General features: G+C 40.5%; 1 protein-coding gene across 1 annotated transcript; it reads right to left on the bottom strand.

Moving 5' to 3' along the window:
* Nucleotides 1-33,143: 33,143 nt before the first annotated feature.
* Nucleotides 33,144-120,512, bottom strand: LOC126153086 (uncharacterized). Its single transcript, XM_049916047.1, has 9 exons — nt 120,442-120,512; nt 114,418-114,882; nt 112,235-112,462; nt 104,429-106,256; nt 103,028-103,152; nt 102,368-102,445; nt 99,686-99,846; nt 34,353-34,609; nt 33,144-33,179 (listed from the first exon to the last, which is right to left on the bottom strand). The coding sequence occupies exons 1-9, from the start codon at nt 120,510-120,512 to the stop codon at nt 33,144-33,146; spliced, it is 3,249 nt and encodes a 1,082-aa protein (XP_049772004.1).
* Between the last annotated feature and the right edge of the window lie 23,667 nt (nt 120,513-144,179).

Raw genomic sequence — 144,179 nt, 5'->3', positions numbered from 1 at the left:
GATTTTTTTTCTCTGGACTGGGAAGAGATAGAAACATGCGCATTGTTTTAAAATGAGGCCGCATTCATTGTCAATACGTCCCAGAGATGGCAGCACCGTACGGCAGATGGAATTTTACCGCCAGCGGCGAGAATGAGAACTGTTTTAAATAATCAAAATGGCGACGTTTTCCTTACTTGAACAGCGTGCAATCATTCGTTTTCTGAATTTGCGTGGTGTGAAAACAACTGAAATTCATCGACAGTTGAAGGAGACATGTGGTGATGGAGTTATGGATTTGTCGAAAGTGCATTCGTGGGTGCGACAGTTTAATGAAGGCAGAACATCGTGTGACAACTAACCGAAACAACCTCGGGCTCGCACAAGCCGGTCTGACAACATGATCGAGAAAGTGGAGAGAATTGTTTTGGGGGATCGCCGAATGACTGTTCAACAGTTCGCTTCCAGAGCTGGCATTTCTGTGGGTTCTGTGCACACAATCCTGCATGACGACCTGAAAATGCGAAAAGTGTCATCCAGGTGGGTGCCACGAATGCTGACGGACGACCACATGGCTGCCCGTGTGGCATGTTGCCAAGCAATGTTGACGCGCAACGACAGCATGAATGGGACTTTCTTTTCGTTGGTTGTGACAATGGATGAGACGTGGATGCCATTTTTCAATCCAGAAACAAAGCGCCAGTCAGCTCAATGGAAGCACACAGATTCACCGCCACCAAAAAAATTTCGGGTAACCCCCAGCGCTGAAAAAATGATGGTGTCCATGTTCTGGGACAGCGAGGGCGTAATCCTTACCCATTGCGTTCCAAAGGGCACTACGGTAACAGGTGCATCGTACGAAAATATTTTAAAGAACAAATTCCTTCCTGCACTGCAACAGAAACGTCCGGGAAGGGCTGCGCGTGTGATGTTTCACCAAGACAACGCAGCCGCACATCGAGCTAACGTTACGCAACAGTTTCTTCGTGATAACACCTTTGAAGTGATTTCTCATGCTCCCTACTCACCTGACCTGGCTCCTAGGGACTTTTGGCTTTTTCCAACAATGAAAGACACTCTCCACGGCCGCACAATCACCAGCCGTGCTGCTATTGCCTCAGCGATTTTCCAGTGGTCAAAACAGACTCCTAAAGGAGCCTTCGCCGCTGCCATGGAATCATGGCGTCAGCTTTGTGAAAAATGTGTACGTCTGCAGGGCGATTACGTCGAGAAGTAACGCCAGTTTCATCGATTTCGGGTGAGTAGTTAATTAGAAAAAAAAATCGGAGGCCTTAGAACTTGAATGCACCTCGTAACTGTTCAGCACGAGTTATGCACTGGGTTTGGTGTGGATCTCCTATAGCACAGAGCATTAGACGATGGTACGGACAATTCCGAGAAACAGATTGTTTGTCTAATGGCGAATTGTCGGGCCATCCCCGAGTGTCTGACACAGACGTCGAACCGACCCGTCATAGTTTCACAAGGAGTCCGCAGAAATCCGTTCGCCGTGCAGCTCGACAGCTGAACATGCCCCGATGTTCGTCTGGCGCGTGTTGCGTTGCGTTGACGTTTACACATTAAACCATACAAAATTTAGCTACTGCAAGCTCTTCGTGAAGGTGACAAACAACAACGTGTGGAGTTCTGTAATTTCGTTCTTGGCAAGATGGAGGATGACAGTTTTCTTCACGGTTAGTGTGTAGTGATGAAGCAACATTGCATTTAAACGGCAAGTGAACGGGCATAATATGACAATATGGGGTACGTGACAACCGCATGAACTTGTACAACATGAGAGGGCCGCCCAAAATTTAATGTGTTTTGTGCAGTTTCACAGGAAAAGGTATATGGCCTATTTTTCTTTGCCGAGAACACTGTTACAGGAAGCACATATCTCGATACGCGTGAGAACTTTTCGACAGTTGGAGAACAACATCATTTACCGACTGGATGGGACACAGCCACACTAGCATCTGGAAGTACGGGAATTTATAAATCAAAGAATTATCGAACGATGGATCTATCACACTGGACCAAATGATTCAGCCTTACATCACTGGCCTCCAAGGTCACCGGACCTGACTGTATGCGATTATTTCTTGTGGGTGTTTATAAAAGCCTTTTTATGTGCCTCCGTTACCAACTACAATGAATGAATTGAGACGTCGCATAACAGCAACAGTGGAAGCTGTAACTCAAGACATGTTCGCTGCTGTATGGTAACAATTTGAATACCGCCTTGACATATGTTGTGCATCTCAAGGGTGGCATATTGAACACCTACGAAAACTTTTCAGGTTTCCTGTTCATCAAAAAACAAAATTCATTGTATATTTTTATTAGTTTTAGAAGTACAGACGTGCCAAATTGGATGATTCTTTTTGGTACATCCTCTAGTCCAGGCCGCGCGGGATTAGCCGAGCGGTCTAAAGCGCTGCAGTCATTGACTGTGCGGCTGGTCCCAGTGGAGGTTCGAGTCCTCCCTCGGGCATGGGTGTGTGTGTTTGTCCTTAGGATAACTTAGGTTAAGTAGTATGTAAGCTTAGGGACTGATGACCTTAGCAGTTAAGTCCCATAAGATTTCACACACATTCCTCTAGTTCAGTTCTGTACTGAGTAGAACTTTGTATCGCACACTTTGCGAATTTCGAGATGGCAGAGCTAGAGCAACGCGTCTGCATTAAATTTTGCGTGAAACTCGAGAAAACATTTACAGAGGCACTCCAGATGAGGCAGGATGCCTACAGTGATGAGTGCTTAAATAGTCGTACTTGGTGTTACGAATGGTTCACACGGTTCACCAAGACCAAAAAAGGCTCGTCAGGTCAGGTCAAACGTCAAAGCCATGCTGATAGTTTTCTTTGACTTCGAAGGATTAGTTCATCATGAATTCGTGCCACTGGGACAAACTGTTAATCGAACGTACTATCGGAACATGTTGCGACGCCTGCGAGAAAATGTGAGGCGGAAACTACCTGAAATGTGGCGAGATAGTTCATGGCCCTTGCATCATGATAACGCAACCGCACATTCATCTGTGTTGGTGCGTTACTGTTGCACAAAAAACGAAATCAATGTGCTACCTCATCCTCCGTACTTTCCAGAACCGGCATCTGCGAACTTTTTTTAATTTCAAAGTTTAAAATCCCGTTGAAAGGACGAAGATTTGCAACAACAAAGAGATAAAAGAAAATTAGCAGACGGCACTTCGCGCGATCCAGCAAGAGATGTTCCAAGACTGCTTCCAGAAGTGGAAACGGCGTTGGGAGTTATGTATCAATTGTGGAAGACAGTATTTCGAAGGAGACCATGCAGAATAAGTAAAAGGTAAGCGTAGAAAAATCCTGTGGAGAAAGTTCCGGGATTTTTTGAGCAAACGTCTTACATGCGTCATTGCTGCGCATTTCACTCGCAGCAATTAGACAATATTCCTACCTAACCAACTCTTTGAAATAGCGAAATATTCTGAAAAAGAAAAAAAGATCAAGTATTTGTGACAAGAGAGAATGTAAATGTTATTGGTGGTTATTTCACTCGCAGCAGCGTCATCTTTCGTTTTTTAATCTGAGAGAAGTCACGAAATCGAAGAAAGTAATTCGTGATGGAGCGCGCTCTTATATGCAGATAATATCGAACGTTGCGGAATATAATTCTCTTACACGAATAGGAAAGTCTCAGAGTGTGATCAAACGCGGAGAGAAAGAAAGCGTGTACCAGGATACGAACATATTTCCTTCGACTCCCCTATTGCACGTCTCTAACGTCATGGTCACAGCGATCGGTTACAGTTTCGAAAATTATTATCTTTCGTCTTGGAATCTCTCAAGGAGTTGTAAAGTTGATGAGTCCTTAACTTTCATTAAATTGTAACAGATCGTACTTCGAGTGATGAGTTTGTGTTCAATCGTAAGTGCGCCATTGTCGTGAGACAGCGTACTGTCGTAACACGCAAGTTATAACACAGAAACAGCGAAACACGATGGATCCCTCAAAATTAACGAGCATGGGACGTCGCGTGACCGATTTCCGATTTCAGACGAATGCCAGTCGAAAGAGGTTGTGGCTTCCTCATTTTAGTCACTCGTCATTTTATCGTTGTTTTAAAAGCGAGTTAGTACCTGAGCGAACTTGTACAATACGCAAATGCCGAATTCCTGTTCGAAATCATGTCTGGAGTTTGCGCAGTGTATGGGTGCACGCACAAATGCTCATTTCATGAGCGTACTGTTTAAAAATAGTATCTATTGGTGGTTTTTGTTCATTTGTGTTGAACACCGGCACAGAAAGAACTTTAATGTTTTTAGCTTCACGTGAATATGGGAATTTATTTTTTAGGTTAAGTTTCATGATTTCCTTACGCACTATCATGTACCACATCTCTTTGTTTTGAATTCCAAAAACATGGCGCAGGGACGTTCAGTTTACTACACTCTGATCGTGGTGTTACCTCTCTGTGGTATTCTCTCCGCGTGCAAGAGAAGAAGTAGGAATTAAGGGGTATTGTTAGCAGCAGGTAAAAAGCTACCTTATCATATGTGCACTCTAAGACGAAACAAACAACACACCACGAAGGAGCTATACAAATTGGTCACAAACTGATATTCACACAGGTATCGACGGAAAATGCAAAATTGTAAACTTTGGCAGCCGGTGGATGAACATGTGACGGTGAAGTGCAGTTTCACCATGCAGATGGCAAGGATAGTTAACAGGGGCACATCGGTACAACGGCATAAAGTCTTTGCGAATTTCATTCCGTGTACTCAGTGTGACGGTCAATATGCATCGCAGACAGGCGCATGAACAATATACGCAGAAACAAGAAATGTATTCGCAACTGCGAATATGGACAACCACCAGATGAGTAACTGAATGATGACAACGAAAATTTGTGCCGGGCCGAGACTCGAAACCGGATTTCCCGCTTATCGTGAGATGAGATGTCGTCTTACCACTTTTTTTTCATTTTGTTGGTTGTTGATCGTTGTGTTTGGTCGTTGCGGACGTCACATGACATACATTAAAATTCGTTTTGTTGATCCTTCCACAAAGTTTTATATTACAGAGGCCAACCATCTCGCTGACCGAACACGCTGAGCTACCGTGCCAGCTACCACTAGGCTATCCAAGCACGATTCACGGCCAGTCCAACACTTCCATACGTCGTCAACTATGTGTCTACAATCTGGACTCGTACAGCCATTATTTACATCCCCGTACAGGGGATATATTTTCATTGAAAGTTGCTCGCCCTGTTTCGGTGGGTAAGCACGATACTGCAGTGCCTATGTTGTTCAAATGTACGATGCACAGTTCCATCGGATTTGCAAGCCTTTTTTTCGTCTTATAGTGTATATATCGAGTATTAGTGTAAATATATGAAGAACAAGGTAGACAGAACCATTGGGCCCCAAACACCCCAAATTGCATTTATGGCAATTATTGATATTAGTTTATTAATTAATGTGACAGCTTTGATGATAAAAACATAGAGACATAATAATCTGGTAACAATAAATAGCCCATGGGTGGTTTGCTTTTGACAAGTATACATGAGAGAAGGCTGTTTACTACACAATTCGAAAGAAAGTACGTGAGTTATGGCATTGCGAAACATTACAATAGAATGAGTTAAGGCACAGACATTTGAATTAACCACATAGAATCAGTAGACTAAGGAGAAATTTCGTCATTGGAAGTCATAAAAGTGAAGATCAGAAATTGGCCATACGTTTAAAAATGTTAAGATGGGGGCGGACCAAAGTATGGGAGAGAGGAAGTATTGACAAACCCTGAGAAGGGATGGTCTAATCCTTGGGAAGCTGAATCCATGGACCTCTACCGCAAAATGAATGTTCAAATGTGTGTGAATTCCTAAAGGACCAAACTGATGAGGTCGCTAGACTTACACACTACTTAAACTAACTTATGCTAAGAACAACACACACACACACACACCCATGCCCGAGGAAGGACTCGAACCTCCGGCGAGAGGGGCCTGTGGTGGAGAGTAAAGGGCGGGTGGACCCGCGAAAGGGATGACCTACGCCTAGGTCAGATGAATCCATCGAGAGAATGACCTGAACCGTTTTTGTATAAAAGGATAAAAGAAAGCGACACTCGCAAAGTCGGTAATGTATGTACACAGTGAAGAAAATGTAAGCGCATTTCTTACAAAGGTAGGAAGCTATAATGTGACTATGAGCCTAACACTAAAGAAGTATTCTTCAAAATACTCAAAAGCAAACAGACTTACCCGGACGATGATTGATTCTTTGAATTTTCGTTTCCATAACGTTGAATTAGTACAAATCTGAGATTTGAAATCGTGGTAAGTAGCTTAGATTGAAATGTCAGCATCCTTATGGTAAATGAAGACTTAAACCATTTCTGTCTCAGTAAGTTTGCGAACCTTGTGTGATTCAAAGACAGTGAAAAGGGAATTATCTGTGAGTAAAAGTAATAAAATAATGGCCGAGCCTGATCAAATAGGGTAAATATCTCTCACGAATTTTCCCTACCTAATAAATTTAATAATGTATATACAGAGTAATTGGGTCGTAGTAATGGTGTAAGGAAAGGAGAAGCAGCTAATGAACAACATGGGTGGTAGCATTAATCGCGAAGGTGTTAGTCCTACAAATATGGACGTAAATTGAGCGAAAAATGTATGATAAGCGGAAAAATCAGTATTTTTGTGATCGTAAGTACACTATGTGTAGTATTATCACTCAAGCCACCGAAAAAAGTCTAGAAATGGTAAACTGCTGGTACGTATATGAACTCAAGTGACAGGGCTTTTGTATATGAAGTGCGCAATCTTCCTCCGAACGAAAATATAGCAACTGAAGGTAAAAATACGCTATGTACTACATATTGAAAATTTAAAAGAATACATCACAAATATGCAATCAGTGATTCATACTTTAAGGAGAGATGTAACGGAACTTCGAAATGAACTGTTAGGTTATCTGAAAACGCATGCACTACTCATAACTAAACCTACAAGAACTCTGAATAGGGAAAAGAAATGGAGATTGAAGGGACCAAAGGCAAAAATATTACAGCGATGGTCTCAAGCGTTTGTGTTATGAAGTGCTCTGATAGAAGCATCTGTGTTAATGCAGGTGAAGACTATTAAAAGCGATCGACCAGAGCCTCTAAAAATGATAAATTTTGATAATAAGAGTCAGAACGTATTAATTGTTTCCAACAATCATGGATGTCACTACACTAACGTTATCAACAATTTTCATAACTCAAAATACTACGTCTCTTCTATTATAAAACCTAACGCTCAGTTAACGGACGTTGTCTGTCACATAGGCGGGAAGACGAAACAATATACGAAAAATAACAATGTCATCATTCTAGATTGGGCATACGACATCACAAAGAAATCTGAGGATTTCAAATGCACCCTAACAAATTCTCTTCAGAAGACAGTCCACACAAAAGTGAACAACAGAATCCATGCTGCGAACGAATTCTTAGTGAGGAGCACTATGGAAAATTACAAGAATGTATTGGTAATGGACGCGACAGCTTTCCTCAGCAGGAAAGATTATGCAAAGCGTGGACTTCACAACGAATAGAAGGCAAAGAAAAATTCTGTAGACATTTACAACTAGGTTAGACATCAGTTTGCAAATATCAGCACTATCAAACATACAGTGTGAAGACATTTCAATCAAATATGAAAGTGAAAACACAAGAAAAACTCGCAGTGAAAACGGACTTATCCAACTCGGTAGCAATGAAAGAAAAGCGAAGAACTACAAGAAAGAACCATACAACACCTACGTCACTCTAAGAATACGCAGCAAAACAAAACTGTCAAGAGTTAAACGAGGAAGTGACACCAACAACAGCATCTATCCCAACAAAATTAACAGCCAAGTTCTACATCCGAAGATGCTCAATACGAAAAAGGTGCAACTACACTCTGGATCAGCATCATTGGAAGCTATGACAAGATCTTCTTCCTTACACGAACCCAGCCTCCAGCCTATAGCCAGGATTTTCTGTGGCAGGAACAACAGCAGCTCCCAACTGGCAGCCCATCAAAATGTAACAGGTATAGAATATAAAGTCTGTAACCCTAAATCAGAGGAGAACTTGGTGAGCGGGAGCCAAAACTTCATCTACAACCTAAAGCACATCTGTTGTGATATTACTTAGTAGGTGATAAACATTTTATGGAAAAAGGTCTTTCTAACAATTTGTGAGAAGACGCATGTATTTATTAGAGAAACATAGCTACGATTTAAATAACAAACAAAGTATAATCTTTGAAAATGTTAGAGAGTCATTACTGGAAAAGAACAAACGAATCTTCACGATCATTTTTGGCGGTCTTTCCGAGATGGTCTCTTCTCTTGTTCTGACGAAACGGGTGTGAGCAGCACAAATCTCCTCATTTGTACGAGAAAATGGTACAGTATTTTGCATAGTTGACATACAAAATATACACTATAAAATATACAAGTGTTTGTGAGTCAATCGTCGAATATTTCAGTCCAAGCCAGTTCTGTGTATTAATGTCCGGTTTATCTCCATCTGTGGCTAACGCAGCAACAACTATCGAAAGGTGCAGTGACATAATACACTCCTGGAAATTGAAATAAGAACACCGTGAATTCATTTTCCCAGGAAGGGGAAACTTTATTGACACATTCCTGGGGTCAGATACATCACATGATCACACTGACAGAACCACAGGCACATACACACAGGCAACAGAGCATGCACAATGTCGGCACTAGTACAGTGTATATCCACCTTTCGCAGCAATGCAGGCTGCTATTCTCCCATGGAGACGATCGTAGAGATGCTGGATGTAGTCCTGTGGAACGGCTTGCCATGCCATTTCCACCTGGCGCCTCAGTTGGACCAGCGTTCGTGCTGGACGTGCAGACCGCGTGAGACGACGCTTCATCCAGTCCCAAACATGCTCAATGGGGGACAGATCCGGAGATCTTGCTGGCCAGGGTAGGTGACTTACACCTTCTAGAGCACGTTGGGTGGCACGGGATACATGCTGACGTGCATTGTCCTGTTGGAACAGCAAGTTCCCTTGCCGGTCTAGGAATGGTAGAACGATGGGTTCGATGACGGTTTGGATGTACTGTGCACTATTCAGTGTCCCCTCGACGATCACCAGTGGTGTACGGCCAGTGTAGGAGATCGCTCCCCACACCATGATGCCGGGTGTTGGCCCTGTGTGCCTCGGTCGTATGCAGTCCTGATTGTGGCGCTTACCTGCACGGCTCCAAACACGCATACGACCATCATTGGCACCAAGGCAGAAGCGACTCTCATCGCTGAAGACGACACGTCTCCATTCGTCCCTCCATTCACGCCTGTCGCGACACCACTGGAGGCGGGCTGCACGATGTTGGGGCGTGAGCGGAAGACGGCCTAACGGTGTGCGGGACCGTAGCCCAGCTTCATGGAGGCGGTTGCGAATGGTCCTCGCCGATACCCCAGGAGCAACAGTGTCCCTAATTTGCTGGGAAGTGGCGGTGCGGTCCCCTACGGCACTGCGTAGCATCCTACGGTCTTGGCGTGCATCCGTGCGTCGCTGCGGTCCGGTCCCAGGTCGACGGGCACGTGCACCTTCCGCCGACCACTGGCGACAACATCGATGTACTGTGGAGACCTCACGCCCCACGTGTTGAGCAATTCGGCGGTACGTCCACCCGGCCTCCCGCATGCCCACTATACGCCCTCGCTCAAAGTCCGTCAACTGCACATACGGTTCACGTCCACGCTGTCGCGGCATGCTACCAGTGTTAAAGACTGCGATGGAGCTCCGTATGCCACGGCAAACTGGCTGACACTGACGGCGGCGGTGCACAAATGCTGCGCAGCTAGCGCCATTCGACGGCCAACACCGCGGTTCCTGGTGTGTCCGCTGTGCCGTGCGTGTGATCATTGCTTGTACAGCCCTCTCGCAGTGTCCGGAGCAAGTATGGTGGGTCTGACACACCGGTGTCAATGTGTTCTTTTTTCCATTTCCAGGAGTGTAGAACTTCCAAGGATTGTAAGAAAGTAAAACGTAAAAAGTCGAACTTTAAAATATTTATGGACACTGCCCTGTGCGAGTGCATCAATGAACTAATATAGAGAGCTTCTCAAGATGACGACTCACTATATACTCATAATATTACATAAAAGTAACATTTAAATATATACAGTGTGGTCCATTGATCGTGACCGTGCCAAATATCTCACGAAATAAGCGTCAAACGAAAAAACTACAAAGAACTAAACATGTCTAGCTTGAAGGGGGAAACCAGATGGCGCTATGGTTGCCCCGTTAGATGGCGCTGCCATAGGTCAAACGGATATCAACTGCGTTTTTTAAAAAGTAGGAACCCTCATTTTTTATTACACATTCGTGTAGTACGTAAAGAAATATGAATATTTTAGTTGGACCACTTTTTTCGCTTTGTGGTAGATGGCGCTGTAAGTCACAAACGTATAAGTACGTGGTATCACGTAACATTCCGTCAGTGCGGATGGTATTTGCTTTGTGATACATTACCCATGTTAAAATGGGCCGTGTACCAATTGCGGAAAAGGTCGATAGCGTGTTGGTGTATGGCTATTGTGATCAAGATGCCCAACTGGCTTGTGCTATGGATGGTGCTCGGTATCCTGGACGACATCATCCAAGTGTCCGGACCGTTCGCCGGATAGTTCCGTTATTTAAGGAAACACGAAGTGTTCATCCACATGTGAAATGTCAACCACGAGATACAACAAATGATGATGCCCAAGTAGGTGTTTTAGTTGCTGTCGCGGCTAATCCGCACATCAGTAGCAGACAAATTGCGCGAGAATCGGGAATCTGAAAAAGTCGGTGTTGAGAATGCTACATCAACATCGATTGCATCCGTACCATATTTCTACGCACGGGAAACTGCATGGCGACGACTTTGAACATCGTGTACAGTTCTGCCACTGGGCACATGAGAAATTACAAGGAATAAATTATATATATATATATATATATATATATATATATATATATATATTCCTTGTAAGGCCGTATTGTATTATATATGTTATACTGTCCCAATGGAAAACAGAGACTAGTACCTTTTAAAATATTACACCCTTATGTGCAGTCGATGTTTAATAAATTATTAAAAATAGAGCTGTTGCTGAAGACTAACTAATCTACAATTAGATGTTCTCTGTGTCACCGAGCACTGGCTAACAAAAGTGAAAATTGAAAAAATACCAGTTGGAGAACGTAATCTAGCTACTTATCCTTATTGAAAGGAAAGAAAGGGAGGTGGTGCAGCTATCTATGTTAAATATAATAATTTTGCTAATCCAAAAATGTGAAGATTTTATTAGCGACTTTCTTAAACCTGGGAAAAACAAAGATGAGTTGCTAAAATTACTAATTCCTTCAGCATATTCCCGGTTGTTGTAACCCCAACCAGGCTCACTAAATATTCAAAATTGGGTCTGTATCACATTTTCAGAAATATATATAAACGATATCACTCAACCGAAATCGTTAACGCCGGTTGCAGTGACCATGAAGCCCAGGTGGTAACAGTGAATTTAAACTGCGAAAAACATTGTCCCATCAAAACTGCAATGTAAAGGCAGTTTAATGATGAAAAGAGGAGGCTTTTTAATTATCTTTTAAGGGCTGAGAACTGGACAGAGATATATGAAGAAAACGACATTAACTGCATATTTAATTTGTTTCATAAAACATTTATGCACTATTTCAATACTGCATTCCCATTGAAGTCAAGGAACATTTGAAACAAATGCATAAATTCATGGGCGACGAAGCTACCTGAAGTACTACATGAAACATGATGAAGTTGATGATAAGTATAGAACATACTGTAAGTGTTACTGTGGTGTCTAACAAAAAGTAATTCGACAAGCAAAACAATTAGTAACGATAAATTAATAAAAGAATCTAACAATAAAACGAAAGGCATTTGGAAAGTTGTGAAAAATGAAGCTATCAACAAGTGACACACTATGAACGAAACCAGGAAAATAGTAAATGATTTTAATGACTATTTCAGTAAAATAGCTGGAAACCTGATAAAGAACTGCCAGTATTGAACACCCAAAACATGTGGAAGTCATAAAAGCACCGATGTTTCTCCACAAAGCCGCAAACACTGAAGTGCTGATACTTATAATAAGACTAAAAAATACTCCAATGGCGGTGACAACATACAACTTACTCATATAGTAAGTAATACATCCTTTAGTAAGTAATGGAGCTTTCCCTGACCTCTAAACATTCCTGAAGTTACCGCACTTCACATAAAAAGACCTGAATATGATCTAGGTAATTACATGCAGTAACACAACTCAGAATATTTTCAAAAATATTTAAGAAATTGCTTTACACAAGATTGGAAAGTTTTATGAGCAGGTTCTTTTTAATATCGAAACACATGCATGGATTTAGAAAAGCAAAAACAACAACCACTGCATTGTATGAATATCTCAACACAACCTTATAATCATTAGATAATAAAGAAATTAATATTGTTTTTTTTCTAGATCTTCCTAAAGCTTTTGATGTTAGTGACTGTTCCATATTGACACTGCTTAAAAGTGTCAGGAAGGCATCCAAATCCTGTGCTCTGTGTGTCCATACTGTAAGCAGTCCTCTTAGTCCTGTTGTGGCTAACTTGTTTATGGACACTTTTGAACAACGGGCGTTGCAGATGGCCAGTAAGAGACCAACCAGATGCTATTGATATGTCGGTAACACTTTCGTAGTATGGTCACACGGAGCAGAGGATGCCTTCCTGGCACATTTAAATAGCATTAATCCGAAATCCAATTTACTATGGAGACCGAGAGTAATGGGCAACTGAATTTTCTGGATGTGTCTGTGATTAAACGACGGGACGGATCGTTGGGCCATAAGGTGTATAGAAGGGCCGCACGTGTTGATCGTTATCTGCATAAAGGTTCAAACCACCAGCCTAGAGAGGTGTAATAAAAACCTTGGTAGACAGGGCGTACATAATTTGTGAACCTGTTTATTTAAAAGAGGAGACTGACATCTACGGTCGACTTTCGTGAAGAATGGCTATTCTAGCAAGGAGACAGATAGAGCACTTCGCTCTAGGCAGGAGCAACGACGAACAACAGCCGCTCAACGGAAAGTTTATTAGTAAGGCCACAGACCGTATTGGGAAAGTATTAACCAACTGTGGGGTGGAAACTATTTTCAGACCCAGCAGGAAAATAAAAGAATATTTAAGATCGGAAAAAGATGCACGACATTCTTTGACCACACCGGGGTCATATAAAATTCCTTGTAGTTCTGGACAGGTATATATCGGTACCACAAAAAAAGTGTTAACACCCATCTAATTGAACATACGAGAAATTGCCACCTGGGTCACACGGATAAATCGGCCGTAGTAAATAGAACATGTTTACCAGGAAGGTAATCATGAAATAAAATTCAGGGACACGAGCGTTATATCTAAAACCTCGTAATTATTATGCGCGCATGTATAGAGAAGCTGTCGAGATTGATAAACACCGTAATAATTTTAACAGGAAAGAGAATAACATTTGGATGTCAGCGTTGCACCAGAAGCGTGACAGTCGATTACTTTCAATCGAGAATGCTGGCATTACCAGAGACAGTCTCATACCTGACGCCACGTAACGGACAGTGGCACCCTCTGCACTCAGCGCATCCTGGAGTTCCCTTTGCATTTCACCGCGTTAGCTCGGAGGATGTCTCCGTCAGGGGAGAGTCCACGGCCTATCATCCTGGAAGTTTTAAGTGAGGTAAAATGCGTTATATGTTAGTAATAAATGCCCCATACGAAATGTAATAATTTGCATATACCTTGAGTTGCAGATGAGGCTGTTCGAGCAAAATGGAAGAATCTACGAGACTCCTGCAGCAAATACATAAAATTCACGAAGGGAGGCACAGGTTCAGCAAAGAAGTATTAGAATTGGACATGAGCAGGTCATTTGGAGTTTCTTCCCGACACAGTCACCACGTCAGAGGAACCGTTTCCTGACGGAGGGAATCGAGAGAAAGAATCTTAATTGAATCCGTGATGTCAGTTCACCCGGCTACAATCCGAAAACGAAAATAAATAAATGCTGTAGCTGCAGTCACAAATGATCAACGTACCAGGGACAGTAATAGGAGAGAGAAGTGCGAGCTCGACCATATGGTAATTTATTTTTCAGTGCTGTGGTTCATGGTGTGGGTTCCTGTAGTCATGTCCTAGTTCATGAACCATGGGCAACGTATGAGTGGCCAAGTAAGTGGTCCTGACAGTCGGGATACCAGTTAATTTGGAATAAGGCTGGGCATCTCGGACATATTCTGAGTCGTGGTCACCTTTGTGCTCATACGGCAAAGACTACCAAATCCACCGGTTAGTCCCTCAGCCGTTAGGGGTAAAACCCAGTGGGACTCGGGGCAAGTAAGGCTAGCAACCTGCTTCCCTGGTACTTTAAATATGATGCTGGCAACAATCAGAGCAAAACGCATCGGACCTTTGGAGGTGACGGAGTCCCACCTCTAACTGACAAACCAGGGACTCCTAAGATACGACTTGGCAAACAAATGGTAATGAGATGAGGAGCTATTAATATCAATGGGGGCTACTCTGGGAAGAAGGTAGAGCTGGCAGAGGCTGCAAGTAAGATGGGGCTGGACGTTTTAGCTGTTAGTGACATTCGGGTAAGGGGTGAGAAAGAAGAGGAAGTGGGAGAATACAAGGTCTACCTGTCAGGAGTCAAAGCAGGAATAGCACAATGGGGTGTAGGGCTTTACATCAGGAAAGAAATGGAACCCAGCGTAGTTGCAATAAGGTATGTAAACGAACGACTGATGTGGATAGATTTGACAGTGTCTAGCAAGAAAATTAGGATTGTGTCAGTATATTCGCATTGTGAAGGGACAGGTCAAGATAAGATGGATAGTTTTTATGAGGCACTCAGTGATGTAATTGTTAGGGTAAAGGACAAGGACAGTGTTCTGCTCATGGGTGATTTTAACGCCAGGATTGGAAATCGAACAGAAGGGTATGAAAAGGTTATGGGTAAATTTGGAGAGGATATGGAGGCCAACAGGAACGGGAAACAACTCTGGGATTTCTGTGCCAGTATGGGCTTAGTAATCACAAACTCCTTTTTTAAACATAAGAACATTCACCGGTATACTTGGGAAGGCAGGGGAACCAGATCTGTCATTGACTATATAATAACAGATCAGGAATTCAGGAAGGCTGTGAGGGACACACGTGTATTCAGCGGATTCTTTGATGACACTGATCATTATTTAATCTGCAGTGAAATTGGGATTGTGAGGCCGAAAGTGCAGGAGGTCAGGTCCATATGTAGGAAGATAAGAGTGGAGAAACTTCAGGATAAGGAAATCAGGCACAAGTACATAACAGCGATCTCAGAAAGGTATCAGTTAGTTGAATGTAATCAATTACAGTCATTGGAAAAGGAATGGACAAGGTACAGGGACACAGTACTAGAAGTGGCTAAAGAATGTCTTGGAACAGTAGTGTGTAAAAGTAGGATGAAGCAAACAGCTTGGTGGAATGATACAGTCAAGGCAGGCTGTAAAAGTAAAAAGAAGGCGTATCAAAAATGGCTACATACTAGAACCCTGGTAGACAGAGAAAGTTACGTTGAAGAAAGAAACAAAGCCAAACAGATAATTGCAGCATCCAAGAAGAAATCTTGGGAAGACTTTGGAAACAGGTTGGAGACTATGGGTCAAGGTGCTGGAAAACCATTCTGGAGTGTAATCAGCAGTCTTCGAAAGGGAGGTAAGAAGGAAATGACAAGTATTTTTGACAGGTCAGGAAAGCTGCTGGTGAATCCTGTGGATGCCTTGGGCAGATGGAGGGAATATTTTGAAGAGTTGCTCAATGTAGGTGAAAATGCGATCAGTAATGTTTCAGATTTCGAGGTAGAATGGGATAGGAATTATGATGGAAATAGGATCACATTTGAGGAAGTGGAGAAAATGGTCAATAGATTGCAGTGCAATAAAGCGGCTGGGGTGAATGGAATTAAGTCGGAACTCATCAAATACAGTGGAATGTCAGGTCTTAAATGGCTACACAGGATAATTGAAATGGCCTGGGAGTCGGGACAGGTTCCATCAGACTGGACAAAAGCAGTAATCACACCAATCTTTAAACATGGAAACAGAAAAGATTGTAACAACTACAGAGGTATCTCTTTAATCAGCGTTGTGGGTAAAATCTTCTCAGGTATTGTTGAAAGGAAAGTGCGAGTATTAGTTGAGGACCAATTGGATGAAAATCAGTGTGGGTTTAGGCCTCTTAGAGGTTGTCAGGACCAGATCTTCAGCTTACGGCAAATAATGGAGAAGTGTTATGAGTGGAACAGGGAATTGTATCTATGCTTTATAGATCTAGAAAAGACATATGACCGGGTTCCTAGGAGGAAGTTATTGTCTGTTCTACAAGATTATGGAATAGGAGGCAAACTTTTGCAAGCAATTAAAGTTCTTTACATGGATAGTCAGGCAGCAGTTAGAGTTGACGGTAAGTTGAGTTCATGGTTCAGAGTAGTTTCAGGGGTAAGACAAGGCTGCAACCTGTCTCCACTGTTGTTTATATTATTTATGGATCATATGCTGAAAACAATAGACTGGCTGGGTGAGATTAAGATATGTGAACACAAAATAAGCCGTCTTGCATATGCGGATGACTTAGTTGTGATGGCAGATTCGATTGAAAGTTTGCAAAGTAATATTTCAGAGCTAGATCAGAAATGTAAGGACTATGGTATGAAGATTAGCGTCTCCAAAACGAAAGTAATGTCAGTGGGAAAGAAATATAAACGGATTGAGTGCCAAATAGGAGGAACAAAGTTAGAACAGTTGGACGATTTCAAGTACTTAGGATGCATATTCTCACAGGATGGCAACATAGTGAAAGAACTGGAAGCGAGGTGTAGCAAATCTAATGTAGTGAGTGCTCAGCTACGATCTACTCTCTTCTGCAAGAAGGAAGTCAGTACCAAGACTGAGTTATCTGTGCACCGTTCAATCTTTCGACCAACTTTGTTGTATGGGAGCGAAAGCTGGGTGGATTCAGGTTACCTTATCAACAAGGTTGAGGTTACGGATATGAAAGTAGCTAGGATGATTGCAGGTACTAGTAGATGGGAACAATGGCAGGAGGGTGTCCACAATGAGGAAATCAAAGAAAAACTGGGAATGAACTCTATAGATGTAGCAGTCAGGGCAAACAGGCTTAGATGGTGGGGTCATGTTACACGCATGGGAGAAGTAAGGTTACCCAAGAGACTCATGGATTCAGCAGTAGAGGGTAGGAGGAGTCGGGGCAGACCGAGGAGAAGGTACCTGGATTCGGTTAAGAATGATTTTGAAGTAATAGGTTTAACATCAGAAGAGGCACCAATGTTAGCACTGAATAGGGGATCATGGAGGAATTGTATAAGGGGGGCTATGCTCCAGACTGAACGCTGAAAGGCATAATCAGTCTTAAATGATGATGATGATGATGATGATGATGATGCACACGCGTTCAAGACATTCCTAGCTCGAACACAAAATCATTTAGTATTTGGAGAGGTTCAACTTGCGATAGTAAACAATGAAACACCACCCGCAGGTCTCGCATCACCCATACCAGAGGTATCACGATATAGTGCTGATACTGCATCGTACAATGAAGTCGCTATTGCAATTCTAGAATCTGTGGAATCTTCCAACGATGTTTGTAGCGCCAGGGAAATGTATGAGAAGGCTAAAGTTTGTTTCAGTGATGACGATTGACCTGTAGCTCACACTTGTTTACACAGTGTTGACATTATTTTTCAGTTTACATTTTATTTACGTAGTTCCATGTTTTATGATTATTATCATTTTTGAAAGTATATAGTTACAGTAAATAATAAAACAAAGTAAATGGTTTCTATCATATATAATGTTCGATCATAATTAATGTTCTACCAAGCAATGACAGATGAATCAAATAACAACATAAATAATGTGCTTGCTTCATACAAATCGACAAGTCTTTCCTCTGAACCTATGGGATTTCTCTTTTTCGTTTCAATTTTTTTAGATTTTCGGTTAAATGAGGTTGTATAAAGTTTTCAGTTGTTCGTGGGACATTCGAAATAGCGATCTTCACAGGACCACAGTTCCTTGCAAAGACGTTGAAATTCCCCATCATCTTGTCGTTTCATGTAAATTTCATATTTCCACTTTCTTCGTTTGCTCGAAGGGACTGGAAATAAAGATAAAAGTTGATCATCGTGAGAGTTACCACTCATGTTTACTGGGCGGCAGCTGTCTCGCCCTCTAGGAGTGCCATTAGAAAACTTGGAAAACTGGATCGCTGCGTCATGCCCGCGCCCTATTTGACCACAGCCGACAGCGGCGAGATACAGAGTGTTCTGAGCTCTCGGGCAGATCTTCCTCCGACATCGTCTTCCGCTCCACGTAATCACCTGGCCTACGAGATTTTGCGTGTGTATGTTGTTCAGTTCTTCATCGGTTCATGGTTATGTTACCGACATACATAACACAACGTTACACACAGTTCTCAACGAGTATGTTATTCGAGTACTAATTGGTCAGACTGAAGTTGGTTCTGTTGCATTTGTTATAATCAAAAGTACAGTGGACTCTCGACCGTCCGACTCGTGACTGTCCTGACCATATAATTAATATCATAATAATACTGGTCCGTAATAAAAGTTTTAACATCTTTTGTCTTTTGTGCGTCTAACACATCTGAAGTCCCATTTATGATATTGAATAAATTACGGGAACCACTTTTTTTTTATTTTTTATTTTTTTTTTGAGGTGCTTAGAGGCCCTCACAAACAATAACGAACACACCTAGGAAGCAGCTGTCTGGCAACCCTGTGTTTGTTGTATCTTCTTTTACATATCAGCTGGCCAAAGTGTGTGCGTTGATAAATTCTTGTGTGCGGTCCTTTGTTTCTTAATTAAAGAGTCCAAAGCTGGTGACACATGAAAAAAACTTTTAGTGATTATGGAAGTCGGAAAATGATATTAAAATTGGGTTTTGGTGTAAGAAAGGTTGTTTTTAATGGTATTGCTGGATCGGAAGAGAGAATTTAGAAAACGTCGGCCTATCCAGTTGTTTTTGTATTGTTCAGCTTGACCTTCCGCCACATTAGGCCGGATAGTCCGGAATTTACTGTATGTTCAGTTTCCATTTTTTTTTCTTCAGTTCACGATAGGGGTATGGATGGACGATCTACTGGTGGGCCACGAGAAATTGACGATTGCGCTAGTACTGCTAGAAGCGGAGAAGATCGGCACAAGTTGATATTTATTTGTCTCCGAGCGCTGCCAACGTCAATCGGCCCATAGACTCGAAGTATTACTGTCCACTGGTAAGTAGCTTTTGCAAGCTCTTGCTGCTGTGTTTTCATTAGAACAAAACTTACTCAGGTTTACTTCTTCAAGTCGGTGGGCAATTTAAATCCGCTTACGCAGCCTCAATTGAGAGCTGCTACGTACGCAGGAAAGTTACACGACTGAGAAGGTTTTCCAAATCTCATCCAGGCGAATCAACTAGTACCCCTGGAAAGAAAAGGTAACTGCTCTATATATTACAATAATTTCCAATTTTCTAATATTTTCACAAGTTCGTCAGAAATTCGTAATGAGTTCTTATAAGGTCACAGTTACTTGGAAATGTGTGTTCCAGTTTTCAATAATATGTACCATATTATTCCTAAAGCGAGTTCAGTTGCGCATATAGAGGATTACTGTAGGCGCACCGTAGTTTTGACGCATCGTATGGCAGGATGGGAGTGAATGTACAGGAGTCTCATATTCCTCCAGTCCAGCATTCCTCGCGTGAAGTATTGAACTGTAGTGCGCGTATTTTAGTTCCGTTAAATTTTTACTTTTGATATGCTTTCGATGCTGTCCAACTATATGGTAAATGTACTTTCTTTCTCTTAGAAGCAGACGCGGCGAGATCATGCACGAAATACACTACTGGCCATCAAAATTGCTACACCACGAAGATGACGTGCTACAGACGCGAAATTTAACCGACAGGAAGAAGATGCTGTGATATGCAAATGATTAGCTTTTCACAGCATTCACACAAGGTTGGCGCCGGTGGCGACACCTACAACGTGCTGACATGAGGAAAGTTTCCAACCGATTTCTCGTACACAAACAGCAGTTGACCGGCGTTGCCTGGTGAAACGTTGTTGTGATGCCTCGTGTAAGGAGGAGAAATGCGTACCATCACGTTTCCGACTTTGATAAAGGTCGGATTGTAGCCTATCGCGATTGCGGTTTATCGTATCGCGACATTGCTGCTCGCGTTGGTCAAGATCCAATGACTGTTAGCAGAATATGGAGTCGGTGGGTTCAGGAGGGTAATACGGAACGCCGTGCTGGATCCCAACGGCCTCGTATCACTAGCAGTCGAGATGACAGGCATCTTATCCGTCTGGCTGTAACGGATCGTGCAGCCGCGTCTCGATCCCTGAGTCAACAGATGGGGACGTTTGCAAGACAACAACCATCTGCACTAACAGTTCGACGACGTTTGCAGCAGCATGGACCATCAGCTCGGAGACCATGGCTGCGGTTGCCCTTGAAGCTGCATCACAGAAAGGAGCGCCTGCGATGGTGTACTCAACGACGATCCTGGGTGCACGAATGGCAAAACGTCATTTTTTCGGATGAATCCAGGTTCTGTTTACAGCATCATGGTGGTCGCATCCGTGTTTGGCGACATCGCGGTGAACGCACATTGGAAGCATGTATTCGTCATCGCCATACTGGCGTATCACCTGGCGTGATGGTATGGGGTGCCATTGGTTACACGTCTCGGTCACCTCTTGTTCGCATTGACGGCACTTTGAACAGTGGACGTTACATTTCAGATGTGTTTCGACCCTTGGCTCTACCCTTCGTTCGATCCCTGTGAAAACCTACATTTCAGCAGGATAATGCATGACCGCATGTTGCGGGTCCTGTACGGTACTTTCTGGATACAGAAAATGTTCGACTGCTGCCCTGGCCAGCACATTCTACAGATCTCTCACCAATTGAAAACGTCTGGTCAATGGTGGCCGAGCAACTGGCTCGTCACAATACGCCAGTCACTACTATTGATGAACTGTGGTATTGTGTTGAAGCTGCATGGGCGGCTGTACCTGTATACGCCATTCAAGCTCTGTTTGACTCAATGTCCAGGCGTATCAAGGCCGTTATTACGGCCAGAGGTGGTTGTTCTGGGTACTGATTTCTCAGTATCTATGCACCCAAATAGCGTGCAAATGTAATCACATGTCAGTTATAGTATATTTGTCCAATGAATACCCGTTTATCATCTGCAGTTCTTCTTGGTATAGCAATTTTAATGGCCAGTAGTGTAGTTGATTTCTACAGACAGGTCGTCCGAAACATCCTGGAGGAGTTCTACAACATGAAGCGGATTGTGCCTAGCTTGCGGAAGCTTTTGCCAGTTTTGCGAGAAAAGATTGCATAGAGATGGGGACGTACTACCCTCGCAAAAGTTTTGAAATCGATGGGTTTTATTTGCTGCCGAGTGCATAATAAATAAACTGTGTTGTTGGATCGTTGTGCCTTGGCGTTCTAGTTTCCTGGTACAGGTGAAAAACATCAGGCAAGGTGCTAGTGAGGTGTTCTACTTGGACGAGTCTTGGATAGACAACAACATGACGTTCGCTAGGCGAAAACTGAACGTCGGCGACGAATCAGCTCTGCGAGGACCCTTATTTTCCAGTCACAAAGAAAATGTTAAATTAAATGAGCTGAATTATTCAGTAGTAATAATCATACACAAATTTTATTATTATAATATATAATGATTATTGCATTGAGCAAACACACGTTAAAATAAACGAAACTTACGGCTTTTCGCCTCACTGAATTTTTTTTAAGATACGTCGTAGTTAATACCAACCGCTGTTTCCACTTCAAGTGATAGTACTGACAACGCAGATCGTCTTTCTCGGCATATCGTGCTTCTGAAGTATGTCGTAATCAGTTTTAACTTTGAGAAACTTCTCTTGGCAGATGCTGTACTGGCAGGAACCTTGAGCATTGTTCTTATTATGTAAAGATTTGGATATACTTCTTCCAAATTATTTTCTAGTATCTACTGAATAAGTTTTTTTGCATCTTTGATTGAGTCCTGTAGGTTGGATTTTAAAAGATGACGTCTTCCTCGGATAACTATTTCAAATAATTCGTATCGTAAATAAAACAAAATCGTTCAAAATATTCGTTGAGCGCTTTGAGTCGACATCCAGTGTCGACTATTGAAGCTAACTCTATACTGCATTTCAGCAGATTGTATAGGTTCATCAATTTGTTCATAACCGAACATTCGTTTTTTCTGTGCTATCCTTTTTTTTAAAACTGAGACTCAACTTCGTAACTACTTTTTTCTACAAACAATCGAGCGAAATTCTTGAATCCAGTCACGAAATGAACGTAAAGTATCAATAGCGACTTTCAACTTCACTTGAACCGATTTTCATATTTTACTTACATTGTTAACACGTAGTAAAATCTCATACCGCACGTGTATTGCAACAATAAACTCAAAAGTTAAAATTTCCTTCAAGACTTCTTCATAGTCTCTAAGAATTTCGAAATCATCAGTTCTATTTTTCAGGCCACTCACACTTTCGATGACATCGTCAAATTGCAAAAATATCACTTTTACAGCTCCGGTTCTACTTTCCCGTCGTGTTTCGGACAGAAGTTTCAGTGTCAATTTCAATTTAGTTTTTAGAAAATCCAGGATGGAATGTAACAATATTTTTTGTTGTGCCTGCAACTCAGCTATGTGGTGAGTAGCAACTTTCTTAATATTGTTCAATTTAGTTTTTATAAGATGCCAAAGCTTGCTTGGTTTTGTAAGAAGCACATAAACGTTATTGATGAAGCCGAAAAACGTTTTAGCTGTTGTAGAAGTGTTAGTGGCATCTAGCAAAAGCAAATTGCAACAATGGCATACGCATGGCGAGAACAGTGTTAGTGGATTAATATTGAGTATTCTTTTTCTAACATCTTTATTAATTTAATTTAATTTTTATTAATTATTAATTTTATTAATTTTCTAACATATTTATTAATGCCGACCATATTCGCACCGTTATCATATCCCTCTACTCGACAGATACGGATGTCTAGGCCATTATTTTCTAATTCCTTTAAAATGGCATTTGTTAAATACCCTCCCGTTGTTTCTGCAACGACAATAAACCCAACAAAATGTTCCTCTATCTCTCCAGTTGAGGAATCAAAAAATCCTAATATTATTGACACTTGTTCCACACGCCTCGAATCCCTGGTACGGCCGAGCATGAGGATATAATATTTTTGCTTGTTTGATTCTCTTCAGAATTTCGTTGCTAACAGATTTGGACATTAATGTAATTAATTCATTTTGTATGTCGTGGCTCAGATAATGCTGAGAAAACTGCTTTTCGTTAGTATGATGCAAGTGCTCTTTTAGCGTTGATCATATTTGGATGACAATGTAAATAGGGCTATAAAATTTCCACTGTTTCAGCTATCGTTCAGGTTATTCTCAATGCCCTCTAAACGCCAGATTGTGTGAAGTTAAGTATTTTACAATATCGATCAGTCTTTCGAACAGAGTATACCAATACTTTTGTGATTCCCTAACCAGTCTCTCGTTTTCCTTATCTACTGTTTTTCCTTTTTTGATTCCTTCACAGAATTCCATCCATCTAATCATGCACTCCGTGAGTCCTTGACTTTGTTCATGCCTTTGCAATATCTTTCCAGTCATAATATCCTTCTTTTACCATCTGTGTCTGCAAATGTGAAGCCGGCAGCTGTGGCCGGGCGGTTCTAGGCGCTTCAGTCTGAAACCGCGCGACCGCTGCGGTCGCTGGTTCGAATCCTGCCTCGGGCATGGATGTGTGTGATCTCCTTAAGTTAGTTATGTTTAAGTAGTTCTAAGTTCTAGGGGACTGATGACCTCAGATGTTAAGTCCCATAGTGCTCAGAGCCATTTGAACCATTTTGCAAATGTGAAACAAGTCGCCACGGAAAGCAATAAACTTTATGCTTATCCATTACGGATATTTTAGAACCGTGACTGTATATTGAATGTAAATAAGTTGTACACAACTGCAACCAGTTACTTTTTTGAGTAATAATGCTTTATTCCATAAACCGGTTTTCAAACATCTTCAGATGGTTTCGGGAGGATCCGGGAAGTTACATCATTACTGGTAGTAGCATAATGCTGGGTGCTGGTTTGTGACAGTATAGGCGGCTTTTTTCGGATATGTCTGCGTCCATTTTGATGTCCAGAACACTTTCACACGAACTATATTAGTTTACACTTTACCAGTATCCAGCATGCGCCTTACAACAGTTGTAAAGCATGGGATACAGAAAATGTTCGACTGCTGCCCTGGCCAGCACATTCTACAGATCTCTCACCAATTGAAAAGGTCTGGTCAATGGTGGCCGAGCAACTGTCTCGTCACTATACGCCAGTCACTACTCTTGATGAACTGTGGTATCGTGTTGAAGCTGCATGGGCAGCTGTACCTGTACACGCCATCCCAGCTCTGTTTGACTCAATGCCCAGGCGTATCAAGGCTGTTATTACGGCCAGAGGTGGTTGTTCTGGGTACTGATTTCTCAAAATCTATGCACCCAAATTGCGTGAAAATGTAATCACATGTCAGTTCTAGTATAATATATTTGTCCAATGAATACTCGTTTATCATCTGCATTTCTTCTTGGTGTAGCAATTTTAATGGCCAGTAGTGTAAATTCTACTACATTCGTACGGAAATAGAGACCGACAATTAAGTGGTTAAAATTTTAACAGTTTCAACAACTTTTTTGCCAGGCCTCCAGAGCGCGAGGCCGTTAGGCGTCGTCGACGACTAATACCGCCACTGTGTGTGGCGTAGCACCTCAAAGAGATTGCTAGCGTAGGATCCAAGAACGGCTTCGTCCACCAATCACGCCTCCAGCTCTGGGCGAAGTCAGCTGTGGATGGTTATCAAGGACAAATGAACTCCACTAATTCTGGAAAGTGGTTTGCAGGTATGGTGGTTCCTAATATTCCACCCAATTCTGTAATAGTGAAGGAAAATGCGCCATACCGCAGCAGGGAGTTCGGCAGAGCGCCTGATAATGACGACCTCAGGATTACTATGTTCGAGACAGAAAAAGAACCTGCGAAGACTCAGTGAGGAAGGATTAAATTTTAACTAAAATAAAGGAAAACAAACCAGCCGCAAAGGTGTGTGTCGTAGATAAAATTGCTGAGTGTAGCTTTAGGGAGAACAACATCACTGGTGACATGTCAAAGGAAAGACTGCAAAATCTTGTAAATGCTGTTTTCCTTTCAGTTATTGCACAGAACAGGCAAGCTGACTGCAGGAAAGTGCAGCAGCTAGAGCACAAGTTTTGGTCAAGAGGTGGATTAATGGAAATGGCCACTGATGAAGTTGTCATCAATACCATGCTCTCAAGCGAAGATGAATCACTGAAGCACTGAATCAACTAAAGATGACAGTGTCTTTTAGTGACCATGATTTTGACAATTCTTTCGGCACAGTTAATTGTATCAAAAAGAATCATCCGATTTGGCACATCTATATTTCTGAAACTAATCAACATTCTTTTGATGAATGGGAAACTTAGAAAGGTTTTTCCCATACTTTTTCATAGGTGTTCAATATTCCCCCTTGAGATGCATGGCTACCGGTATGTCAGTTGTGTTGTTGTTGTGGTCTTCAGTCCTGAGACTGATTTGATGCAGCTCTCCATGCTACTCTATCCTGTGCAAACTTCTTCATCTCCCAGTACCTACTGCAGCCTACATCCTTCTGAATCTGCTTAGTGTATTCATCTCTTGGTCGCCCTCTACAATTTTTAACCTTCCACACTACACTCCAATACTAAAATGGTGATCCCTTGATGCCTCAGAACATATCCTACCAACCGATCCCTTCTTCTAGTCCAGACTTTCAGAAACGACTTCCTGACACTTAAATCAATACTTGATGTTAACATATTTCTCTTCTTCAGAAACGCTTTCTTTGTCATTGCCAGTTTACATTTTATATCCTCTCTACTTCGACCATCATCAGTTATTTTGCTCGCCAAATAGCAAAACTCCTTTACTACTTTAAGTGTTTCATTTCCTAATCTAATTCCCTCAGCATCACCCGACTTATATTCCATTATCCTCCTTTTGCTTTTGTTTATGTTCATCTTATACCCCCCTTTCAAGACACTGTCCATTCGGTTCAACTGCTCCTCCAAGTCCTTTGCTGTCTCTGACAGAATTACGATGTCATCGGCGAACCTCAAAGTTTTTATTTCTTCTCCATGGATTTTAATACCTACTCCGAACCATTCTTTTGTTTCCTTTACTGCTTGCTCAATATACAGATTGAATAGCATCGGAGAGAGGCTACAACCCTGTCTCACTCCCTTCCCAACCACTGCTTCCCTTTCATGTCCCTCGATTCTTATAACTGCCATCTGGTTTCTGTACAAATTGTAAATAGCCTTTCGCTTCCTGTATTTTACCTCTTCCACCGTCAGAATTTGAAAGAGAGTGTTCCAGTCAACATTGTCAAAAGCTTTCTCTAAGTCTACAAATGCTAGAAACGTAGGTTTGACTTTCCTTAATCTTTCTTCTTAGATAAGTCGTAGGGTCTGTATTGCCTCACGTGTTCCAACATTTCTACGGAATCCAAACTGATCTCCCCCAAGGTCGGCTTCTACCAGTTTTTCCATTCGTCTGTAAAGAATTCGCGTTAGTATTTTGCAGCTGTGACTTATTAAACTTATAGTTCGGTAATTTTCACATCTGTCAACACGTGCATTCTTGGGACTGTAATTATTATATTCTTCTTGAAGTCTGAGGGTATTTCGCCTGTCTCATACATCTTGCTCACCAGATGGTAGAGTTTTGTCACGACTGGCTCTCCCAAGGCTGTCAGTAGTTCTAATGGAATGTTGTCTACTCCCAGGGCCTTGTTTCGACTAAGGTCTTTCAGTGCTCTGTCAAACTCTTCACGCAGTATCATATCTGCTATTTCATCTTCATCTACATCCTCTTCCATTTCCATAATATTGTCCTCAAGAACATCGCCCTTGTATAGACCCTCTATATACTCCTTCCACCTTTCTGCTTTCCCTTCTTTGCTTATAACTGGGTTTCCATCTGAGCTCTTGATATTCATGCAAGTGGTTCTCTTTTCTCCAAAGGTCTCTTCAATTTTCCTGTAGGCAGTATCTATCTTACCCCTAGTGAGATAAGCCTCTACATCCTTACATTTGTCCTCTAGCCATCCCTGCTTAGCCATTTTGCACTTCCTGTCGATCTCATTTTTGAGACGTTTGTATTCCCTTTTGCCTGCTTCACTTACTGCATTTTTGTATTTTCTCCTTTCATCAATTAAATCCAGTATCTCTTCTGTTACCCAAGGATTTCTACTAGCCCTCGTCTTTTTACCTACTTGATCCTCTGCTGCCTTCACTATTTCATTCCTCAAAGCTACCCATTCTTCTTCTACTGTATTTCTTTCCCCCATTCCTGTCAATTGTTCCCTTATGCTCTCCCTGAAACTCTGTACAACCTCTGGTTTAGTCAGTTTATCCAGGTCCCATCTTCTTAAATTCCCACCTTTTTGCAGGTTTTTCAGTTTTAATCTACAGTTCATAACCAATAGATTGTGGCCAGAGACCACATCTGCCCCTGGAAATGTCTTACAATTTAAAACCTGGTTCCTAAATCTCTGTCTTACCATTATATATTCTATCTGAAACCTTCTAGTATCTCCAGGGTTCTTCCCTGTGTACATCCTTCTTTCACGATTCTTGAACCAAGTGTTAGTTATGATTAAGTTATGCTCTGCGCAAAATTCTACCAGGCGGCTTCCTCTTTCATTTCTTAGCCCCAATCCATATTCACCTACTATGTTTCCTTCTCTTCCTTTTCCTACTGTTGAATTCCAGTCACCCATGACTATTTAATTTTCGTCTCCCTTCACTATCTGAATAATGTCTTTTGTCTCATCATACATTTCATCGATTTCTTCATCATCTGCAGAGCTAGTTGGTATATAAACTTGTACCACTGTAGTAGGCGTGGGCTTCGTATCTATATTGGCCACAATAATGCGTTCACTATGCTGTTTGTAGTAGCTTACCCGGACTCCTATTTTTTTATTCATTATTAAACCTACTCCTGCATTACCCCTATTTGATTTTGTATTTATAACCCTGTATTCACCTGACCAAAAGTCTTGTTCCTGCTGCCACCGAACTTCACTAATTCCCACTATATCTAACTTTAACCTATCCATTTCCCTTTTTAAATTTTCTAACCTACCTGCCCAATTAAGGGATCTGACATTCCACGCTCTGCTCCATAGAATGCCAGTTTTCTTTCTCCTGATAACAACGTCCTCCTGAGTAGTCCCTGCCCAAAGATCTACATGGGGGACTATTTTACCTCCGGAATATTTTACCCAAGAGGACGCCATCATCATTTAATCATAGCCCTCAGGATAAATTACTTCTGTAGTTTCCCCTTGCTTTCAGCCGTTTGCGGTACCACAACAGCAAGGCCGTTTTGGTTAATATGGTATTCAGATTGTTCCCATACTGCTAGCAAGCTTGTCTTGAGTTACAGCATCTGCATCTATTGTTATGCAATGTCTCAGTTCATTCATTCTTGTTGGTAATGGGGGCACTGTTTAGCTTTTATAAACCTCCACAAGAAATAATCACATGCAGTCGGTTCCAGTGACCCTGGTGGCCAATAATGTAAGGCTGAATCATTGGGTCCAGTGCGACCAATCCTTTATTTCCCCCTTTATTGTAATTTCATTCCCCTGCCCCATATGGGCAGGGGAGGGCTGGATGCAGCACAGTCCACCACTCTTCGGCCAGTTGGCTTTACAAAAATACAGAAGGCTGATTACATAAAAAATGAGGGATGAAAAGGGTGATATAAAAACACATTAAATTGAGATGATTGGAGTTAAAATATACACTAAGATGAGGACATGCACTGGGGGACAGTTAAAAAGACGACATAAAGTTAAAAGAACACAGCTGGCAAACCAAAGTGTCGGCCACAGGATAAAAACACACAGATCACAACACTTAAAAAACCACAAATGACGGAGCACTCATGAAGTATAAAAAACCGCTGGTAGGGACCTGCTGAGGGACTAGAGGCTGTACAGGAGGAAAAATGAGGGGAGGAAGCTACAGGGGTGGGCCGGGGGGGGGGGGGGGGAAGGGGGGCCCGATCCATCGTTTAGTAATCCTTTGATTTAAAAATTCCCACACTTCCAGATGCCAGTGTGGTAGTGCCCCATCCTGTTAGTAAATGAAGTCATTCGAATCAATCTCCGACTGTGGGAAAAGAAAGTTGTCAAGCATATCGAGATATGTTCCTCCTGTAACAGTGTTCTCAGCAAAGAAAAATTGACCATACACCTTTTCTCTCTGCTAGAAATGAAGTGGGCACACACTGCTGCTACATAGTGGGAACCATGTAAAACTCAAGAGTTTGCTCTTTCCAACAGCATGCACATATCTCAGATAACATAATAGTTATGATTTTTTTTAGTCAGCTGATTCTTTTTGTCACACCACGTAATTTGTAAACGTTACTGCTGGGATGTGTTTCATAAACGCCATGTGCAGACAGATTCCACTTTTTGACCAACGATTCAAAGTTTCGTAAATTTCACATTCATCTACAAAAAATTTTTCATTACATTCGATTAATAAATAATGCATTAGTTGTCAGTACCCACGCGGATCCTCTATGACCTGATTCCTTCCCCCCATCCGCTCCTTGTTCTCGAACATATCCGCATCCTGTACACCTCCCACCAACTTCATCCCCCTCATCACCTGGTTGCTCCTCTCCTCTCCAACCCTACCCTCTGCCGCACCTTCACCGTTGAGTCCCCCGTACCCTCCAGCTCTATACCCTTCGTCTCCTTTCTGAACGTGGCTTCCGTCAACTCCCCCCTCCCGAATGATGCCCTCTCTCCCTCTATTTATCCCTCCTATCAACTCTGAACCTCACTTCCTCCTCCCTCCCTCTGTCCTTTTTCTGGGCTCCCCCCACCTTCCATCCTGTTTTTCCCTACCTACCCTCTCTCTGACTCCCTTCTCTCCCTCAAGTCCTTTTGCTTTCCCCTCCACTGCCTTCCCCAATCCTTTCTGCGTCTGGCCTGCCCCCCTTTTTTTCTATGTCCTCTCCCCCCGCTCCTCCCCCCTTTTCCTCTTCTCCCTCTTCCCCCCCCCCCCCCTATCAGTCCAGATCCTCCCCCTCACCCCCATCTGCCGCCGTGTCGCCTCTATAGTGCTGTTTACACTGAATGTTCAGTGTTGTGCATCCCCTGTCAGTGTTGCGAACAGCCACCATGCTGTCCCTAGTTGTGTTTTTTATCTCATGCGAACAGAAACCAGATGGTCACCATGTTTTTCTTTTGTAATTGTGCCTGTCTACTTACCATGTGTCTTCATCTGCATCATCAATGCTGTATTTTTATACCTACTTTAAATTCCACAACTTTCCGCCATTTTACAGTTTTTTACAAAGTCACTGTTTTATCACATGTTTTTATTGTTTGTTTATATTCTCATTATGTTTTTCAACTTTTCTGTAGGCCATCAAGGGGCCTATTATGCTGCTGCCAGCCCGCCTGCCCCTCGCGGGGGGGGGGGGGGGGGGGGGGGGGGGGGGGGGGGGGGATTGAAATCAATAAATAAAAAGTTGTCTGTAAAACTCTCGTGCATGAATATGTCAACATATTAAGTGATTTACGATCCATCTCAGGTGGAATTATTTCTGCGAGTGCCGCCACCGACTTGTGTTAAGTACAAAACGCGAGTAATATTGCCAGCAGTACCGCGAACTACCGACGCTGCCTACACCTCACCGCTCCTCACCCCTCAGCAGCCATAATGGAGCCAAGGCCGTTCCAACAGACACCGGGCCAGTCGTCAACTTATCATGGCCAGACAGTAGGATGTATTGGTGCTGCATATTGAAAGAAAGCTGAAGAAAAAATACATAGGGATAGTACACTTTTACAGGACTGGACTCACATTTTATTGGTAAAAATGAAAGTGAACCATAAGGCGAAGTTGCGGTTCAAAACGGTAACAATGAACAGTGTAGCCCTGTAAGTGTAGATGAAATTACAGTTCTAAATGGCAAACAGAATGCAGAAGTTCTAAATTTCAGAGTTTCGAAAGGTTTTCAAGAATCTCTAAAGCAGAGGATTTTCGTGTTCCCGGTGATACCCCATCTTACTGGGAAAACAATGACCAGAATTGGGCCGGCCGGGATGGCCAAATGGTTCTAGGCGCTACAGTCTGGAACTGCGCGACAGCTAGGTTCGAATCCTGCCTTGGGCATGGATGTGTGTGATGTCTTTAGGTTAGTTAGATTTAAGTAGTTCTAAGTTCTAGGGGACTGATGACCTCAGAAGTTAAGTCCTATAGTGCTCAGAGCCGTTTGAACCATTTTGAAGCAGAATTGGATTATTTGGTCAAAAATGGTATTGATCAAAACAAAAATGTTTATTTTTCTATGTCCTGACGGCGATGCGCCGACGTACCTCGGCGATTTTGCAGCAAAAAATTGTTTCAGGGGGTTTTGGTGAAATGGGAAATTATTAATGTGAATATCTTGTATATTTTCCTAGGCATGAATAGTTGTTCTGCACATGTTGCAAATTATTCGGTGGTGCTCTCAATTTGCAACATCTGGTTTCAGTGATTGGATCGCTCAACATGAAAATTCTACCTCTCACAGAGACTGCTTTTTAACATTGAAAAACAGAGCAAACAAGATGAATAGAACTGACAGACAGTTGCTCACCCAGCATGAACATGAAGTTACATAATAAAGAAATGTGCTAAAAGGCATTGGTTCTACAGTTAAGGTTCTAGCTTCTAGGGATCTAGTGTTTCGTGGCGACGAGGAGGCATTTAGCTCTGTGAAAAATTGAAATTTTGTGATTTGTCTGTAATTAACTGCGGAGTATGATTTGTTTTTGGCTGACCAAATAGCAAGGTTTGGTAGCCCTGCAAAAAGATTTATTTCATACTTGTCACCAAAACTTATGAAGATTTGATATATCTTATGGGGAGGTCAGTAACCCAAAAAATATTAAATGAAATTTTTTCTTCTAAATATTTTTCAGTGTTAGTAGATTCTACACTAGCTATATCCCATAACGACCAGTTAAGTATAATAATTAGGTACATAAATGATTATGGACACTCGGGTGAAAGACTCTTGTGTTTATAAAAAGTGCAGGTCACAATGGAGAGAAGGATTCTGAAACAGTTTTGAATTTTTTGGAACTACATGTTCTGAAATTTGTCAACTGTAGAGGTCAGTCATATGACAATGGACTGTCACAAAAAATTTTAAGATAAACAGTATATACAATTCTGTACAGTAAATGGCATAACACCCTTGATAAATATAGACTATGAACAGAAGTCATTTGCTAATTAAGGCAGAATATTCAAAATTTCTGGGTGTGTGTATTGATGAGAAATTCAATTGGAATAAACATATAGATGATCTGTTGAAATGGCTAGGTTCAGCTACTTGTACTATTAGGGTCATTGCAAATTTTGGTGACAAACATACCAGTAAATTAGCCTACTATGCCTATTTTCATTCACTGCTTCCATATGGCATCATATTTTGGGGTAACTCATCATTAAGAGAAGAAGTGTGCACCTGAGGATGCTTGTAAGAGTTTCATTGCAGACTGGAAAGCTATGTTTTCTGCTTTAAGACCTATTTCAGAAAATGAGAGAGGTAGAGTTAGATTTGAACTGGAAGGTTTTCTTAGAATGTTAAGTAGTATTGAGATAACTTTCATGACATCAATGTGCAATAGTCTCGAAAACCAATGAAAAAGCTACAAGCTGAAGATGTAGACATTTCTTCTTCTGCTGAAATGTATGACTCTCTTGCAATTTTTTTGGCTGATCTTTGGAACATCTTTTCCAATTCAAAAGGATTCAACTGAAAAGAATCTTAAGGAGATCATGAATTCAGAATCAGTTCCACACCTTTCAGCTCCTGAGAATCATAAAAGAAAATGTCACATTAAACACAAGAGATTCTTTGACGAATCATCAGACCTAGAAGATGAACACAAATGTCCTGAAGCAGAAAGAGGAAAAGATTGTGTAGGGATCTAGAGAAGAATGAAAACGTATGCTGAGATTATACAGACTCTTCAGTATGACCTACAAGGAGAGTTAATGTCTGTAGAGAATATAAGTTAAGATTTTCATTTCTTCGAATACCACCAAACAAGAAGGTGTTCAACTTTATGATGTCGCAGAGAAACGTATAGCCAGCTATCATTTTGATATAGAGCACAACACTGGTGAAGCACATATACATATTAGAAGATATCTGCTGTCTATGAAGGAAGAAGATGGTGACAAGTTGTCCTCTATTCCATTTCTTTGCAGAATGTTAGTGAAAAAAAAAAAAGAAAGAAAGGTAATGTCTGTCCAAATGTATATGCAGCACTTAAGATTTACAACTGTACTTGAGCAACAAAGTATTCAGCTGAAAGGCTCTTTTCATTTTAACCCAGATTAAGAACTACTTGTGTACAACAGAAAATCAGGAACAACTGGTCAGTCTTGGAGTACTAGATATAGAATCAGGTACGACAGTCAGATTGGACTTTGCAGACATGATAAATGAATTCGCAAAAATAAAAGTGAGAAAGAAATTGTTTCTCTAAATTTGCTATATTTTGGAAAAGTTTAGTTTATTGGTATTGTATATTGTATTTGGGACTGACTAAATTTCACATTTCAGTGAAATGATTTTGGCATAGGTTATTAAACTGTAATAATTTTCTTTATATTTTTATCATATATTGTGTCCAATTTTGATGTTTCTGTGGTAACTTCTCTGTAAAAGGGGGCACTGAACTGTAGTAGTTATTTTATTACTTTTGAATATTTAAGATGCACTTGTGATTTGTGTTATATATTACTTAAATATTTTAGAAAAGTTTAGAACTGAAGTTAATGACTACACAATTTTACTGTAATCCATAAACGAATAGCAGTGCTGAAGTTTAGGAATGGGGGGTGGAAAATAAATTACTGCACAGATGCAGCACACACCCTAAATACAGCCCTGCCTATTCCTCTCATGCCTTTCCCTAATAACTTCATTCCCTACTATTTCCTTAACTAAATTCTCACTGTTATTTAGCTACATTACCTCATCTACATTTATATCAATATAAACTCTCTCTTCCTTCTCATATCTTTCAAAATCACTTTCTTCACTATTATCTACATAATTACCTTCATCTTCATTAGTATCCCTAATTACAACTGATTGCCCTCCTGGCATTGCATCAATAGGTTGTTGCTGCCCAATATCATCACTCATACAGTCATCTGCTTGTACTGCAGATAAGCTCCATAGATCAGAATCATTACGTTCATTATCATTCTTCTTCACTTTCTGTCCTACTATAAAATTCAGGTAAAGCCCCAATATCTAGCTCTGGATCTCTTTCTTTTTATCATTTTCATTTTCCAAAGAATTGCTAGTGCTCATTGTGTCTTAAATTTTTTTCTGAAACTCTAACATGCTCACTTGATAGGGTGATAGTCTCTTCCATTCTCAGGTATTGTTATTGAATTTCCCCCTCCTAGTCTAATTAAAATTGGAGGTCTCATAGTACTTTGGTCCACTTGCTTCAAAACTGCAGACCCTCCCTGAGGTGACATGGAGTTTTCCTGTCCATTCCCACTATTGTCTTGCCCCCAGTTTGAATGTGTTCCATTTCCCCCATCCCATCTTCTATTCCGGTTGTCAATGAAGTAACCAAGTAATACATGAAACCGATCTAAGGAACACAAATATGCCTTTATTGATAAACCTCTGAACAATAACAGAAATAAGCCCCTCGTAACTCCATCTGTAACGAGACAAAAGAATCATACAGAAGGTGCAACATAAGTAATACACAGAACAACTGATGTGAGTGGTAGTAACCAAAAGAACACAGGGAGTGTGAGTCAGCTCTACTCTGCACGCATATAGGTGTGAGTTAATGATAGATAGCGTAGTAGAGACTGCTTCATGTGTACACTTCCTACAGGCGGCCTCTAGTGACCAGCCCGCGCTGATACAGTTGGTGGTTCATTTAAGTACACAAGCACAGCAACACTACACTCAGTGCACACAAACTCAGATGCCCAGGCAGAGGAGGAGATACTGGTGACAACCATTGGTTCCAGAGCGGCAGCAGCCGGTGCCAAAAGCGAGGGTGGGACAATGTGCCAGGTGGGCACAGGAGCAGAGGGCCAGAATGTGTGGAGATGTGGCCCTGAGGGTGGTGTCCCTGTGTGGCACCCGACAACAACACTAGGGAGGAGGGTGCCATTGCCATCTCTGCATAGTCATCAGCTGTCAGGTACCAGTGCATAGGAGATGATGGCTGAGGTGATGGTGGCAAGCGGACAGGTGGACGCGACCTGACCGTAGCAGCAGGCTATGGCAAAGGACCCGAGGCCAGAGATGGACTGGCACTGGAAAGCTGAAACCCCAGGGTGCTTCCCGTGGAGGAGGCAGTCAAAGGAATGGGGGCACCTCCACAGCAGGTGAAGAGAGACTTGTGGCAGAGTGGACTGTGGCAACAGGGGCTGCATCTGCAAATTGGTAACTTTCACTGGTGAGTGAGGGCACAACTGATCGAATTGGTGTGTCACGAGCTTGTTGGCCGTACAGACATCACAAAGATGGCATCTCTGGTAGTGGCCGGTATCCACTTGGGCCAGTGACCGAACCCTCGTGTCCACGCTGATGATCCTGGTGCAAAGAGGCTCAACAAAACCAACTGTGGCAGGTGCGGTGCAACCTGCAGAAGGTGGAGGAGTATGCTTGGCTGCTGGCCATGAAACAACTCAGCCGGACAGTGCTCCTCCATAGCATGAAGCAATAGATGCTCTGAAAACAGAGACAGGCGTCATCTGGTGGAGAAGAAACTAAGGTACAAGACGGCTCTCAATAGAAAACACACACAAAAGCGGTGAATTGTGACCTCAGCCAACATTAACATACACCGGAGAATGTAAGGAAACTGGGAAAATGCAACTACGACCAAGAGACAATAGAAATTCAAGAAGGGATCCGCAAAATGTACATCAATGCATTCCCATTGCTGGCTTAGAATGGGCCAAGGGGGCAGAGATAACTTAAGAGCTGCCTGTTGTCAGGCATACTGCTCAAAAGCTGCAACAAAACGGACAATTTCCCCTTCAATCCCTGGTCAAAAAACATGTCTCATAGCGAACAGTTTACTGCATGAAACTCCCCAATGACCCTGGTGGAGAAGGCATAGAACCTTGGGCCATAGCACTGTGGGAAAGACTACTCTGGGTGAGTGGTCTTCTGTGGACAACAGCAAAACACTGTCAAAATCAGAGAGGCGATACTGTAATGAAAAATAGTTGTCCAGGGGGTCAGAATCCCAAGCCAACTGTTTATCTGGCCAGCCCTGTGGAACAAACCAAACCACCTGGCAGAGAACCAGGCCAGGGGCAATGGCAGCTGCTATGAGCGAGATCATAATTCACGAACTCAGGACTGCGGCCTGCGTTTCAGCATCGAGATGAAGGCAAAGCAATTCTTCATGATCAAAGTCAGGATCAGGACCCATGGGAAGGCAGGACAGTGTGTCTGCAATGGTATGTTTAGATGTAGGTCAAAAATGGATTTCGTAACTATAGTGAGACAAGAACAGAATCCAGTGTTGTGGGCGGTGTGCTGCCTTGTCAGGCAAGGAACTGTTGGGTTAAACAAGAAAACCAAGGGTTTATGGTCAGTAATAAGGTGAAACTTGAAGCCATATGAAATAACATGGAGAGGATGTAGCTAAACAAGGAACTGAGAGTAGTTTGGATTTCAGCATTTGAAAAGAACGTTTGCAGTCCAGAATCCAGCAAATAGGTACATTCTTGTGTAACAAGGGATGCAGCAGGTGGGCCAATGTGGTTGCCCCCAGCAGGAATCTGTGGTACTGTACTATTTTCTGTAAGAAGGCTGAAGCTTCTTCGTGGACAAGGAGCAACACATTGACATAACAGCAGAGATGTGGTCTGCCAAAGGGCAAACCCCATTACACGAGACCTCGGGCCCAAATGAACAATAGAATGTTGAAAAAACTGAGATTTCATGAGGTTACATTAAACCTGCAGACTGTAAGACAGAAACCATAGTGCACAAATTCTTCAAGTGATCCGCCATGGAGGAGCCCATGCCAACAATATCATCCAGATAATTAATGGAACCTGGAACATGCACAATCAGTCAGTCTAAGAATCATTGAAATAGAGACCAAAAGGACTATTCAGAACCAGAACTTGCCAAGACTCTTCGTGCACAGAAACTGGCAGATATGCTTCAGGCAAAACAACTTTAGAAAAGTACTGAACACCCAATATTTTCGCCAATAGCTCCTCCTGGCACTGATTGACTGCTCGTTGACAGCTGTACTGAAGTTGCTACAGAAGTGAAGTTCCCCGATGGCTTCCGAACTACAACCAGTGGTGACGACCATTTACTAGCCATAACAGGATTCACCACCTGTAGAGACTGAAAACAAGCCCAAACCATGGATTTCAAAGAAATATGAACAGAAAAATTCGTAGCACACCCTATGCCTTCCGAAAACAACTCTGAAAACTTCTCACACAGTAGTTCCAATTGAGAAACGGTACCTGATCGGACACAAGGCGAACTGCATCAGTGATATAAAATCCAACACTGGCATCAGCAACTACCAAAAATCTAATGGAACAAACCACTGACCTATGAAAGAGAGATGCCGTAAATTGTCCCAATAGTGCAGTGTCTGGTTTGTTATAACTTCTGTATGATCAGTGTCAACGACAGTGAGCCAAAATTAACATAGGTTTGAGTATTCAATAACATCACTGCAATGCCTGTGTCGACATGTAGCTGGAGCACATAGCAAAAAATACTTAACTCAATAAACAACTGTATGATCAGTGTCAATGGCAGTGAGCCAAAATTAACATAGGTTTGAGAATTCAATAATATCACTGCAATACCTGTGTCGACATGTAGCCGGAGCACGTAGCAAAAAATACTTAACTCAATAAACAACCTGGGAAAAGTAACAAGCATTGGAGTCACAGATTTCCTGAGAGTACTGTGGCAGATGACACATGGAGGTGATGTGGCCTTTCTTCCGGCAAGCATTGCCAGTAGCTCAGTGCTTAGAGCACACCGAACATTCATGCTTCTCAAAACAGAAAGAACAAGATGGAAACAGAGGACGCTGATGCTGGCATTGTGGCGGTCCCAGCTGCTTGGGCCAGCTTTGGTCTGCTCAGTGCTGGGACTGCATATTTATCACTACAACTTCCGCTTCTTCGTGCAAGCCATCTGTTGTCCTAGTGGGCACATCTTGTGACACTACTGCAACATTGCTCCACGCTTCAATTTGGTCATGGCGCAAGTTGCCAGTATATGGCGTGCGGCAGGACAGACACCATGATGTGTGTACACTTCCTATGGGCGGCCTATAGCGATCAGTCCGCGCTGACACCGTTGTCAGCTGATTTAAGTACACACGCCCATCGACACTACACTCGGCACACTCACACTCAGACACACAAGAATACAGCAGTCTTCATTTCTTTCCCACTGTCTCTGTCTTGTATTCACATTATAGTCTCTTCCAACGTTATTCTGCTTTTGAACCCCCTGCCCCAGATCATTGCATTCTTGGTTATAGTTATGGCCTACATTTCTATCTACAACCCTGTCCAATAATTCAACATATTTTAAAAATAAGTTAAGAGAATCATCTGGCCCGTGGATTAACTACCACTGTAACTTTTGAGGTAATCTCCACTTAAGAGCATCAGTTTCTGTCATCTCATCAAAAACTGTCTAAATGACCTAATTTCATTCTACAGAAATCTTTCATAGAACCATTCCTTTATTTTTAAATAAGACAATTTAAAAATTCACTTTTAATACCGGCATCTTCTGATTCTGACCGGAATTTAGCTAAAAACTTTTTTCAAAGTCCTGGAATTAAGTCCACTGACCAAATGTAAGGTTTGCCCATTACAAAGCTTCTCCCTCAGGATTTTTTGACAAACTTTAGTTTTAAATTGTCTATCGTACTAGACACAAAACTGCCTTTACAATCATGTACAAAGTCAACAGGGTGCAAATATGGTCATTGGGGAAGCTTTCAACTTTTAAGTTAGACCACATAACACTACTGTTAACTTCATATTTTTAGTAACTCATTTTTCCAGTATTTCTTCTACTTTTTGATCTAAGACTTGTACATTATTACCATACCTACAATCTTTTTCACATAATTAATCTTGTGATATAAAATTGATATTTGTCCCATTCTTTCCATACTTAAATTAGTAATCTTATCTATTACAGTTTTCTGACCAATCTATAGTTACTTGATGGCTTTGTTATAATTTGAAATATCATTAACCAATTTTTTTTCTAAAACTGCAACCTTGTTTTCAACATTTTCTACTCTTTTATCTGTTTTCTGTATACTTGCTTCCACCTGTTATTGAGTTCTAAGATTTGGTTGAGTAGTTCTGTTTTTATGAACCATTTCATTCCCCCCACTCTAGATTCTGCAGCTTCTAATTGTGGGTTTTGCTGTCATAATTTGCTTTCATGCCAGTTTGCATGTTCGATGATTGATCAATGTTTTTCTTCATATTAACTTACATTTATGTTGATTTTTCTAAAATTATTTGTAAAATATCCCACTGGTCAGGTTTATAATCCACTTGTTCATCAGTACCACTTCTGAAAACATTTTGGCTTGCATGTGCCACACTCCACCCTCTGCTACAGCGTGTTTTTTTGCTTCACCAGTTTCACTTAACTATATTGGTTAGCACTTTCCCCTACAATATGACAGTTTTTAAAATTATAGAGTACTTTCCTTCCATAGCCTGGTGCAGTCATCACTGGACTTATTTTCATTTATTTTCGTCCATTCGTAATCTGTGTTTACCTATGGCTCCTTTGTAGTTTCAAAATGCAAACTCTGTGGTTTTCAGTATGTTTATTCCATGGTTCTTCTCAGCAAAATAGCCCATTCATTTGTATGGTCAACAAAATAAGTGGATGTTTTGAAAACTGATAGACTCCAGCTACAACATTGTTTATCTCTGACAATGTTCACCGTTTGATGATGCTATTTACCTTTGTTAATTTATAATTCAAAAATAATACCACAACTTTAAAAATGTGTATTTAATGAAAGAAACATAATATAACCTTCTGTTATACATCATTACAAAGAGTATTTAAAAAGGTTTTTTTTCACTCAAAAACAAGTTCAGAGATGTTCAATATGGCCCCCTCCAGACACTCGAGCAATATCAACCCGGTACTCCAACTCGTTCCACACTGTCTGTAGCATATCAGGCGTAACAGTTTCTAACATCTCCAGATACTGTAGTCGGCCGTCCAGAACTTTTCCCTTTGCACAAATACCCATTCTCTGTAAACTGTTTATACCAACGTTTAATACACCACCTATCAGGAGGTTTAACACCATACTTCGTTCGAAATGCACACTGAACAACTGTCGTCAATTCACTTCTGCCGTACTCAATAACACAAAAAGCTTTCTGTTGAGCGGTCGCCATCTTAGCATCAACTGACACTGACGCCTAGTCAACAGCGCCTCAAGCGAACAAATGTACAACTAAATGAAACTTTATAGCTCCCTTAATTCGCCGACAGATAGTGCTTAGCTCTGCCTTTTGTCGTTGCAGAGTTTTAAATTCATAAAGTTGTGGTATTCTTTTGGAATCACCCTGTATTTTGTTGGTACAGGAAACAAACCACACACTGGTGTAATACCATGTATTAATTATAAGTCCAAACTAAGAGCATCACAACAAGGTAAATGAGACTGACATATCTTTTTATTGGCTTAGTGTCCAGTTGAAGTATGGTGCAATACTCGGTAATAGGTCTAAAAACTCACTGTAGCCCCTCTTCAAACAATTACAAATACTCACAATACCATCACTGTATATATTTCAAATCATTCTATGTACAAGAGAACACCTGAACAGTTTACATACCGATGAGGACTGCCACAATTATAATACTCGCAATTGTAAAAATTTACATGTAGAAGGAGTAAGGATAACACAAGCCCCAAAGCATGTAAGTTATTTTGGAATGAAACTTTTCAGTGCTCTTCCAGTGTACATGAAGGAAATAACAGATGGAGTAAAATTTAAGACTGAGCTTAAAAATTACCTTTTAAGCAAAAGTTTCTTTAACATAGATGAGTATTTTGAATGTGTAAAAAATTATTATCTTAACATTTATGTACATGTTCATGACAAATGTTGCACTCTCAAAAATGCGTTGAAAGTAGCTATTTAAGCAATATTCTTTTATTATGTTTGTATTACATGTACTTTGTATGTTAATTACACTTGTGACAGTTCCTACATCATGTAAATGATTTACAGGAAGATAATAAAATGAAAAAAGAAACTGAAAAAGTTATTCAATATGTCTGCTTGGAGTCTGCATTTTTCTATTGAACCAAGATATTTATTGATCTCTCTGGTCTAGTGGCTAGTGTTGCTGCCTCTGGATCACAGGGTCCCGGGTTTGATTCCCGGCCAGGTTGGGGATTTTCTCTGGGTGTTTGTGTTGCCCTCATCATTTCATCGTCATCATCATTTGTGACAGTTGCTCGATTGGACTGTGTAAAAAAATTGGACTGTGTAAACTTTGGGACTTTGTATGGATGCTGAGGAATCACAGTTGAGTGCCCCACAAACCAAACATCATCATCATCATCATCATCACAATTGGAATAATCTGAGGGATTATATAGAGTGACAGAATTTCTCGATCTTTCTAGAAAATTCTGATGGTCGCAATAGTTTCCTGTTTGATAATATGTTTCAGATTTAATTTAGTGACTGTTTCTTCACATTGTTTATTTAGTTAAAGATTTTTAAGACATATAGTTAATGATAAAAGTTTGAACATTTGTAATTATTGAGTTTTCATATTTCTTTTTAAAATGTAATATCCATTTTGCTTTCGATTTGCAAAACATGATTTGCGACATATGTTTTGACTGATACTAGGAATGAATGTTGAAAAGTAACAGTAAATATTGTAGTTTGTTTTGAACAAGATTTTCTGATGACTTCATGAAAACTAATTTTCAGTGTGATGCTTTGTGTTGTTGAAACTATTGATAAGAAAATAAAATTTATACTTACGGAAAATTTTGTGTTCAAGAGCTCAATACAGTGTTCAAGATCTCAATATGTTCGAAAGTATCTGTAGAAACAGTTTACATAATTTGACAATGGAAACAAGCTCAAATCTTGCTGTAATTTGAATAGTATCATAAACTTCCTTTATTGGGAAAAGGATTCCATTAGATCATGTTCTGTAATGTTTGAAAGGCAGAGAACACGAGGCACTGCCATCAGTGACAACATCCAGCAAAAACAATTGAAGGAAGCTCAAGAAAAATGTCAATTCCTTTCTGTTCTGTTCTGACCTAGGAGTCTGTTCAGATATGTTATCCTGATATACTGATTAGCAAGAGATCTGTTCATCCAACATAATGGAGCAACAAAATACAGAAGTGTTATTGATAGACATTTATGTCATTATTTGAATACACAGAAGCCATCTTCGACTCCTTGACCTTCTGCGGACAGGAAAGAAGTCACTCAGTGGCACCACATAGCAGGTCCACTGGATCAAAAAAATTAAAGAAAAGTGACTATACATGAAAGTAAGTTAAGTAAAAACTATCCAACATAGATCAGGGTGACAGATTGTTTGGAATGTAACACATCTTCTGGGCTTAGTACACTCACGGAACAGTGAAGTATCATTTCACTGTGCTTGTCCAGTTGATAATCTACCTCCATTTCTCTGATCCAGTGAACAAGTTGCAGTTCTTTGAGACTGAAGTATACAGAAATCCCAAGAAAGCCCAGTTGGGCGACAACCTGTGTCTGAAAGGTATTTAAAAGTAAAATAAGCCCATTGGAGTTTTTTTTTATTTTAAAATGACTGGTATCAGACAATGTCACCCATGAAACTTCCTGGCAGATTAAAACTGTGTGCTAGACCGAGACTCGAACTCGGGACCTTTGCCTTTTGTGGGCGAGTGCTCTACCACCTAAGCTACCCAAGCACGACTCATGCCCTGTCCTCACAGCTTTACTTCTGCCAGTACCTCATCTCCTACCTTCCAAACTCTACAGAAGCTCTCCTGCGAAGCTTGCAGAACTAGCACTCCTGAAAGAAAGGATATTGCGGAGACATGGCTTAGCCACAGCCTCAGGGATGTTTCCAGAATGAGATTTTCACTCTGCAGCGGAGTGTGCACTGATATGAAACTAAACTTCCTGGCAGATTAAAACTGTGTGCCGGACCGAGACTCGAACTCGGTACCTTTGCCTTTCGTGGGCAAGTCTGTTGGTAGAGCACTTGGCCGCGAAAGGCAAAGGTCCTGAGTTTGAGTCTCGGTCCGGCACACAGTTTTAATCTGCCAGGAAGTTTCATATCAGCACACACTCCACTGCAGGGTGAAAATCTCATTTTGGAAACATCCCCGAGGCTGTGGCTAAGCCATGTCTCTGCTATATCCTTTCTTTCAAGACTGCTAGTTCAGAAAGGTTCGCAGGAGAGCTTCTGTAAAGTTTGGAAGGTAGGAGACGAGGTACTGGCAGAAGTAAAGCTGAGAGGATGGGGTGTGAGTTGTGCTTGGGTAGCTCAGTTGGTAGAGCACTTGCCTGCGAAAGGCAATGGTCCCGAGTTTGAGTCTCGGTCCGGCACACAGTTTTAATCTGCCAGGAAGTTTCATATCAGTCCACACTCCACTGCAGAGTGAAAATCTCATTCTGGAAACAACCCTCAGGCTGTGGCTAAGCCATGTCTCCGCTATATCCTTTCTTTCAGGAGTGCTAGTTCTGCAAGGTTCACAGGAGAGCTTCTGTAAAGTTTGGAAGGTAGGAGACGAGGTACTGGCAGAAGTAAAGCTGTGAGGACGGGGCATGAGTCGTGCTTTGTTAGCTCAGTTGGTAGAGCACTTGCCCACAAAAGGCAAAGGTCCCGAGTTCGAGTCTCGGTCCGGCACACAGTTTTAATCTGCCAGGAATTTTTATGTCAGCGCACACTCCGCTGCAGAGTGAAAATCTCATTCTGGAAAAATGTCACCCATCTTTGGATCGGTTAAACAACAGAATAAATTAAAGTTGGTTTTAATCCCATGTTTAATGCTGCAGGTGTTTGCACCAATAAAATTTCTTTTAAAATCTTAATATAAAGCAACAGCACACAAGTATGATTTTAGTATATGATGGTGAACTAATAGTGCCGTTAGAACAAGTTACTCTGTAACTTTGACACATGCTTTATTATACAACTTTTGTGTTGTAATTAGGTTGGTAAATAATTTAGGCTTTGTAAACATAGGATTAGAACCAGTTGTAATTTTTTGCTTTTTAGCAGATCTGAAGGTGGGTGACATTACCCAAAACCACTCACTTAGAAATAAAAACAGTGATCAGCAGACAGAAAATAAGCCTATTTAAAAAAAATAAGGATTGCATTTAGCTCTCTATAACAGGTATGTCTAGTTTTGATAAAGCAAGACTGGTGACCCTAATAGACAGTCCATGATGAATGAAGAGAGCCAGACAACCACAGGACAATTTGCTCATCAGCGAGGCCTGTTAATGGTGTAATGAGGGGTAGCAGTATTTTTTTGGCAGAATAACAAATGAGAAAGTTCAGGCACAATGTAGATGTACTGGAGGCATGTACTTCTTTATGTCTTTGATATCTTTCTGTATCTTGTCTGCTGCATGCCTTTGATCCTAATGACAACTCAGTGTTTTACATTTAATTACATTCTTCTTCACTGCTTGTAGATAGTGACTCTGCCTGATGTGTGTGAAGCTGTCTGTGACGTATTATTCAAATTCATTTGTTTTTGAATATCAGTTCATACTGACCAACCAAAAAACCTAAATATTTAACATTCTTTTCTATCACTCTTTCCCTCTCCATTATATTAAATTGTTTACTTTCATTATGACAAGAGTGGGAGTTAACTTAAAAGCTAGAGCAGTTTTATTGACGGTAAATTTTTCTTACATTTATGTGCAACCAATCACTCAAATGCTGGTGAGTATTTGCCCATCTATGAGTACATCTGTATTTTAGATTCCAAACTGGAATTTCAATTAATTTATTAAGGTAACAAAATTTTCTATTCTTCATATCAGAAGGGTAAACATTTTCGTGATACATTAAATGTATTCACAGTTGTGAATATGGACAACCATCAGCTGTAGAATGGAATGCTGACAATGAAACTTTGTGCCAAACAGGACTCTAACCCAAATTTCCCACGAGGAACTTTGCATCATATTCAGAATAACACAGGCATATATTTTTGTGATAGTCTTTTGCAAGTTTCTGTACTGTGGACAGTGTGCACAAAAAAAGCTTTAGGGACAGATTCCTTACACCAAAACAAGAAAAATGCTTAGTAAATGTGAGCTGTAAAATGCATGCCTTAAGAGTTATGAGCACTTGTTCATCTTCAGTAATGTGAAATACATCTCTTCTACTTAAAGCTCTTTGCTTTCCATAGTTTTGGAGGACACAGTATGGATAAAAACAAGAAAAAAGTCTAGTAAACATGGGCTCTAAAATACATACCTTAAGATCTATGAGCACTTGTTCAGTAGAAGAGATGTGTTTCACACTAATGAAGATGAACAAGTGCTCATAGCTCTTAAACTATGTGTTTTAGATCCCATGTTCGATGGACACTTTTTGTTTGCTTGATTCATACTACCACCTCCCAAAGTGTGGAAAGCAAAGTCCTTGCACTTGAAAAGATCTGTTTCATAGTATCAAAGATGAACAAGTGCTCATAGCTCTTAAGGTAGGTATTTTAGAGCCAATGTTTACTAGACTTTTTTTGGGGGGAGGGGGGGGGGGGGTGATGACACCTCATACATACCATTTCAGTTATTGCTTGGCAAATATTTTACAAAATTTTGTTCTTGTGACTGTCAAATTCATACTGGGCAGTTGCAATTTGTTGTCTATTTATTGTGTAAGATCAGTTTTTTTTCTATTTCAACTAGTATTTATTGCATGCTCACCACACTGCACAGCACATTGACATGCAGCATATGGTGGTGATCCCGAGCATAGTCCAGGGCCGGAACTCATTCATAAGATAGATAGTTTGCCTGTAAGCAGTGTGCATAAGGAAAAGTGAAGCAGTCTCATGTCCAGCAATCACTTTTTAATTCAAAGGTTAATCTACAAGCAGAGTCCAGATCACAGCAATGTCAACTTGAGACAGTCTGTAGCTGATTCTGGTAGTCATATATACAGCCCTAGATGGATGAAACAGCCCAGGTCACATGTTGCCACTGGTATGGCTTGGATGTCACTCAAGATTAATAGCTACCTCTCAACCACATTCTAATTGTGCAGGAACAAATGCAAGATTAGAGATGCCTTCCACATTGTCTTTGGAAACTGCTGATATATCTGCTGGCCGAATATCTATATCGATGGTGTCCTCTGTGCTGCTGTGATCCATCTCTGGAACTTTTCTCCATATTTAAATCTTCTATTTCCCAGCAAGCTACAAGAAGATTGTTTCACTAGTTTGATTTTATTTTATTGTAATGAGTTATCTTACTATCTTTGTGTAATTGATTATGTAATTGGAGAAGCTAATTGCACAATCAAATATACTTTATTATTTTTTCACAATTTGTATACCTCCCAAAAAGTTTTAGTGTTTCCTTAATTAGCATCTTTACCTTTGTTTGATGATTGATATATTGCAAGTCTGGCAAACACTGTTGTTCCTCTTTGTTGCAACTTGTTAACCTAAATGTGTAAAACTACTGTCCCTAACGTGTTCCCGTGAGAATGTCTTTTTACTGTTTACTGAAGCAGGAAATCATTCTCTATATATTTACATTCACTAAGTCTGCTTCTGCTCTCATTGTGCTTATATTCTGCAGTAGAGTGAAACAATTTACCTTCTTTGCTATGTGTGCTTTCAGTTGATGAGAAATAATGTTATGGTCATTGTTTGGAGAGATATAGTTGGGTTTTCTTTATTCAGTGTTCAGGGGGATTAGACTATAACAATAATCTCATTTCTCTAACCAGTTTCTTTACAGAAGTTCAACATTTGTGCATTTTAAAAACAGCAGGATGTGATCAGGTGGTAGCAAGTCCCCATGAAAATATTATTGTTTGCCTTAATCTTCATTCATTATGTTTCTATGTTGCTATTTAAGGCTCCATGAGTGAGAATGTTTATCTCTGAAGTAGACATTTTGTTAAAGACTTAAGTTTCTTATGAAAGTTCTACATTTGATATTTGTAATATTTCTTTGCAAGCAACACATTCATCCATTCATGATATTCTATAAGTCTCTTCAAAAGTAGAACTTTCAGGACTGTAGTACAAGTCAAGGTAGACATTAACAAAAGACCAGCAGATTATAGAAAATCTATATAGGCCTACTGTATCAACAATAAACTATCATTATAGTGCTTAATGCTACTCATACTTATTCTAGTTAAATTCAATCAAGTGGAGTGGAAATAAAACTGTTATGTAGAAAAAGCTGATACCTCCTCAGTTATTCTAAGTAGCTGCTGTTTATTGCTGATGACATTGGTATTTTACAAAGAAAATAAAGATGTACATCATTGAGTGCCTGGAAGCTGTATACATCATTATATGGATTCCTATCCTTATGGAAACTCTTTCCCTAGCTTTGCTTAGAGGTGGCTTTCTTGATGTACTGAGCGGCAGCAACTAGGGTAGCCTCAGAAGGGATTTATGCAAGTGCACATCACAGAGGTGCTCAGCTGTGGTTTGGCTTGTTTGATCAATCCTCACTTAGTATAGCAACTTGTACCTCAGAGCCTTGCTGGTTGCTGAGAATGTCGGATTATTGAAGTTTACTTCTTGGGCTGAGCCTTTGCCTACTGGGGAGTTGCAACTTTACTGTGCATCTGTGGCAATGGGCCATATTCTGGAATTGGACTCGGGTCATGTTTTTGCTGCCATGGCTGGTGGACATTGCCTCATTCACTACCCACACTTTGCTTTGTCCTGATACAGGAATGATGGTGAGCAACATTTTTGTAGACATTAGAAGTTGGTCAGTATTTGCAAGGCAACACCTCTTTCCTGGGCAGCCACCTCTGATTGTCGATTGTTATTTTGACAATAAACTAATCTGGAGTGTTCTACTGGCTGTGTTTAGTTGGTGCCTTTTAGTGCATCAGCATTCTGGTGATAATAATATGTCTAAAAGGTACTAATTTAACTTTTTTTTTTTCTCCGTCTGGCTAGGGCCTCATGTCAGGTAGACCGTTCACCTGGTGTAAGTCTTTTGAGTTGTGGCTTGCGTGTCGATGGGGATGAAATGATGATAAGGACAACACAACACCCAGTCCCTGAGTGGAGAAAATCTCCGACCCAGCCGGGGAATCAAACCCGGGCCTTTAGGTGTGACATTCCGTCATGCTGATCACTCAGCTACCAGGGGCGGACAATTTAACTGTGAGGGGGTACCAGTTTCAAGAAGTGTATGTATCTCCTAAACTACAGTTTTAGTGTCTGCTGCCTCCTGTGTTTATGTGCCTCTTGCATTTATTTTCTTATCTGATAGTATCAGGTCTTATGGGCTGAGCTGTATGCCCTAATTTTTCTGTTGAGATAGTGGGTCCACACACAAGCTGTCATTCCACTTCTTATGTAAATTAAATTTTTACTCTGTATGTATGTTTTAGAGTTTGTCAAGCAACATCTGGAATGTCAGCTGTAAGTGAGCCATTACTATATTTGTCTAACTTGTGTGCTTGAGGATCTTCACTTACCTGTGATTCTGTTGCTTATTAAAGTGCTTGGTAAACTCCTCAGTCCACTTCACAGACATATTCATTATTTTAAATTCAATGCCCACTATGATCTTGCATATTAATGAAATAGCCATTCCCTTTGGCTGCCTGACACCTATGTCTGTAGCGTTATAAATTCTTTTGTGTGTGTGATTGAAATATGTTGAGCCAAAAACCTGCTTCACAGACAAGAATTTTTTTTAAATTCTGTCTTTTATGTAACTGATCTTTAGTGATGCTCAAGAATTCTTTTCAGACATATTTATTATGGTTTCTATGAATATGTGTATTATTTAAAAAGCAATTCTATTTGGGTGCTCACAGTCATGTTTTTAAAGCTTTAAAATTTTAATACTAATTTTCCGATCTGGTGAATTATATTATTTGGTGCAAAAGTCTGCTTCATAGACATGAACATTAATTCAAATTTCTGCTTCCCCTGATTGTACAATGCGCTCTATGCAGGTGGTGGCTGATGACTCCTGCTTGTGCGACTCACCATCAGTATATTCTGAGTGCTATGCTATGTTGAAGGATACAAAGTAGCAACTCATTCAGCAGTATGTAAATGTTTATTGAGCTTCAGAATTTTGAAATTTTCTTTTGAATTTAAAAGCTGAAATACAGTATATAAATGATAATTGTTTACTGTGTTGCACAGTGGTGTACAGGAAATCAAGATGAATAATTTTATGTAGGATGCTTGTCAAAGTAGCTAAGTTTAGGCACATATGCTTCACATGAGATTTTCAGTATTCTCTCGCTCTCTTCTCACAAACTATTAGTCCTAGACAAGAAATGAACATTACCTTCCTTTTAGGAATTTTCATGTAGATTAATTTTTTACTGTGATATGTTTTCAATAGAGGCTTTATTTTATGAATTATCCAAGAAAAATGTGTAAAAGTGACTTTCAACCCACCCCATACTCACCTCTCAAGAGTCACGATCTCCAGTATGTTGTTCATGGCCTTCCAACCTACCAATATAAAAAAGTGTATGACTACACAAATTGTTTTCCATATTCAACCCTTGACTGAGCTATTATGTCATGATCTTAGTTGGCTATTTTGTTTACATTATTGGTTTAAAGTATCCCCAGGAGAAAAAGAGAACTTTTTAAATATCGTGCAGAAACTACTTAAGTTTATAATTCAGTCTAAACTTATCCTTACAAGCACAGTAGTTTTGTAGTAAGATGACCAGACAAATAAGATGATTTAATCGTTAACCTTGTGCTGCCAAAATTCACTGTGAGGTAAAATTTACACAGATTTCAGTTTTACAATTTGAAAGTGCACAACTAAGTTGGTGCCACAATAGCCCAGTCAATGAAGTCAAGGTCGAATATGAGAAATAATTTGTCTAGTTTCACAATTTCATACAGTGGTACAAAAGAGTGTCATCAACAACCTACCAAAAATACTGAGTGGTCAGGGATGAGTGTCGGGGTTGGGGGTGCATTTGAAACTAGCTTCTGTATGTTTTTCTTAAATAAAATTAAAAAAAAGCAGGCTCTGATGAAAATGTATTCCAGTGCAAAATTAAACTACATTAAATTTACTATAAATAAAAGGTCCTATCATTTTTCTCCAGGGCTCATTGTTTGTGCAGACAAGAGTGAGAGAATACTGAAAATCCTGTGTGAGATGTGCATGCTGTAGCTTAGGTAATTTTTGTATACCAATTAGAGGTTGTTTGCCAGCTTATTCGACCACAGATGTCCTATATCAAGTTGTTGCTTCTCAACTTCCTCACACCACAGTGGCAGGTTGTAACAAGTTCTAATTTACACCCAGTAAAAGGTGCGAAGTATTTTCTGCATTAATACAGTTTTCTGAAGAACTTATCTTCCTTCATTATCTGTCCTTTTCATGACTGAGTAAAACTGCAGACATTCATACATGCACATGATCTATAGCACATTTTTTGCTGCTTTGAAAACTTTTCCTTCAGCATGTGATGTTGGGTACTGTTGCAGCAGCCTGTGACAGAATCTTTGTTCTGTTCGCTGATGTCTCGAGAGAGACATTTTGGGTCAGAGGAGCTAATGCTCCTTTTTTTCAATCATCAGATTACCTCCCTTAGAAAAATGTAATGAGCTCAACGAGCATGACTGACTTTCAAAATGATAGAGAGCAGCGATCAATCATCACTTCTTTCCTAGCTTCATTAAAGCAGATCCAGATTTTGGATAGTGACTAGCCATTATCAATGCAGTGTTTCAGAGTTTTTGTACATGCCCTAGTACATCTACACCTGTTGTTCGAGCTCTTGTCATATCTCATTCAAGACAAGAGTAGTTCCTGTCACAGTTTATTCAAGACTGTAAAGTTAGAAAGGAGGCAAAGAATGATTGTTCTCTCTTCCATTTTGGAAGCATTTTTTTCCGAGTCACCGATCATTCATTCCTTAGAAGGATCAGGCTCTTCAAAGCAGTTCAGGAGCAAATTACCCATCCCTAATCATGACAGTATTACCTATCGATACCTGAAAGAATGACCTTTCTCCTTTCTCATCAACCTCACAAACCTATATGACAATGTCCTCCCCACGGGCTACTATTCCAAGCTGTGGCAAACCTCCAGGATCCAACTTTTTCCTTAAACTGGACAAACCCCACACTGATACCTCATTGTACTGGCCTATCTGCCTCATCTCATTGTTTAGCAAGGTCTTTGAATCCATCCTCTCCTGACACATCCATCAACATTCACAGAAACAGCACAGCTTCCTATTTCAGACGGCAGACTTCTGCACTTCCAATCGACTATACAGTTGCCCATCCTACATCATTATTAGTAACACCAATCTGCATACCTTCCATCCCAATGTGGGAGTGCACTAAGGTTTCATTCTCATTCCTCTCCTTTACTCTTATTCGCTACTGATATGCTCAAACCACCTCCTCTCGTCCACCTCCTTCAGTATGCTGATGAGACCGATTTTCCTCACCTTCAATCCAACACTCCAGAAATTCCAAGAATCCTTCCAAATCCTCCTCAATCCATTTACCTCCTGGTGTAACCAGTTGTTCCATAAGATTAACCCTCTGAAACCCAGGCAGTAATTAAGGAACTGCCTGCATCTTCCATCTCCACAACTTCTACCTCACCATTTAAGACTGTGCTATCTGGCTAACTAATACATTAAAATACTGTGGAATAACCTTTGACTGACAGCTAATGTGAAAATCTCGCCTACTAAGCATTGAACAGAAAACCCAAAATAGACTAAAACTACCAAATGGCTGAACATGGGGACTACACCCCTGCACTGGTCTTAACACATAGAAATCCCTGATCCACCAATCTGTTGCTATGCAAATGTTGCATGGATATCCAGCCCACCCAAGTTCTACAAGTCCCTCCAGATCCTCAAATGCCATGTCTTCCACCTTGCTTTCTGCATCCACTTACCTTCTCCTACAAGGATACTTTACCAAATCACCAACTTCCCACCTCTCCTCACTCACACTGAATGCTTCTGATTAACCTACACCACCAACAAACTTGACTCCAACAGCTGTATGCTGCTGCACCTCTACCTACACACCCCACCAACCCTCCAACTGTACACCCTCCACATCCTCTCTCAAATAAATTTCTGCCATCACCCTCCCCCGGACCATGAAATCCAACCCAACATATATTCATCCTACCAAATCTGAATTCACCCCATCCTATCCACCCTCCAAGGGCTCTGTCCTCATCCTCTCCCCTTGCCACACCTCCTCCTTTTCCTATTCCCTGTCACATCCCACTCTCTTTTCCTTTTAAATTTATAGATCCCAATACCAGCTACCCTCTCTCCTTGTCTCCCACAGCCACCCCTATTTCATTACTACCTCTTCTCAGTCCTCAGTCATCACCACTATTCTCCTACATCCCTCCACACACTTATTTCCTTTCATCAACAATCTACCATCCCAGGGCAGGTCCTTTTCCACTTTACTGCAAGTGTACAGTGCTCTGTTTTTAACAATCAGAATCTCTTCTGTCATGCTCAGTGTTTTCCAACTATTTTTTCAAGTGTTTAGTGTTCTTCAAGTGTTTTTAACTGTTCTATGCATCCACATTTACATCATTGTTTTTATATTATTCATAAAGACAGCATCGTTTCTTACCTTCTCCCGTTAACATCACCATTTAAAAAATTTAATTCATGGTGTTTCACTTCTAAGTTATTATACAAGGTGTCCCAGCTATCTTGTCCACCCAAAATATCTCTGGAACAATAACAGCTATTGGAAAACGACTTTCACCGGTATCAATGTAGGGCTGGGACCCATGAATGTACATATTTGGAAACATTCTAAAACGAAAGCATATGTGTTTTTTAACACAAACTTATGATTTTTTAAATAGACCTCCTATATTTTTTCTTCAGCAATCCATAGCATGACAAAGCACAAACACAATGGCGTTGATTGCATCGCAATATTCCCATTACATCCCGAGATATTGAGACGCGAAGTTGACGCTTGAAACACCTGACATGCGCTGCTAGCGCACGTCCTGAGGCTCAGGCGTGAACCCCATGCTGCCCGTAATCATGATGTGATTGACATGTGTAATCACACCTCCATACTTATCAAGAGGTTCGAAACAAATAATACGGTCTGCTGCCACCAACTCTCATAAGCACATAATGGTTTCCCTCTTGCATGTTTTCCGTATCTACGTACACAATATGAACCAGTACCGATCGGTGTACACCCGTCAGGTTGACTTATTTATCCTGCACACCCAAAATAAGGTTTATCTAATGCTTTATATGACCCATTGTGCCCGTCGCGCAGGGCCTGGCTCCACCTAGTCAAGTGTCCAACGTAGTTCCCACTACTGCCACAGTTACCACTTCACCTTGTTTATGATTTGCGACCCATGCAAACTCCTGTACTCCACCACTAGAGATGGGCAAAACTGTTCTTTTCAGAGATTGGATCTGAACTGTTCACTCCCTGAAATGAATTAGCTCTTTTTCATGACTCACCACTCATTTACAATAGAAAATAAAGGGAAGGCACATTGCCCTTTAAACTTGGTTTATTCCAGTACTATACCTGTATTTTGATCTTATTTGATCCTATTTTGAAGTAACACAGATAATGAGTAAGAATTTTGTATTGTTTATTGAAATTTCCACGATATGACAAAGTTTTTGATTATTGATTTATTTTGCACTATCGTGGTTTTTTGGGTGATCGGAAAATGTTGTAACTTGAGATTTACATTAACAATATATTTGGCTATAATGTATTAAAATTTCATTAACCGCATACAAATACATTGCAAGCCATATATTTTTACAGTGAACGTTTCCTTCCGAAGACGCCTAAAATTGCAAAATCCGTACCAGAATAAGAAAAAAAAAATATATAAATTTGACTGTAAAACGAAAGTGCTGCATATAGCCTTACGCAGAATAAAACAAGGAAAATATTGGTGTATCACATTTTACGATACGTTTATCGGTTCGCTCGTAATTAAAGCGTAAATTCGAGTGTCCATAATAAAAATCCTATAGTAAGAGGAGTCATCAGGAACCTAATCTAATCAGTTTAAACAAATAAAAATAAAATAAAAACAATTGATGTATACATAACATAATAATGTAATATACATAGCGGTATTACTACGAAGAACAATATCCAGTGGGGACGAACTCCGATGCAGAGGCGCTGAGTCAAGCAGGTCGAGCCGCGAGCTGTAATACTGCGTGAGCTGAGACCGCAGAGACCAGAGTGACACCTGAGTCGCTTTGCTCGATGCTCTGGCTAGAGTCGAGACGGTGGGGTGAGCGTTGAGCGGGCGAGTTCCGAGGGTGGGGGGGAGCGGTGAACTCACCCGCTCGGAGACAAATCGTCCGTTCCCTTGCGAGCAGGTTTTTGCAAGTAGTTCCTATGTTATCCGCTAGGTGGCTCTCTGTCCTGTTGCTCGCATCAACTGCCCAGAGGGCAGGACGTGCGACTGAAACGATCGCCGACAGAGTGCGATGCGAAGTTAAGCTGCGCCAGACACTGCACAGTGCACACGGCAGACGACGCACAGAGACGGCACGGCATATGTGAAACACAAAATCCAATGGGGCACTGCACAATGCAGGCAGCCAAGGTAGAAGCAGGGCAGAGGCCGGCGCTGGCTGTGTTGTGTGGCGTGCACTGTGCTCTGATCAGCACAGGCGCTGCTGATATGCTCCGTCTCTCTCTCTCTCTCTCTCTCTCTCTCTCTCTCTCTCTCTCTCTCTCTCTCTCTCTGCCGTGGGAAACGTTTGGAGCTACCGTTCTTTTTTTCTGAATCACTGATTGTTCACTCCTTTGAAAGATTGAACTCTATGAATTAGTTCAAGAGCGGATCCCCCATCTCTATCCACCACCCTCCGAGCATCCCATTTGTTGTTGCTTTGGCGTGCAGTACACCGCTTGCCAGTGTAGTCGTGCATCAGAGTAATCTAGTGACGGCACGGAGGTAGTACACATTGTGAATTAACGTTGTGTTGTGGAACTTATACTGTACAGTATAATGTACACACGTGAAGATATGGTAGAAATGCTGCTGATCTATGGAGAATGTACGTTGATGGGAAATACGTTACGAGATTGCTTGTTTGTTGATAGTACTGTTAGCGAACATTATGATTATTAAGTTAATATGTCTGTTTTCTACCCTACTCTACATACAGTTCAGTACCTTGTTGTAGGTGGACAAAATGCTGTTCAGGCAGAACGACTGTACAGAAGACGATTCCCTGACAAGCCATCACCTTTGCGCCGGATGTTTGGTCATCTCACATCTCGTCTACTTGAAATGGGAAGCTTAAATCCAAGACCTCGACATCGTCTAGAACATGCACAGATGAACGTGCTGAAGTTGCTGTGCTCGCTACCATAGCTGTGAATCCTCAAATCAGCACACGTCAAATTGAACATGAAGTTGGTGTGTCGAAATCAAGTGCACAGCGTATTCTTAAACATCATAAATTTCATCCTTACCATGATCATTTACACCAGGATCTTCATGGAAATGACTTCCGCAATAGGGTAACATTTTGTCGGTGGGTGCAGCAAAAACTTCTGACTAATCCAAATTTTTTTGCAGATGTTCTCTTTACCGACGAGGCATCATTCTCCAACAAAGGAATTGTCAATATGAGGAATATGCATTATTGGTCTGTAGACAATCCAAAATGGCTCCGTCAGGTAGAGCATCAATGTCCGTGGAAAGTTAATGTTTGGTGTGGGATTATTGGAGATACCATTATTGGACCTTTCTTTATAAATGGCATCCAAAATGGCAGACAATACTCGAGATTTATACGACACAATCTTCCTGTTCTCTTGGACACCGTACCTCTGAACCGGAGAATGGTCATGTGGTATCAGCATGACGGATGCCCTGCACATAACGCCTTATGAGCACGACAACTTCTGATCCGTAAGTTCCCTGGTAGGTGGATTGGACGAGGTGGCCCAGTTAGGTGGCCTGCCCGATCTCCAGACCTTACACCGCTGGATTATTTTCTTTGGGGAGCAGTGAAGGATGCTGTTTACCAACATGAACCCACAACACCAGAGGATATGAAGCAACGCATTATTGATGCTTGTACAGACATCAAAGAGGAAACAGTAGCACGAAGTAGGGCATCCTTCATCCGCAGAGTGACCCTATGTATGCAAGCCAATGGGCATCACTTTGAGCATGAGATGCGAACGCTATGTTTAGTATGTAGTGCTGGTATCACAGTGGAAGTTTCTACAAAGGGCCATTTTACCCAGTGATGTTAAGAAACATTTGTTTGCAACAATTTGTCATGTAACACATTAGATAAACATAACATTGATAATTATGTGATAATAAAACTAATTGGTTAAACATGTTTACATTAATCTTATATATCCTACCTGAACTTCCCAAATCAAAACATTTTTACCTAAACAACGGTGAAACTTTTAGTCCACTTGCTCATTTCACTAAAACCATCAACATGTATTTTACTATTACAAGTGAATGATTAACTGTCACTTGCGCTAGATCTACAGTAAAGTAAAGTTTTAACGTTGAATGGCATTACCTTTTTAGTAACGGATTAACGATAAGCGAAGTTAACTTTGTGACTAACGTTGCGGTACACAGATATGTTACGGAACCGCATCACCGCTAGCCTATGGGATAAATACCTGCTGGAATGTACGATGTTAATGCAGGATGGCAGCAGACCGTATTATTCGTTTTGGACCTCTTGATAAGTTTGGAAGTGTGATTACGCATGCCAATCACATCGCGTTTACGGGCAGCATGGGGTTCACGCCTGAGCCTCAGGACGTCCGCTAGCAGCACATGTCGGGTGTTTCAAGTGTCAACTTTGCATCTTAATATCTCGGGATGTAATGGGAATATTGCGATGCAATCAATGCCATTGTGTATGTGCTTTGTCATGCTATGGATTCCTGAAGAAAAAATATAGGAGGTCCATTTAAAAAAACATAAGTTTGTGTTAAAAAACACGTATGCTTTCGTTTTAGAATGTTTCCAAATATTCATGGGCCCCAGCTCTTCATTGATACTGGTGAAAGTCGTTTTCCAATAGCTGTTATTGTTCCAGAGATATTTTGGGTGGACAAGGTAGCTGGGACACCCTGTATAATGTGTACTGCCTGAAAAGTGGGTTGGTTGTACTCTTGCCTTGCCCCCCCCCTTACCTCCCCTCCACCCACATGGGGCAAGGGGAAATGAAATAACCATAAGAAAAAAATGGTGAGATTACAGATCTCTTATGATTAGACACACATTTGCAAAACGAGATTGGCATCCTACAAATGGCTCAATCAGTCATCCTTCAGTTTATTACCTGTTAACTATAGACTGAGTGGAATTACTGTTGGAAGTTGTTGATTGATTCCTGTAGGCACTTGCTAGAGGATAATTTATCAGGTAGAATTAGGAATGAGTTGGCTATCCAACATTTCTGTTATGTTCAGAATCATAGTGTCCACCCTCGGTAGCTGAGTGGTCAGCATGACAGAATGTCAATCCTAAGGGCCCGGGTTTGATTCCCGGCTGGGTTGGAGATTTTCTCCACTCAGGGACCGGGTATTGTCTTGTCCTAACCATCATCATTTCATCCCCATCGACGCGCAAGTCACCGAAGTGGCGTCAAATCGAAAGACTTACACTTGGTGAATGGTCTACCCGATGGGAGGCCCTAGTCACATGACATTTATTATTAGAATCATAGTGAGCCACTTGGCCACTATCATGAGGATGTCAGGATAGCCATGTCAGTCCTTTGTCTTAGTGTTACCAAGTGGTAAGCTGTAAACAACATTGTAGAAGGTAGGTATCCAGATGATTGGTTGCAGCTCACAATAGAAAATCCTGGGAGCCACTTAGGAGTGCCATAAGATAAGGTAAGATACACTATGTGATCAAAAGTATTCGGACACCTGGCTGACAATGACTTACAAGTTCATGGTGGCCTTCATTGGTAATGCTGGAATTCAATTCTTGGGCAATGGCAGCCCATTCTTCATGGAGTGCTGCACTGAGAAGAGGTATCGATGTCGCTCGGTGAGGCCTGGCATGAAGTTGGCATTCCAAAACATCCCAAAGGTGTTCTATAGGATTCAGGTCAGGACTCTGTGCAGGCCAGTCCATTACAGGGATGTTATTGTCGTGTAACCACTCCACCACAGGCTGTGCATTATGAACAGGTGTTTGATCATGTTGAAAGGTGCAATCGCCATCCCCGAATTGCCCTTCAACAGTGGGAAGCAAGAAGGTGCCTAAAACATCAATGTAGGCCTGTGCTGTGATAGCGCCACCCAAAACAAAAGGAGGTGCAAGCCTCCTGGATGAAAAACATGACCAAACCATAACACCACCGCCTCTGAATTTTACTGTTGGCACTACACATGCTGGCAGATGACGTTCACCAGGCATTCGCCATACCCTCATCCTGCTGTTGGGTCGCCACATTGCGCACCATGATTCTTCACTCCACACAATGTTTTTCCGCTGTTCAGTTGCCCAATGTTTACGCTCCTTACACCAAGTGAGGCATCATTTGGCATTTACCGGCACGATGTGTGGCTTCTGAGCAGCTGCTCGAGAATGAAATCCACATTTTCTCACCTCCTGCCTAACTGTCATAGCACTTCCAGTGGATCCTGATGCAGTTTGGAATTCCTGTGTGATGGTCTGGATATATGTCTGCCTATTACATATTGCGACCCTCTTCAACTTTTGGTGGTCTCTGTCAGTCAACAGATGAGGTTGGCCGCTACACTTTTGTGCTGTATATGTCCCTTCACATTTGCACTTTACTGTCACATCAGAAACAATGAATTTAGGGATGTTTAGGAGTGTGGAAATCTCTCACACAGACGTATGGCACGAGTGACACCCAATCACCTGACCAAGTTCAAAGTCCGTGAGTACCGCAGAGCACCCAGTTCTGCTCTCTCACGATGTCTATGACTACTGAGGTTGCTGATATGGAGTACCTGGCAATAAGTGGCAGCACAATTCACCTAATATGAAAAAATGTATGTTTTTGGGGGTGTTTCGATACTTTTGATCACATAGTGTAAGGGCTATTTGCAGTACAACTATGTCATTTGCTTGTACCACTTTAAATCATCAGCCAGTATACTTGCCACGGTTAGCAACATCTCTTTGCTCAGTTATCAGTCGTATAGCAACCATCTTCAGATTTGTAGGCATTCCTTGTTGGAAAACATACTCGAGCAATGTCGAATGGTTAGTGGCGACACATTGCCGTTTCTCGGCAAAATCTGCCTTAATCTTGGCATTCACTAGCTAACGTGGCCAATAAATTTAAGTGCTGTTAAAGGTCTGTCCACTGTTTTATTGCTTGGTTGTGATTTTTTAAAGAAAATTAATGTGTTCTAGATTATGCAAGTAGAGTTCTTTTTCAGGTTTTAGCCTAACAAAAAGTATTTATTGTGCAACTATAATTGTATTCAGTAGTTGTGTTGTGTTAAAGAGAAAGTTGTGTCTTTGAACATTGATCACTTGAGCAAGGTTTAGGCTCTGCAAGTGCTGGAGGTACTTGGAGAATTTTCCAATGTACTGACTAACAAATTAGGGGTCAAGACTGAGTGCAAAGCCCAGTTCATGGATCAAATCTCTATCCACCTGTCATCTTCCAGTTGTTTCCTCCTAAAATGAATGTACTGTGTAAAATTATAGTTCAGTTGTTGGCAGATGGTGTGATGAGGCCATCAGTGCCCCACACATCAATCCTATTTTTCTGGTTCCTTATCAGAGCTGTGAGGGTTAATGCCCGGTAGTTGATAACTGCTCATTTAATCAAAAGTTAGTGGCATTACCTGACCTCCACAACTGTCTTATCTGATTTTCAGGAGCTCAATAATTCACCAACTAGATCTTAATCAGGCTGGTCCTCAGGTACTATTGGCTAAAGCAGCCTACTGTATTAAAAGTAAACTATCAATATAGTGCTTAATGCTGCTCATGGTTATTCTAGTTAAATTCAGTCAAGAAAATTAGAACTGAAGGTGTGATATAGAAAAATCTGCTACCTCCTTAGTTATTCTAGGCAGGTGCTGTTCAATGCTTACTCAACACTTACATGATCACTTTAGTCCTTTACAAAAAAAATTCTTTGTGTTGTGGGTTGGCAAGAGAGCCAACCCAGTACTACTCGAGGAAGCCGAAAGGCACGCGTTTTAGCTCACGCAGACTGGCGTGAGGTCTGGAACAGGTCAAGGAAATTAGACTTTAGCAAAAAACGTATGTAGCTGCTAGAATACTTAACTTTAATCCATAAATGGTGAACATCGCTTTTGACGGTACATGTTTTACAGTATCAATAGTAACTGGTAATTTGCTAGGCCGTAGCAAATGACGTAGCTGAAGGCTATGCTAACTATCGTCTCGGCAAATGAGAGCGTATTTTGTCAGTGAACCATCGCTAGCAAAGTCGGTTGAACAACTGGGGCGAGCGCTAGGAAGTCTCTCTAGACCTGCCATGTGGCGGCACTCGGTCTGCAATCACTGATAGTGGTGACACGCGGGTCCGACGTATACTAACGGACCGCGGCCAATTTGAAGGCTACCACCTAGCAAGTGTGGTGTCTGGCGGTGACACCACATTCCTCCCCTGCAAATCGACGGATGGTTGTGGCATAAGGCTTCCGTCCGCCGTGGGGAGGACCCCATGTTGACGTATGCGACGAGGTGGGGAGCCTAACTACAGGCGAGGCTGTGCCACCTGCACCCTGCCATTCGGACTGAGGGGAGCTATGAAACGCCTGAAAACCTGCTCCAGGGTGCACGCCAACATGCGGTGTATGCGCCCGTAGAGACAGGAGGGGCCGAAGGGTCGACCTCCATTGGGCCGGGGCACCCGACGGGCAAAGACGACATATGGGCTGGAGCAGGCAAGAGTTCCATGTCGGAGGACAACTGGTCACGGGAAGCGATCGGCAGCGCGTGACCCAGGGAGGTGCCTGGCGGTTGCAGCGACGCGTCCACTGCGGGCGTTGCCGGCGGGAGAACAGGCGGCGGCGGCGCATCGCCATGGGACAAAATGGAAGGCAACGTCGGTAACACCTGGGGCTGAGGCGAGCCAGTAGATGGGTCCCCAGGGCGCTGACCGGACGGCACCGTCGCTGAAAGCAGATGGGGAGCGGCAGATCCCATGCAACAACAGAGGCACAGCTGATTGAGATGCCGACCTACCTCACCAGAGGCCCCCAAAACCAGATACATAGCACGGCCGAGGCAGCGAAGAATGTGCCCTTCGAGCCAACGCCGTGAACCTCGATAGTGACGATAGTAGACAACATCGCCTGGGGCAAAAGCAGGTGTCTGCCGCTGCACAGGAACCTGGGCGGTGGATGTAGCAAAGACATCAAGGTGCGATGAGGGTGACCATGAAGCAACTCAGCCGGCAAGCGACCATCTCGGGGCTGAGAGCGATACGAGGACAAAAAGAGCAATAACGTGCCCTCCCGAGAATATGACTCTTTCAACTTCAACATCTGTGACTTGAAAGTCCTGACCAATCATTCAGCGCCACCCTTTTACTGTGGCGAAAACGGCATGGACGTCAGATGTTGAATACCATTGGCCTTGCAGAATGACTGAAATTCTGTGGGCATGAATTGTGGGCCACTGTCGGAAACAATAGTCTGTGGAAGACCTTCAATGCAAAAGATAGCAGATAACACTTGGATGGTGGCAGATGACGTCGTGGAAGATATCCGGACAACAAAAGGAAAATTACTGAATGAATCTACCACAACCAACCATCGAGCATTCCAGAAGTGACCAGCAAAATCGATGTGTAAGCGTTGCCAAGGGGAAGTGGCTTTTGGCCATGCAAAGAATTTCTGCGGTGCTGATTGTTGTTCGGCACACACCATGCAAGAAGAGCACATATTCGTAATCGCGGCATCGATTCCGAACCAAGTACAGTGCTGACGAGCAAGTTCTTTCGTTCTCACAATACCCCAATGTCCTTGGTGGAGAAGCCGTAAGACAGAGGACTGTAACAAACGTGGGACCACGACCCTGGACTGATCATTATCTGAACGCAACAGCAAAACACCACGTCGTACAAAAAGTGTCTCCTTGTGAGCAAAAAATCGGTGAACCAACAGATCCCCGATCTGTGACTTTGACAAGGGCCATTGCGTAGCAACAAAACGCAGAACGGTAGCAAGGACAGGGTCAGCAGCTGTGGCTGTAGCTACATGACGAAAATCAATCGGAAACGATTCGACCATGTCATCGGTTTCCGAATCAATGAACATGCAAACAAGTTCGGGGGAATCGAATGCTCTATCCTCAGCAACAGGCAAATGGGACAACGCATCGGCGTTTCCATGCTTAGCAGTGGACCGATACGAGATATCGTAGCGGTACTGTGAGAGGAAAATAGACCAGCGAATGAATTTCTGCGCTGTACGTGGAGGTACAGGCTTGGTCGGATGAAAAAGCGATGTCAAAGGTTTGTGGTCTGTGATGATGGTAAAGTGACGACCATACAAGAAATCATTAAACTTTGTAACACCAAATACGAGAGCCAATGCTTCTTTCTCGATCTGTGAATAATTTCTTTGTGCAGATGAGAGCAATTTGGACGCAAAGGCAATAGGGCGATCGTGCGAACCATCTTTGTGCGCCAGCACAGCACCAATCCCGAAATCCGATGCATCCACCATCAACAAAAGGGGCTTCCGGGGATCGAATGGCGTAAGGCAAGTGTTGGAAATCAACACCGATTTCAACTGGCGAAAGGCGCGTTCGCATTCCGTCGTTGAGACGAACGGAACACCTTTACGGCGTAAGCGATGAAGCGGAGCGGAGATGAATGAGGCATGCGGAACATATCGGTGATAATAGTAGATTTTTACCAGCACACTCTGTAGCTGCTTCAAATTCTGCGGCGAAGGCAAGTCTTGTATGGCACGGAGGTGCTCTGGACTGGGATGTATGCCTTGGGCATTGAGTACATGTCCCAGATAGGGTAAGTCACGAGCAAAAAACACACATTTGTCCTTCCGCAAGCGAAGACAATTTTGTCGCAAGACCTGAAATAATGTTCTGAGATTGGCTAAATGTTCTTCTTCCGTCTTTCCGGAGATCACAATATCGTCCAGATAGTTTGCTGCAGTAGGGACCGATGCACAAACACTTTGTAGATATTGCTGAAACAATGCAGGGGCGGATGCACACCCGAATGGCAGCCATTTGAATCGATACAAACCAAGATGCGTGTTAACCACCAAAACACGCTGGGATTCTTCGTCCACCGGTATTTGCAAGTACGCATCTGTGAGATCCAACTTTGAAAAATATTTAGCCGGGCACAGTTTGTCAAAAAAATCTTCTGAGCGGGGTAAAGGAAAAGTTGCAGTCACTAGTTGTGGATTCACTGTTGCCTTGAAGTCCACACAAAGTCTCAATTTTCCGAAAGGTTTTTGCAAAATTACTAAGGGTGATGCCCAGAGAGAAGCCTGCACACGTTCAATTACACCTTGTGATTCCAAATCGTGTAATGTTTCTGCGACCTCATCACGCAATGCATGGGGAACATTGCGCACCCTGAAAAATTTCGGATGCGCGTTTACTTTCAGTTCCAAATGTGCTTTATAGTTCTTAGCGCAACCGAGGCCCGGTGCAAAAATGTCTGCAAATTCTTCACATAGACGAGAGACACTGGCTGAAGGCACAGTCTGGTTCACTGATAGGATCTGATTTACTATAGACAAGTTAAACAACTGAAATAAATCGAAACCAAACAAGTTCACTGCAGAAGAAGAACGAAGAACATACAATGACACAAGTTTTGTTTGTCCCTTGTATGTTGCAAGAAGGCTGCACTGTCCTAACACAGGGATATACTGGCCGGAATAGCTAGTTAGCTTAACATTTGCGGCACGCAACGGAGGTGTGCCCAGCTGTTTGTACGTGTCTTGATTGAGCAGGGAAACTGCAGCCCCAGTATCGAGCTGGAATGGTATCACTTTGCCGTTAATGTCCAAGTCCACAAAAAGTTTATTGTCCTGCTGACGACAAGAGCGACTGTCTCGTGCAGCGTGAACTGACACTTGTACAAAATCACTTGCGACTTGACTAGAGTTCCGGCGATGTCGACGCACACTATTTGTGGGATGAACACGGTCACTGTTAGAGAGAGTGGCACTGGGCGGAGTGGCATGAACTATATGAATTTCCATGGGCGAAGTGTCGCGAGCCTGAATATCCTTGGTTCGATTCCGATTCCGACGTGAAGCAAAGGGCCTGGAATGGTTTTGAGCTTCCGAGCGGAGCTTTTTCTGGCAAACACTTTGAACATGTCCTTTTGTATTACAGTAAAAGCAAATAGCTTGGCGTGATGGGCAATTCTCACGTGAATGTCTAGTAGCACACCGCGGGCATGATTGTAGCACTGCATTTGCTTGCCGGCGCGGTACACGTGGCTGAAAGTTTGGCGGCAGCGGTGCGGCCGGGTGCGAGGACTGTTTACTGTTCCGTGCAGATCGCCCGGTGGGCCGGTTAACCTGACACATGGGTGGGGAAGTTTCAAATGATTCCTGAGCAAAGTCAAGTGTGTCCTGCCGATCCAATATGTCCATCACTTGTTGAAGGGAGGGATTGACTAGCTTCAAAATCTGTTCCCGTATATGAACATCAGAAACATTCTGTGCAATTGCATCACGTACCATAGTATCTGAATAAGGGAGTCCACATTGACACTCAAAAGCGCAATCCCTAGTAAGGCCTTGCAAGGTTGCAACCCACTCCCTATTAGTGTGACCTGCCGTATGTTTTGTACGAAAGAAGGTATACCTTTTGGCAACTACATTGACTGATTCTTTGAAATAGGCATCTAATGCAGACAAAATTTTGTCATAGGACAGAGTTGCTACGTTGCGTCGGGAAAATAATTTGACTATCACACGGTACGTGGTCACCCCGACGGAGGATAATAAAAAAGGCTGCCGCTCGTTACCTTGAATTCTGTAGGCGGCGAGATGGAATCCAAATTGGCGTGACCACTCCGTCCAGCTTTCCAGTGCCGCATCAAAAGGACAAAAAGTTGGTGCAACTGCGTGTTGTGGCTGCATTAGCGGTGGAGCAGCGGCTGCCGCATCGTTTTGCTTTGCACGTTGACCCTGTACGAGCTGTCCAAGGGCATCCAGTAAGGCCTGCGTCTGCTGATTCTGTAAGCGATAAAATTTGGACAGTACATCTGGAGATTGTGGTGAAGCCATTTCACAACTAAATCAGGGCAATATAGTTACGAATGCGGTGTGGCCTCGTCGCCAAATGTTGTGGGTTGGCAAGAGAGCCAACCCGGTACTACTCGAGGAAGCTAAAAGGCACGTGTTTTAGCTCACGCAGACCTGCGTGAGGTCTGGAACAGGTCAAGGAAATTAGACTTTAGCAAAAAATGTATGTAGCTGCTGGAATACTTAACTTTAATCCATAAATGGTGAACATCGCTCTTGACGGTACATGTTTTACAGTATCAATAGTAACTGGTAATGGCGCCTTGCTAGGTCGTAGCAAATGACGTAGCTGAAGGCTACGCTAACTATCATCTCGGCAAATGAGAGCGTATTTTGTCAGTGAACCATCGCTAGCAAAGTTGGTTGTACAACTGGGGCAAGTGCTAGGAAGTCTCTCTAGACCTGCCGTGTGGTGGTGCTCGGTCTGCAATCACTGATAGTGGCGACACGCGGGTCCGACGTATACTAACGGGCCGCGGCCAATTTAAAGGCTACCACCTAGCAAGTGTGGTGTCTGGTGGTGACACCACACTTTGTAGTTCATTTACTATCTGAAAGCCGTACGTAGCATTATATTGATTTCTGTGGTTGTGGAAACTCTTTGCCTGGTGTTGCTCAGCTATGGCTTTCTTGCTGCTCTGAGTGGTGGTGTGTGGGATGACACCAGAAGGGATTTAAGCACGTTTGCAGCTCACACGTTTGGCTATGGTTTGGCTTGATGGAACTTCGAATAGTACATCCACTTGTGCCTTGAAGCTGTGGTGGTTACTCATTGTGTCTGCACAGTTGATGTTTACTTCACAAACTAGCCTTTGCCTTCTGGGGATTTGCAATTTTATTCTGGCTGTGCGGTCATGGGCCATATTCTGGATTTGGGCTCTGGTCATGTTTCTGCTGTCGTGGCTGGTGGACATTGCCTCATACACTACCCACACTTTGCTTTGGCCTGATACAGGAATGATGATGAGCAACATTTTTGTGGGCATTAAGTGTTGGTCAGCATTTGCAATACAACACCCCTTCCCTGGGCAGTCACTTCTGAGTGTCATTTCTTATTTTGACATTAAACTAATTTGGTTTGTTCCAGTGATTGTATACAGCTGATACTTTTCTGTGGATCAGCACTCTGGAGATAATAATATGTCTAAAACATGTACTAATTTAACTGTAAGAGGTAATCAGATTCAGGAAGTGTATGCGTCTCCTAAATTACAGTTTTAGTCTCTGCTGCCTCCTGTATTTAACCCTTAACTGCTGTGGATGTTGACAGGAACATAGTTGCTATGGAGGGGTTTCTCAGACTGCCTTTTTATTTTTTGTATGTAAAACCAGTGTTTTGTTGAATATATATTTTCATGACTTCTTGTCATTCACTACACTTCTTAGAACTAGACTTTGGGGAAATCTTAATGTTTTTAAAACATGCAGGATTTTAAACTCCTGGACAAATAAAGTACAGCAAAATTTGTGGTATATTTTTAATTTATTTGTTTTGAAAATAACAGTAGATAGTTAGCTCTCCACTCACTCGAAGATTACCATCAGAGATATAAAATTACAGATTCACAAAATAACTAGTTGGTAAAACACTCTTCATTTATGAGAAATTTGATGCAAAGTCTTATTTGAATTTACTGCTCATCATTTCTAAGTAGAGTGACTGTTGCACTCCATAATTCAATACAGGGAGAAATTTTTGCCACATTTTACTTTCAAAAGAACAAGTACAAACTAATTATGTAGTCTTATGAGGTCCTGAATCATATTTCAATCACTTTCATCTTGTACCCATTTCACACAGACCTTCCTAGAACCCTCCAAAGAAACCAGAACACTACACCGCTGACAGGGAAATCTTATTTTCCTCTCCAGATAAGGAGGGCACAAGACATGTTTTTCATTTTTTGAGCTGCTCTTTCGGTGTCTGTGGCCAATCTTGTTGGTTGCTTGGGTGATTTGGGGAAGGGGACTAAACAGTGATGTCATTGGTCCCATCAGATTATGGAAGGATGGGGAAGGAAGTCTGCCATGCCCTTTCAAAGGAACTATCCCTGTATTTGCCTGAAACAATTTTTGGATATCACGGAAGACCTAAATCAGGATGGCTTGATGTGGGTTTGAACCATCATCCTCCCAAATGTAAGTCCAGTGTGCTAACCACTGTGCCACTGTGCTCGATGGCTCATCTTTTATATGAAGTATTCTTCTGATGGTGTCACTCAACTCTTGGGGCAAGCATCCTATAGAAAGTCTGCGCTTCAGATGAGGTTCAGCATGATCAGTTTCACCATTACTTCTGCCTTTGGATAAGCTTAACATACACATAAGAATTCACACTACAAGCAACATATGCTAATGTGAAGAATATGGCCAAAGGCCATCTTCTTGTCCAGCAGCTTGACGACTAAACTGCACACCTTTGATTGAGGCAGTCCACACCATTTTTTGTTGTGTTATAAAACATGATGATCTGATATTTTCATGAGTCAGTGTTTACTGCATGGTGCATAGAAGAGATCAGTATTGCAGCTTTTGACATCTTGGGCATAAAGGAAACCAGTGTCATGTCTTCTGTAAAATCATAAACAGTTGTCTTCGTAACTCATTTCTTATTAGGTAGAAACTTCTGTGGTATCTCTGTTTTATTTCTTTTCAGCATGCTGGCATATGTGAGGCTTTTCTTGAAAATTCATTGACTAGGCCTTCTGATGAGTACCAGTTGTCACATGTTATATTTCTTCCTGTATTTTCTATATGCTTCATCAATCGAGGAACAGCCTGTGTGGGTACACTGTGACCTTTCTCATAGTTTGAAGCCTTCTCTGGAATAAATGTATGCGTTATACTAGTAATTTGTGTGAGCGTCAGTCAAACACTGAATTTTCAATCCAGTTTGTTTGGCATATACATTATAAACCCCCACCTTCCATGGATAGGTACAAGCATTTCATGGACATACATTTTTGCACCTACAGAGTAGCAAAGTTGAGTGCTTTTGATAAAACACAGAAAGATTTGTGAAATTTCAGCTTTCTTTCCCTCCTCCTGATCATCTGGGATGTCAAATGGTAATGCACATAATGAAAACAGATATCTTTCTTTACCAACAGTGCATCTGAAAACATCTCTGTCCGTCCTATCGATTACAAACAAGCTGTAAACTGATCTGTTTCCCAATTTGAAAATGACTGAGTACGCCAATAGACCAATTAGTGCCTTCAGTTCAGTGAAATCAACAACTTGTTGGTAGGATAAGCAATCATTTGTGTATTGTGCTCTAAACTTAAATATGTTCAGATTTGTCCATTGAATAATTTCATCTAGAATTTCATCTAGAATTTCTGGGTAAAGAACAGTTTCCGTACATCCGTACATCAACGTTTTCTCTGAGACTTTTTGCCATCTGTTGCAGTCTAGGAAGCTGCAAGGCAATGGTGTGTTGCCTTGTTCTTATGTTAGCTGATGGCTGTTGTTTTCTCCAGTGGAAACATCTGTTCTTACTAAAGAAGTAAGCTTCTACATCGTCATCAGCTGTCACATAATCATCACTTTCTGTTTCCTGCTCTGAATTGGTTTTGTGATCACTACAGATCTCGAAATCAGGGTCATTATCACTGTATCAAACTCTTCATGTGAGAATTCACTGAGATGTTCTTGAACATCCACATCTGTTTTATGCAGAACAATGTTCTATAGAAGGTCCAGCTTTCCCCGCCATGGAGAAACAGTAGCAGTCAAAGGAATGATGACACAAACACTAGGGAACATCTGTGAGACCTTTCATGGCCCATAAACAAGAAAGAGCAGCAACAATGCAAGAGCTCTGGTGTATGTAGCTTTTAAACCAATAGGAACATACATGGAAGAGTCCATTTCGATTCACAGGGGTATGTGAAATATCAAGAGACAAAAAACCATAGCAGCCTGCGAGACAGTCCATTGTATTTAAGGGTTAAGTGCCACTTAACCCTTAATGCCGTGTGGACTAAGCTGTAAGCCCTCATTTTTCTGTTAGATTTGGAAGTCTGCTAACTGTCATTCAGATATTGTGTAAATAAAATTTGTGCTTAGTGTGTATGTTTTAGAATTTATCAAGCAACTGCCTGGAAGGTCAGCCATAAGTGATCCAATACTGTATTTGCCTAATTTGTATGCTTGAAGATCTTCACATGCCAGTGATTTTGTTGCTTATAAAAGTGCTTGGTAAACCTCTCAGTCCACTTCACAGGCATATTCACTATTTTAAATACACTGCCCACTACGAATTGTGAATTGTGAATTGAATTGTGAATTGTGGTTTATTAGTCTCATAACGTACATAATCTAAATCATTTGATTCAGGCACAGGAGACAAGTCAAAATTTTGGTAAAGTTTTACCATATACATACAACACCTGATTTTAACAAATGGTACCAAACAATAATACAATATAAAAATTCACATACAATAAAAAACTAACAATTAATTACAACAACTGATTTTAACAAATGGTATCACAATAATAATACAATTTTATTACACATACAATAAAAGAATAACAATTAATTACCCCTTGCTCAAATTATCATGTCATCCTCTACAAATTCTTCTACTGAATAGTAGCATTTATCCCACAGAATCTGCTGTAGCCTTATTTTTAGACTCTCTGGCTTCATATTAAATATATGTTTGCCCATTAGCTTGTTATATATTGTCATCCCCATATATTGTGGAGTTCATGCATATAATTTCAAATGGTGTGTGGGTAACATAAAATTATTTTTATATCTTGTGTTGTATGTGTGGTTAAAATGATTTTCCTCAAAAAATTTTTGTCTGCTGTGTACAAAGATTATAATTTCATAAATGTGTATGGAGGGAACTGTTAGGATTTGCAAGTTCCGAAATAATGGGCGATAAGATTCTGTTTGTTGTGCACTACACATGTATCTTATAATTTTCTTTTGCAGTTTCAGTATTCGAGATACACTACTTGAATTTCCCCAGAAAATGATACCATATCTAATGACAGCTTCAAAATAACTATCATATGCTATTTTTTCATGTACTCATGTCAGTAGAGTTTGCTAGTATTTGCATTGCAAATGCATATTAATGAAGTAGCAGTTCCCTTGGCTGCCTCACTGCTGTGTATGTGGAGTTATAAATTTTTGTGCGTGTGATTGAAATTTGTTGAACCAGAAGGCTGCTTCACAGACATGACCTTTTTTAAATTCTGCCTTTTATGCAATTGATGTTTATTGATGCTCAAGTTGCCTTCAAAGACATGTATATTATTTCCTGCTTTTTATGAACATGTATATTACTGAAAAAACAGTTCTTTTTATTTGTTTCACATTCGTATATGTAAAGCTTTAAAATTTTAATATTAATTAATTTAATATTAATTTTCCCATCTGAGAAGTTATATTATTTGGTGAAAAAGTCTGCTTACAGATGTCTACATTAATTCAAATTTCTGCTTCTCTGATTGTGCAAACTGAGATAACAATTCTTTTGCTTGCTTTTTCAGCCTCGTTTATAAATCTTTTTTGGTGTGTGTTATTTAATGATGCTACTATCTGTCCTGCATTCAGTCTGTGTGTGAGAAATCCCAGTGTTCTATAGAACACCTAGGTAATGTAATAGAATGGCTGATAGTTTTAGGCAAATTATGAAATATAAGTTTTTTGTGAAAATATTAGATACTTTTCTTAGGCATTCTATGCAATTCCTAGGCATTGTACAGAATGACCAGTGCCATTTATACAAAGTGTTAGAAGGGCACACAATGAGAAGCCTTTAGATATTAATACGCATTTGAAACTGAAAGAACAAAACTACAAAATAAAGCACAGGATTTTCTTACTGGAAAACAATGAAAGAACTGAGACTGACATACATGTTTCAGTAAGTACTCACTTTTCTTCTTCACAAAAGAACACTTCAGGTTTTGAGAATTTGATCATGTACATACATTTCATGACTTAAAGACGAATGTGAACAGAACATTGTAAATGGTAAAACACAAAGAAGAACAGACATGACCTACTTGTTGCAGCAGGGAAGGCTAGAGTGACATTTTGAATTGCACTTCGCTTTCTTTTTCACATGAAGGCACCTCATATTTTGACATTTGGTGTTACACATACACCTGGTGAATTTTTGGCCACTTCCTGTGGACTGAGAGGTAGCTGTGGGTTGGAGACATATTTTGGGATCAGAAAGTCTTCCATTCTCATTAAGTTCTTTAGACTGATACTGTGAATTCTGATCTTGTGCAGAGCTGCTTTAAGATTCCTTCTGCAGTTCCAAGTCAGCAAAAACCATTTTGCATCATGTTTATAACACATGTCAACAGATTGCTCAAGTCACACTGCCCTTTGTTGACATCTGGAACTGGGACTTGCACAGTGGCATCCAAAGGCACAGGAGGAATTTTTTTTGTCAGAATCCTTTTTCACTTTTTTGGCCAGAATCACAAGATTCAGTTTTGATTTCATTTTACTTTGGATAGCTTTCTCAATATTGAAGCAAACATTGCAAAAAATGCAAACCTATAACCTATTACGTCATCGTCGTGATAATCTTTAATAGAATGTCCACAGATGGCATGAATTTTTTGGCCACACTTTTGACATCTATGAGCACTGCTGTTTTTTATTTATTTATTTATTTTTAATCAGATGCAATGTGTATCAGAAAAAGGAGAATTTACAGTAACCTCAGAAATGGCTTTTGGCTTTGTCACTGTTTTGGTTTCCTTCAGCATGGATTACATTCTCATTTATGTCTTCTGCAGGGAGCTGTGCCTCTTGCATTGATTCATCTCATATTTCTTCCTGTTGTTGTGTTGTTTGCGTGCTCTTTGTTATTTTTTCCAGCTCTTCCTTAGTCTCTACGTCTTGTAAAATGTCGTTATGCAGGGACATCGAGAGACCTATTCTAGCTCTGCAGCTGAATAGAGCTTCATATGGAGACCTATTGATCTCAGAATGAAAAGCTCTGTTTTTTAAGTTGGGTGAACTGCAGTCCATCATTCCAGCAGCTAGTTTTTTCATCTTGCATCCAAGTACACAATGTATTTTCAGTGTGTGATTTGCTCTTTCGACACTCCCCTGATTTTTTAACTGGCATGGTTTGCCATGGATGATCTTCAAGGTGGTCCAATACTAATTTAGGCCGCTTGCCTCATTGTTTGCAAATTCTTTGTCATTATTAGACAGTAGAATCATTGGAGCACCAAGCAATGTAAATATGTCAATGAGGTTGTAGGCTTCTTCTTGTGTTCTCTTTGATTTCAGAGTCCTGAGAACGATAAATTTAGTGAGATGATCTTAGTAGACTATTACAAACTTGTACTCTCTATCAGGATGGGCCTTAAAATTGATGATATTGACCTGAAAACAGGAATTGAATTCCAAAAAAAGCATTGGTTTGACCACTACACTTTTTTAACACATTTTTGCTTCTTCTGGCCAGACTCACAAAGATGAATGTACTGTTCAGTATCATGATGGATAGTGTTCTTATACTTGCGTGAAAGCTCTTTCAACATCCTGTCCTCCCGTCCATGACCAATAGGTAATGGGTCTTATGCAATATGTCAAATAACTCACAGTCCAGGACGTAAAATTGATTAGCACTCATACCTTCTTTAACAGATCAACTTAGTCTTATTCTCAACCATCATTATGTCATAGTGTTTCAGCAGCTAATAGTCCCATGGTTCATTCTTCATGGTCATCTTAACTTTTTTCACATCGTTGACTAACTTTTGGTAACTACTAGTGGCATTGGCTCTTATTTGAGATAATTCATCACAGAGCTATCACTACACATCAGCATGACATGATTCTTGTCTTGGCACTACACTTCCTTCCAACGTGCTGATACAAGAACAATGGATGATGGGAGAGCATCTGTGGAACTTTAGCCCAATTCTATACACTGGAGAACTATTGTGGTGATATCTGTGGTGTGATAGTTGAATGTTGTACAACAATACACTGTCTTCACAACCATTAAACAAAGACCCAGATGCCACCACAAACAGTGATGGCGGGAAAAAAATGGCAGGCTAGACAAATTATATACTGTGCTATGAGACAATTTGGCAAAGTATACAGTGCCTAGGCAATGTAAAAATTATCAGTCTTTTCATATGTTAACAAAGTATGTTAGGTAGTCTATACATTACCAGGGCATTCTATAGAACGCTGGATTTCACACAATGCTGGTAATACATATGTTATATGCAGTGCCAGCAATTTGTGTTGTAACCTGGTCTGTGTGGTGAACAAATATCACTTGCTTTTGTAATAAAAAAAATATGCCCTCTGCGATTAAGCAATAAATAATTTAAATCAAATATTATTTTATATTTGCTCAGCACCTTACTACTCTTATTGCCTACCTCCCTACCAGTTCAATCTGTTTACAGTAAATCTCTGTTTGTCATGCAGCTTTACAATGAATGCTGGTGCTTGCTGTGTAGTTAAGGGATTTTCAGTCCTTGAATAAGCTATTCAGATTATTTGCAGAAATACTGGTTCATGAGGCACATTATTAATTTACTTTTAAACTGTTTGGGATTCCTGATTTGTTGCTGTATGGTATATAGATGAAGCACTGCCAGTGTTTATTTTGAACTAATTAAATCCTTCCACTTACCACTGATCCTTTTGCCGTTAAATTTATATGAAGTTCTCATCAAGTGTCTTATGGTGCTGCTGTGTCAGCCTTTAGTTAGTGCACTTTATTTATTACAGACTAAACGGATTTCATGATGGGCTGTTACCACCAATTACTACTCATCCAAGAGATTTCCTGTTTAATTCACTTTCAAGTTAAAAAATTAGCAGGACACAAGTTCATCTAACTCGCCAATACATGGCACACTGTTTCTTGTGATTTGATGAAGAGAAGATGTGTTGCCCCTAGAAAATCAAGGCACAATCTTTGCATTGCATGTGAAATAGTAAATATTTCAGATGATTACACCAGCATTACCACTCAGTTTTTGATGAGGACAGCAGCAATGTATTTTGTGAAAGGTCTGTTCTTGTAAAGGTATGCTGCAGAGATATACACGTATGTACATATATTCTCTGTAGATAATTCTAAACTGTCTGGCAAGGGGTGTTTTCTGCTGTGCCACAAATTTTATGTCTGTTGCATTTATGGATGGAAAGTGTAAAAATTCTTATTTATGAAGTTCTATGAGAATCATTATTGGCCTAATTTCATGGCCATGTTTTATGAAGGAAATACATGAATGAAGTTGAGCAATATCTCCACTGAAAACTAGTTCACAGAATTTTCTGAGTTCTCTTTTTGTTATATATCAGATGTTTGTCCTTCAGATATTGAAACATTTGTGTTACATTTTTTCACCAGTAAAATATCATGTAACACTCATGAGGAGAGACTAAACAGAAATTGAGAAATTGTCACCGAATTCACACATATTCACATATGAGAGGTGAGTGTTTTGTAAATGAGCTGACACTAAGATGAGACATATTGCTACAATTATTATTATTATCATTATCATTGTTATTAATGAAAGAGTAATGACTAAGTAGTCTCTTGCTGCTGCCCTAACAATGTTTTTTCAGACAAGTTTGTTTTTACAATGTTCTTGTCACTTAGAAATTTTCATAAATTGTAGAATTTTTTTGACATCATGTAAAAATCTCATTCTCAGTCTCTGAGTGGTTTTTGTCCTTTTGGTGATTCCTCAACTGCAAGCTTTATGAATCTGTGTTCTTCTGATATTATTACATGACCAACCCACAAAATCCTTTTAGTTTGTATTTTGCTTACATTGTCAGTTTCTTTCAATTCATCATGCAGCTCTAATTTTTTTATTTACCATTCTCCATTAAAACAATTTTTTACTATTTGGAAATTTTTACATACATAGTATGATATTGTTCAATTTTATGTAACATATTCTTCTTGAATGTCCTGGAGGCTTCTTCACCTTTCTGATCAGAGTTCCTTAGATATATTTTTGCTATTTATTAACATCTGACATTACTTAGTGCATTTTATATGCATTTTGGAAGATAAATTTAATTTCATCTTTTACATTATTCACTATATAGGAGTTACTCACTTTTTCGAATGTTTCAATTTGCTCTTTGTGGTTTTCATTACATTTCAGAGTATGAGTGAGGCCAAAATATTTTGTTTTGTTGACATATAATTTCAAAATGAGATTTGCACTCTGCAGCGGAGTGTGCACTGATATGAAACTTCCTGGCAGATTAAAACTGTGTGCCGGACCGAGACTCGAACTCGGGACCTTTGTCTTTCGCGGGCAAGTGCTCTACCAACTGAGCTACCCAAGCATGACTCACGACCCATCCTCACAGCTTTACTTCTGCCAGTACCTCGTCTCCTACCTTCCAAACTTTACAGAAGCTCTCCTGCGAACCTTGCAGAACTGGCACTTAGTTTCATATCAGCACACACTCCGCTGCAGAGTGAAAATCTCATTCTGGAAACATCCCCTAGGCTGTGGCTAAGCCATGTCTCTGCAATATCCTTTCTTTCAGGAGTGCTAGTTCTGCAAGGTTTGCAGGAGAACTTCTGTAAAGTTTGGAAGGTAGGAGACGAGGTACTGGCAGAAGTAAAGCTGCGAGGACGGGTCGTGAGTCGTGCTTGGGTAGCTCAGTTGGTAGCGCACTTTCTCGCGAAAGGCAAAAATCCCGAGTTCGAGTCTCGGTCCAGCACACAGTTTTAATCTGGCAGGAAGTTTCATATCAGCGCACACACTGCTGCAGAATGAAAATCTCATTCTGGAAACATCCCCTAGACTGTGGCTAAGCCATGTCTCCGCAATATTCTTTCTTTCAGGAGTGCTAGTTCTGCTAGGTTCGCAGGAGAGCTTCTGTAAAGTTTGGAAGGTAGGAGATGAGGTACTGGCAGAAGGAAAGCTGTGAGGACGGGTTGTGAGTCGTGCTTGGGAAGCTCAGTTGGTAGAGCACTTGCCCGCGAAAGGCAAAGGTCCCGAGTTCGAGTCTCGGTCCGGCACACAGTTTTAATCTGCCAGGAAGTTTTATATAATTGCAAACATTTTCCTTTAAGTACATTGATGAATTACTGTGTGATAGTTACAGTTTCTGTTTTATTGTCTAAAAGAAGTATGTAATCAGTGTATCTTATATTGAAATTTAATTTTTTTTATTTTGTGTCCTCACCAAATGGAAATGGAAATGAGCGTTTGGCATCATTGGCCAGGAGGCCCCTTTCAGAGCAGGTCCGGCCACCTTGGTGCAGGTCTTATTACATTCGACGCCACATTGGGTGACCTGCATGCCGGATGGGGATGAAATGATGATCAAGGCAACACAACACCCAGTCCCTGAGCGGAGAAAATCCACAACCCAGCCGGGAATCGAACCCTGGCCCCTTAGGACAGCAGTCTATCAAGCTGACCATGAAGCTGGGGCGGACTGTCCTCACCTAGAATAAATGTGAACAAAACTTAAGATAAGAGAGTCTGTTTGCCTGGCACTGGAGTGGGTATGAAAGTCATCAAGATGTCGAGAAGGCTATTCCAGCAACCACTGAGGGAACGGGCCACAATCAACTACAGATTGTGGTGCATTTTGGGACAACTGATGCCGGTCATCTGGGATCCAAGGTCATTCTTGGGTCATTCCAGTGACTGGCAGAGAAGGTTGAGAAGTGTAGCATTGCACATGGAGTTTCAACAAAGCTCAAAATTTGCAGCATTGTCCCCAGAACCGATCATGGCCCCTTGGTCCTGAGTCGAGTGGAAGGACTGAACCAGGGTCTTCGAAAGTTTTGTGACAAGTTAGGCTGTGGCTTCCTGGACTTGTGCCATAGTGTTGAGAACTATAGTGTCCTCCTAAATGGGTCAGGTGTGCACTACACATCTGAGGCTGCTATTCAGATAGCTGACTGTGTGTGGTGTGCACACAGAGTTTCTTAGATTAGGCAACTCTCCATCCAATCCAGATAATGACAGCTGTAGGAAATCCAGAAGTATCAGTGTAAAATCTAAAGAAGTGCCTCTCACAGGTGAGAGCATTAAAATCCTGGTAAACTGCCGAAGCATTCGTAACAAAGTGACAGAGTTTGAAGCACTAATGAAAAGCAGTGAAGTTCACTAGGTACAGAAAGCTGGTTGAAACCTGAAATTTACATCAGTGAAATTTTGGGAGAAAATTTAAGCATATATAAAAAGGATAAGGAAATGGGAAATGGTGTTGATGTATTTGTCACAGCAGACAAAAAACTCAAATCCACTGAGGTAGAAATGAAGCTGCATGTGAGATTGTTTGGACAAAACTCAGTATCAGGAGTTGCCATCCTTCTATCATCCACCAGACTCATCTCCTGATGAACCTAGTACATCGTATGACTAGGGCCTCCCGTCAGGCAGACCGTTCGCTGGGTGCAAGCCTTTCGATTTGACGCCACTTTGGCGACTTGCGCATTGATGGGAATGAAATGGTGATTAGGACAACACAACACCCAGTCCCTGGGCGGAGAAAATCTCCCACCCAGCCAGGAATTGAATCCGAGCCCTTAGGATTGACATTCTATCACGCTGACCACTCAGCTACTGGGGGCAGTCCTGATGTAATCAAAAACCTTAGAGAAAACCTCAGTTCACTTGTATGCAAGTTCCCCCGTCATACTGTAACCACCAGTGTAGACTTTATTCATCCGACAATCAACTGGGAAAATTACAGTTTTTTTAGCAGTGGTTGTGATAAGACATCCTATGAAACTTTACTAAATGCCTTCTCTGAAAACTACCTGGAACAGATAGTTAGGAATCCACTCATGATGGAAGTATATCAGATCTAATGGCAACAAACAGACCTGACCTATGTGAGTATGTCCACACTGAAACTGGTATCAGTGGCCATGACTCAGTTGTGGCAACAGTAATTATCAAAGTACAAAGAATGACTAAAACAAGCAGAAAGATATACATATTCAATAAACTAGACAAAAAAATCAATAGTGTCATATTTCAATCAGGAACTTGAAAGTTTCAGCACAGGTCAGGAGCATGTAGAGGAAATCTGGCTGAAGTTTAAAAGAATAAGTGACCATAGATTGGATAGATATGACCCAGCAGAGCTGTTCATAATGGCTGGGAACCTCCATGGCATACAGTCACTGTGAGAAAACTTCTAAAGAAACAGAGATTACTGCACAATAGATGTAAAACGAAGTGTAGGGCCATAAACAGAGAGATGCTGAACGAGATGTGTTTGTTTCTCAAGAGAGCAATGCATGTTGCCTTCAGTGTCTACTGTAGCAGTATATTGTCAAGTGATCTTTCACAGATTCCAAAGAAATTCTGATCATATGTACAGGTTGTTAGTGGCACCAAAGTTAGTGTCTAGTCCCTAGTGAATGAGACAGAAGCTGAAATTGAGGGTAGCAAAGCAAAAGGTGAAATGCTTAACTCCATTTTCAAATGTTTGTTTACAAAGGAAAACCCAAGAGAATTGCTCCAATTTAATCCTCATATGAGGCATGTTTTTTAAGTGAGTACTGTTTTGAAATTAAAAAAAAGATGTGCTAAGATAACTCAATTATTTTATTTTTACATGAAAGCCTGTACTTTAATCTATGCACTAATGCCATTGCAGTCTGATTCTTCCTTGTTTACATTGTGTGCTGAGTGTTTAAGATGCCTCTGATAATCATGAGTCCCACCGACTGTGAAGTACGGGCTGTTATAAGATTTCTTAGTGCTAAAGGCCTTAAAGCGATCGATATTCATCATGATACCTGTGCAGTTTATGGAGAAAACATTATGAGTGATGGAATGGTAAGAAAGTGTGTGAGAGCATTTAAAGATGGCCACACAAATGTGCACAATGAACAACGGAGTGGACGTCCTTTGGTCGTTAATGAAAGTTTGGTGCAGGAAGTGGACAATAAGGTAAGAGAAAACAGACTCTTTACGATTTCCTCCTTGCGGTATGACTTTCTTAATGTTTCTCATAGTGTTTTGTATGGCATTTTGACCGAGCACTTGAATTATCGAAAATTGTGCGCAAGTTGGGTACCGAAAATGTTGACAGATGTGCACAAAACCAAACATTTGGACAGTGCATTGACTTTCCTTGAGCGGTACCACAATGACGGTGATGATTTCTTAAGCCAAATTGTTACGGGCGATGAAACATGGGTGGTCTACGTCACACCAGAATCAAAGCAACAGTCCACGGAAGTTTAGCAAGGACATCGTTTTGCTGCAAGACAATGCCCGTCCGCATGTGGCAAAACAGGCCAAAAATCTCATCACTTCTTTTCGTTGGGAAAGTCTAGATCATCCTCCATACAGACCCGTTCTTGCGCCCAGTGACTACCATCTGTTCCTGCACTTGAAGAAATACCTGGGCGGTCAGCGTCTTCAAGACGACGACGAAGTCAAAACAGTGGTGACGCAATGTTTAACAAGTCAGGTGGCAGACTTCTATAAGGAGAGTATTCAAAAAGTGGTACAACATTATGACAAGTGCCTCAATATTGACAGAAATTAAGTAGAAAAGTAGATTAAGGTAAAGGCTTTCATGTAAAAATAAAATTATTGGGATATCTTAGCACATCTTTTTTTAATTTCAAAATGGTACTTACTTAAAAAACACGTCTCATACCACAAAAAATATGAATGAAATTAGTATTAGTGTCAGTGGTGTTGAAAAACAGCTAAAACAATTAAAACTGAACAATGCTCCATGGCATGATGGTATCCCTGTCAGAATCTATACTGAATTTGTGGCTGAGTTAGCCCCTTTTCTAACTATAATCTATCATAGATCCCTCGAACAAAAAACCGTGCCCAGTTCTTGGAAAAAGGCACAGGTCACACCCGTCTACAAGAAGGCTAGTAGAAGTGCTCAGGCTAGTAGAAGTGCTCCATAAAGTTACTGTCCAATATCCTTGACATGATTTGTTGGAGAATCTCAGAGTATATTCTGAGCTCAGACATAATGAGGTGTCTCAAACAGAATTCCAACCAGCATGGATTTCAAAAATATCAATCATGTGAAACTCTACTTGTACTTTTCACACATGACACAATGAAAGCTTTGGATCAAGGCAGTCAGATAGATGCTGTATTTCTTGATTTCTAAAGACCCTTTGACTCAGTACCACACCTACACTTATTGTCAAAAACATGATCACATGGGATAACAACTGAAATTTGTGACTGGACTGAGGATATTTTGGTAGGGAGGATGCAGCATGTTACCCTGGATGGAGAGCCATCGTCAGATATAGAAGTAACTTCGGATGTGCCCGAGGGAAGTGTATTGGGACCCTTGCTGTTCGTATTGTTATATTAATGACCTTTTTGCAGATGATGCAGTATCTATAATGAAGTAATGTCTGAAACAAGCTGCATAAATATTCAGTCAGATCTTGATAAGATTTCAAAGTGGTGCAGAGATTGGCAACTTACTTTAAATGCTCAAAAATGTAAAATTATGCACTTTGTAACAATTCATATTGAATGTTACTTAAGTTTCTTCTGCCTGGTCCATTGATGAATGAATGAATTTTCATGCTTCACAAAATTTATTCACATTAATTGACATCCGAACTGCACACTCGTCATGTAAACAAAACATGGACACACTTCACTGATCTCTTTGACTTCCAAAAGCAACTTCAAAACTGACCCCCTGCAGCATTGCGGCATCGCCTTATATAGAATTTTAACAATAACTTCCAAAATAAAGCATTACTGATTTTGTACAATTTTGATGTTACAATTAAAATTTACAAAATGTAAAGAAACTGATGTTACAGCCAAATAAGGTATAAAATACAATATTCAATGACAATATTTTATAGTAATATCTTTAGTTTTCCATAAGAAAATCATTCTGAACTTTAATTACAATAATGTTTCTCATATTATTTTAGTTACGTAATTCATTACAGTTTGGACTTGGTTACTAATATTCAATGGTAGTACAGAGCTCTTGCTTTATCTGATTACATACATAAAATGCACAAATAAGGCCTCAAATTCTGGAAATTGGAAAACTGTGAGATGTAAACAATTGGAGAGTTAATTAGAAATGTAATTACAAAGAATATTAATTACAGAGGAAGTCATAAAAATAAATAAAAAATGGAAATACATCGCTTGGTAATAACTTTTAAGCTGTTTCTCAAGATAGTGAGATCTTCTGTTACTGGATTTTTTGATTACCTTTTTCTTAATTAGAAGCATTGAGTTTTCATGCTAACATCTCTGCAGTCCAGAACATCCCATGTGCTTTCACAATGAATATAAAGTTTTTTATCAAATAGGACAGAATGATATATGTATAAAGACACACATACAAGGCCTTAGGAAGCACTGCATTGTCCAATAACTATCCTTATACATATTTAAAAAAAAGATGTATCGAACATTTCATATGAATTTTGGGGAAGGCTGTATTGTTATAACTTCACAAAACAAAAAAATGTAGCATCCTATGACTATAATGTAAATGAATCACAGTCGTAATCAGCCAACTCATACAAATTCTGGTTGTAACACTTTGTAGGGATACGAAATGGAATGATCACATGGGTTCAGTCTTGGATGAAGCAGGTGCTAGACTTCAGTTTACTGGTAGACTCTAGAGGAAGAACAATCAATCTGAAAAGGAGATAGCTTAGAAATCACTTGTGTGACTGGTTCTAGAATATTGCTCAAGTGTGAGGGAACCATAACAGAGCCGACCAGTGTGGCCAAGCGGTTCTAGGCGCTTCAGTCTGGAACCGCGTGACCGCTACGGTCGCAGGTTCGAATCCTGCCACGGACATGGATGTGTGTGATGTTCTTAGGTTAGTTAGGTTTAAGTAGTTCTAAGGGACTGATGACCTCAGATGTTACGTCCCATAGTGCTCAGAATCATTTTTTGAACCATAACAGATATGACTCACAGAGGATATTGAACATATACAGGGAGGGGCAGCACAAATGGTCACAGGTTTGAAATGATTACTCTAGCAATATACAACAATCCTCTATGAATTGCTTTCTTAGGGGTTGTGAGAATAAGATTAGATAAATTACTGCATGCCCAGAGACATTCAAACAATCATTCTTCCGGCACTCCGTATGCGAATGGGACAGGAAGAAATCCTAGTAACTGGTACAATGGGATGTACCCTCTGCCATGCAGCTCACCATGCTTTGCAGAAAATAGATGCAGACATAGATGTAGCCATACATAATAAATTATAATTTTGATTCTGGAACTGACTTGTGAGTGTATGTTTTGAATAGACTTATAAGTTTTTCTTATGATACCAAATTCTCTCATAGCGTAACTCAAATAGTTTCTATTGACAAAGTTAAAGGCTTTTTTGAAGTCAACACTTTGCTCAACTAGTTTTTGGTCATTATTTTTACTAAAACAGTGTTCTTAATGAAAACATGTAATCCAGAGATCACTTCCTTTCATTAGCCTGCTTGTCCATCACTGAGTGTAGCAACTCTTCAGTGAACAGTAAAATATTCTGTGGCTAGCATATATGACAAGATCGGACATTTGTTTATAAATTGGTTGTACAAAAACTTCTTGCCTGTCTGGAGGTATTTGTTTCTGGTTTCAGTTCTTACCTGATGTAGATGTTATGCAAATGGGAAGATTTCAGTTTTCTAAATTTCTGACACAATAAGATCACTGCCTTAGCATTATCATTATCTATTTTTTAAACGTGAAACACCACTTTTCACATCTCTGCTCCTTTTTTATTTATTTATTTTGTTTTTATTATTCTTATTCTTATTATTATTCGCGTAACCACTCATATATTAAATGAGATATGTTACTACGAAAAGTGACTCGAAATACCTTTTCGCGGTGCTGTGCTATGCCTTTCTTTGGATCACTAATTTTCAACAAAAGAAAATGTATTATGTTCCTATTGTTCTGTATCTGGCTTTCTATTAAAGCAGTTATAGTATGCAATGATTGTTCAGCATTATAATTTTGCAGTGGATTTTTGTTAATAGTAAAACAACAATAAGTACCACGGCTAACCCGAGAACATGAGACTATTATCGGAGAAAAATAATGTTTTTACTATAAGGTTGCCAGACCAGAACTACGTACAGCAAGATTTCTTTCATGTGATGAAAATAAATTATCTCTTTTCACTATTAGTACTTTATTATCAGCAGCCCGCGTCAGCCTGTAAAACACATCATAAAATCTGCTGCTCTGCTCTGCAACTTCGAAAGCTGAAATAAATAATTTTTCACTTCACTATTACCTGACCGCTTCTTTGTGGTATGATAGGTTTCATGTACTGCAATTTAAATGAACCGCGTCAGCGGCTGGCTCGTTCGTAGCACCGCTCTGCACCACGAATAATATTTAAACAACTGAAAATATCTTAAAGGGATGGGATAAAATACCAGGCAAGCTTAACATGAATCATAATGCAAGGTTTCACTAAATAACTATATTCAAACATTTAAACAATTTGAGTGGTACACACCTTTTTAACAATCTTGCCTAATGGCGTCCCTCTTACAAACTTAACAAAAGAATGCTACGATAGCATACAATATCACGTCACAGGCTATCCTTCCCACGCAACTCCAAGAAGAAGACAGAGAAATTAATGTTCGTTATGTATTATTTATACTAGTCACATATTCTCATTTTGTTTGATATTTATCGTCTGGGGTGGTTTCATTACTCGCCGACACAGATATTATCTAAAATAAATAATAAAAAAATACATAATTTTATACAATAACAAAATATGATACACAATGTTTTCTCTTTATCACATAATATGTTTTTTACTAAGAGACGTTACAATGCCCCCTGGCAGTAATTGACTAACGTTAAGAATGTTCGGCAATATGCTGCCACTAACGTCCGTTTTGTCATTGTCTGTTACCTTATTTGGAATATTCACCATTCACTTGTTTGCTATTTTGCATTATAGTTTTAATCACACTCTTTATGGTTTTCTCACACTTTGCGAGGTGACCGTAAACCTAGTCCCAGGGTCATTACAGTTTTTTGGCTCCCCCATTCGGGCTACGTGCGGTCAGAAAACCTGGGAAAACTGCGCCAGAGCCATGGTCATCTCGCCTGGTTTGTCTTAAAACACAGTTCGATTGTTCATCAAAAAAGGTTGGAATTCATTCAATGTTCACAGATAACAAAGGTTATTTATGACAGAATGTTAAACTTTTAGTCTCCTTGTTAAAAATGTACCTTCTACACTCTTTCACATTTGTGGTCTGTGTCACACTGAAGGTCAATCATTAAACAGTTTTACAGTAGTGTAATTGATTGTCTCTGCACTTACTCACGACCAATGTTCTACCATGGTATGGCGTTCGTGTCAGTTTGCTTCACTAATATGATGAAAACATATAACATATATCATCGAACAAGTAAATGTTTTGAGTTTATACACAGTGAATTAAAGAAAAAAAAAATGTCTGTCACGTCATTTCGTGTCCAATAAATCGTTTTCATATTAGTACATTAACAGCGTAGTTGGTAAAGTTCAGTTGAATGTCAACAATGTTGTACGTAGCGGGCGGCGCGAAGCAATTGTTGCGCAGCGGTGTCTGGAACGCGGCGTGCCAACGACCGCTGGGGTCAACGACCTGCTCGCCGTAACAGCGACGGCGTGCTGGGGTGGCGCCCGAGTAGTCGCGAACCGCGCCGAACCATTCACCAATGTTGGCGTGTTGCAGTGGTTTCCCACGGCCAGCGGATTGGCGGCACAACACTCGTCTCTGCTTCTCCGCATGGCTCCCCGTCACAATGCATGAAACAAATATTCCACAACGGTGTACTGTCTTTAAGGATACAGATTATTAGCTGTGGAAGAAAATGCAACTTGGTTAAAAGCGTTTATTGATCAGTAAGCCGTCGTTTCGCTGGTATGCACAGGATGTTTTGGCATGAGAACAGGTTTCTTGTGGCTTCACAAGTCAATCGCATTGTGACACTGGTATTCAGGGTTCGTCACACATACGTTGTACTATACACTTTCATTTATTCTCACAGTCGATACGCTGCCAGAGCGTCTCTCAACACGCGAAAATGTTTCGGTTCACACACACTAAATGTTTCCATCGAGCGATGTTTGTTTGGATCGACTCCGAACGGATCACTAACTACCAGTTTTACACACAGTAAATTTATTATTCGTTGAGCACTGCACTATGGCAGTTAGTCACTCAACACTTGACTTATACCGACGTATATATTGGTGCAGATACAACAGTCATTTTCTGTCCCTACTACACACAATATTCCGTCCTCTCCTAGATTGTTTATGCACACAGTCTATTTTTAATGCATATCACTGTTCTTAGCATAATCACTCTCATCTACATTGAGTCCATTGTGTTTACCATGTTATTACACACTTTTAATACTATTACTAGGCATATATGGCTTTTTTGTAATTATTTAAAGGTGTGTGATTTTTGGTACATAACTTTCTTTTCCCTTTTCAGTGTAGCTTGCCCGGTTATCACCCATCTAGCAAACAGATTTTACCATGTGCATGACAGCTGGACTTTGGCATATTGCTCAATAAATACTTCGTTTAGTACTATCATTATTTTTTAATGATCTGTCCTACACAACTACAGTGTAGTTTCCACGTTGATTGACTTGACTCGCATATCGCGTAATTAATACTCAAGGATGTGTACCAAGTACACTGGCTTCAATTGAAGCATCGATACATATAAGGCATAGGTTACACAGAACGGGTTTGTTTTTGATTGAATTCACTCCAGTGTCGTTCTCAGATCACTATTGGCAGTAAATATTACATCACATAATTGTTTCGGGCTACAAAGTCAATTTTTGGCCAGTAGAGACTCTCTCTCAGGGCTCCTTAATTCTAACACAATTACATCTGTTACATTACTATATGAGATTGCATCATTAATTGTACTTACTTACTAGAAAAATGATTCAAGAAATTAATCATTATTTTATCAACGAAAAGATTGTTCATTGCTTGATGAGCATATAGTATTTTAATGACACTAATTGTCTGTAAACAAAGTCTTCCATTTGCATGCTATTGCTCAGTTTACTAATTCTACTTTCATGCTATGCTTACTTATTTATGTCTTGCTTCTTTAAAATTCTAAATACACAAAAATTCTTTCTTAAAGCTAACATACTTATACTCTAAAACACAATTGAAATATTCTTACTGCTACTATTTACATCTGACATGTCACTGAATAAATAATTTTACTATTCCACTCTAACATCTTTCGAATCTCTTTAGCCACTACTTCCCTCCTCGACCAAGGGATGGAGTAAGATGCGCGACAGTATGTTTTGTGGGGCATCACCTCTATGTGATAGTGGTACCCCTTGATAATTCCTGGTCGGTCGGTAAATACCATGTTATATTCCGATAGCAGCTGCGTCAACTGTTGCTTTTGTATGTTGCTTAAACTTTCAGATTCCTGTACTTTGGTTTGAAATGCATCAACATTTGTTTCAAAATTTCTATCTTCTAAATTGGGATAATAGAGGTCTGCTACATGTGAACAATCATCGAGGTGTAGTACCCAGGGGTTCCTACATTTGATATTAATTCGGTTGCAACATGGCACAAGTACCTCCTTCGATTTCACCATAGACAACTCAATCCTCCTACCTTTATTAACTATGCTTAGTTTTCCCGAGGAGAGGTCGATCACTGCGTCCCTCTCACGGAGAAAATCTACTCCCAGAATGCAGGCCACCTTTAACCCTTTAACAATGAGGAACGAACTCGCTATGGCTTCGCCCTCCTTACAAATCTCCACCTGCACCTGGTACTTAACTAATTGGCTCTGTGCACTTATAGCTCCAGACACCTTGCAATTATTAACCGGGAAAGTCGGTATGCTACGTCCTTTCCCCAGCGCTTTAAACAACTCTGTACTCATTACACTCACTGAGGCACCTGTGTCGATGATTATATTCACTGCAACATCATTAATTTTTCGCTTCTATTATGGCTTGCACATTCTCGTTGCTATCTTTCTTACATTCATGCGGTTCGGTCAGTAGATCTTTATCCATACTGATACCGTCGTTGTATTGCAGCATATGTATTCCAAGGATATTATTGTCATTCGTGTTGCTCTCACTCCACCCCTCGGCCAGCGATGGAGAGCATATCGAGGCCGATTGTAGTTCGTTGAATGGTTTGCTTGCGAGGTACTTGGACGACTATTGTCCGCGACCTTTACCATATTTACGTTTTGATTTGTAGGCCGCCATGACTGCGCAATAGGCGCGTTTTGCAGTGATGGTCTGTTGTTGTCGTACCGGTCATTACCTTGCCGTTCTGGGCTTGGTCGCTGATTCTGATTCCAATTGCGATTACTGTCACTGTAATAGCTATGCCACTGACCTCGCGCATTTTTCCAGCGGTAGGTCCCTGGCAGTCCGGAATCGTACCGGTCGTCGAATGGACACTTTTTGTTATGGGACGGTTGACCATACCCGTTCTGACTTCTCCCATTATTACAATTTTGCGAGTGCTCTTGCCGTTTGTTACCACCCCCACCATTTCCATGGTTGTGGTTTTGTGCACTATTATTTCTGTCATGTTTACACCCTATCCATTATTCCGCGAGTGATCACACGCTGTTTTTGCGTCTTCCTGGATTAAACCTATTGAATCTAGAACAGACAGGAAATGTTCCATGTTGCTCTCTGGTACGTGTATTAATTTCTCTTTGATATGATTGGGTAAATGTGATTTTAGGAGTCTTATTATGTCTCTTGGTGAGATAGGCTCATCCCAGTAACGCGTTTTGTTTATATACTTCTCGAAATACCGTCTCAGATTCCCCAGACGGGGTGAGTACAGTTCGGGATTGTATACTTCTTTTCTTAGCCGCTCTTGTATACAAGGCGACCAGTATTTCGACAAAAACGCCCTTTCGAATTGTTCATACGTCATGCAGCTGTCTGCTACTTCCGTAGCCCACAACGCTGCATCACCCTGAATGTATGACATTGTTGTTGTTGTTGTGGTCTTCAGTCCTGAGACTGGTTTGATGCAGCTCTCCATGCTACTCTATCCTGTGCAAGCTTCTTCATCTCCCAGTACCTACTGCAACCTACATCCTTCTGAATCTGCTTAGTGTATTCATCTCTTGGTCTCCCCCTACGATTTTTACCCTCCACTCTGCCCTTCGATACTAAATTGGTGATCCCTTGATGCCTCAGAACATGTCCTACCAACCGATCCCTTCTTCTGGTCAAGTTGTGCCACAAACTTCTCTTCTCCCCAATCCTATTCAATACTTCCTCATTAGTTATGTGATCTACCCATCTAATCTTCAGCATTCTTCTGTAGCACCACATTTCGAAAGCTTCTATTCTCTTCTTGTCCAAACTATTTACCATCCATGTCTCACTTCCATACATGGCTACACTCCATACAAATACTTTCAGAAATGACTTCCTGACACTTAAATCTATACTCGATGTTAACAAATTTCTCTTCTTCAGAAACGCTTTCCTTGCCATTGCCAGTCTACATTTTATATCCTCTCTACTTCGACCATCATCAGTTATTTTGCTCCCCAAATAGCAAAACTCCTTTACTACTTTAAGTGTTTCATTTCCTAATCTAATTCCCTCAGCATCACCCGACTTAATTCGACTACATTCCATTATCCTCGTTTTGCTTTTGTTGATGTTCATCTTATATCCTCCTTTCAAGACACTGTCCATTCCATTCAACTGTTCTTCCTAGTCCTTTGCTGTCTCTGACAGAATTACAATGTCATCGGCGAACCTCGAAGTTTTTATTTCTTCTCCATGGATTTTAATACCTACTCCGAAATTTTCTTTTGTTTCCTTTACTGCTTGCTCAATATACAGATTGAATAACATCGGGGAGAGGCTACAACCCTGTCTTACTCCCTTCCAAACCACTGCTTCCCTTTCATGTCCCTCGACTCTTATAACTGCCATCTGGTTTCTGTACAAATTGTAAATAGCCTTTCGCTCCCTGTATTTTACCCCTGCCACCTTTAGAATTTGAAAGAGTGTATTCCAGTCAACATTGTCAAAAGCTTTCTCTAAGTATACAAATGCTAGAAACGTAGGTTTGTCTTTCCTTAATCTTTCTTCTAAGATAAGTCGTAAGGTCAGTATTGCCTCACGTGTTCCAGTATTTCTACGGAATCCAAACTGATCTTTCCCGAGATCGACTTCTACTAGTTTTTCCATTCATCTGTAAAGAATTCGTGTTAGTATTTTGCAACTGTGGTATGACATTACGTATTGAATTTTCTGGGCTTCGTTCCACACACTAGGCAAGATATTTTTAAAGCTTTTTAAGAATACTACTGGGTGTACTGACTTCCGTTCAGTAGTAAACGTTTGAAACTGCCTATTTTTTATCAAACTTTCTTCAACCAATATTTTTGGACTATACTGGTTTGCTCCTGGGACATAGGCTGTGTGCTCCGAACCGAAGCTACAGCTCTTCGCATTATCGCCTAAAGATTCACCATTGTTGCGTCGCGTATAAGTTTGTGCGTTGCCAAAAACATTGGCTATTGGCAACATAGTTTCATGTTCAAGATGTTTGCTGCTCTGGGCTAAACCCTTTTCCAAGTCGGATATCCATTTACTAATATTCACTTGCCACTGCAGAATATCCTCACTGAGTATTTGTTTGATGGTTTGCACGTCGTTCTGTACCTGACTATTTACTGCGGTACTGAACAATTCGGAATCTCTATCTGCCATGGCTGCTTGTACCTTAGAATTAATATTTTTGTCGATCTCACTCTCCTTCGCTTCTAGCCACGAGTTGAATTCGGTTTCAATTTTAGTCGCTTGTTCGTTCCACTTCTGCTCTACCAGCTGTGTGGAATCTATTTCTAACTTTTTTAATTGGTTGGCTAAGACACCTATCTCGTCTACCCTGTTAGTGTTTGCTACTTGCAGGTTGTTGACCTGTACAGTCAACTCCTGCACGGCTTTAGGTATCGACTCATAATTCTGTTTCATACAGGCAATCTCTTTTTTCATAATTTCTAACGATTGCACAAGTTTCTGGTCTCGCTCAGCTTGCTGGCGATCCCGCTCAGCTTGCTGGGCAAGGAACTTTTCCTCTAGCTGGCGATCTCGCTCAGCTTGCTGGGCAAGGAAATTTTGTGTTAACTGGCGATCCCGCTCAGCTTGCTGTGCGAGAAAGATCTCAATTTTTTCATCCTTTTCAGCTTGTTGTTGTGCAAATTTTGACTGGTAATCCAGCACGCGCTCTAATATCGCCTGAAGTGAATACCCACCAGGCAGATTACCACTCTCTGGTTCCTGCTTTTCTGGGGTTGGTGCAATTTCTTTATCTACATCTCCTTGAGCACTGGTGGGCGGTGGCACCACTTCCTGTGCCCCTGCCCCCACATTTTCGCATGGTATATCCTCAAAGAGAGTACTTGTACTGCTTAATGCACCCGTTTCTACATTTCCTGCACTAACTAATGGCTTTTCCTCAGTATCCATATTGCTCGGACATTGACTACGCAATTTAACCATATTCATAAATTACCTACTCGAACACAAGATCTGACAGTTTTGCCACTTGCACACAAAATATGTTAATTTATCTACAATACACTGCACGCTAAAAATTACTATCTACACTCAACTTTGCCCTGTTATAAACACTAACGTCAAACTACGCACACCACTAGCGATATGAGATCACTTCACTGGAGCTAAGCTTCTACAAACAGGACAACTACACTGTAGTCTTACCTTTAGTTTATCTGATTTCGGGGTTCGGCTGCCCCCCGATTATGTAGTCGTTACAGTTTCTCAGTACTATCAGGATCGTTTCCTCTGACTCGCTTGCAGTGGTGCGTTTTTTTTCATGAAAGAGTTTTTGTACATTCATTAATACATGGGATTAATCATGACACATACATACATTTATCACCAAATACATACATGTATATAACAATAGACAATGAAAGAAAGCACATAAAACAGTTATTACTTTCGTGGCCACTGCAAATTCGGGCCCCGCGTTTTTGGGCGACAGTTTCGCTTCTCTGGCCTAGTTTCGCTTCTCTGTTCTTTTTTTGTTTATTTTATTTACTTTGTTTTTATTATTCTTATTCTTATTATTATTCGCGTAACCACTCATATATTAAATGAGATATGTTACTACGAAAAGAGACTCAAAATACCTTTTCGCGGTGCTGTGCTATGCCTTTCTTTGGATCACTAATTTTCAACAAAAGAAAATGTATTATGTTCCTATTGTTCTGTATCTGGCTTTCTATTAAAGCAGTTATAGTATGCAATGATTGTTCAGCATTATAATTTTGCAGTGGATTTTTGTTAATAGTAAAACAACAATAAGTACCACGGCTAACCCGAGAACATGAGACTATTATCGGAGAAAAATAATGTTTTTACTATAAGGTTGCCAGACCAGAACTACGCACAGCAAGATTTCTTTCATGTGATGAAAATAAATTATCTCTTTTCACTATTAGTACTATATTATCAGCAGCCCGCGTCAGCCTGTAAAACACCTCATAAAATCTGCTGCTCTGCTCTGCAACTTCGAAAGCTGAAATAAATAATTTTTCACTTCACTATTACCTGACCGCTTCTTTGCGGTATGATAGGTTTCATGTACTGCAATTTAAATGAACCGCGTCAGCGGCTGGCTCGTTCGTAGCACCGCTCTGCACCACGAATAATATTTAAACAACTGAAAATGTCTTAAAGGGATGGGATAAAATACCAGGCAAGCTTAACATGAATCATAATGCAAGGTTTCACTAAATAACTATATTCAAACATTTAAACAATTGAGTAGTACACACCTTTTTAACAATCTTGCCTAATGGTGTCCCTCTTACAAACTTAACAAAAGAATGCTACGCTAGCATACAATATCACGTCACAGGCTATCCTTCCCACGCAACTCCAAGAAGAAGACAGAGAAATTAATGTTCGTTATGTATTATTTATACTAGTCACATATTCTCATCTTTGTTTGATATTTATCGTCTGTGGCGGTTTCATTACTCGCCGACACAGATATTATCTAAAATAAATAATAAAAAAATACATAATTTTATACAATAACAAAATATGATACACAATGTTTTCTCTTTATCACATAATATGTTTTTTACTAAGAGACGTTACACACTCTGAAACTGGATAATGCCTCTACAAAGGGATCAACAGTTCCACAAGCAGTTTGCTCTATTGATATATTTCTATTATGATTATTTAATTATTTAGTAAAATAGGTTTTCCATATTATAGCTTTTTTTATTATTACGTTTCCATGTTCATTTATAAATATTTGTAAAAAAATTACATTGTTACTCAACAAATTTATATCTTTGATAAAGCCTGTAGTGCCTGTTCTGTGATGACACTCCAAGGCATAAAAAATATCGGATGTGTATTTCTTAATTTATATTGTTCTGCACATTCTTTTATTTATCAACTACAACAGAGTGAGATTCGTCTGATAAATTTTGTAGAATTTCTTTTCTGGATTGTTGTTAGCTTTGAAATCTCATCACACTCTTCTTCAAATCAGGTATTTCTTGTTTGTCTCTTGTAGCCTACAACATTTTGTAATTGACCACTTTTATCATTGTTACTTTAAGATTATCCAATAGTTATCTGTGGTCATATATTCACTTTTGTTTTGTTCTTCCTGTTGTACTTCAAATTTTATTAATTGTTCTCTATACATTAGAGTGGTTTTTGCTTCTTTGAATTTTCATGTCTTCTACATGTATAGCGTAGCTTTTTCTGGGTCTAGTGAAGCAGGGGATACAACCTGTCGGCTTTGACCAATGACGTCATACATTACTCATAGATGATAATGTCTTCACTTTCAGCCATAGATAATAAAGCAGTTCTGTGTTCTGGATAAGCGCTATCATTATACATTAAGATAACTGAATGTGATTTTAAAAGAGATCGCTACATATTGCACAAAATATTCTTCGTGTGCATTTATTTAAATAATTGGTTTTTTTCAATTAATTCGGTACTTAATTTCATTCTTAGTGATATTGAGGTAAGTTGGAATATTAGTTTCTTATTTCAGGACAATTTTTAGTATCTCATTTTTGTTTGTGGGTATGGATTTATCTGTTACAATGAACCTGGATGACTTTAGAGAGGCTATGGGCATAGACATGTTGGCCGTGATTTGTTTTTTACAAATGTGTGGTCTCGTTGCCGAGTATGGTCGATGTCGTGAGTGGGGCGAACATATGTGGTTTGGAAAATCTAAGCTCGCCTTGAGAGACATTATGAAAATCGTGTACTGTTGGTGTTTGAGATATCCTATGTGGCTGTGTGTCCATGAATGTCGTTTGAGTAAGTGTACAGTTGTAGATTGGTACTCTTTTTGTAGGTAAGTTAGCAGGGAATACATGAAATATAGGGGGCCACTGGGGGAGGGGTGGGGTGGGGGGGGGGGTGTTATGGCCGAAATGACGAGTTGCATTTTGCCAAAAGGAAGTACAACAGGGGTGGGGGGGTTGGGGGAAGCTCTGGTGGGATTATGGGTTTGGGGAGCTGTAGTTTCAGGTCAAGAGTGTGACGATGTAGTGTTTAAAAGTAGTACCCAATCGAAGGAAGGAAGTTTTGGGCAGCTTAATTGAGGATCATGTTGCAGAGGGTTTCATTGTAATTTTAATTTCAGGTGGTTTTTCTTAATATAGGGAAAAGGAGTTATCAGCATCTCATAGTTAATCACAATATTGAGTTCAGATCATTATCCACAGGGGCTTGCACAAATAGCATAGAGGATTATTGGTCAGCGGTGAAATCTCTTGGACGGTAGGGGAAACGCCGGATTTCCACAGTTCAAAGTCACTTAGACAAATATTCTGGAGGTGTAGTATTGTCCAGACATACTGCCCACTTAAATGTTTTGTTAAACGTGTTGGGCAAATGTACCATCTGAAATATGTCAGCTAATTTCACATTAGGATGGGGGGTGAGGGTGAATGTGTGTGTCTGTGCGTGTGTTTTCATAATGTTTTGTTTGTTGTGTATGTGGGTATGTATTTTTTGTTGACGTCTTTCTAGACGAGCTTCGGGTCTTTTAAGAAGTTCCTGTGTGGTAAGTTCAGTTTTCCATTGTATTCTTTTACTGCATTTGACTGTTTTGACGTATTTCATTGTTGTATTACACCATTATGTATGTTTTCATGTACTCCAGTACATAATAGAAATTTTGCATCTGTCATTCTTCTTTTGTTTCCCAGCACTAATACCAGTACGATTGTTTCGAATCTGTACTAGCAGTATTAAAGGCGAAACGCCCGACACAACAAAAATTTGTATCCCATCTTCAGTTGACCTTTACACTGAGACTACCTATTTGAAAAGAACGCCATATGTAACATTGATGAGAGTTACTTATGTATTTCAACTGGAGAGCAGGATAGAAATGTTGTGTATAGCTACATAGCTCAACTAAAGAATGGGATACTATTGTCACTGCTGTGATTAAAACTATAACTTTCAGTCGATACTATCAGCATCAAAGGTGGGTGGGTAGGGGGGGGTGGGGGGGAAGACTGTACCTAGTCATGAAGTATGGGATACAGATTGTATATGTGTCGTCATATTGCCTCTTCGCATAGTTCAACTGAGGTAGAGGTTGCAAATGTAATGTAGGTCCATTTCCTCGTTTTGGTTAGCAGTGTAAATATATACAGTTCAACGGATGTATGGGATACAAATATTATGTACGTAGCTCCTTCTGCCATCGGTAGGACTACTATCTACGTAAGAACTGACTATTAGTGGTAGTGGAGGCGAAAGAAACTACACATGTAAAATTTGTATCCCGTACTTTAGTTGACCTAAATAGTTCAACTGAACAACAGGATATTAATGCTAACGAAAACAAAGAAACCGATGCACACTAAGCTTGTATCTCGTAATGCAGTTAACCAATACAATTCGAATAAGGTTCGAGATACAACCCATATATATGTCATGTGAGGTATTCTGTGCTACCAGTATTTCCATCCATTTTTCCCCTTCATTTGCCACAGAAATAATATGATACAAACACACGATATCCTTAACGTGAAAATACTTGCCTTGATATATGTCAACTATATTTTTTGTCTCTCGTATTTCTTTGTTTCTGGACAGTCTTGTCAGCTCTTTCATCTGTTTGGTAAATGCTTTCTGGCCAATTCTGACTCATTGGTCAAAGCCGACAGGTTGTATCCCCTGCTTCACTAGACCCCATTTTCCAAATACTACATGCTCTGTTTGATTAATCACATTCCCATCTGAATTTATCCAAGTCTTTTTTGTGTATACATTTTGTGAGAAACATGTACTTATGACATTTTATGCAAAACTGATAGGCACTTTTAATGCCGCAATTACTTCTTGTGACATGTAAAATATACTTGTTACTAGTAAGTTTGAAGTACTGTTCTTTTCCATTTTTTGCATTGATTTCCTTCCACTATAATATTAACACAATTTTCTGGAAGTGAGTAACGTTTACTGTTGAAGTCTTCTTTTATGATTCCACACCATTTTTGTCTTTAGTTGGTGCATGTCTGTTAATAGTATGTGTTCTCAAGATTTTTCTCATAATTTTGAGTTACTTTATCCTTTCATTGACTTCTTGGATTTGTTTACTGTGTGTTTTATTCTGTTTTTGTTTGTTTGTTTTAATTATGAAACCTGTATCAAATTCATGTTTGTGGTGTTATTCTCATCATAAAATAACGTATCAAATCCATGCTTGTGGTGTTTACCTTACCATAAAATAGGGTATGATTACATGCAGGCACCCTCCTTCCCTCGACCATCTGTTTTCTTGAAATGCTGCCATCATTTTTTTTAGTGAAGCCTGTTCTTTAATTATATTACTAGCTGCTCCATGTGATATAAATTCTTAAGTTTACTGATCTCCCCCCCCCCTCCCCCTGCTCATCATTGTCTTATCCATGCAGCTCTGCAGATTTGCTCTCTTTACAGAATATTTGACTCCATACACAAATCTGATTCTGAAGAACATGATAAATTTAGATGTGGTTTCCTTCGTGCATTCTCTGATTTAATAAAAAATAAAAAACAGGTAACTACAAGTGAACAATCATTGATTTTGGTCAACCCTGGGTATTCTATTCCACAGTACCCACCATATTCTGTTTCCCCTGGTGAGATGAAATGTAAGCACAGCCATTTCATTTTCCTGTTGTTGTCATGTTTAACATATATTTCGATTTTTAATAACCTCACATCCCCAGATTTTTTGTAGTTTCATTACAGTCAATTTTTGTGATAACAACTTTGTATTTACGAGGTTGATGATGTTCAATAACAGCTTTAAGCAAGAAACAAAAAGAAAATTGCTGATCAGACAGAGCTACACAGCTGTCCAATTTGCGTTATGACTGAAAGTTGCTGAGAGCTACTTTTGTTTTGTAGATTATTTTAAAATCAGTAAATATATGTCTCAGTGTATGCAAGACATTTCTGTTTCTCTGTTATCTGTTGCATTTGAGAAAGGGCCCACTGATGAATTAATTGTTCTTGTAGACTTACATCTTTTCCTGGTGTGCAACTGTTCATTTTATCTAATAACATTTGCATTCTCTCATAGGTCTCTTTTCGCGCGTGTGTGTGTGTGTGTCAGGGAGGGGGAGGGGGAGGGGGAGAAAAGGTTGGGAAGCACTCTTCCACTTACTGTGATTGTTTTTATAAAATATTCTCCATTAACATTTTAGGCCTCAAAATTAAATGCATGAACAGTTTTTACAAAATGCACACAGACAGTAAGATATTAACAAAATTACACTGCATCCAAACTCAGCACCAAATGGTTTCTCTCATTATCAGCAGTAAATATGTTTCTAGCACAACTTTTCAATTAACAACTGGAACTGTATTTTTAAGTCATTACATTTGGTGATCTCTTATTAACCAGTGACTTTGTCATTTGCTTACCCTATCAGGAGCACTGAACAAAATATCACATTTGCAGAGCTTGTAGTTAACAGAAAAAATATGTGCTTAATTTCCAGTAAGGAGCTCAACACTTAGTACTGAAGAGTCTGAACTGTAAGAGAAGATGTGTAGCTGTGTAATAAAATTAAAAACATTTTTGATAGTCAAGAAAGGAGTCTCGCAGAATGTGAAAGTTCAGTGACTATTGCAATTAATGACATTCATTGATGTTAACATCATTTTATTTTCAGGCAGTGAGCTCTTACTATAATTTAGTTTTCTTTGAGAAGATTACCAGTGTTCGTGTTTTCATGCAAAGAGGTGTATGGTATTAACCTACATATACTGTACATTCTCTAGTTTTTACCTTATAAATTTTCTGCATCATAGCAGGTGAAATTTGTTTATGGCTTTTTAATCCATCCTGACTTATTATATTTACCCACTGACTTTCTCAGCTCTTGTTTCACAATTAATACTGGCACAAATATCTCAGTGATGTGTGAACAGGGATTAAATCTTTGCGAATTGAGTGAAACCAACTGAGACACTTCTGTCAGTTGGAAAAAGAGATTTTTAGAACCTGAGATACACACAATAGGAAGTTATAGGAAATTTGATAAACTGCATCTTGTTCTGATAGCATTACAATTTTCATGCTACAGTTGTCCTGTATAATTTCAGATTTCATAATAAAGTTATATCACAAGTCTTGGTGTGTAAGTAGTATATTATCACATTCATTAGCGTTGCTTTATTGTTTAATAGTTGTTTACAAACAGTATTTTCATAAGCTTCACTTTAGAACTTGTAGGTAACTTCTGGAAGAAACAATACCCAAGAATCTAATGTGAATACTGTAATGGAATAGATATGTGTTCCAGACTTGATGAAATAAAAAGACATATAAGTAGTAAAATAAATTTTTTATTGCACTTCTACACATATAAAATACATGAGTGAAGTTAAGTGACAGGCTTGGAATATAAATGTTATAAAATCATTTTACCTGTGACTACGTAAATATTAAAAAGATAAAAATATACTAGTATCATAATAAAAAGGTTAATAAAAACATACTAGATACATAAAAAAGAGTATACACATACAAATAAAAATGGAACAGAAGGTATAAAGCTGCTTATTGTAGTATAATCAGTTATACCTCCTGAGTAACTACATGCATTCAAATAAAACAACTACATGGCCAAAACATCATTTTAAGTACATATTTTTCACCTAAACTAAATTTTATGTAGCATAAAGAATTGACATACAAAGACAAAACAGAATGGTGATGAACATTTTCTCCCTTCACATAGAAGTAGTCACAGACTGTGATAAGCTCTGTGCACTTAACAACACAGCACATTACAATATGCCATTTCACTCTTATGTCGGACATTTCTTTCCCATTGAGGAAATAAAAATAAAAAAAAAAATTATAATACAAAACTTGTATCTAATAGAAAGATAATATGCAGCAATGATAAAGACACTATCCTTATTTAAAACTGTCATACACCACGTTATGATAATGCAATAAGCTGTCAGCTGTCAGGGCTGCTCAGCATTCTTGCTTCGTCACTTTTTATGTTTCTTGCTTCGTCACTTTTTATGTTGTCAGTTGTATGTGTAGGTGTTATAACTCGTCCTACACGGAATGCATTTCTGCCACGATATGTGCCTCTATATTGTCTATGACCTTGAGGAATTGAAATGCAGTTTTGTGTGTTAACATTGCCAGCAGAGTCATGTTGGTCCTGCCCCAGAATTTCTGTGTTGGTATTTTCTTCCTGGCAGTGGAGTTCTGAGGAACTGCTGCACGGCTCCTTTGGTGAATCATTTTTCCGTTGTTGTTCACAATGGGTACTCTCATTTGATGTAGTCACAGCTGTGTCACTCCTGAGAAAAGAAATAACCATGAAAAATATGATCAATTTATATAATTTTAAAAATAATATATGATAATAACTACAGACAGATACGAGAAATACTGGTACATAGTAAATGAATGATGTGTGTACCAAATATGTAATCAATTAAATCTGGGACTTTAACCCTTTCTGCCCTGATATAATGCTGAAAAAGGAGAGAATAAGTTGCAATCATGTGACACTTGCTGCCAAAATCTACACTGCAAGTAAAACTGTGCCTATGTATGTAATATTGCACTTATCAAACAAGCTATCTCTGCATTATGTCACACTGAATAAATCAGCAAAATGGGATTCCAGATATTTTATGTAGCTGTATCATGACCAAAGACCATCTGCATATGAATGATAGTCAAAAAACCAGGAACAAAGTGTACTGCTCTAGAGGTGTTTCAATGGGAGTTGTGGTTTAACAACAAGTGTACGCTTCATCAACATGCTGATCACTGTCTTTCTCATTGCTGGATCAAGGTTTGTGCAGTTGCAGTTGAGTCGCTATTTTTGCATTGATAACAGCTCTTCTAACTGTTTTGTTAACAACTACTACGTTCTGCCACTGACTTTCGATGCCACAAATGCCAGCAATTCTATGAACCTGTGTAAGCCACCAAACATTTCTGTAGTAATGTAATGATAGGATAGATATACTGTAATGCAAAATAACTGGTCTGCATTGAGATAAAACAAAACTTTTGTTTTTCAGCCACAGGCATATATATTGATGCATTTTTTGAACTGTATACAGGGCAGGATTCAGTATCATATACAGTGGCACTTTCTTTTATAATGCAAACAAACAGCAATGTGACACATTATTCGTCAATGAAAAAAGAGTACATAAAGCAAATTAGAAAACTAACATGAAGACATTTAATTAAAATTCTCTTTTCACTTAAGACAGAAAAAGTTAACTTCCAGGCAACATACATGTGTTATGTAATGACATTTAAAAAAAACAATATTATTAAAAATAAGCAATATTACATGAGATAACAGATAATGAATAATGTCACTATACAACTTTGAAGATGGGAATGTCTTTAAACATTACTTACAGAAATCTGAGTGGACTATGCAGTTTTAAATTTGTTTCAATATATTGGAACATTATTGTGTCATATTTCTAAAATATATGAGGGTATGCAATACACTGCCTCTAGAATCCTATCACTTCCAATTTACAAGAAAGCAAGGATGAGTCACTATCGAAGCTACTGTAATGATAACAAATTTTAACAGGTGACTACTTGAGAAATGTTTACATTTATAAACAGTTCTTGCAACCTGGGTGAAAGTAATATTGCTAAAATGATAACGAAATAGAACAGATCAGTAAAAGAGATCATCATTACCTTAACAGATTTAGAAGGAAACAATTACCACCTACAAACTGAAGCATGATGGATACTTGACAACACATACAAATTGGGCAAATTAGAACATTTTCAATCAGTTTTTTGAGCTCTGCTACTGAGGAATTATTTCCTGAAATAAAAGGTATATTCCATAAAGGAATAAAATAAACTGAGTGGGGCTGAAATAGTTTTCAGTTAACACAGGGTTGCATCCATCTGGGAATAAGAACACTCACAAAATAATAATGGAAGCAAAACACACAGCATACCCATACATGAATTCAGTGTTGGAAGAATGGTGTTTCACTTTCAGACATGAATTCCTCATTGGAATACAAACCCATAAGCTCTTTTGCAAGTGAATGAACAAACAAAACACACACACACACACACACACACACACACACACACACACACACACATATAACTTTTTATTGGTGATGTGGCTGAAACGGGCCTAGTAAGAAACACTGAAATTGTCTATGCGTTTGTGTCTGTGTGTGTGTGTGTGTGTGTGTGTGTGTGTGTGTGTGCTGCTCAGTACTTTCTCTACACAGTAAGAGGTTGTTTTCTGCATCTACTTGTTTTCATTCCACTGCATTAAGTAATTGGAAGAGACCACTAAGAGAAAAGGAGAAAAACAAGCTTACAGGGAAAATATATGGTAGTATTGATGATGATTTTCCTAAAAACCTATTCTTCAATGAACTTAAGAGAGGAAAAGGGTCGGTCAGAGCAATTTATTGTGCTGGAGTTGAGCAGTAAAAACTTTATGCATAAAATGAAGATGTTTTAAATGTAGATATCGAATGTGGAAGATAAGAAAAACAACAGGAAGCAGCTGTTGATTCTGATTTTTTGAAGTCTTGATGGCAATTGTAACAACTACGAAACTGACATAATGAGGGAAACAGCCAACAGAATTTGATCTTTTTAAGCCACACAAATATCTGCTAATCAAATGTGACAAGAGTGAAATGAGAGGAGAGAATTCATGGTACAGACACTTTACACTAATATAAATTCAACCACAGAAATCTTAATATCTGAGCTGGTACGAATTAAATTCATTATGAAGGCAAAAAAGGTTGCTGTACACATTGTTAATGCTACATAATTATTCAGGAAACTCACCTGATGCTGTGAGGAAGAGGAGCAGGCACTTGCCCGTGACCATTCATGTTAGAGCACTGGTTCTGCACCCCAGAGACCCTGGAACAATTACACATGGACTATTAGGCATTGCATCAGAATAATGGATATCAGATACAATAAAACAAATTTACATTGATATAAAATATAGTTTGTAATATTAATCACTCAATAGGTTGGCTAAATTTTCACTGGAAGTTCATCACAGCAAAAAACTGGCTACACATGGCACAGAGAAACATTTTTTTATGCAGAGAGCCAGCTATAGTTTTCTGTTTCATTATTAGCTATTTCATATGTAAATTATACTCAGGGGCTAGGAGAAGATTATAATTATGACAAGACTGCATATAATCAATTTTCCATGTTCATGTGCTTATTTGCTCCTAACAAATGTCTCATATATGTCCACATGTACAAAACTTTCACTGTTACTCAAAAATCAAATTTCTATTGTGTTAATTTGCCAGTGAACAATCTAAGACAACTGGAGCCTTTTTAACAGGCCCCAGAATAAGATATATCTTATAAGAAAAAACTTTTTTTACGTTGGTATTAATACCATTATGGGATCGTTTACACAAGGTATATAAATTATGTCTGCATTAGCTGCTGCATCGCTTCCAGTGCTAGGTAACTTACCTCTGCACAGAGTCACTACCATTTAAACCTGGAAGTCTGGCTCCATGCCCCCGTATTGGCCGACCAACACTGTTAATAAGAGAACCTCCTCGACCTCGGCGAGATGGGATTCCCACTGGTGGTGGCTGAAAAAAATAATGAAGAAAATGAATAAAACAGATCTCCTTAGGCAGGGATGAAATGACACTATGAAAGTTCATTGTATCAGTCAAATTATACAATTATATTGTTAAAGTCACTGTTGCAGCTACCATTTTTGTGGTTCCTTTTTTAAAAATGAAGCAAGCAATGACATATGACTCGGGTCAGGCATGCACAATTTTAAATTTCTCCAAAGTAATGTGAGGATGGCACGTCAATGTCACTCAAATCTTTATCTAATCTCAATAATTGTTTTGTCTATGATCCCTTGATAGGACACTAAACCAAGGAAAGATTTACTGAACATTATGCAGGAATGTGCTTTGAACAAGTGGCAAATAAGAAGTTGAATAATGGAAGCTGATAAAGTTGACAGTGATTAGTTTGGGCAACAGCTGAAAAAACTACCAGAGGAGGATAGAGGAAAAAATTTCAGAAACCCTAGCAAATCTCCAAGTACTAAACAAAATTGCCATGAAAAATCTGCTTAGCTACTAATGATATAATTCTTGAAACTTCCTGGCAGATTAAAACTAAATGCCAGAGCCAGTGCCAGTGCACACTCTGCTGCAGTGTTGATACAATTCTTAACTTAAATGCATGAAATGCTACTGTTGATTTACTTCTGAAGCTGCTACAGTTGATAAATGTTTTCATACTTTTCCTCCCATTCTTGAGTATGTCAAAACAATATTCTTATACAACTCATGTTGATATGTAGGCCACATCTAGCTTGTAGATCAAGGAACCACCAGAATTCTATGCGTATTAATTTAATAGATACTACATACTTTTATCAGTCAATGCCCATCCAATTTATTTATTGGCTGTACTGGTTTGGACTTTAAAGTCATTATCAGTAGCCTGTAAGTATTACCAGCAGCCCAAAGTGTTTCTCGGCCGATGGCCAGATTATGGCAGGAGTGAACATATCCCCAAGGCTCATACTAACATAGTACAATAAGTTCACTCCTACGATACTCTGACACAGCCGTCGGCCAAGAAACATTATGTGCTGCAACAGTGACCAATAATGGTATAGTCAATTATGTGTGAGCAGTGTCTGGTACATAATACGTACTACGTGAGTCATGTAATCACAAACTGTAATTTTAACCATTTTAATAACACAGAATCAAGCTCAATTTGTCAAATATGCAGAAGTGCCTTGGTTTTTAGCTGATCATCATGCAGCATATAAGATGATTTCTTTTATCCCTACTGAAAACAGTTTTCTATTTGCTTCAATAAGAAACTTACATTTGTCCAATTTTGTTTGTTGTGAGGATTGTTCAGCATCCTTGGAGGGACCTGGTACTGTTCTGGCCAATGGGCACCATTGGCACGATGCTGTTGAGCCGGGGCCGGTCTTGTGGGTTGGTTGACTCCTTGTGCAGTGGCCAGAAATTTGATAGGTGGTGGCGGTCTCCGGAAGTCTGGTTGAATTGGTAAGGCAGGTGCTGTAGCTGACACCACTGGGGCTGGTGACCTGACCGGTGCCTGTCCACGAATCATAGCAGCTTCCACGTCTGACGCCCAAGGCCTCAGCAGGCGAGGTGGTCTCTCTAGTCCATGAGTCTCCCGAACTCCTGCTTGCCTCTCTTCAGCTTCAGGCGATGCTCTGTGTGTTGATAGTAGACACTGCTCGTCCGTCATTGATTTCTGATGTTGTGGTGGGTGTAGCATTTGTTCTTGGTCCACAGCAGTTTTCTGATGATTTTCCTCTGTCAAATCCTCAGGAACTGGTAAATGTGAGACCGGTGGTGTATGCTGCACCACTCCCTGTTGTAACTGGATCATGCTCTGCTGTTGTGATGTTTCTGGCACTGGATAGGTAACTGGTACATGAGACTTCATTTGCAGCATCTGCTGCTGAGACACTGTTTGGTACTGGTGGTATGTCAGTAACTGTTGAGACGGCACTCGCTCGTTTTCTGTAGATGGAAATTTCTGCTGCTGCTGCTGCAACGGTAGCTCCTGGTAGATGGTGGCAGGTGGATAATGCTGAGATGCCAGTTGCTCATTCTTTGTAGGTGGAAAATGCTGTTGCAACTGTGGTTGCTGCTGCATGGTTGGCGGTGGGTACTGCTGCATGGTTGGGGGTGGGTACTGCTGCATGGTTGGGGGTGGGTACTGCTGCATGGTTGGGGGTGGGTACTGCTGCATGGTTGGGGGTGGGTACTGCTGCATGGTTGGGGGTGGGTACTGCTGCATGGTTGGGGGTGGGTACTGCTGCATGGTTGGGGGTGGGTACTGCTGCATGGTTGGGGGTGGGTACTGCTGGGATGCTATTAATTGCTGTGGCTCATACTGTGTGCTCGGTGGCTGGTACTGCATCACATATCTTTCCTGGGACACAGGTGGCGTCTGGTAGTTTGGTGTCCATTGAAGTGGCACGAGCGTATGTTGCTGCTGAGCCACTGGTGAATGTTGTTGCAGCACTGGTATTTGGTCACCAACTGGCGTCTGATGTGGATACATCCCTTGTTGGCCTTGCACCATCGTTTGCTGCTGTAATCCAGACAGGTGTTGATGATTCACTGCTAACTGAGGCTCCACAATTTTTCCCCACTGCTGTTGTGTTGGCCGCGGTTGGTAGGGTGGTGCTGGATAGTAGTTCATCGGTGTACTCTGCGATGATGGAGGGCAGTAAAATGGTGGTGATGTGGCATGCATTGCACGGTTGTTATGTACATCTGGATAATTGTAATAGGGTGAAACTTCACTGGGTCTCAGAGAGATTCCATACGTTGCAACATTTGGCAAAACATATTCTCCATGTGTGGATGCAGTTTCTTGGATCGTGGGTGGTAAATTATTTCGATAAGGATAATTTTTTATACTTTGATAAGGTACTTCAGATAATTGAAACGTTGATGGGCTCACGTCAGTACTCCAATGTTCTGGATTTGAAACTGACTTATTTGGGTGGACAGTAAGTCCACATAACAAATCCATATCTGGAAGGTTGTTCTTATCTGGGAGAGCATCACTGGGTGAATTTGTAGTTGTTTGAGATTGTGAGGAACTGTCTGGTCCGGGCTTGGAATCGCTCGCTATTGGTACCGGTGTTGAGGCTCCAGAAGACCTGTAACAGAGAAAAGTGGCTTTGTCTCATCTTTCTGCTCCACTGCTGACTCAAATGTGCACATGCTCTGATGAAATAACTATCACACTGATGAAATAACTATATACCATTGTTTACTGTGTACAAGTGTTGCACAAAATTGATTACATTGATGTGAGAATATACTGAACTACTACATTTCATACAGGTGTGAATTCCATGATGAGATTTGGTGTGAAAAATTAGCACAAATTAATTTCATTTTTTCCCTCCACTGAAAGTGCTACATATAAATAAAACATATTATTTCCTTCTTCAGGGAGAGTGAGAAGTGTGCAGCGGCTATGGCAAAAGAATCAGTTGTAGCAAGAACAAGATTCACATCCTGACTTAGACTTTCTGTGATTATCTCAAAGCACACCTAGCAAACACTGAAATGACTCACTGAAAGAGACGGTAGAAAAAGTGCTGTTCCATTCTTATTGAACTGAGGTCGTATTCAATCTCCAAACAGATCATTTTTGTCTGTATATCAAACACCTATCTTTTCTTTCATTTCTTTGTTTCTATCTTCAATCCCTTCTATTTTATCACACAGTTAGCCATGTGTGAAGGAAGTGATCTTGACATGATTTCCATATTTCTAGTGAAAACATGGAATCTAATTCCATTTTGCTACAAGCTTAAATCTGATAAGAGTTGTATGGTGTTAAATCAAGATCCACATGTAAAGATTACATATCGACTTACGTTAGGCCTGAAAATCATCTGCATTCAGAGCTCAGAGAAGTGATTAAGTTAGTAGGAAGAAGAAATAGAAAAATAATGCCATTCTCATCAAATAACTGTAAAACTGTGTCAGCTTGGGGAATACCTATTGAAAGTACAGTAGAACCCCTCTAATCTGACCTTGGATGGTCCGTCACTCTGGTTAGCCCAACCATGCTCAGGCTTGTGAGCCTGTGCTGACTTTTCACTGACTGGACGCCTGTCAGGCCATTGTTGCAGTGTCTATCGCTGTGCATATTGTTATACTGTAGGTTGTTGTGCAGTTTTATCCTTTGTTGGGATTGAAAAATGTCATTGTTTACTTTATTCCGTGTTCTCCACAGCACTTATTACTGTAGAGTCATTGTGTGTATAGTTGTCTGTTTTTCAACATGTCTGGATTCAAATGTAAACACATAACTCTTTCACTAAATGGAAAATTAGCAGTGGTACAAAGACTGAACGAAGGTGAATTGCTCAAAAAAATTGCAAAGGAACTGAATGTAGGTGTTATGACAATTAAGGATTGGAGGAAGAATCAGAAAGACATCGAATCCTATACAGTTACGATTGATGGTGAAAACACTCTGAAGAATTGCAAAACATTAAAAAAGCCCAAACTTCAACTGCTTGATAACACATTGTGGATGTGGTTTTCTCAAGAAGAAGGAAAGGAACTCCAATACCCGGGCCAATTCTCAAAGAAAAAGCAATAGTTTTGCAGAAAAAACTCGAAGCCAAAGGTAAATTTGCTGCCAGTGAAGGTTGGATTGATCATTTGAAAACTCTTCATGGTGTCTGATTTGTTTCTATTTCCGGTGAAAAACTATCTGCTATTGCTGCAGTTGCTAAGGGGTTTTCTGTTAAGTTTCAAGAAATTGTAGAAGAAAATTTAACTGTTACTCTGCGAAGTGTATAACATCAAGGAGACAGGGCTGAACTTCAAAATATTTCCACAAAAACGCTCGCAGCTTCAAATGAATCTGTGGTAGGAACAAAACTTATAAAAGACAGAATAACAGTCATTCCTTGTAGCAACACAGATGGTACACACAAGCTCCCCTTGTTCATCATTGGCAAATCTAAGAAGCCATGGGCATTCAAAAATATAAACTTATCTTCCTTGCCGGTTTATTACCGCAGTCAAAAATCTGCTTGGATGGACTGCAACCTTTTTAAATCCTGGTTTTTCAACGAGTTTGTGCCATCGGTTGAAAAAACGTGAAGCAAAAAAATCTGCCTGTTCGTGCTCTACTGCTGTTGGATAACGCACCATTACATCCGTCTGAGGAAAATTTGCAGAAAGGGGACATAAAAGCTCTCTTTCTGCCTACTAATGTGACCTCACTCATCCAACCAATGGTTCAGGCCATTATTGAATGGTTAAAAAGGCAATGTCGCAGAAAGTATATCAGCTCAATCTTGGAAAAAGGAGGTCATAACTTATTTGAGGCAATGAAATCCCTGAACATCAAAGATGCTATCTACACAATCGCTGCAGCATGGGATGAACTGAAACCTGGCACACTGTGGAAATCGTGGCGTAAGCTTTGGCCACAAGTTATGACTGAAAATGAGCATACTGGAAATGAGCAAAACACGCACTGGAAATTGTTAAAGATCTACAAACTCTTGAGCCGAACGTCCCTACCAATGAAGCTGAAGAGTGGATCAACGAATGTGACAAAGACTGTGACACTTTTGAAGAGGTCAATGACGACCAGATTGTTGCCGCTATTAGCCAGAAAACTGTGAATCAGGACCTGGATGGCGAAGACGAACCCCCCACCCGGATTTCACACAATGATACAAAAAGCACTTTTGACGTTGCCCTTCAATACATCGGGCAGAATCCAACTTCAACTCCAATTGACGTTTTGTGGATAAAAAAATGGAGGGACACTGCAGTTAAATCTAGAATAACATCTGCTAAACAAAAATATATCACTGACTTTTTTTCCAAGTAATTTGTTTTCGTTTTTAGTGTAGAAACAATGCATACAGTATAATCATTTCATAGTTTATACATACAGTAGTTTATTTCTTTGTAAAAAAATTCTTTTTTATATACTGTGCATAAACATTTTTTAGTTTATAGTATATATCGTTTATATGTTATTAAGTACAGTACAGTACTGTAATTTATTTGTCATTTTTCCTTTTAAAACCAATACATATTATAGTTTGTGTAGACGTTTTTTAGTTAATATATTGTTTAACACTGTGTAAAAAACATCCTTTTTGTATTACTGTAGACGTCTTTTAGTTGTTTAATTTTTTGTACTAAATGTCTTTTTATATTTTTTGCAATAAATATTAGATTTTTCGGATAATCCGACCTTTTTCTTGTTCCGACCATGGTCCCCGCCCTGAAGGTAAGAGATTAGAGGGATTCTACTGTAAATATATTTTTGGTGAGACTCTTAGTGCTAAAAAGAATTATAGGTACTACCAAACAGGAAAAGAAATCTAAATTTTCAGCAATCAAGCAAATATGCCACACAGAATTACAGATCTGACAAAAAAGTAAACAAAAACTAAATTACAACAACCAAACAAGCTCTATTAGTCTTAACAACACACTGTTGAAAATAACATGTCTGTTTTGAAGCCGCTGACATTTTTTCCAAATAAAAGTACAATATGTAGACATACACTAGGCAGAACAGAGACCAGTTAACAAATTTCTTTCCCTTAGGAGCACATGTGCTTCCGAATTGGCCTGAACAGTTAAGCATGTGAGTATGGGGACAAATCACTCTCAGCATAACAGTTGTTCATCGATGTTGTCATGTATAATGCGTTCTGCGATTGTAATCTTGCTGCTCTGCAATGAGTGTGTGTGTTAGTGTTATTATTGTTATTATTATTATAGAGCCCTTAAAAAGTTCAATCCTGTTTGTAAGTTAATGTTTCTCTTGATATGAACTCTTTTAAGAATAGAAGGTTTGCAGTCAAATTTATGCTGCAACACATACTGTACTAAATGTATAGATATAAAGGGAAAATATTATATCATGTGCCAAAGAATAATCCATAACAGAATACCAAATATACTTACAAAGTATTACATCTAGCAAATGCTTGCACACCTCTGCTAAACATAAAATGTTTTTGTAATTCACAAAAATCATTGCCCCCTATCCTAGCCACTTAAGTTAATAAGGAAGATGACGACTTCTTAACAGAAACAACATTCAATCTAGTCTAATTCTGTGATTTCATATCGACCAAATCGTTGGTCTAAAAGATGGGCAACATATAATTCGTAGTTAAGAGATACAAAACACATATTACAGTCATGAGATACGAAAGTGCACCGTAACAAATTGGTCCTAGAAATGTTAGTCTATCACAATATGACAACCCTTGTGATAGCAGAGAAGTATTTACTTCATAGTCACCAGAACAATAATAGCTGAATGAGGGCTAATGGACCATACTAAACAAAAATTGTACTTGAATTTTAACTTTTGGAATTATTAAAAATTCTAAGCTACTCATGGGGTGGGAGCAGGAATTAACAATGAACTAACAGACCAGACTGTATGGGGCTGATAAGTAAGAAGAGAGAGCTTAACATGAAGAAACAAACAAGAAAGAAATGAACAGAAATGTAACCCTAGAGGAAACAAATAAGAATGAGCAGTATAAATGAATGCAAATAATCAAGAACTGAATAAATTGAAGGATGGGAGGGACCTAGTTCACTTAACCCAGTGGATGGAAACAGCACAGCCTATGATGATGATGATGAACTAGTGCATGTCACCTAAGTATGGAGATTCTGTTGTTGGGAAGGAGGAACTAGCTGATCCCTATGATGAAAAAGGCAACCGAGTTCCTGGTGATATGTTCCACAAAATGTTAAGCAACATGATTCTAGATCTTCTTTAAACAGACACTCTGTCTATGACCACATGTGCAGAGCCACACACTCTGGTAGTCACACTATCATAAGACACGTGTACCATACACACAGATCAACTGATCACACATGTACTCTTACATATAACTCTACCATTCTCTTCATTCACATGTTGGACCTATCATAAAGTTGGAAAATGTGGTATTAGCTACCTAATGTAGGACAAGATTCACGATGCCATGCATAATTTATCACAATGGAAAGTGTCAAAGGCCTAAGAACAGATGTTCATTGAAAAGCACTTGATTTTAGATAGGATGTCTGTCATACCCAATTTAACAATTGAGCAGGCATGCCTATGTATAAAGAGTCCCAACCACGAATTATATTGTCTTCTATGGTTCCACTGTTGCTTTACAGTTGCAAGCCCATATCTGTCCCTTCATTACTGATTCAGCTAACACACTGATAAGTTGTGCTGTCATACATGCAAGTGAGCAGCAGTAATGTAAAATAACCTGTGAGCTACTCAAGAAAAAATGTACGATGGACAAGAAAATGATCCAGATTCTGAGCTAGTGGCACACACCCACAATGATGCATTTGTCTACGAGACAATTAGCAATCAAATAAGCTGTTGGCTGTGATTTAATGCAACTCCACTGTTTAATGCTTTGAATGTGTCTTTACTATGGGGTAACACTCGTACGTGGCAGCAGACAGATAAGTTGAAAGTTTATTGTATTATTATGTAATTAATCAGTGATTTCGCTCATGTAATGTAAGTTTATTTCATTAAACTGAAATTTTCTTTGTACATATTTACCTTGGTAACCTAAAGACAGTTATTCTTTGCATGTGTACAAAGTATCTCCCCCTCCTGCTAATGTTATAAAAACCAGCGTGCCTGCTTGAGGGTTAAGGAAGTCAGTCGCTTGGTGCAGAAGCACAATTAATATTAAAAATCCCAGAATCAGATTATGCATATTTTCTTGCTTTTCAGTATAAATTCTTCCTTTCTGTGTAAGAGTTCATCTGGTATTTTTTGAATATAATAATCAGAGTATCCATTATCTAATTTTTCTCAGATCTTTCTCCCCAAAAGTCCTAAAAAATCAGTCTACATACATGTTTATCTGGACAAGGTTGGAATATAAAATCACATATTCTAATCTTATGTGAAAAGCATAACAGCTAATGGAAGAGTGCTATGAGTGTGAGAACACTCAAAGGAATATGCAGTAACTCAAAGAGATTTTCAAAACTCTGCAACTTGTAACTAATTTTGCAAAAAGTATGTGCATACTCTAGCCAAATAATTTTTCAGTGTAATAAGAAGGAAATGCCTGCAATAGTCACTCACGGTATGTAATCTATCTGCTGTTGACCAGTGCTGGGTTGTGGGCAGGCATCAACAGGCTCTTCACACAGGGTAGATGGGGTGCTGCACGTTTCAGGCGGCATACCCTCCTCTTTGCATCCCTCCTCATTTTGTTCTACCCTCTGGTTGCTAGCATCTGATGGTACTTCTAAGGTTTTTACAGTTGAATCAGCAGCATTAATGTTTTCTTGATTTGTGGTACTCACTTCCCTGTAAAAATATAACAGTTTTCATTACTTTTTATTCAAAAATGTAGCATCAGTCTCCTGAAATTACATTGCATATAATAAAACCTCTTTCCCCACATACTTAGCATAGTACATAGCATATATTTGTGAGTTTTGTTTAACAGATTTGGGAAAAGTTTTCTGCAATTGCAATAACAATGTTGCCAGTGGAAATATAAGAATCAAACATAAATTATAGATGTTAAACTTTCTCACAGATTATACAGGGTGACTCTGTGATGATGTTACAAACTTTCAGGGATGATGGAAAAGACCCAGTCAAAAACTGTAGGTGAAAATTGTTCTGATACCTCTGACAGCGGGCTTCGTCTACTGCAAATTCTTTGCTTTCCTGAATTTTGGTAGGAGGTAGTATGGGCCAAAACAAAAACAACAAATCTAGTAAGAGTGGGCCCCAAAGGGCTATGAGCATTTGTTCATCTTTGTTGGCTATTAGCTGTTAAGGTATGCATTTTAGACCCCATTTTCACTGGACTTTTTTCTTGTTTTGGCCTGTACTACCTCCCAAAATATGCAAAGCAGCAAAGAGCTTACAGTAGAAGATGTTCACTGTCACAGGTGTCAGAACGATTTTGTCTTATAACTTACAACTGGGTTGTTTCCAGACCAGGGTCCTTTACTACAAATTCTAACATTTACCTTCATCCATAGTCCCTAAATATTTGTAACACCATCTTGAAATCTCCCTGTATACAGTGTTTCTAACCTAAAAAGTTATGAATATATGCAGCATCGTGTGTTAAGTAACAAATTATGAATGTTTACGACGTAATGAATTTTTGGTACACTGGTGGCATGAACAAAAATTGAATCCTGCTTGATTCCAATTAACCTCCTGTAACAGTTATCACATTCATAAATGACAGTATGAAAAAAGAAAAAGTCAATGAACTGTCATGTTATGTTTGTTTTTGATCATGGACCATCAAACAGCACGTACATCTGCAAATGTGGAACACCTCCCTTTGTTTGTTGAGACATTGCAGAGTTACTCTATCCAACTGTCCACACATTGTGTTGAGTAGTGAAGCTTCTGTGTTGCTCAGTTGAATATACATGATGAGCATGTGTAAAACCAAGGCATAGCATGAACTTAACTAGAAAACATTGAGAAAGAGAGGGATTTTTGAGTATTTTGGTATTACTGGGAGTGGAGGAATCGTTGCAAGACAGACGACCTCAGTAAATACACATTGTTTCCTGCCCTTTGCCAAATTTAGCTAGGAAACAATACAGCTCCCACAGTATGACACCATTGTAGCAGCTGTTGTGAATGCATTGTTGAGTACAGTGAACTTCGATAAGGTAGGGCTCGTCAACCGCCCCCCCCCCCCAATAAAAAAATCACTGTCGTTATGCTTCCAGCATCCCATGCAAAACATATCAAGTTAAATTTGTGTATAGTAGACATTTATCATGAAGATAGGCTGCAGCTACAGGTGATTGATCATGTCCTTACGCCTCCAGAATTACACACAAAAAATATTGTGAATATAGAAGAGATTTCTCTTGTCTGAGCACTTAGTGATGGTATACAGGATAACTAACAGTATCAAAAGTGGAGTCAGCATGTAGAGACTAGCTACTGTTCTAGGTAGAATGTTACATTTTACTCTCAGATAAGAACGAGGTGGACAGAGTCTATTTTTATTTACATGCCAGTACTAAATATTTTTAATCGGTGCATGAAATCATTTTATTTGTCAATGGAAATGATATTTTACAAATTATTGTATGTAATACGCAATGAAAAATTTACTGAACATGTAACGATAGCCATGTCAGCAGATATGTCCAGCAAGTTTGAGTGTCTTTTTCTTATTTTGTTAATTAATAGCTCAAAAACATATATAGCAAAATTTCTGAAAAAAGTGAGATGTGTGTCCACAAGGCTTGATTGGAAGCTGGTGTACTCACGTGTGGTTCTCTGGCTTAGCAGGTGTGTCCTGTTGTGTGCAGAGCACAGAGGAGTCCTTGTTGTGATGCTGCACTGTTCTGGAAGATGTCGTAGCTGACCGCTGCTGCTGTGGTGAGTTGGGATCCTCTCGTGAACGGCGGCGGCGGCCTCGTGTCTGCAACTCTATGGGTGTTGGCCACTCTTCGGGAGACAGTTGCAATGTGCCATTCTGCTGGTCTTTCTGTGGCTGGAGCGCAACCTGGGGTGCTTTTGCGTTTTGTAATGGTGGCAATGTGGAATGTGGAATGTCTACCTGCGGGGAGGTTTCAGACAACGCCAGTGGTGCCTGCAATGGCACTACTGGTTTTAACTGACCCTCACCACCAGATGTCGTATCTGGGCACACAGGTGCTGCTGTCCCCTGCTCGTATTCTTCCAACTTCTGCATTGCTACTTTCCGCCCCTCCAGTGCATCAGATGTTCTCCTGTTGACATTATAAGGCATTACTTAAGGTGTTCTCATTACGACATGAAAAGTCATTGAAATTAAGGTAGACATTATAAATGTTCGTAGCCCGAACCACAGAGTAGTGATATACCAGATGTCTCTCCTTAAGAGTCATCATGCACATCTTCTCTGATGTTTTGGCAGATATTCGCAATTTCTTTTTTGCCTTGTGTTGTGGAGTCAGCCCAAAAAAATACTGCTCATCACATCTTTGATTGTAACACTCAATGTACACAGAAGACAGTAGTCTGTTTGTATTACAATTGAAATGAAGTTTAAAGCAGAATTTCTGCACAACCATTCGATGGAGAAGTCAACAATTAGTTTAGTGTGATGTTCACTTTTTTCAGTATTTATTAACAGTGACAGTAAAATAGGAAGAATAACCAGTACACAAGCAGTGAATCACATCCCGCTCTGCCCTGCTAACACCATGCACCAGTACTACTCCCTCATTGCTAGGGTACTGTTTTACTGTCCCTATTAACACATATGATAAAATAAACATTGCACTAGGCTAGTTTGGGACCATTCTATTGAAGAGCCACATTAAGTCCTTTAAAAATCATTTTGTTTGTAATGTAAAACACAAGGGCGAATAGTATCTGCTTGGGATGACTGCATCTACCCATTACAAAACTGGAATTACACATATCTGCCAAAACACAAGAGAGGATGTGACTGACAAATCATAGGAGAGGCACCCCTTATACAGGATGAACACAATGTGCTGCGCATGCTGTCAAAATCAAACCTAATGATGTGAAATGTCATCAAAACATTGTTTTTTGCTGATAAAACATGCCAAATACATGTGTAACACCTAAAAATGACAATAGTTAAAGAAACGAGTTCTTCACCATGTTACAAACAAGGGAAGTGAGACAAGTTTGATACAATAGGGCTAATGTATGTAACTGCGTGGTCATACATTCCTAAGTCAGCAGCTACATAAATGTGATAGTATGGGGGTGCGCTGCCTGCCTATCTCTTGAAGGTACAGTAGAGCGTCGATTATCTGAACGTCGGTCAACCGAACTGTGTACTCGCTAGCACCTGTTACTCTCCCACCCTACCGTCCATCATCCCCCTCACTCCCAAACCAAGTTTCCCACAGTAGTCGCAGCACTGGGCCTCCGTTGGCTGAACATTGCTTCTAATGGGGCCTTCACAAGGCGTTGCTGACCGGCCAAGCCACCAGTTGCTGTGTTTCAACAATCAGCACACTTCTGTCGGCTTGGCACTGGCAATAGATGTAGCGGCAGTATCAAAGCTGTTCACAGCAACAGCTGCGCCAGCTTAGAGTTGAGGTGTGCCGCTCTGCGCAGTTTGAAGGATTGCGCGCCCCCAAGAAGAGGTTCTCACGGTGCAGACAGTCACATGACCACTTGTTTGCTGCTGCGTGAAGAAGTGAAATTGATGATACAAAATGCTTAAACGTAAACGTGTTGTCCTTTCTATAAGGGACAAGTACGAGATTATTAAAAGGTTAGAAGAAGGTGAATCTGCAACCACTTTATCCAATGAGTACAAGGTAGGGAAGTCGACAATTACGGATATAAAAAAATAAAAGATGAGCATAGCAAATTTTATAGCTGTGCCTGATTCTACTGATGGATCAACAAGCCTTAAAACTATGAAGCTCGCCATTAACACAGATCTAGATGATGCTGTTTACAAGTGGTTTACACAAAAGAGATCGGAAGGAGAACCTATCTCAGGTCCCATTCTGTGTGAGAAGGCAATGCAGTTTAACGAAAAACTTGGAGGGCCTTCGAACTGTAAAGCGAGCATGGGATGGTTAAAACACTTAAAGTCAAGACATGGCACTCGTGAGCTTACAATACAGGGAGAAAAAATGTCGGCTGATTCTTTCAAAGTCAGGACACCAAATCATGCAGGACAGTGAGATTGTAAACGTCGTCACTGATAAAGATGACGCCGCCAGCATCTCATCAATCAGTGCTCCAGAAAGTGAAGATGAAAGTATACAAACAGCTTCTGAGGCTTTCACTCATTTAGATACTGCCTTGCAATGGTTTGAAGCCCAGGATGAAAGTGACCAGTTTCAAGTATCTCTAATGAAAAAAGTACGTGACTTAGCTGCTCGTAAGCATGTAGGCTTGCTTAGACAGACCAAAATAAAGGATTTTTTTAAATGTTAATATTGTATACTGTGTGTATCGTTCATGCAAAATGTGACTGCAATATGTATATATTTTTGTTTAATAAACTGTGTCACATACTATATATTCCTACTGAAGTTGCCTTCGTATGTTACTTTGTAATACTAAAAGAGATGCCTGTTTTTATGAATAAATTTACTGTACAGTACTTCTTTTTGGCAAATAAACATGTACAGTTCAATTATCCGAACAAACCAGTTTTCTGAACACCCATGTCCCCCAATTACTTCAGATAATCGACGCTCTACTGTATTCACATTCAGATAAGGTCAACATACAACAGCCTCAGTCATTTCCTGTGGATTACATAGTTCTCCAAGAAATTATATTTATTTTAAAGTACTCCTGGCAGAAAACAGTACTAGTAGTACCTTTGATGTGCACGGTATTAGTAGTACCTTTGATGTGCAGAATAATGTGTGTTATTAATATTTTGGTTTCGTTACATATCAACAGAGAATACACAGAAAAGAATAATATCATCTAAAAAATTAATCATTGATCTGCTGTTTTTCCAAATTTGAGGATGTGTGATATTTTCACATTGGCATTGTAATAAGTCATTTTGCAATGCTATCCCAGCATGATATTAAAAGAGAGACTCAGCAATGAGATAAAGTATAGCACCAAACCTAAAAAATAGCAGTCACTATCTATTCTTTCCTCTTAAAAAAAAAAGAAGAACAAAAAAATAATATCTGAGATGTGACATTTGTCACACACAAGCGAATCTCTCTTCCTCTCTTGAAGCAAAGTTCATTCCAGGTATTGAATGGAAATTGTTAAAATGTTTATGGATTGTGTGTACCAAACCCACAACACTACTGAATGGAATATGTCTATACTTGTATTGCAACTACACTCAGAATCTTCTGGGTAAACCTTACGTCATACCGTAGCCATCTGACTCTTGGGGTAATATTTGTGCTGGTGACAAATATTCTGTTTTCATGCATCTGAATGCTCACTCCATGGATATTCCTCTTTCATAACCTATTATATCCTGGAAGTATAATGAGAAGAGTTGTCACAATCTCTTGAAGCTGATCTCAATCATGGCAGTTGCCCCAAACATTGGCTTCTGGTGGAAGTGTTTTTGGAGGAGGAGGGGGGGAGGGTGGGGTGGGGGGGGGGGAGATAACCAGCTTGTTTCATTTACAGCTTTACTAATCGTTCTGATTATAGCCTAAAGTGTGAAGGAATCACATTTCCTTCATAAGTGATCTTGTCTAAGAGATATTTTCTTTTAGAAAAGGGTACATTGCTACTCACCATATAGTGGAGATGGAGAGCTGCAGGTGTACACAACAAAAAGACTGCTGACACACATTCATGCAAACTAAACTGACACACACATGACCACATATCAGTGCCTCACAAAAGAACACAGCCCCTCCATGTCCTCCACAGTGATCCCTCTTGATGTTCATACCCCTTATATGGGCAAATCCTAGCAGGCCTGGTAACAATACTAAACAAGAACATTAATGCATTCTGATTGCCGTTCTGCCTGGCACAGAATTGCAACTCTAATCATTTAGATACCCATCAATGGTGTGTGCTTGTATGAAGTTATACAGACATCTGATCATGTATGTTAGGTACTTCACTCTTTTTAATAGGGAGTGTAAATTAAATATTAACTGCCAAGAGCTTCGACTTAACAACTTCGCCTCAAAAACCAAATATCATGGCTACAATGAGCAAGGCCTGGGTCCAAGTAAACTTATAATAAATAAAAAACCAGAAAATAGAGTGTGAATGAATTTGTCTTCTTTGTGAATAGCATCTCCTTATGCTCAGTTACATTAATGAGCCCACATATAGAACACCGAATAAAAAGCCAAGGCAAGGAACCCTAACAAAATTCCACAAAACAATGTCAGTACCATTTTCACTTTATAGCACTGAGACTTGGAAAGTAACACTGGAAATGAATGAACAATACAAACCATGGAAATGAGAACAATCAGTATTTCACAAAATAATTTAATTGCACTCACTCACCAAGCAGCAGCAGAACACACACACAAGAGAAAGTTGTGATTAGGCAAGTCTTCGGAGCCAGTGGCTCCTTCCTCAGACAGAAGGGTTGAAGAGGAAGGAAGAGGGCTGAAGGAAAAGGACTGGAGAGGTCTAGGAAAAAGGGCAGATTTTGGGAAAGTCACCCAGAACCCTGGGTCAGGGGAGACTTACTGGATGGGATGACAAGGAAAGACCCTTTTCCTAGACCTCTTCCCCTTCAACCCTTCTGCCTGAAGGCCACTGACTCCGAATGCTTGCCTAACTATGAACTATCTTCCAAAACCAGTGATAAAAAGATCTTACGTTTTGACTTATCTTCAGTTTTGTCAATTTCATTGTCTCGCTCAGATTTTGAGATTGATCTTTGCAGTGAGTTCACAACTTTCATGAGAAAGCACAGCCTTAGGGACACCTACATTATGTAATATAAATATGACATGAAACTGCAGCTTTCAAGAACTTTCACTCATGTATTTATATGTCTACTAAACATCTTGTACACTATGATGAAAAAGTACAGATACAGATGAAAACATAACAACAGTGATATACGTATCCTATTACATTTTTTAAAATTGGACAACACCATTGTCATGTTGAATAAAATTTAAGATACTTTAAGCTTTTCACTAACATTACGTCACAACCTAAAACATTCGAACACAAACTTGTTGTTCATGAACATCACTAAATAAAGATTTTACTTGATGTATGTGTGATATATGTTACGTTTTTGTCACATAACAATAGCCAGGAAAGGGATCACTCTCATATAAACTACATGGGAAACGTAAATAGATAAAACTTAAATGTAGGCTCTATTTTAACCAGACTTGACAAGTTTTATCTTATTTTGTACTAAATGTTTTACATGTGAGATAATGAATGCACAAATTATTCAGTCACCAAAATCAATTCATGAAATGGGCTAAAAATCCCATGTGCAAGGCAAACTGCCATGCATGCTATTTCTCAATGACAAAACTGTCTCCACATGGATAAAGGAAAGATATAAAGAAGCATTATAAATTTTTGCAGCTTACATCAGAATGATGCACCTGTGAAGCATGTATTGTTGCAAATTGTAAAGATGTTAGGGCTTCTGTTCCTTAGTGTGGAAAAACTTTATAATGGTATCATACTTCAGGAGACATGCGTGGTTCACAGCACAAGAAACAATCATTAACCTGTCAGAGATTCCCCTCTTGCTGTGCAATTACTGAACAACCCTACACGCCTGCCATTATTTAATGCATCTCAACACGACCAGCAATGTCGCATATTTGAGATGAAGGAGAGCTCAAAGCGACATGACGTGTACTCACCATGGCTGTGTATTCTGCTGCCCCTGCTCACAATTGCTCTGCTGCTGCTGACGTGGCTTCGAGTGATCCATCAGAAATATCTGCAACAAACTGTACAAAATTAGCTCCTTGCAAAATCTAAGACACTTTAGGACAATAATTTTCAAGTATGCTATCATTAATATTAAAAATTACTTGCTATACTGCTCAACACAACAATACGGATACCTGTAAGTATCATGACAGCTGTGTACAGACCAAAAGACTTTTCCCAAGGTGTCAGGATTCACAAAACAATGGATTAGTAAAGCAAATAAGAAGTATGGTCATCATGCCACAGGGAACAGTTCTGGGATAAGTGTGCAAGAGCTTCAGTCTGAACACTGAATTCTAATTGTGAAGCAATTGCTGAGAATTGCATAAATTCTGACGAAATTGGAAACCTGTGCAGATATTCAGGAATACTTGGACATAATTTCTGCCTAGGCTCACTGAATGGCAGCTTCCTTTAAATGTGAATGAACGCAAAATAATGTCTATACACACGAGAAAGAGCCAGGTACTATCCAATTACGAATTTAGCAGTGAACATTTTGAACAGGTCACATTGTATAATGCCAACAACAGGTATGAAACCAGACATGTCCTTAAAAACAGTACTAGGGAGGGTGAATGGAGGGCTTCTGGTTTTGTTGGCAGGGTTCTGGGAAAGTGCAGTGCACCTCTTAATGAAATGACATACAAAATGCTAGAGTGGACAATTCTAGATTATGATCCAGTGATGGCTGTCACTGTCAAACTTGCACTGAAGAATTCACAGCACGTTGAAGGATCGTAAAAGGATGGAATAGCACATTTGAAATTGTAACAAATGATGGGATAGTTAATTTAAAAATCTAACAGATATACCCAGGGAACGTAAATGGGATTTTTTGGAACATAAAAACCCTGTTGTGTGAATTTGAAAATGACTATGCAACCATTATGCTGTCACCAACATATACCACAGATGTGGATCCAGAGAAAAGATAAAGGTGGTTAGAGTACCTATAAGGATACATAGCTAAGCATTTTTCCTTGTACAATATGTGAATGGAATGGGACAGACTCATGATAATATTGTTGCAACACACAGTACAGATAGACAAGACAGTCATATGCTTTCCACAAGTACAAAAAAGGATAAAAAACAAACAAAATCTGCCTGACATGGCTGTCAGACTTCAAGAAGAATTGTAATATTTCCAATGACAAAGGAAACAAGTGCTAATAGGTGTGAATATTCCTGAACTACCAGTGTAATAAGTCACACTTGCAAGATACTGAAAAAAGTTGCTTACAGTAGAATGGAAAAATCCAGAATCCGATATTGGTGAAGGGCAGTTTAGATTATGGATAAATGCAGAGACACTAGAAACAGTACTGACTCCATGATTCTACTTAGAAATTGGGACGAAGAAAGGCAATACTGTGTTTATAGCATTTGTAGATTTAGAGAAAGCTTTTGATAGTGCTGACTGGACTACACTCTTTGAAATTCTGAAGATATCAGGGATGAAATACTGAGACTGGTAGAAACTATTACAGGGACCAGACTGCAGATATGATAATCAAAGGACATGAAAGAGGAGCAACGATTGAGAATGGAGTGGGATAGGAGCGCAGCGTATCACCGAAGTTATTCATTCTGAGCACTGTGCAAAAAGTATGGGAAACCAAGAAGAAACTTGGAAAGTTCAGATAGGAAGACAATAAAAGCTTCTAAAATGTGTTGCTACAGAAGAATACTATAGATTAAATGGGTAGACTGAGTAACTAAAATCACTAGGCCACATCCCAAGGCATCAACAAATTGTCAATTTAATGAGCGAGGGGTGGTGTGGGCTGTAGAGTAATACCAAAGTTAGAATGCAATAAGGAGGTGAAATTGATGTGGGTTGCGGTAGTTATGCACAGATGAGGAGACTTGCACAGGTCAGACTGGAGATGAGAGCTGCATGAAACCAGCCTTTGGACTGAAGACCGCTAAAAACAATTATCACTGAAACACATCGTGGACTTTTTGGTGTGTTTTACATAATTACTATGCAATTCATGCTTAAGTTTATTTAACCAAAGTGAGTCTATCATTATATGACGACAAGACAAAGTTCTTGAGCCCACTAAACAATTTAAATATTTGCGGATGAAACCAACTAGTACGTACTTCGCAAACCACCATAAGGAGCATGGCGGAGAGTACCATTTACCACTACTCGTCATTCCCATTCCTCTTCCACTCGCAAATGGAGCGAGGGAAAAATGGCCACCTGTCTTCGCGGTCCTTGCGCGAAATGCTTGTCGGCGGCAGCCACAGTCGCAATCGCTCTGCAATCAGCCGCAAATGCAGGTTCTGTAAGCTACCTCAAAAGTGTGTCGCGATAACATCGTCTTCCCTCCAGGGATTCCCATTTAAGTTCACGAAGTACTACTCGCTTGCTGATCGAATCTGCCGGCAACAAATCTAGCAGCACGCCTCTGAACTGCTTCAGTGTCTTCCTATAATCCAATCTCGCGGGGATCCGAAACACTCGAGCATTACACAAGTATGAATAGCACCAGGGTACTACAAGCGATCGGCTTTTTACATGGGCTACACTTTGCTAAAATTCTCCCAACAAACCGAAGGCTAATATTAGTTTTCCCTACTACCGACCGACCTCAAGTTCGCGTTCCATTTCTAATCGTCTCGCAACGTTGCGTCTAGAGGAGAAGAACTTGGAATACATCAACCAGATCATGGACGATACCACCTGCACCACCTACAAAGAAGCGTAGCAAACCACTGCCAGCCCCACTGATGGTTGAAGACGTAAGAAGAACAATTAGTTTGTATGAAATTATACGGCTGAATTTTTTTGTAGACAGCTGAAGAAATTCAGCATTCTCCTCTCGAACCCCGCTCTCAATGGCGTCAAAATGGGCGGCGGCACTAGGCCAAACGAGTGGAACTACGGTTCATAAAATTTCTAAGGGTTTTCTCGGAGCCTGCCGGAGTGGCCGAGCGGCTCTAGGAGCTTCAGTCTGGAACCGCGCGACCGCTACGGTCGCAGGTTCGAATCCTGCCTCGGGCATGGATGTGTGTGATGTCCTTAGGTTGGTTAGGTTTAAGTAGTTCTAAGTTCTAGGGGACTGATGACCTCAGATGTTAAGTCCCACAGTGCTCAAGCCATTTTCTCGGAAAAGCGACCTCGTCCATACCGATATCTCATTTGATCCAAACCCAGGACCCACTTTTCTTTTTAACTCAACACTCGCGATTGCTTGATTATTCGTTAACAATATATTGCGAGAAATGTAAAAGGCGTCTGACGATGCACGGAGTCTTAACAGTCAGCTTCTTACTGACTCATGACCACCGTGAGCTATTTACCAGCAGACTCAAAGGTCAAATAAACAAATGAGTTTCTAAAATACAAATGCATTCTATAGTTCTTTGTATATATACTATTCCACACTGTTCGTGGTTGCAGTATGTCGCTTTTAATATTGGAATACTGACTTTGGCTTGTGCACAAAATTTTTGCCATTTGTCCTTAAAAAGTAAATAAATCTCACCAATTCGTTAAATCAGACAGTGCTATAAAAATTTCATACGACGGTATCTTAAATACTGTGACAGAGGTTTTCTACAACGGCGAAAACTGGCTGCTTCACAATTCACTTTACCGAGCGAGGTGGCGCAGTGGTTAGCACACCGGACTCGCATTCGGGAGGACGACGATTCAATCCCGTCTGCAGCCATCCTGATTTAGGTTTTCCGTGATTCCCCTAAATCGTTTCGGGCAAATGCCGGGATGGTTCCTTTGAAAGGTCACGGCCGATTTCCTTCCCCATCCTTCCCTGACCCGAGCTTGCGCTCCGTCTCGAATGACCTCGTTGTCGACGGTACGTTAAACAACACTAACCTAACCACAATTCACTTTCCCCTCCCGTGTATGAGATTCATATCAAGACTGCACAAATCAGATTCTCACCCTTGCTTACAACTGTTATTCACGCTTTTAACAATTCCTGCTTTACATACATGTCCTAGTCATTCCCTCAAACATTATATCACATTAAAATAATAATACTAAACAAAATAAAAAAATTAATACTTTTGGAAGCCGAGACTACTTCGTAATTTATACTTTTAAAACATCGTTTCATTAACTTTGTGGCGACAACTTACTCAGTTTAAGACATCCTCTGATGTAATTACAAAAACAAATTAGCGTCTGAATGTTGACTGTAATGCGAAGTCATGAATTTCAGTTAAGTTTTAGTAATTTTCACTATTTCTGAAACTACGTCAAATATAAAATCCGTACAATATTTACGTATAGTTACTCTAAAAGGCTGTACAAAATTTCACATTAACAGGTATTTGGCAACGGTCTGCATTAATTCCCATGCACGAGTGCAAATTAGACGATCTGCTGTGTGTCCATGTAATTTTAGGGCAGCATCATTCAGCCAGCAGAGAACGACAGGTTATATTGATAGGCTCCTTAATTACGTTGTGCCATAAACTTGGCGTTTGCACCCCTAGACAGGCCTCACCGTATTTCGTTTCAGGACTATACCAGCGGCAGTGTTCGGCGACAGTTGAGTCCCTACGTTGTTAGAAGCCAATCGAAATAAAGATGCCGGAAAACCTAAGCAAAATCACACCCACCGAAGCTGGAAAGCGCTAAGAGAGGGCTCGTTTCATGGAATATTAGTACGGATGTCAAAAAAAGCGTCACAGATCGTAGTGGACGCCTAACTTATCTATGAACAGCGATGAGAAATGGTTGTAGTCTTTGCAGCACAACTCGCAACATACGGAGGCAGCTGAGTCCGTTGTCTAAATATCGAGCGCAAACTGGAAATAACAACTTGGCTTAGCGCTAAGCAGCACACCATTAATCAGTGACACCGATCAAACACCAGAGGTTTATGGTACCCGGGAATTTGGTTACAGTTAATCATTAACAAAAAATGGTTCAAATGGCTCTAAGCATTATGGGACTTAAAAGGGCCAACGATTTGCAGTAGTTGTGGAGGGAGAGTAGCGAGTCTTCAACTTCACCGCTTTAGAAATAGCACAGAAACTTATATGGACGGCTGAGCGGAAAACACTGTGATTAGGTGCGCGAAGATCCATCAGGATATGAGTACAGTGTCAAAGCCACTATTCTCTCAAACTGAAGACTGGTGCTGATATAATAAGAGACATACTGACTCACTGTAGACACCAGTCCAGGTCGCTCCTTACTGTTACATATGTATCGCGGCAGATATTTTGACAGACATGCCCAAAAAGTTATCATTCACAGCCGTTAATTCCATACGTACAACCAGAGCATTGTACTATCGGCAAAACGCGTGATTCTCGGCTGAATTAAAAGAACAAGGCCGCTGAAAGTTTTATGTAACTCGTTGTCGAATTACGTTAAACACTAACACCCTAAGCCCTCACATTATATCCACTAAGTAGACACTGCAAATTCGGAAAGATTTATTCAGCTATTTTTAGGTGCGGCACAAAAACGATTTAGTCGAAACAGGAACAAATTTCTGTCAAAAGATGCTGAAAGCTGGTGGTGTCATATTGAAACAGTATGGACACGACTACGACATCAATCTGAGCGACAGAATTCGCAGGCTTTCCAAGGAAACATGAAATGCAATGTAAAAACGAACACGAAATCTACCTCAATTTCCATTTCACTAGGAAAAAATGAATATAAAAATTGTAACAGCCCACTCGAGCCAACGGAAAAGGTCATACACTGAATAGGATTATATGGTAAAGGTAGGAAACCTGATCATTACCTAACAGGCAATCCCTCTTCACATGAACTAACCAAGCCACACTTCAGTTTCAGTGCTCGCGACATTGCTCCATACACTGACACAAGCCACTGTTCATGAGAAACACTCCTTTGCGGACAAAAGCAAGCAGCTTGCCCAGAATTATATGAAGTAGCCTCTTCTTTGGGGACCGGAATAATTAAATCAAATAGACACAGAAATTTCGCTGAGTTTAACATTTACACATGTTGACAGGGGCTACGATCGTTCATCTCAAAACACTAAAATACATTTACTTAGTGACTCCCCGTGAATTGTTTATAACTTTTTCAAGTAGCTTTTCATTCCCCGAGGCTATTGTGGAAAGATGCAGGAAACTGTCTGATCTTGTGGGATGGGACTGAAATATTCGTACTTTAACAGCCCATCTAAAACACCAGACAAGTCAATCAGATGGTGGACGAGATTGTTTGCTAAAGTTAGGAAAAGTGATCCTCACGTTTTGTGAAACTAACCAAGTCAAATTTTTAATTTTAGTGCTTTATACATCGAACTACCACTATGAATCAGAAAAAGGACTTTGCGGAGATGCCCAAACCAGCGAGGCGCGCTAACGAAGCGACAATAGCCTCCCACAGTGGACCAGAAATAAGTAAGTGTAGAAATGTCGCTGATAGTTCAACTTTCATATTTAGATTGTCCAGCGACAATCTCACTGCTGTCAAACATTAAAATTTCGACAATTAAATTGTACTTTTTCATACAGCCGTTCGTAAACAAAAGTACTTGAGTTTGTACAATTTTTGTCGTACTTGCGTTGAAACACAAACACTTCTGGTAACTAGATTCGAAAGAACATATTTTCCTGAACTAGTCACCAATTATTTTGAGTGTCAACACAACTATGACAGAAATTAAACACACCGAAATGAATACTGTGCAAGGGCCTATAACTGCCGATAATCTCACCAACGTCACGGTGGAATCTGTAAACAAATACTCGATTAAATAATTGCCAGTGGATATTTGCGCAGAATTTATCGAGGTAGAAGCCACATGAATACCTTTACAAGATGCCCAAATGGCCACACAAGTTTCCTCAGGATAGTATTAATAAAAAAATAACGCTGGAGAAACGGACGTTTCGGCGATGGTTACCATAGTAGACTCAGAATAACGTCACTGTAACCGCGACCGAAACGTTGGTTACTCCAGTATAGCTTTTACATTATGACTCGATACCATATTCAGAAAACTTTGTCAACTGACTCTGGCCGCGGAACCCCACACAATGACGCAAATTAAATTATTCGAGGAAAAAAGAAACAGTACAGAACTGTACTATTTTTTCACCGATCACCGATCACTGCGCGACGGTTTACACATTTCACACATTAAATAACAATAGTAAGCATTCAAGAGGGCAAATATAAAACGGGCCTTTTTCGCCAGCCTGCGTAAGCAAACTACAAGAAAAGAATTGAGCTGCACCTGTTGATAAGACTTTACACTCTTTTACAGCGAAGTCGTTAAAGATTACCAGCGGGTATGCCTAAGGCACAGAAAGGCCGCTGTTACGAACAAATGCGAATACATTGGATTCCTCGTAAGGCCGCTGTCAGGCTCGTGGCTGTAAAGAACGACCGTGATAGCTACAGTGGACTTGTCCCGGTGGTTTCACACATCAACTTCAACAGTTACATATCCTACGGCAATGACTCGGTGTGTCAGCTCCATAGACGACTATTGTTTTGGTCTGCAGCCGTTTGCACTCCGCAGATGAAACCCGGCAACAGCGCTGCCGCAGACTTTCTTTCGCCTATTGTGGCGTAACTTATATGCCTGTGACAAAACATGTTTCCCACGAATCCCGCACCATCGATAAGCAAAATTCATAAAACTACAGCTGGCGCAAATCACAGATACATGTAATATAACGATAGCGTTAAGTTGATTCTTTCATCACTCGGAGCGCACTTGTCGTTTTGAGAAATTGGCTGCTGTCAACGAGTAGATCAGCAGTATTCGCTTTACGATTTTTGCATTTTAGTTGCAGATTTTTGTACTAAATTCGGTGACGCCGTTTCCTTACATACTGAAGCCAAGCTCGTTTAGTTCCTGATACCGATACTTATATTGATTCATTGGATGCAAGTATTATTTCGCAAGATAGCAAAAACTGTTAGCGGAACCACAAATGCGTTTGCTATTCATGTCACAGTAAATCAGAAAGATTAAATGTATTAGAAATGAAGATATTATTGAACACCCGCATTATTCACTACACCCGAGCTCGAACGACAACGTTCAGCTGCGAAGTAAAATCAATAGCAACAAGCGAAAAAACTTAATACAGGTCGTTGACAATAACAATACACGGACTGACGCCAGATTCTATAAAAATAATCAGTTTTTTTGACAAGACAGCCATGCAGAAGCCATGCAATACCAACAATACGATACTGATCTACATTTACGAAGTCCTTCCTTTTATGTTGGCGCTAGTGACTATTTGTACAGCACACAAAATATCTGCTCATTTCATAATCATCTTCTATTAGCAAAGCACCAAAGAACACCACAACACCAAAAAAGAAGCATTTGCATACTCTGCTGAAATGAACGTCATATACATTCCAGTAAAGCACGTAGAGAAAACGTAGTAGAAGTAACATAATATTTACAGTTGATTGCACGTCATCCTCTGCGCAGTATTTTTTCAGTAATCTGCCTTTAAAAATGTCTCAAATACTATAGTTTCATAATAAGATAACTATTAGTGTAAGTTAATAGCGGCAGAACAACAGTTTTGCAACAGCGTCAGCACTCGCAAAGTCCTAAAAACAAAGCAGTTTCCACGGAAAAAAAATCGACTGCCACTGATTTCTAACGAAGCACGGGTTGATAATTGCAAAGAAGCCTTCCTACCTCGCACTAGAGCAATTTTCAAAAAAAGATAAATACACCGGTAGCCAAGTGCCTCGACCGATGCGCAGCGAAGGTATCGTGCAAAGTGAAGATTAACTTCTATCCTGAATTACACATTCAGTGGCAAATTTCTGTTCTAACTCTTTTCAAAACTAACAGAACCACCAAGTAGATAGAGCGACGTACGAACGTATCTGTTAAAGTCCTGCCTACATGAACTGATACCGATACCCGAACGAATGCTAACCACGCAAACAAACACCCCGTGGCAGAACTTATTGTACGCCACTTCAAACAATCACAGAATTTCCATCTAACAATGCACTATGTTTAACTAGTAAGATTCTCCGCCGCAATCAAGAAACTGACATTAACACCCTCGTTAGCATCTGCGTATTTTGAACCATAAAAAGAATGCACGCTGTGTGTATCTTCGAAGAATGCAAAATAACTTAAAACGGGTCGCATAAATTTTGCGCAGCGTGCACATTACCTGTTCGCTGTGTCGCTGCAGAAACGTGTCGGCAACAGGTGGTGTCGTAGTCGACGTCGAGAAGAACCGCGTAGGTGGAAGAGAGAAGTCAGCGAGAGTAGACCCTTCCGCTCCGAGCTCCTTCAAGAAACTGACGTCCCGTGAGTGCTTCCCCTGACTACCGCACGCACGCACGCTAGAGTGGCGCTACCTAGTAGTACTCCTGGCAACTACTAATTCTCCCCTCCCCGCCGCCCTCTCGCTGCGTCCCGTTACTCAGACGCGCCAATGGCAACGTAAGGAGCGAGAGCTTCACCCCTTCCCCTACCCTTAAGGGGTGAGAGTTTCCCCCCCCCCCCTCAAGGGATGAGAGCTTCCCCCATGATGCGACAATACCATTGTATTTTGTTTTTGCCATCTTCCTAATTATCTGCTCCTTAATACTAAACTGGCTGATTTCGCTGGTTCCAATTTGCATTGAATCAAATAAGTACAAATTAATTATCATAGAAATAATACGATAACATTATTGAAAATAATTATTCACCCGGGGAGCTAAATATTTATTTCAGAGTTCAGACAACCCTATGATTTTCCAAAAGAAAATATTTAATAAATAAAATCTATTATTTTATATTACCAGTTCGAAATATTAAAAAGACAGTAAACATGGGGATATACAATTGTCTAAAAACGGAAGTAAGCCTGGAACTGAACGAAAAGTGTTTTAAAGTACGGAAATCTGTCTGTCATAGGTAATTTACCTGAAACTTTGGTATTTGTGTACCGTGTGACTACAAGAGCACTAGTCTCTGTAGAAACAATACTGCGAAACAAATACACGAAAGTCGTAAAAGAGGTGTTATTTGATAAAAATTAAATATTTCATTGAAAGGACTATGTTAACAAGTCCAGTATTAACAATCTTATTTCTAATATCGGAAGCTGCTGTGAAGTCGTACTTTCTTCCCTTATTTGTCATCGAAGTGCATTTATTTAGTCATAATAAGCAACCATTAAAAGATATGCTTAGCTGCAGCCTCAGAATAATTTTTTTCTAAGAAGCAGAAAGAAACATTTTTGCAACTTTCCCAACGGTCTTCTCATCGCAGTGTAACATTTCATCAAACTGCTTGTCTCAGAAAAGCTCGTGAATCTGAGGGCCCACAAAGATACCCTCTGTGGCTTTTGATTCATTTAATCTCGGTAATTTTTCTCTCAAGTTCTTATAGGCTTCGCCTTCGTGATTCATTTTTTTAACAAAATTTTTCATTAACGTTGCAAGATGTGCACCAGGTGAAAGAAATAAGTCTGCTTACGTTTGTAACATGGCTCGAATGACGCTTTATGTTGTTTCATGAAGATGTTAATTTTGCTTAATGCTGCAATAGCGTCATGATCGCATATGCTAGTCACATCGTAAACTTGCTTAAAAACGCACGGTCAGACGTTCGTTAATTATACCCACAAGTGCGGGAAGTGTCGCTTTCTCTAAGCCGGTTGCTGGTTATGTTTGAAAAGTGAGCGGCTTAGAGAAAGAAGTGACGACACTATTCTGCAGGGGCCATCCATCATTTTGCAAGACAACAATGCTCTGGCGTAAATGGAGCAAATTGTCAGTGATACCTAGGACCCACGGGGCTGGGAAGCGCTGTACCGCCCAACATACAGGACTTCAGCCCTTGTTACTTCGACTCGATTCTTAAATTGAAGGAAGCACATCACGGCATTCGCTTTGAATTGTGAGATACCTCGGGCGGAGACCACTTCACTCGAACTATCAACACAACTGGAGCTGCTGAGGATGTCCCACAATTTTCACAGCGCTGGCGACGGGTTACACAGAATGCTGCTCACTACTCTGACTACTTTGAAGCACAGGGAGACTTTGGAACATCTGTCTCTTGTGTGAAAGTTGAAAACAAATAGTTGCCACCATTAAAGTTCCAACACTCGTATTTAAACGTTTTCCGTAATGTTTATAATATGTGTTGTAAATGATTACTGTATGTATACAAGAAACATGCGTTGCAGGCCACTGAGGCTGCTTCGCAAATAAAAGAAAGCGTAACGCTTATGACATAGTAAGAAACAGCCCCTTATTTTGGTGCATAGATGGATGGTAATAATGTTAATAACGATGATAATATTGGAAAGTATTTTATTTTGCGATCTACTAATTTGAGCCGCCATGTTGTAGCGCGGCAAGAAGCAAAATAGGCACGCTCGAGCATTTGTAGTTTGATATCCAGTTTTGACAAGACATCACTGACAGACGGTCGTTATTAACAGCCTGGCGCCAGCAGCGGAGACTTGGCAACATTGGATACGGCCCAGGGTGGCGTGCATACCTGCCTCCGAGTATCTAGCCGCTAATAGCCCCTGCTGAAGGGCGACCCACCCCTTTGAGATAAGAGCGGAAAAATACCCACGCCAGCTGCACATTTCGCAAACTTCCCAACTGCGCCGTTGTAACTTTCTAGTGGAAAATTCTCAAATCTTTTGCCTTGTTGCCTCTTTGAATGTTGAAAATTTTTCTTATGGACGCCGTAAGTCCATTCATGATGCACACTATGTAATGAAAATAACACATAGTCTTTCGTCTGTCACCTCCACATGTCTATCCTGCAGTTCACATTTAAGTGCCTGGCAGAGAGTTTGTTGAACCGCTTTCAGATGATTTCTCTGTCGTTCCACACTCGACCAGCACGCGGAAAAAAACAAGCACCTAAACCCTTCAGTGGGGGATCAGACTTCTCTCGCTCTCTCTCTTTTTTTTTTTTTTTTTTTTTTTTTTACAATGGTTATTTCTTCCTATTTTGATGGGAGTCAACAAAATACTCTCGTATTCGGAGGAGAAAGTTGGTGATTGAAATTTCATGAGAAGGTCCTACGGCAAAGAAAAACGCCTTTGTTCGAAAGGTTGCCACTCCAACTCACGTATATCATCCGTAACATTTTCTCCACTATTTCGCGATAATACAAAAAGAGCTGTTCTACTTTGAACTTTTTATATGTCCTCCGTCAGTAGTATCTGACGTGGATCCCACACCACGCAGCAGTGCTCTAGCAATGTACGTAAAAGCGTAGTGCAAACAACCTCTTTACTAAAAAAATGTTCAAATGTGTGTGAAATCTTATGGGACTTAACTGCTGAGGTCATCAGTCCTTAAGTTTACACACTACTTAACCTAACTTATCCTAAGGACAAACACACGCACCCATGCCCGAGGGAGGACTCGAACCTCCGCCGGGACCAGCCGCACAGTCCATGACTGCAGCGCACCAGACCGCTAGGCTAATCCCGCACGGCCAACCTCTTTAGTAGATCTGTTGCATAGTGTACGTGTTCTTGGAATAAAACGCAGTCTTTTGTTCTACTTCTCCACAACATTATCTATACGATCGTTCCAATGCAAGTAGTTTGTAATTTTAATCTCTGGCTGTTTCGATGAGTAGACAGCCTTTACACTTGTATGATGTATCGTATAACCGAAATTTAACGGATTCCTTTTAGTGCTGATGTGGGTGATCTCCCACTTTTCGCACTATACAGATATCTCGTCCAAATAATTTTGCAGTTGGTTTGGATACACTGATGACTTTTCTGGATTTCTAGATGGTAGATGACATCACCATCTGCAAACAATCCAAGAGGGCTGCTCAGATTTTCACGTAAATTGTTCTTATAGATTACGAGCAACAGATGACCTATATAATTTTTTTGGGGAATGCCAGAGTTCACTTTTGTGTTACTCAGCGACTTTCCGTCAGTCAATACGGACTGAGATCTTACTGACAAGTAATCACGAATCCAGTCGCACAACTCAGACGCAGGCTATAGGCACGCAGTTTGATTAGAAGCCTATTGTGAAGAACAGTGTCAAGAGGTTTCTGGAAAGCTAGAAAAAACTGATTAATTCGAGTTCGCTCTCGACAGCACTCATTAGTTATGTTTAACAAGAACGATTTTTTCTGAATCCTTGACAGTTATGAGGCAATACCTAGTTTTATCATGGTAATTAATAAAGTTCGACCGTAGCATATATTCGAAAGACCTACTAAAACTCGACGTCACTGATAAGTTTCTATAATTCATCAGATTGCTTCTATTCCCGTTCTGGAATATTGGTGAGACCTCTGCAACTTTCCAGTCTTAAGGTACGGCTTTTTCGTCGAGCAAGCTGTTGTATACGATTACTAAGTTTGGGGATATTCTGTCAGCATTCCCTGAAAAGAACCTAACTGGTATACTATCTGGACCGGATGACTTATCTTTATTAAAAGATTTATGCCGTTTCGCTGCAACGAGGATATATGATTCTAAGTAAGCATTTACTTAGCCGCCGGCCGGAGTGGCCGAGCGGTTCTAGGCGCTACAGTCTGGAACCGCGAGACCGCTGCGGTCGCAGGTTCGAATCCTGCCTCGGGAATGGATGTGTGTGATGTCCTTAGGTTAGTTAGGTTTAAGTAGTTCTAATTTCTAGGGGACTGATGACCTCAGCAGTTAAGTCCCATAGTGCTCATAGCCATTTGAACCTTTTTTTTTTTTACTTAGCCGCGCGGGGTAGCAGTGCGGTCTGTGGAAGCCTTTCACGGTTCGCGCGGCTCCCCCGTCGGAAGTTCGAGTCCTCCCTTGGGCATGGCTGTGTGCGTTGTCCTTAGCTTAAGTTAGTTTAAGTTAGATTAAGCAGTGTGTAAGCCTAGGGGGAAATGACTTCAGCAGTTAGGTCCCATAGTCCTTACCACAAATTTCCATTTTTTAAAATTTTATCAGTTATGCGTTGCGGCGGTTAAACCTTCGTACTCAGGTGTAAAACATCTTTTACGTACTCAGGTATACTGAACCAGACGACATCAAGGACTACATGTACATCCACTTGAGTACTATGCAATTCACACGTAAGTGCCTGGCAGAGAATCCTTTCCATCAGCTTCAGACTGTTTCTCTACCGTTAAACACCGTGTGGAGGAAGCGACCACTTAAATCCTTCCGTACATACTCTGATTAATTTGTTACGATTATATTTCTCCCTCTTTAGTTGGGTGTCAACAAAATATTTCCACTTTCGGAGAAGGAATTTGGGGTAATGTAAATCAGTTATACACAACTGCAACCAGTCACTTTTTCAATAATAATGCTTTATTACATTAACCGGTTTTCGAACCCTTTCAGGTTCATCTTGAGATGATTTCGGGAGGATCCGGGAAGTTACATCATTACTGGTAGTAGCATAATGCTGGGTGCTAGTTCTATGGCAGAAAGATGGGTCACACTTTAATGTATCGTCATGACTATACCTTATCAAACAAGTGTGACCCATCTTTCTGCCATAGAACCAGCACCCAGCATTATGCTACTACCAGTATTGATGTAACTTCCCGGATCCTCCCGAAATCATCTCAAGATGAACCTGAAAGGGTTCGAAAACCGGTTAATGTAATAAAGCATTATTATTGAAAAAGTGACTGGTTGCAGTTGTGTATAACTTATTTACATTAATATACAGTCACGGTTCTAAAATATCCGTAATGGATAAGCATAAGAAATTTGGGGATTGAAACTTCATGAAAGGATCTTGCCTCAACATGAAACGCCTTTGTTTTAATAATTGCCACCACAACTCGTGTATAATATCGGCGACACTCTCCCCTATTTAACGATAACATAAAAATAGCTGCCCTTTCTCGAACTTTTTCGATATCGTCGGTCAGTTCTACCAGGTGCAGATCGCATATTGCGAAGCAATACTCTTGATAGTCTACAAGACGGACAAGCGACCTCGTAGTGGATTTGTTGCATCTTCTACGTATGCTTGCTATAAAACGTAGTCTTTGGTTCGCCTTCGTCACAACATTATCTATGTGATCGTTCCAATTTAAGTTGTAGTTGAATTAACAGCCCTTATAATTGTGTCATTCATCGAGTAACCAAAATTTAACAGATTCCTTTCAATATTCATTCTTCTCATTATTTAGATCAATTGCCACTTTTCGCGCCATACAGATATCTCGTCTAAATCATTTTGCTGTTGGTTTTGATCTTCTGAGGATTTTACTAGACGGAAAACGTAAGCATAATCTGCAAACAATCAATCAGGGATACTCAGATTGTCTCCTAAATTGTATGTATGGATTAGGAACAGCAGATGGCCTGGGGAACGCCAGATATCACTACTGTTTCAGACGATGACTTTCCGTCAATTACTAAAAACTGTGACCTTCCTGACAGAAAATCACGAGTGAAGTCGCATATCTGAGACGATACGACACAGCTACGCAATGGGATTAGAAGCCGCTACTTGAGAATGAGACAGAACAAAAAACAAGTCACGATAATAAGTGAAAACATTTCATTGAGCAAAGACTGGCCGTCACACTCTGATTTTTAGCTGTCGGTCAGAATTACGGGGAGTTAGCATTCATTACGATTGCAGCGCAAACATTGGCGTACGCGATTCTTTCGAAATAGTGTTTTCTTCGTTTATTGACGTGTTTATTGGCCCACTCCTTCACCATAGGTCTACTTGAAGCAACGAAAACTTGCTGTCAGTTGGAAAACTACAGGCAATGCGACGCTCTTTCCGAACGTGGTCCGTCGCAGAAGGACCGCACGTACGTGCCGAGTTGGAGAGGCGAAATGGCCAGTTCCGGGAACTGCAGGTAAATTCCTGTAGGTCGTGTCTCCAGTAACGCATCGGCTGGGCGTGCAGGTTTGCCAGAATCCTTTGGAAATACCCGCGTCCCGTTGCTAAAATCCGCTAGTGTGTGACCAGTTAACGATAGCCTGTTATTTGCATTTCCCACGACTACATTTAAGTGTAGTTGTATTTTAGGTCGCTCCGGGTTGATACTGCTTGACATTTTACGTTATTACTACGTGAAGGTCTAGTCGAACAGCAAAGAAACTTTATTCCTATTTATGTGGAATACTCCAAACTTATTCAGGTCAAAGATCCGCTATCAGTCCCTTCCCCAAGCATCGACCCCGTCCCACTCATCCTGTATTTCGCTGTAGTTTCCTGGCATTCCAGCTTTCCTACACGTTGCAGCAGCATCTGCAAAGAGCATTACTGAGGTTTGGATGTTATTCATGAAATCGTTTATTTAAAAAAATGGCTCTGAGCACTATGGGACTTAACATATGAGGTCATCTGTCCCCTAGAACGTAGAACTACTTAAACCTAGCTAACCTAAGGTCATCACACTCATCGATTCCCGAGGCAGGACCGTAGCGGTCGCGCGGTTCCAGACTGCAGCGCCTAGAACGGCTCGGCTACACCGTCCGGCAGATATACTTGGTGTTTTAAAAAAGTATTCCATATTTTGAGAGGTAGTACGCTCCAAAGCAAGAAAACATGTTCAGTAAACTTGGGTTTTTCAATAGATACCCTAACAGCTGTGCGCGCCTATTCATCTTCCCCACTGTGAAACACGATTCTTCTACTGCAAATTTTTTGCTATTACGAATGACCTACAGAATTCAGTAAACAAATAAACAAACAAATGAGAACACGTTAGTCTGTTGCTATGAAACAGCAGAGCTTGTCAAGTCATCTGTTCGCTGTTACGCACGAGCTGCATTTCTGAGTCTTGGCTGGAGGAGGTGTTCAGTGTGGTGGCCATTCGTATTATGGCACGCATCTGTCCGACGTCCTACGTAATTACGCATTCTGTGAAAAATTCCAGGTACGTCACGGCTTCCATTATGTTCGTAAGAGCAAAGACTAAACTAGAAAAGTGAAATCATTTCACAGACTTCTCAAAATACGTACCGATGCCATTAGAATTATTGTATCTTACCCAGAACTGTGAATACGGTTTGCAGTAACAACGCTAAAATATGTTGACTGCATGCCGTATCCATGGACAATAAAAGGGAGTTGTTCTAACTTTTTTGTTGCGTTCTATGGGTCTTTCGTAATAGCAAAAAACTTGCATTAGAAGAGACGTGTTTCAAAGCAGCGGAGATGGAAAGCTACTTATAACTCTTAGAGATTGCATTTTAGAGCCTATTTTTACTGGATTTTTTTTTAAAGCCATAGTTCGTAACAAATATGGATTACTTCTTTTTGTCGCCTTGTACTGTGGAAAGTAACAGCCCTATAACACTCCATCCAAATACTCAAATACTCACGAACTTACTTTTGCTACTGACGATTTCGCCTCGTTAAAGACTATGCATTCATTCCTGTTTGCTTCGAACTTCTGAATCCAGTCACGTCTCTGATCCAGTGTTCCACCGTCTTCTATTTTGTTAACTACTCGAGGATACGGAAGTGTGTACAGTGTATTTCGACAGTCAAAGAACACCGCACCAATCTGCAGACTTTGGGATCTCATATGCGAACAGAGTTGAGTTTCGCAAGCTCTGTGGAGCAAATGCGCGTTTTCCAAAAAAAACTCCTGTTAAGGAGGCATGTAATGTGTTACAATATTCCACAAATAATGTACGTCACTAATATAAGTCTACAGCCCTAAATATAAAGTACTTTTCTGACTATCCTTCTTGAAGATTGAAATAATATGCGGCTTTTGACAATCGCCTGGTTCTTTCGCATCAGCTACGTTGAACGATTTCAGTTAATTTTCTAGTCTACCTCCAACAGGGCCATGGCTTTAGTGTGCCAGTGTACCATTTCTGTGGAAGATATGCCTTTACTTTGTTGAACGATGTAGACTTTGAGGACTTGTATTGTGAATCAAGTTGATACCATATCACTCTGAACAGACACGCGTATCGACAACGCGGATTTCGCTTAATGGCCGCGAAGACAAGATGAGGGAAGTTAGAACTCGTACTGAGGCGTATAGGTATCGTTTTTTCCTCCCTCCTTGTGCAAGTGGAACAGGATATTCCAGTTTTAGAAAATTATTGTAACAATGCTGATGCTTCATGTTGTATCTTACATAGACCCACTAATTAGTTAAGATGGTGGATTCTGTTGTATCATCATATTGTATTATATTGTGTTAATAAAGAGTTTTTTAAAAAAGGGGGAACGACTAGTGGCGTTGTAAGATACGCTGTACCATCTACCGAATTGTGGCTTGAGGAGAATACATGTAGCTGTAAATGTAGATATCGTTCTTGACACTAAGGCAACGCAAGAAGCAAAGGTAACATGCGGCTTAGAACAAGGTAGTGTGGAAGGACCGCTGTTATTCACGTTGCGCAGAATGTAACAAAACGACCGTCTTGAGGAAGAAACTGAGGACATTAATCCAGTCCAGACATACCATCTACCACCTAGTGTCGAAGACACAGGATCGACCATAGCCGCTATACCACCTCTTGGCAGCAAACGTGAGCTTGCATGTTGAAGGAAAGCGAAAATACGAAGTGGCTTCATCAGTAAGTTACCCAGCATTATAGCAGGCCAAGTAACTTTTCTCGACTGCTGATACATATGCGTGATACTATTTTTCAGTATAGCCTCCAAGTCTTTCTAAACATCATTCGAAAGGTGCTACCAATTGTTCATTTCCTGGACGTCATAAATCCGCTCCTTGGTCGTAGAACCATTCGAGAACCGCTAGCCGGCCGCTTTGGCCGAGCGGTTCTAGGCACTTCAGTCCGGAACCGCTCTGCTACTACGGTCGTAGGTTCGAATCCTGCCTCGGGCATGGATGTGTGTGATGTCCTTGGGTTTAAGTAGTTCTATGTCTAGGGGACTGATGACCTCAAATGTTATGTCCCATACTGCTTAGAGCTATTTGAAGCGTTTTTTTGAGAACCGCTATGCGATCGTTCTCATTGTTAGAAAACCTCTTTTCTCCTGTATATTCTTTCAATTTACCGAAAAGATGGAATTCGCTTGGTGAAAAGTCTAGACTTCCCAATCAGCATTACCTATGTGTGTGTGCTGCTTTGGTCAAATTGTTGGCACAGCTTCACTACGGTTGGACACGACTTTGCAGTGTCACGGTGATCCCTGCGCATTTTAAACATTTTTTCCCCACAAAAATCGTTCTGCGCCGCGTGCTTCAAGTTGTGGGAGGCTTCCATTTGTGGTGCCATTACAATTGCGCTCTGTGATGCAGCTGTTATTCGTACTGCAGCAGAACTATGTCTGCAGGGAATATGGAACATGTACTCTCTTTTGATAATGCGCCATTATTGTTACACAATGGTCTTAGCGTCAGACGACATGTGTAATTTACTTTCTGAATTCTATATCTACATCTACATTTATACTCCGCAAGCCACCCAACGGTGTGTGGCGGAGGGCACTTTACGTGCCAGTGTCATTACCTCCCTTTCCTGATCCAGTCGCGTATGGTTCGCGGGAAGAACGACTGTCTGAAAGCCTCCGTGCGCGCTCGAATCTCTCTAATTTTACATTCGTGATCTCCTCGGGAGGTATAAGTAGGGGGAAGCAATATATTCGATACCTCATCCAGAAACGCACCCTCTCGAAACCTGGCGAGCAAGCTACACCACGATGCAGAGCGCCTCTCTTGCAGAGTCTGCCACTTGAGTTTGCTAAACATCTCCGTAACGCTATCACGGTTACCAAATAACCCTGTGACGAAACGCGCCGCTCTTCTTTGGATCTTCTCTATCTCCTCCGTCAACCCGATCTGGTACGGATCCCACACTGATGAGCAATACTCAAGTATAGGTCGAACGAGTGTTTTGTAAGCCACTTCCTTTGTTCATGGGCTACATTTTCTAAGGGCTCTCCCAATGAATCTCAACCTGGTACCCGCCTTACCAACAATTAATTTTATATGATCATTCCACTTCAAATCGTTCCGCACGCATACTCCCAGATATATTACGGAAGTAACTGCTGCCAGTGTTTGTTCCGCTATCTTATAATCATACAATAAAGGATCCTTCTTTCTATGTATTCGCAATACATTACATTTGTCTATGTTAAGGGTCAGTTGCTACTCCCTGCATCAAGTGCCTATCCGCTGCAGATCTTCCTGCATTGCGCTACAATTTTCTAATGGTGCAACTTCTCTGTATACTATAGCATCATCCGCGAAAAGCCGCATGGAACTTCCGACACTATCGACTAGGTCATATATATATATATATATATATATATATATATATATATATATATATATATATATATATATATATATATTGTGAAAAGCAATGGTCCCATAACACACCCCTGTGGCACGCCAGAGGTTACTTTAACGTCTGTAGACGTCTCTCCATTGATAACAACATTCTGTGTTCTGTCTGCTAAAAACTCTTAAATCCAGCCACACAGCTGGTCTGATATTCCGTAGGCTCTTACTTTGTTTATCAGGCGACAGTGCGGAACTGTATCGAACGCCTTCCGCAAGTAAAGGAAAATAGCATCTACCTGGGAGCCTGTATCTAATATTTTCTGGGTGTCATGAACAAATAAAGCGAGTTGGGTCTCACACGATCGCTGTTTACGGAATCCATGTTGATTCCTACAGAGTAGATCCTGGGTTTGCAAAAACGGACATGATACTCGAGCAAAAAACATGTTCTAAAATTCTACAACAGATCGGCGTCAGAGATATAGGTCTATAGTTTTGCGCATCTGCTCGACGACCCTTCTTGAAGACTGGGACTACCTGTGCTCTTTTCCAATGATTTGGAACCTTCCGTTCCTCTAGAGACTTGCGGTACACGGCTGTTAGAAGGGGGGCAAGTTCTTTCGCGTACTCTATGTAGAATCGAAGTGGTATCCCGTCAGGTCCAGTGGACTTTCCTCTGTTGAGTGATTCCAGTTGCTTTTCTATTCCTTGGACACTTATTTCGATGTCAGCCATTTTTTCGTTTGTGCGAGGATTTAGAGAAGGAACTGCAGTGCGGTCTTCCCCTGTGAAACAGCTTTGGAAAAAGGTGTTTAGTATTTCAGCTTTACGCGTGTCATCCTCTGTTTCAATGCCATCATCACCCCGGAGTGTCTGGATATGCTGTTTCGAGCCACTTACTGATTTAACGTAAGACCAGAAGTTCCTAGGATTTTCTGTCAAGTCGGTACATAGAATTTTACTTTCGAATTCACTGAACGCTTCACGCATAGCCCTCCTTACGCTAACCTTGACATCGTTTAGCTTCTGTTTGTCTGAGAGGTTTTGGCTGCGTTTAAACTTGGAGTGAAGCTCTCTTTGCTTTCGCAGTAGTTTCCTAACTTTGTTGTTGAACCACGGTGGGTTTTTCCCGTCCCTCACAGTTTTACTCGGCACGTACCTGTCTAAAACGCATTTTACGATTACCTTGAACTTTTTCCATAAACACTCAACATTGTCAATGTCGGAACATAAATTTTCGTTTTGATTTGTTAGGTAGTCTAAAATCTGCCTTCTATTACTCTTGGTAAACAGATAAACCTTCCTCCCTTTTTTTATATTCCTATTAACTTCCATATTCAGGGATGCTGCAATGGCCTTATGATCACTGATTCCCTGTTCTGCACATACAGAGTCGAAAAGTTCGCTTCTGTTTGTATATTACCGTGGCTTCAGAGACGTGCGCTAGATTTGTCACCGGCAGGTTCCATCACTACGCAAGTATTACGGAAATGCTTTGGAAGGCAAACAGGACTTCCTGGGCGGAAAACGACCTCATTTCGCGTGGTACTACTGCGGAAGTTTAGAGAACCGGAATTTGAGGCCGACTGCAGATCGATTCTACTGCCGACAACGTACATTTCGGCTAAGAACGACGAAGATAAGATGAGAGAAATCTTATATACCCAAGTTCAGAAAAAACCGTATACCTTGAAAGACTAGAGACAGAAAGTTCATATTCACAGGACATGAACATTACAATGATCTGCGGAAATGAGTAGCATTTAAACCATGTGGCCCGCGGGTTTAAGGTCAACGTCGACATCGAGGCGCAACACCACCTGCAGGGAAATTGTGCCTGCGGCTGTCGTTGTCGCTATAAACTGAAGATGACTTCGGACTTAGGATGGCCTGAGCATACGTAGAGATGCCTCTCACACGTACGCGCGAAACGTACCGTCAAATCAGTGAGTTTGAAAGAGGGCGCGTTATTGGCACTAGAGAATGTGATGCATCCATTCGGGAAATTGCTGCTCGTGTAGGACCAGACGTTTCGGCCCTGCAACGGATCTATGCAGAATGGTTCACGGATGGCCGTAGAACTAGACGAGGTGGGCCAGGTCGCACTATCCAGATCAACCTCCGAGAAGATCGACATCTCATCCCAATGACACTGCATGACAGATGTGTGTCCTCCTCGGATCTGGCGCAATTGTGGAACAGTCTAACACATCGTACACTATCAGGGCTGGTACTCCGTCGCCGTTTATTACGTGCGCGTTGTCCACTTCTCCGCTTACCTTTGACGAAAGGGCAGAAACACGCTAGACGGCAATAGTGTGTGGAACGACGTCACTGTGGACAGGAATGGTATCAGACAGTATTCTGTTTGTTTGAAAATGATGGTCGCATTTTGGTTCGCCGCATACAGGGGGAGCGGCATCACAGTGACTTCATTCTCACAAGACATACGGCGCCAACTCAACGCTTATGGTGTGGGGTACTATTGGGTACAATCACAAATCACAGGCGGTGCGTGTCCAGGGCGCTGTGACCAGTTTGACGTACGTGAATGACATCCTGCGACCCATAGTCATAACCTTTCTGCACGACTCCACAGACACCATCTTTCAGCAAGACAATGCACGACCACATGTTCCTGCACGAACACGTGCCTTCTTGGTGTCACAGGATATCAGCATTTTACACTGGCCCGCTATATCACCAGACTTGTCGCCAATCGAGAATGTGTGAGGTGCGGTGAAACGACGGGTGCAGCACTGTGGCCCAGTGCCAGCCGACACAGATGAACTTTGGGACCAGATGACTGCAGCGTGGATGTATATACCACAGGACGCCATTCGCGTATTATACGCGCTGCCGACACATATGGAACGAGTTATCAGGGCCCATGGTGAATCCTGTGCCTACTAGGCAACAGGATACGTACTGAACCGAGGTGGCTAATCATTTCTTCACAAAATACTAATCTATATTTCCTGTGAATATGAACTTCCTAACTCTAGTGTTTCAAAGTGTTCTGTTTATTTTATTTTTTTTCTGAACAAGAGTGTAAATAGTCTTTTTTCCCCCTGCTCTATTTGCGAGAGGAACAGTATAGGAAACATTAGTATTGGTACGTGATACCCTCCGCCATGCACCGAACAGTGGCTTGCGAAGTATGTTTGTAAGTGCAGATGCAGACAGCCTTCAGAATGTTGAATGGTGTCTTTAGGCGTCCACACCAGCTACAGCACTGTGGGTCGAATAACCCCAGGACCGCTGAAAGGCTAGCCTATATGGCAGGCGTTGGCCGTTCATAGCGTCGACGGACTGTAGCGTCGTTGGTGGACCTTTCAGGACACGGTTTTTTATCGTTAATTTGTTACTCAAGACAACTTCAGCAAACCATTGAAGTTTGTCTACATCGTCTCGTTGCACTATGTTTACAGTGTATCTCTCCTAAGAGTCGTTAGAGTGTTTCGGCAGACATCTGCAATTTCGTTTTTGGACCTCTTTGTTTCAC

This window comes from Schistocerca cancellata, chromosome 2, assembly GCF_023864275.1.
Source record: "Schistocerca cancellata isolate TAMUIC-IGC-003103 chromosome 2, iqSchCanc2.1, whole genome shotgun sequence".
Taxonomy (NCBI): Eukaryota; Metazoa; Arthropoda; class Insecta; order Orthoptera; family Acrididae; genus Schistocerca; species Schistocerca cancellata.
The sequence above is the reverse complement of the archived record's forward strand: the minus strand, read 5'-3'. Positions and strand labels throughout refer to the sequence as shown.

Coding starts and splice junctions, on each gene's coding strand:
- LOC126153086 (XM_049916047.1), bottom strand. CDS start 120,512: ATGGATCACTCGAAGCCACGTCAGCAGCAGCAGAGCAATTGTGAGCAG. Junction 103,153..104,428: donor ACAAACAAAATTGGACAAAT/GTAAGTTTCTTA, acceptor TATTTTTTTCAG/CCACCACCAGTGGGAATCCC. Junction 34,610..99,685: donor GGACCAACATGACTCTGCTG/GCAATGTTAACA, acceptor TGAATTTTATAG/TAGGACAGAAAGTGAAGAAG.